Source organism: Candoia aspera, chromosome 10, assembly GCF_035149785.1.
Source record: "Candoia aspera isolate rCanAsp1 chromosome 10, rCanAsp1.hap2, whole genome shotgun sequence".
Lineage (NCBI taxonomy): Eukaryota > Metazoa > Chordata > Lepidosauria > Squamata > Boidae > Candoia > Candoia aspera.
In genome coordinates this window covers 5,823,523-5,967,701 of record NC_086162.1, presented here as the reverse complement: position 1 = coordinate 5,967,701, position 144,179 = coordinate 5,823,523, and the positions used below count along the sequence as shown (strand labels likewise).

At 44.4% G+C, this 144,179-nt stretch overlaps 2 protein-coding genes across 2 annotated transcripts; one reads left to right on the top strand and one right to left on the bottom strand.

Annotated features, from left to right (window-relative positions):
* Window positions 1-29,655: 29,655 nt before the first annotated feature.
* COL9A2 (collagen type IX alpha 2 chain) lies at window positions 29,656-90,686 on the bottom strand. Its single transcript, XM_063312086.1, has 32 exons — window positions 90,577-90,686; window positions 86,280-86,354; window positions 84,484-84,519; window positions 83,961-84,023; window positions 81,174-81,227; window positions 78,982-79,017; window positions 75,351-75,374; window positions 72,542-72,595; window positions 71,154-71,207; window positions 70,581-70,628; window positions 67,693-67,749; window positions 67,148-67,201; window positions 66,028-66,081; window positions 62,105-62,158; window positions 58,749-58,802; window positions 57,037-57,090; window positions 55,007-55,060; window positions 54,841-54,894; window positions 52,791-52,844; window positions 51,665-51,709; window positions 51,485-51,538; window positions 50,026-50,079; window positions 49,276-49,329; window positions 44,543-44,614; window positions 43,530-43,565; window positions 40,679-40,723; window positions 38,024-38,056; window positions 36,457-36,603; window positions 33,471-33,525; window positions 32,170-32,358; window positions 31,645-31,722; window positions 29,656-30,184 (listed from the first exon to the last, which is right to left on the bottom strand). The coding sequence occupies exons 1-32, from the start codon at window positions 90,646-90,648 to the stop codon at window positions 29,985-29,987; spliced, it is 2,067 nt and encodes a 688-aa protein (XP_063168156.1). The 5' UTR covers window positions 90,649-90,686; the 3' UTR covers window positions 29,656-29,984.
* A 5,269-nt stretch (window positions 90,687-95,955) lies between these two features.
* On the top strand, window positions 95,956-132,582 carry SMAP2 (small ArfGAP2). The gene is made up of 10 exons (XM_063312014.1): window positions 95,956-96,095; window positions 118,391-118,524; window positions 119,654-119,739; window positions 121,674-121,752; window positions 122,808-122,888; window positions 123,920-123,998; window positions 127,314-127,408; window positions 128,051-128,216; window positions 130,457-130,770; window positions 132,361-132,582. Exons 1-10 carry the CDS (start codon window positions 95,993-95,995, stop codon window positions 132,484-132,486), a joined length of 1,263 nt encoding a protein of 420 aa, XP_063168084.1. The 5' UTR covers window positions 95,956-95,992; the 3' UTR covers window positions 132,487-132,582.
* The last annotated feature ends 11,597 nt before the right edge of the window (window positions 132,583-144,179 follow it).

The following is a 144,179-nucleotide window of genomic DNA, read 5'->3' as shown; positions in this document are numbered from 1 at the left end:
CAATAAAATAGTTAAGAGCAGAGACATCACACTGACAACAAAGGTCCGCATAGTTAAAGCAATGGTGTTCCCCGGAGTAACATATGGCTGCGAGAGCTGGACCATAAGGAAGGCTGAGAGATGGAAGATCGATGCTTTGGAACTGTGGTGTTGGAGGAAAATCCTGAGAGTGCCTTGGACTGCCAGAAGATCAAACCAGTCCATACTCCAGGACATCAAGCCAGACTGCTCACTTGGGGGAATGATATTAAAGGCAAAACTGAAATACTTTGGCCTCATAATGAGAAGACAGGACACCCTGGAGAAGATGCTGATCCTAGGGAGAGTGGAAGGCAAAAGGAAGAGGGGCCGACCAAGGGCAAGATGGATGGATGATATTCTAGAGGTGATGGACTCGACGTTGGGGGAGCTGGGGGTGTTGACGATTGACAGGAAGCTCTGGCATGGGCTGGTCCATGAAGTCATGAAAAGTTGGAAGTGACTGAACGAATAAACAACAACAACCACCCACCATGAATTTGTCTAAAAAGGAAACAGTCCTGCACTTTAAGAGTGGAACACGAAGAATATTTATCAGACAATCATTTCTTCTCAATCCAGGAGTTGCTTTGGGATGAATTATTTATTTATTTTATTTTACTTATTTATCATATTTTTATCACCACCCATCTCCCTCATACGGGGGACTCTGGGCGGTTCATAATAAAACAGTTTAAAATTCAATAAAATCGTAAATAATATCATTAATCCATAAATATCAATATCAATAAATAGTTATAAAATGTAATGAGATCCAAGAAATGGCAGATCTAATACCACCCAAAGGGCAACAAGACTGGCCTCAGCAGGACTAGGGAGCCAACCAACCCCAAGCGTGGCTTTTCCTTTCCTCACTCCAGGCATGGTGACAAAGCCAGGTCTTCAATCATTTCCTGAAGAGAGGAGGCTAGCAGTTGTTAGAAAGATTTCCAACCATCACAGGGTACATAGTGAAATCATGTGCAGCATGTTCATACAACGTGCTACAGGTGATTGAGACACAAATGTGGGGCATTTGCTATCCCCAAGCAAACTATAATATGGTTTTGAAAGTGATCTGGTTCATACAACACACCAAGATATTCCTGGGTTCATAGAAAATGCAGAGCCACAAACCCACCCAGACTCATTTTAGTCTAGCCTAGCATGTAGCCAGTTGGGTGACCTTGGGCCAGTCACTCCTTCTCAGCCCTAGGAAGAAGGCAATGGCAAACCACTTCTGAAAAACCTGGCCGAGAAAACTGCAGGGATTGGCCAGGCAGTCTCCAAGAATCAGGCACGATTGAACAGATTAAAACCAAAACATGTTGCACGAACCCAGTCCAACTATTGCAGGGAGTAAAGCTTGGTTCATGGCTTAACAAGTTGTGTAGATCCAGTCTACTGCGACTTATTCAGTAGCTATGGTTAAGCAAGCCATAGCTTGCTACAATGTGTGAACCCAGTCACAGTGTTCAGGGTCCATTCAGAAGATGACTCCTTATAGCAGTGAGGATCTGTAGCCCATGTTGAGCTATAACTCCCTGATCATTGGTCCCAATGACAGTGATTGGACTCCAGAAATCCCTGGAGGGTTGTGACTTTCCTGACTTTACTCCAAAGTATCAATCTTTTGCAGAGTCAATGCTGGGAAACTCATCTGCCCAACTCTGGGGGGTGACGGGGTGTGTGTCTGTGAGTGGTGGGAAAGAAAGGAAGGAGATTTACTGTTTTCTCTAAATAAAATTAATTGATTGGATTTTATGGCCTTTAATTGTTGTTAGTTCCCTTGAGGTTTTTTTTTTTAATTATGAAGTCTGTGGCAAGAAGTAAATGAAATAAATAAATCAAGTAAAAGGGCTCACAAAATAAATGTCCACCTCGGTCTCAGCCATTTTCTTCCTCCCTTTCTATAACCCCCCCCCACATTCTCTCCCCCCGCCCACCCCACTTCCCCAACTCTAGTCTCTTACATTCTCAGGATCATTTACTGGAAAAGGCATTTTTACTTAATGTGCTAGAGAAGCTATTAAAATGATAAGTGGCTACCGAAATTAAGATTGATGACCCTTCCTTTTTCTTTTTTTCTATCTTTTTTTTTTTTTAAAAGCCACCTCTCTTGTCCCAGGCCATGGAGGAGACCTGAACTGAACTGAATAAAACCACCAGAGGGATGGGGACATTTACTTGCACATGAAATGCACAGCATCCTCATTCTCCATTGACAAAATGCAACTTAGTTCATGGACTCCTGGGCCTTAAGACAGCTTTCCTAAACTGGAGCCCTCCAGATAGACTAGACTACAACACCCATCTTCTCAGCCTCCCCACCACATAGCTGAGCTGCCTGGGAATGGTGAAGTCATAGCTTACACAACCAGAGATCCCAGTATAGAAGGACTATATTTAATAATTATAATTACCACTGTTTTCTTCCCCTACAAAAGAAGCTTCTATGTTCCTTCTGTATTTTTGTGGTGCTTGAACATCTCTTTTGGATTCTTTCTGAGCTTGTGTTATTGTTGGTGTTGTTTTCCAGCTGTCGGATCCCTCCAATCAAAAGGTTCACAGAACCCCTTATCGGAGCATCTTCCCTTAGTCTTTTATCACTGGGAACAGATTCCGTGTCTCCAGATGGGATGGGGCGCTGAACTGGAGTGTGAATTGGATTATTATGGATAGGAATTTATGGTGTTCACATGTCAAGGCCAGAGAGAGGAGATTCACCAGAGAAGCCACCTGGATTGGGAAGGGGGGTGACATACTTTAGTGGGAAGTGGGGGGGGGGAAATAATTAGGTGAATGTAGTTTTAAATGTAGGTTTGCACGGGAATTCTCCATTCACAGCTTTACTCTTGTGCTGGTCATTTCACTTCATTAAAACGGTAGAAGGAGCTTGGACTCTAGACTGTTATTGTGTGAATGCTTGAATGTGCCAGTGCTTACACCAGCATTCTGCAACCTTCCTGGCTGCCCACCCTACCTGGTCTGAAAAAAACCCATGGCAAGAATTGCTCTGTGAGGTTTTCCCTTGGGATTAAATGAAAATGTGAGAAACCAGGGAGGCTAAGGGAGAGGTTCATAAACAGTGAAATGGAATGACATTCACATCCAACTCTGTAGCCACCTTGTCAATAAAGGATGTCAAGGACATCACACCGCATTTTGCAGACATTCGCAAATGAGGTTGCTCCATGCATTCACTGTAGGAGTCCCCCTAAAGCCCCTGAGCACAATTGCTCTTCTCACATCCCCCTCTGGGACTGAATGGAAGTCTAGAAAGCTACGGAGGTGGCCAAAGATTGTATGCTGAAAGACTAGACCTCTGCACATGCACACCTCTTGACCACCTCATCACAAAATAAATTGAGGTACATCCCATTCTGCCCAGAAGAATTTATTCAAAATCATCTTTCCCTTTATAAGGCATTTCGAAAGCAAATGTTCATTTTTATCAAATTGAATGAGGAAAAGTGGTGGGGGGGTAATGCAGAAGGCATTTTAATTTTAATGTTCTTGTTTAAAGGGGAGGGAGTGCTACCAAAAGATACCAAGCCCTTTCCATTTTTTGGTGGTGATTAGAGAAATTATTTACAAAATGGTGAAGACCATTCCAAATTTAGCAGTATTTTTCTCCCAATTGGATGTGGAAGAGGAAGGAAGGAAGGAAGGAAGGAAGGAAGGAAGGAAGGAAGGAAGGAAGGAAGGAAGGAAGGAAGGAAGGAAGGAAGGAAGGAAGTTATACTGCTATTCTTGGAGACATAACAGTAAGAACTTCACTGGTTTTGAAAGATGAAAACACTCACTTGATACAGCATCAGATTGCAAGCACAATAAAAACCAGAGCCACAGGCAAGCACTCCATGTGGCTGCCTTTCTCACAGATTTTCACAAAAACGAACTTTCTAAGTCCCCATCAATATGTCTGCCTTGCACTAATGAGCAACCTCTTCATTGACAATAGCAGTCCTTATTTAATCCCAATCAAATCCTCTTACAGATTTTTAAAGAGCCGTGGCCAGGGTACATAAGAATGGTGCTGGATGGAATTACTCTTTCAGACCTGCGGTCTCTGAGGGAGATAGCAAAATTGATAGAGATGTATATGCTTTGGGCTCCTTTATTTGATATGCCCCATTGTGTCAATAATGATCCCTCTCTCTCTATCTCCTTCCTTCCATTCTTGCAGGTTATGGCAAAGAAGACAGTGTGTTACGCCTGCTCCCCTGCGTAGACCTGCTAAGTGTGTGACAACTGTTCATTTTGGGGCTGTGCTCTGATTTCCTCAAAGGTGCAAACAGCTGTCAAAATCACTGCAGGCCAAACCTATCATTTACCCTTTTTCCCCCTCCTTTTTAAATCCAGTATTTATGTCCTATTTATTTTAATGGGTATACTCTAAGCCTGAATAAAATTGGATTTGATCCTTTATGGTTGTACATTGATCTGTGGTACGAGATGAGGCTGACAACAACTGCTATCTTTAGTTTGAATCTGTGCAAGGGATCTGAAGAATCTTTGCCAATGCTTCTATATACCTCTGTCTTCCTTCATCACCTGTAACGGTTGCCTAATCGGAATGGAAAAACCCCGGGTGAGGGAACACGGAACAGAAGATGACATGTGAAACGTTACAATGTTAACAGCACATTGAAATGGGAACATGACATCACCTCTTTATGTTGAAATCAGGAGCCCTCTGAGCAGGGATATTTCTTCCTAATGTTTAAAACAGGTACTCAAGTGAAGAAGTTAAATTTTTAAAAATGCGGCTAAAGTAAACAATCCAAACTGAAGGCGTGCTATTCGCCAACACCTTCTTAAACTCAGTGTTCTACAAATGTGCAGAACTACAAGCCCCACCATTCCATGGGGTAGATAGGAGGAGCAGTATGGCACTTCCAAAGGATACCACACCAAAGGGTGTTCCATGATCTCATTTTTCACACTGATTTATCCGTGCTGAACAAGGTTCCATAAAATAGCACAATCTTTGGGGGTTTCCCCCTCCTTCTTTGCATATTTTCTTGAATGACAGAATTTACTGGGTTTTTTAAAGGGGTATTCCAGGAGTGAGCAGGAGGAAAGAATAAAAATGAAGATGCCTGCAAGGGGCAATGACTTCACAGGTCAAGCCTCCAAGCAGTTTTCTCAGCAGTAACACAGAGCGCCTCTGCATTCTTCCTGGGTGCTTTTCCCATTGTCTTCATCTTTCATCATCTAACTGCGTCCTGGTGGTCTCCAGCCTGGGTCTGCCATACCTTCTTCCCAGATGTTTTTTCAGCTTCCCAGTACAGCTTCCTGCAGCTCCAACACTCACCCATCCCTGTACTAACCCTCTTGCTTAGCTTTTTAAAAATTGGCTAAATCCAGCTAGGCTCCAAACGGCTGAGCGATTTGTGGGAAAGGCATTTGCAGCCACACAGCTAAAAGAACAAGGAAGTGCTCACATTGAGAAACCAGACCTGGGCCATACTGATATGCACTCAATAGGTGTCAGGATATAGCAGGCTGAGATCAGAAGATTTAGCTCTAGTGTTTATGGTTCTACTGTACAATGCAAAATCCTGCTAAACTGAGAAGACACTTGCAAATCCTACCAGAAAAGCCCAGAAAGATAAGGTGGTTCCTTTCTAGATCTCTTGACTGGGAACAAAGAGAATCAGTAGTGCGCATGTGCTTTTCCTCCTGAGGAGGGCCCCCCTCTCCGTCATCAGCAATGTCCATAACAATAGGCTCTCATTCGCTGCCTGGGCCAACTGGGTGAAAGAACTGCAATATCTATTCTGGCCAGTACTCAGATTGTGCTGTTGCAATATGTCATACAGATAGTCCTCACTTAACAACCATAATAGGGCCCAGGAAATTGGTTGTTAAGTGGTGCGGTCATTAAGTGAGTCACCATGTGACTGGACCCAATTTTACAACAATTTTACAATGGTCGTTAAGCAAATCATGGGTTGTTCAGTGAATCACCACAGTCGTTAAGCGAGACCAGTTCCCCAATGGATGTTTTTTCCCAGAAAAACTGGCCCAAAAGGGCATAAATCACGATCATGTGACCACAGGAAGCTGCAACTGGTCATAAATGCAAGCCGGCTGCCAAGTGCCCGAATTGCGATTATGTGACTATGGGGGTAGTGCAACAGTTTGCAACAGTCATAAAGCATTTTTTCCTAGGCCTTCATAACTTCAGACCATCATTAAACAGTCGTTAAGTGAGGATTACCTGTAGTCCAGTGCCAAGAATCCCCTGCAAGGTCTCAAAGTATGATGGCGCACAAACTAAGCCAATTCAGGGAAAACCCTTGCCTTCCCCCTACTGCCCCTTCCCAGCCTGAGCACGTGGCCCTCCCATTATCTAATAATATGAAAGATGGTAAGAAAACTGGGGAACTATTGGGAGGAATGTTAGACCTAAACAGCCAACGCAAGGAAGCTGAGTTTGATAGCGGGTTATCTCAAAAATGTCAGCTCAGGGCAGGTTGCCCTGAGGAAGGCTAGGAAGAAGAGAGTCAAACTGTTCGAAGAGATTCTGTCTTAATGAACTCATTAATAAATGACGGCTGGAAAATCCTATCATATTTTTCAAGATTCCGTACTTGACCACTAATTCTGCATTAAAGCTTCGTATTGATGTCTGTGATTCTTGGTCTCTTGACTGAGTCCTCAGCAAGGGGCTTGACAGACAGCTTCATCGGAAGATGAATCTTCCATAACTTCTGCCCTTTCTCAGCCATGAAGGGATTTTCAGAAAGGATTATGTGGTCCCCAGGTTAAGGATCAGTAACCCACAAAACCAAGCGGCCTCTGCCTCTTACACCCTCCGCTGATCAGCAATAGCTGCTGGAACGGCAGCTGTTGTGAGTCAATTCCTTGCGATTTCTTGCGATTTCTTTGCTGTCCCAGGTCCTTCTGCCCAAGTCCAGACCTGTTTGTGCCTTTTTTATTATCTTTAAGGAGTCACCCACAACTGCGTTGCTCAGGGTCGTTAGAACAGAATACATAGCAGATATTAGAATAACAACAACTCCAGAGAGAGGCAGGAAGCTAAGTGTTCAGTGCACAGACTAAAGGCCTTACTTTAGCAGAAAAACAGTGCTGGAGTGAAAGCAAACCTATAGTCAACTGGGAAATTTTCCTGCTTAAGTTCCTGCTTTGGAACTAAAATAGAACAGTGGAGGGGCCAAGTTAGGTTCTCTAGAAAGTACCATCCACTTCTGAGTATGAAGAAGTATTCTAGAGACACGTGTCGTACATTGGTATTACCAAATTAAATGGTGTAGGCATCAATTGGGGTAGGGGGCAACCTGCAGCTCCATGACTGCCTAGGGCACCTTGTTGTTGCCCTCAGAGCCCACTTGAAGCATAGTTCCTAAAAACAGAATGCCTTTTCCCATTGTTCTGAGTTAGAACGCAAAATACTCTAGGCTCAGAATAGGCATATCAGAGTTTGAAATCAAAGAAAATCAGCCCAGATTCCCCCAACCTTAAAAAACTGCCCAACTCTGCCCATTGTACTTTTCACTTTCTGGCCTTCAGTATGATTAAGGATTCAGAAAGATGGGGATGAGATCAGATCAATTTATCCATCTAGCAACCAGCCCAAAGCATCTACCCTCCATGTTAAGACATTTTCACAAGCCAAAAATAAGCAGAACAACCTTGCCATGACCTCTGTTGATGTCCCCTCATAAACTAAGGAGGATTCTGTCTTCTTCCCTGCAGCCAATTCCACAGAAGTGACATCTCCTCTTAAAGAAGAGATGACTGCAGTTCCTCCAAGGGATGGCACCCTTGACTGGCTGTCATGTTTAACTCAAGGCCCAGGAACAACTCATGTCGATTCCCATCAAGATGGATGTCTATCAGCAGCTGTCCCTTGAAGACTTCAAAGCCCATAGGCTGTCTTTCCTGTTCAGAGGGAAGCACTGAGGTGAGAAACACTCTCAGGGGTCAAATGCACTTTGCATATTTCATTTTAAGATAACCTTGCCCCAAAAGGTATTCTCCAGATGTGTTGGAATTTATTCTCATAGGCTGCTCTCACATAACACATGTAATCTGAATGAGATGGCCCATTAGGTTGGCTCATATGATATACTGAACCATTAACTAACTACATGGGTCGGTTTGTACCAGATACTAAGCCACAAACAGATCTAATTAAGGATAATACTTGTCAGCTCTTCAAGGTAGGCCAGGTCAAAAAACGGGCTGTTCTGAATCTCTTTCCCACATTTTCTACTTTCCTAGGGCTGAACAACCATTTCTCCTCTCCAAACTCTTTCTCAAGGCCAGAGTTAAAATCCCCCACAATGCAAGCTAAACTTAATCTATGGTACAGATACATCTGCATGGTCTTTACCTAACCTGATTAAGCATCTGAATATAGCCATTATCTCATGGCTGTTGGCCATGCACGTTGAACATGAGGGGTAGGGATGTCTTCAGACTGGAGAAGACTGTAATATTTTTTTTGCCTAGCAGCAACATGGCAAGATGTCCTGCTATTAGCAGTTCTGGGATATTCAGTCTCTTCAGAATGTGGGAAAATATGCTAAACAAGTCAGCTGAGATCATGCAAGCCCTTCTCAGCAGCTGAAGGCCTCGATTTTCCCCTCATACAGAATTCCCCTCAGAAGCAAGCTGGGAGACTCTGAGAGGTAAAGAGGAAGCTGTTATTGATAAAGGTGTTGGAGGGGGGAAAGTAAATAACAAAGAGGCAAAAAAAAATATTTATCACACAGCTCACAAGAGCATGGTCCACCGACTAACAAAATGAACAGGTCAAAGCTAACAACCTTTACGATTACATGAAAGCAATAAAGTCAATATATATCATGATATATTTGCAGTCACCGTAAAAAAATAGCATTTATATTACTACAACATATAACATTCTGATATTCCTGCCATCTATTTGCCAATACGTTATACGACAAAAGAGCCCAACTATCTGTCTTGTGTCAGTTGGAGAAAGCTTTTGGTGGGGAATAAAAAAGGTGGTTGCACCTATCCTTTGACTGTGTTTGTATCACATATTTAACCAGGTTAGGTAAATGAAATGAGGAGGTGGGTGGCCATCGGTATTTTTTCTATTTAGACTGCCGCTTAATCAGGTGCAGACTTTGCACTTGCATATTTTCTGCCGCAGTCTGCTTCGTTACGCCTCGTTTAGTTGTGGGTTCAGCATGCCAGGAAAAGGCCCAAGCTCTTGGATGCCCCCAAATTAGAACAAAAACACATTCTTATTAAATTCTGCTAATGGAGGAGAAAGCTGCCCAGTCTCCAAAGCAGAACATTAATTATAAACAAATAAAGATCAGCTTTGTAGGGTTTGATAGGGAAAGCTAAGAAATCAAGAGGGAAGGGATTGTTGAGCCAAAAGAACGGAGGGAAGGCTCACAGAACATATTTCTAATCCCTTCACAAGCTGTGGGCAGAGAAGCCATCTGTACGTTCTCCTGGGTAACCAAGCAACATGTTGCCTCTGTGTCTCTGGGTGTTGGGTGTACATGTACACTAGAGAAGCACAAGGCAGTCTGAAGGGGCTCCACTGGGCCACATGACCAGGAAGAGGGGGCTTAGAAAGGAAGGGTTGATAGCATTCCAAGCCACTACCCAGCTGCTTCTCACACACTGGATGCATTGAGGATTTTTTTTTCTTGGATTCTTTTTTTCCCAGCAGCCCCCAGCCAGATCAGTCCCATTTATCAGTACCAATGCCAATGCCAATACAAGGCTTCTGCTGCCATACCATATCAAATGGGGTCCCATTTGGTTACGTTTTTGGAGACTTATCCTACACATGGACAGACTGGCAGATAGACAGAGTCCTCAGCCCCTATACAGAATTTCTTTCCAACATTCTGCGGGGTTCACAAGAATAATAATTTAGGGAAAGCCTGCAGAGCATTGCTTCTTGAAGTCTTCCCAACAGTTTTAGTAGCAGTGGCCCTCAGAGGCTTTTTAATTTTCATCTGTGTAATACAGTAGTGTGTTTTGTCTGTGTTGTATATTTCTATTTTCTTCTATGCTGCATCTGTGCATGTTGGTGCATATGTGTGCCAAGGGAAGTAGGACAGGCTGCATATATTCTGTTGTTGTTGTTTATTCGTTCAGTCGCTTCCGACTCTTCGTGACTTCATGGACCAGCCCACGCCAGAGCTTCCTCTCGGTCGTCAACACCCCCAGCTCCCCCAGGGACGAGTCCGTCACCTCTAGAATATCATCCATCCATCTTGCCCTTGGTTGGCCCCTCTTCCTTTTGCCTTCCACTCTTCCCTAGCACCAGCATCTTCTCCAGGGTGTCCTGTCTTCTTATTATGTGGCCAAAGTATTTCAGTTTTGCCTTTAATATCATTCCCTCAAGTGAGCAGTCTGGCTTTATTTCCTGGAGTACGAACTGGTTTGATCTTCTGGCAGTCCAAGGCACTCTCAGAATTTTCCTCCAACACCACAGTTCAAAAGCATCGATCTTCCTTCGCTCAGCCTTCCTTATGGTCCAGCTCTCGCAGCCGTATGTTACTGCTGGGAACACCATTGCTTTAACCATGTAGACCTTTGTTGTCAGTGTGATGTCTCTGCTCTTAACTATTTTATTGAGATTTGTCATTGCTCTTCTCCCAAGGATTAAGCGTCTTCTGATTTCCTGACTGCAGTCAGCATCTGCAGTAATCTTCGCACCTAGAAATACCAAGTCTTTCACTGCTTCTACATTTTCTCCCTCTATTTGCCAGTTATCAATCAAGCTGGTTGCCATAATCTTGGTTTTTTTTGAGGTTTAACTGCAAGCCAACTTTTGCACTTTCTTCTTTCACCTTCGTCATGAGGCTCCTCAGTTCCTCCTCGCTTTCAGCCATCAAAGTGGTATCATCTGCATATCTGAGATTGTTAATGTTTCTTCCAGCGATTTTAACTCCAGCCTTGGATTCCTCAAGCCCAGCATGTCTCATGATGTGTTCTGCATAGAAGTTGAATAGGTAGGGTGAGAGTATACAGCCCTGCCGTACTCCTTTCCCAATCTTAAACCAGTCCATTGTTCCATGGTCTGTTCTTACCGTTGCTACTTGGTCGTTACACAGATTCCTCAGGAGGCAGACAAGATGACTTGGTATCCCCATACTGCTAAGAACTTAAATACGACTGCTTATTATGTATGTGTTTGTTGTTCTGTTGATACAAACATGTAAGGCAGTTTACAATGGAAAAAAAATGAATATAAAATGTAACAATGAAATGGATGCAACTAAAATCAAAACTTTAAAATCAATACTGTTAAAACTTGCCCAGAACCGCAGCATTTTTTTGCACCTGAAAACATAAATGTGAGCTGAAGCTCACATTTCAAAACATTAAGAGGAGAATCATTATCCCTATTCTTCAGATAGTGTCAGGAGGATCTATAAATAACAAGAAATAAATGCTGACAGAGACTAAGTGCTGGCTCTGCTCACTGCCCTTTATATTGCTTCCAAAACATTTTCCCTGGATTCATGCTGCCTTTAGCTTCAACAAAAAGATTTTCCATTCCTTTATTGAGCTGTTATTACTTCTTATGAGACCCAGAATACCACTGCATTATCATTATTGCACAATTGTTCAGAGTTGGCATCCTCCAAGTCCCATCCATTAAGCAGTGTCATCTAATGGGACCCAGGAAACGTCCCTTCTCTATCACAGGGCCTGACCTCTGGAACGCCATTCTCCCAGAGATCTGCCTGGCCCCCAGCCTGGCTGTGTTTAGAAGTCCCCTGGAAACTTGGCTCTTCCCCCAGATCTTGGGTTAGACTCATTGGTGGGTCCTGTGTGTTGTCTTGCTTTTAGAATGGACAGTCTTTCTTCTTCTGAATGTCTGTGGTTTTCATTTGTATCTTTTTTTAATGAGTAGCTGTAATGATTTTACTACAGTACACCATCCAGAGTCATCATGGAGTTGGGCAGTCTTATGGATGTAATAAATAAATTATTTGATTAAAAAGTTAATTAATAGTAAGTGTAAAAGAAAATGAATGAATATTAACTCCCAAATTGGTTCAGTGCTCTCAGATCCAGTGGAATGGAGAAGCTGATGAAACCTATATCCAGTAGATTATTTGTCACTGAATGAACAGCAGATAGAGCTGTAATATTTTATAGCTCTAAATGTCTGTTTATCTCACAATAGTTCTTTATTGACCAGGGTCATGAGCTAAAATGAGTTGATTTTGCTCCTACCTTCTCTACAGAGGATTATTAGGCAAAATCTAGTTTCCTGTTTATCAGATCAAACACAGAAGAATGAGAAGTTTTAATTTGGAAATATTAGAGGCAAAAGCTACACAGCTGGAGTGGATAAATTAGGCAATTTCTCCAATTTATTCAGGGTTATATGCAAATGATTCAGACCCCATGAAGGGGTTCTAGCTTCCAGCTTGGATCTTGATCAGCTGCCACCCCCTTTACCACCTACAAATGATGAGACCAGATATTTTGATTCTTTGGCTGTGTATAATAAGACACCCTGTCTACAGGTACTGCAGGAGTTAGCTGAGACCCAAAGCTGCTCAGGACAGAGATGTCAATTCTGTCAATAACTAACAGTCTCCCAGTTTCACATCTAGGGAGTGCAGATCATGGACCATTAAACAATGGGAGATGTAGGAGAAAGAAGTATGAGCATTAAACTACAGTGGCATAAAAAAGGAATTGCACCTTCATGTTGACTGAGAGCAAAATACATTTTAGTGGCCTCTTCCTAATGTGCAATATGCAATAAAGATTATTTTTAGTTATGCTGTTATATGACAGCCTTAAGATGAAGACGAACTTAGAACCTAGTCAAGCCACATTGCATTGAATATCCAGGAAATTCTGCCAAGGTCTGTTGTAAATGACCTGAGATGCCATTTGTGAGCATGGAAATGTAGATACCAGTTTACATCAATAGAAGATCAATCATTCTAAGACAGTGAGAAATGGGAAGGAGGCTAGGTGAGCAAGTGGAAATTACTGAACAACACATTTCTTTAGAAGCGGGAGCATGCATTCAAAGACAAACTGATGAACAATAAATTCCACCAGAGAAGAAGCAAAATTGGTGAATCCGGGCAGGCTATAAAAGGAGGCTCACTGGAAGACTTCTGACTCAGGTCATCCAACTGCTAAGTGTAGTGTCTTCTCCAAAGACCCTAACCAGTGACTGATCTGCCTGGTTGAGGGATGGTGCATAAGACTGAATGAATGAGTGGGTGGGAGTCGATTATTAAAACTGCTTAAACGATTTATTTTATTACTTAAATTTTGTGCCTATAGTTTCATATCTACTGTGGCATAAAATCCCAACCCTTTTGACTTTGCTCCACACCTACTTCTTGAAGAAAAAAGCAAGGGGGCTCAAGTTAGACTCCAGAAAGTCTGTTAACATGTCTTGCTGGGGAGCTCTTTCTTTTGATATTTCAGAAATCTGGAAAGGATCCAATCATTCATAGTAATTACTATCCAATCTCATTAAATCAATATTGATATCAAAATATTGACCAGCTACAGGTCAATACAGGTGGCTTTAGTTCTAATCCATCCTGATCAAGGGGCAGCAAGAAACCGACTTTGTTGGTACTTAAGATTACACAATCTACTGCCGTAATTGTTTACTTCAATGCTGAAGAAAGCTTTTAATAAGGTCCTGTGGAAATTCTTATCTATTGCTCCCATTGAAATAGCCCTGCTGGTCTATTCCAGAAAAAACACCAACATGTTTTGTGGCATTTTCTGTTGGTATTTGGTTGTTTGCAAGCAGCAAGCCACTAAGTTACTATGGTAACAAATCACTTTGGCAGGGTGAACAGGTCAAACTTAAGTATCCTCAGTTTGGGGTGTGAAAAGATGACCATATCAGATAAAGCTGCTGATTTGCCTGGGGGGAAGCTTGCCACCAGAAAGTTTTTAGTTTTGTTTTTTAGCCCAGCAGCAGCAGCTCATTCTCCCAGCTCTGCGTGTGAGTGCATGAGCTTATAAATATGTCTATGTAAGAAGCTTTTGAGCCTATCCAGCTCTGGATATGGAAACTGCTTATGTTTTATGCTTTCTGTAAATACACTTCTTTTTATAGAAATGCCTGGTGTGTATTTTTTCTGATCTCTCAGGCCAAACGCTTTCTAGTACTCTGCCACATTTTCAATTGTCTCTCTTAGCCCGTCTCCAACTACTTTAACTTGTTTTTGAAAAGACTGATTTATATGGTAGGAAAACAGAATCTATGAAATGTTTTATACATGGAAAGACAGAACATAAGGTTGTTTCAAATATGGATGATCAATTCTCTCAGTTCTTTTGGGATACCCTGAGGTCAGAATATGTAGCTCTTTTATTTGAGAGGTTCATTTCAATAACAGAGGTTATAATGTATTTAAGGCAAACATATTTAAGCTTTAGAGACCCTCAAGGTTATAAGATAAAATAGAATACAGGCAGTCCTCATTTACCAACTGCCTAGTTTAATGACCATTCCAAGTTACAACAGTGTAAACAAATAGTTTTGTGACAAATCCTCACATTTATGACTGTTGCAGTGTCCAGCAATCGCATGATCACCATTTGGGTACTTTGCAACTGGATGCAACAAGCAGAGCTAATAGAGAAGGCGGAAGTGAAATCATAAGTTGTGGTCACATGACGTTTCACTTAGTGACAAAGTTGCCAGGCCCAGTTGTGGTCACTAATACCTGTATATTAAATACATTTATTAGAAATAACTATAAACTAGGATTATATGGGCTGCAAAAAACTGGGCCATCTAATGGTCGTCAAAGGCTTTGCAACCCCAATCTGGTAGCCCAAATATAAATATCCAGACTTTGTCCATGTGGTGAAGGAGCCATGGAAACCACTGAACATGTGTTATTATGCTGTTCATTTTGAGCTAACATTTGTCTTGATCTGTTAATCCTCCACCTAATTAAATATCCTGGTCACTCTGATTAGCTTTATTTAAATCTTTTACTTTCAAATTCAAATTATTCTATGTCCTTAAGAATGGCCAGATTTTTTCAAGTAATCTGTAAGATGCCCAGCAGTCTAACTGATCAGTTTCCCTAACTGGCTAATCTGTGTTAGCCCCATATATGCAATGTGTTTTATGGACTGGTCATTGACCACAGCAAAGATTCTTGACTTGTCCGTAAATATAAATGAAAGATGCTTGGGCATTTATTATCAATATGAGTGCAGAACTACAAGATTTGGTGTGAACTCTGAGTTAACGATTTAGAAATGTCCAACAGTTACTGCAGTTACTTGTTTAGTTCAAAACAAACACATTTCTGTAACTTTTTCTGGTCTGAAATGCAGGGGCTTCATGCGGGAATTGAGAGTAGAAAATGTCAAGCAAATGAGTTCAGGTAACTTTGGGCAAAGTGTCTTTTGATACCAGGTTTAAAAAATCAAAGGGTAACTGCTGATTGTTTTTATTTCTTGGCAGGATTGGAAGAAATGTGCAGGTAATATTGACCTGCCTGGGTTTTTGGAAACAGTTTTACATGTTTAAAAAGAAGCCCTTTCAGTTAAATTTCCCCAAAATGACACACTTCCTCTGAGTTTTGTGGGCAGATGGTAGGCAATATCCCACAGTTACAGGGATGGTCCTACCAAAATGATAAGTGCAAGGACTGAGGAATAATGATGAATGAAAATCAGTTTTGCATTCAGAATCAAATTCACAGAAGGTGCAGTAGTATTTCCTCCCTCCCTTCTTTCCTTCCTTCTTCCCTTCCTTCTTCCCTCCCTTCCTTGAACGTTGACTTGAACCTGGGTCACCCCTATCCTAGTCCTGTATCTCCATCACTGCACCCCACAGGCTCTCACAAGGAGGAAAACCATCTTTTGAAGTGATCACCAGGGTGTTGTAGTTTAATTATTTGTTAGCTTTATATCCCATCTTTGTTCAGGAACTCCAGGTGGCACATTTAGTGCTCTCTCCTTCCATTTTTAGCAGTACAACCATCCTGTGAGGTGGGTTGGGCTGTTTGAGACATTCTGGCCCAGAATCACCCAGGGAGTTTCCATGGCTGAGGGTGGAATCGAACCTGGGTCTTCCTGGTCCTAGTCCAGCACTCTCACCCTATGCTTTTCAGTCCAGAATGCTGGAAACCCACTTTTTAGCAGTATCTGTGGACTGTCATTTATTTAGACTGAACTAGCTGGCAGGGCCTGATGACGAATGTCTCTCAATGAATGCCCTACCAAGCCAATCCATCTAGGAGTGCTTTATAAGCCTACCTTCATCCAGCAGCTTTAAGGGTGATGGACTTGCCCAAGTTCTTAAACAATCCCTTGCCAGCTTTGTTTTCCAAGACATCCATTTTTCTTCATAAGCAGTTTTGATTTCTCTCTCTCATCTTTTTTATCCCCCATATCCTGGACTTGAGTAGAAAATTGGAAGCCAAAGTGGAAAACAATAGCTTCGTTGGATATAACTGTTGGTAGACATTCTGTCAGCATCTTGGATCTGAGCTGCAAGATTGATCCAGCAGAAAATGCTAGTCAGGATTTAGATTTTACCAGGGGCTGGGGGAAAAGATTAACAGCCCATTTTAGGGAATTATAAGAGAGAAGGAAGACATTTGGCAACCATGATGTGAGACAGTCTTTAAATTAAACCTGTTTGCTCGGAGGGTGCCAATTTTGTCTTAGAAATAATATCCTCTTTTACTGAACTATAATCCTAAATTTGGGACTTGCCATTTTTTTAGACCACGCTGGTGGTCAAAAAGTTCATCGGGCACTGAAAAATTGCTAGCATATTCCATACTGCAGGAAGTTAAAGATAACAGCTAAAAAAAAAAAACATTTCCAAAGTATGGGTACATATTTAAGATCTTCTCCTGGAGAGCTCTTTGGGGATGCTTAACAACTCAGCCCAAGCTTACAAAATGATCCATAAATTAAATATGAAAGTGGTGAATTTATAATGGCTCATAAACATTTCATCCTCCCACATGAAGTACACTTATATGCAGATGTATAGGCTAAAGAGGCCTCTATGGCTGCCGAATTGTAAATAGACATGATTCAGAATTGGTTTCATACATTTCTTAGAAACACTTTACACTTTAAATTTCCCCATATTTCTGGGTCTTTAACGTAAGCTAGAACGGCGTTCTGTGACTGTCATGCCGGCCACATGACCACGGAAGTGTCTACGGACAAACGCCGGCTCTTCGGCTTTGAAACGGAGATGAGCACCGCCCCCTAGAGTCGGACACGACTGGACTTAATGCCAAGGGAAAAACATAAGCTAGACCAGAAAACAGTAGCAAATAAAATTGATTCTGTAGGTAAGGTATGCATAGGAAGCCGGTCAGAAACATTTTTTCCTGGACACAACAATTATAGAACTAAAATTTCCAATTTGGGAAATCAAAGAATGTAGTCAAATAACTCCCAAAATATTTGAATCCTGAAAAAAGTTATGTACATAACTTTATTATGCTTTGTAGATTATACATTATACTATGTAGATTATGCTACATAATACGCCTGTTATTCCCTTTTTCCTGTCGTTTTCCCCTGTAAGGTCAGGCAGATGGGTAAAACGTAAGGAGGGGAGAAATACTTTCAGTCCTGCAAGATTCTGTTAGTGTAAACTTACAACAGGGTTTCTCAATCAGGGTCCTGTGGTACCCGAGGATTCCATGATAGGTCACAAAGGGTTCCCTGGGAAATCACAATTTATTTAAAAAATTCTTTCAAATTCGGGCAACTTCACATTAAAGAGATAAGGTTCATTCTTTATTTTCAGTTTAAGAACACCGTTCATGCATACATACAGGCCTACCCATGAAACAAATACAGTCATTTTGTACCTTCTGGCCTATATTTGAGCCTGAACGGGCAGGGGTTCCCCGAGGCCTGGAAAATATTGCAGGGGTTCCTCCAGGGTCCAAAAGTTGAAAAAGGCTGCCTTACAATAAAGACAGAGCGAGTACTCCAGGTTGTGCTTTTGCCTGGACTACCTCGCAGGGCTAACAGCCCTTCAAGGTAGTCCAGACCAGGGAACCAGGACCAAGAATACTATTACCTTTATGGTAAGGTCACAGTAGCAGAATCTTGCAAGTCTGAAAACGCTTCCCCCACCCCAACCCTGCCTTTACGTTCCAGAGAACTAGGGAGGGCCAATTCTGAGATGCTTTCTCCATCCTTATTCCCGCTTTGGACTCGGATTTCTCTTATCCGACTGTTGTCTAGGCTGCTTCTCACAACCCATTACAGGTAGGAATCTTTATTAGGCATCCTCTATTTGCCTGGATTGGGTGGGTGGCATTTACCCTGGGATGGGCAGTCACGAAGACCCCCAGCTCCTGAGCTGAGTAGCGCTGAAGCTCGTATCTCTGGGGCAGGGCCGCTAACTCTGAGGCCCTCATCTCGGCTGGTTTGAAAAGCAAACTCTGGTGACCAGTTGATCAGAATAATGGAAGACCCAGTCAGTGGACCGGGAGCAAAACATTTTAAAAAGACATTTGCAGTTGAAGACGTGACTCTCTCCTCTCTCTCCTCCTTAGTTTTCTCATTACAAAAATGAAGGGGAAAAAAAGAAAAGACAAGCCTAAATTGAATGGAGCAGGCAGTATGATGTGAAGGCAATCCCACGCTGTCAGCAATAAATTCGGCTAATGGTCATTTAAATTTTAAAAGGGCAGCGCGTGGCGCTTAATAAAGGAAAATTATTGGAAGGATGGGCCAGAATCAAAATAAAAAATTTAAGTAATGGAGGTTTTCTTATTATTGTGCTCAGTCTCAGCCTGCAGACCCATTTTTGTGCATGGGGTTGATTCACTGCACCTGGATCTGCATGGAAGCCTCAACTGGGCAGTTTTCAGCTGAAAGTACCACCGATGGTTACAGCAATAGGTGCCACTGGAGACTCAGGTCAAGTGAAGGAATTTATCCTTTCTAGCTTGCTTTCACAGCCATCCTGGTTTGTCTTGTCTCTGGCACCACCCAACTTCAAGCCAACTCTGGGCAGCTAACAAGATAAAGACAACAAGATAAATCAGGGATTTAAATAAAATGGCAAATGACAGGAGTTGCAGTCACAAAGGGAGGGAGCTGCATTGAAGAGGCTGCTGTGGAGGATGGGCCCTTTGGTACTCACTCCCTGGTCACAGGCACACATTGCATGGACCTAACATGCATCATTATGAATTACATAATGGTTGCCAATTCGAATCATTTGCCCAATGACGTCATTGTGGCTTCTAATAGATGGCAATGACTTTGTAGGTATGAAGACCCACGAGTGGAATTAAATGCTAGAGATATTCCCAGGATCTTTAGAAGGATAATTTACACCAAGGAAGCCATTCACAGCCAGGCTGATTCTGCACTTTTCATTTAAGTTATTGTGTGTCCATATGCACACATATATGTGAGTTTACATATATGCATGTCTACCTCTGAAAGCCAGTTTGGTGTAGTGGTTAAGGCATCAGGCTAGAAACCAGGAGACCATCCAGTCCCACCTTAGGCACAAAGCCAGCTGGGTGACCTTGGGCCAGTCACTCTCTCTCAGCCCTGGGAAGGAGGCAATGGCAAACCACTTCCGAAATCAAGCCAAGAAAACTACAGGGGCTTGTCCAGGCAGTTGCCAGGAGGCCACACTAAAGGAACCAAAAAGAAAAAAAAAAAGTCAACCTCCAGGAGATTTTGCTTACTGGCAGCAAACACAGAGAGAAATTTGCCTGCTTTCTCTTAGCAGGGAATTCCAGAATGTGGGAACCACCACTGAGAAAGTCCTCTTGCGCATGTTAACCAGGCATGTTCCTGATGGCAGTGGGATATCAAGAGACACTTAAAGCCATTTTGGTTGCAAGGTAAGGATGCAGGTTTTGCCCCCCCCCCAAAAAAAAAACAGATGCTACATAGAATTCTGTGGTTGGAAACGGAGCTCCAGCCAGTAATGTGGTCATGGCAAGGGAGGGCCAAGTTCCCTTGAACAGGCCTTCTTCAATAATCTGGATGCAGCACTTGCAGCAGGTGACGTTTCCAAGACCTTCAAGCAAAAGGCAATCCAATAAAGGCTGCATTTGCACAACCCAGCTAAGTAATTAACTCCTGATCGGTGTTTGAATAACATATTGAACCGTCAACTAACAACAATAGACTGGGTCCGTGCAACAGACTAAGCCAAACCTAACTAGGATTAACATTGACTAAGCTTAGCATGTTTTACAAAAGAATCTGCTAGATCTTGCATTGGCCTTGTGAAGAGCCCAGAGTGCTTTAGAGTAGTCCAAAAAGAATGTAACTGTACCTAGATCAAACTTTTCCACAAAAGTGTGAAGCGGCACCCTAACCTTAGCTAGATGCAAACTAGTGAAGGTTCAGGTGCCAGCTTCACAGCTTTGTGGAAAAGTTAGATCTAAGTACATTCCGTTTGGACTACTGAACTCAACTGCATTATGATAGCTACCAGAGCTGGGCGGCAAAAATCCAGAAGCAAACAGAAGCAGAAAACTCCAGCCCTTTGGTGCCACTGAAATCACAGCCCACATTACAACTTTGCCTCTCCTGGAAAAAACAACAAACAAACTTACAGGCACACAGCAACTGGACATCAGCTGAATGGCAAATAGAATTATGAATGAGGGAGATAAACTTTCCTTTACCCCTTGCATCACTTGGGACATAATATTGATTGGATTCTTGGTGTTTTCTGAGATGGGTTGCTTTTCTACAGATGTTTCAATAGCAGGCTAAGAAACAACAGTAGGGTGCGTCCATGCACTGTTGATGTTACCTAGCCAGGTAACAACCAAACTCAGAGAACACCAAGAATTCAAAAGTTCAACCGTGAGCTGTGGATATTCTCTACTATTGGGACGGTTCATTGCAAAGGAAGAGTCCTGCTCGCCAACACTGGGAGGAAGAATGAACATGAAAAGAGGGGCATGTAGGGAGAGGGTGTGAATGAGCGCCACAGATCTATCTCCAAGTGAGGGCGCATGGTTTTACAGGTCGCATCTAGGAAGAAACAGACTATTGGTTTCAGATTGCCTTCTTTTCCTCATTGGGTGCCTTTCGATTTCTCATTTTTTGCAAGTATATCAATCCGTTTCTTTCTTAGTGTGGAGGGCTGAATAAGAACTCGGACTGAATCAACTGTGTAACTGCGTATAGCATGTCATGTATGTTGTCAGGGAGATAGATAGGTATCCTTTCTTGTCGCTCTCATGTCGCATCCTTAAGAATGGAGTTGTTACTGTTGTGCCAATCTGTACCTGGTAGTGACCAACTGATTACAGAATTTGAGAAAGAGGCATGTTTCAAGGTTATGCTGCCATGCCACCTTATCTCTTCCCTCTCCTGCTGTAAAATGCAGGGTCAATCCATTTGAATAACCATCAGTCTTGGCTCAATTCACATACCAAAGCTACTAGGAATGCGGCTGTAATGATTTCACATCATGCAGGATAGTTCCCGCCCCCCACATCTCCCTTTGTAGTTATCGTGTGTCCTTATCAGTCGTAAAGCAATTATTTCTGTATTGGAGATCTTCTGCTTGTGTTTATACTTGCTCAAATTGTCTCCTGAGAGCACATTACAGTATTCATTATAGTTGCCCAGCTTTTTCAGGCTTCCTTACAAGATGCGGCTGCTTTAAAAATCAGATTGATATGAAAGTTGGTTTATTAAAGCAGCAACCTTTGTTTTTTAGGTCAGGTAAAAAGCTGAAAAAGTCAGGCTGCTTTACCAAGCAGCAGGGAGATGCTGCATTCACACAAAGCCCAACGCAATTCTGCCTATGTCTGAGAGGCACCTAGCTCATGATTTGCTATGATTTGTCTTCTGCATGTAAGGCGTGTGCTGCCGCTCTGTCATGGGCTGGGGCACGAAGGGTCACTGAGTTATCCATGTTTAGCTCCATATTGATGTTTTGATCTTCACACTACCACTGCATTAATAATGTAGGCCTTAGAAAAGGTCAGGCTCTTTGGCATCTGCCTAAACCAAAAGTGATTCATTTCCATTCAAGATTCTCACAGAGTTCTCTTTAGCAAGATTTATTGAGAGGAATGGAATGGAGTTGCAAGAATTCTAGCAGCTGAACTATTTCCCGTTTAGAACCAGTCTATATCCATGTACTTTAAGGTGGAGACTTTCTGTTTTACTTTAGGACAGACCTGTTATGATCTCGTGACGAGACAGGTCGGTTTACTGAAAATGGAGAAGCTGGGAGCTGGCTGGTCTCCTTAATCTTTATTGGTCTGGGAACCATCGATTACAGAAATTGAACTTCTGTATGCAAAAGCAGAAGAGATCATCTTTTTTGCTAGCTGGACTAAGATTATGCTGGTGGGGAATCCCAAAACACTCCGGGGTCTTCTCTTCCAATCATCTTTTTTCAAGGCTACCTGTATCCTCAATCTCTTTTTGAGGTTCCAGTTCCCCAATCTTCTTCATCCCTTTCCACCAGTTGTCTAGTTTTCTGAACTACCAACTGCAGCCCAGCCCAGAATAGGACATTATTACACAAGCTGGCAGCCTGATCAGTACAGAACAGAGTGGATCTCTTAGTTCCCATGATTTGAAACGATGCAGTCTAAAATCACATTTGCCTTTTATGCATTCACATCACACTGCTGGCTCGTACCCAGTTCCAAGCTTCATTTCACATGGACTTTTACCAAGCCATGTACCCTCATCCTACAACTTTGCATTTGGTCTCTTTTTTTCCTAAGTAGAGAGCATTACATGGGTCTCTGTTCAATTGCATTCTGTTATTTTTAGTCCTAGTTTCCTAGTTATAGATTGAAACCTGAAATTAGAACTTTAAACCCTCAGCAAAACCCACAACAATTAAAATGTGAGGATCTCTGAGCAAATTGTATTTTTTTAAAGTGGAAACTATCAAGGATAGCCCCCCACCTCAGCACACAAACAAACAGCAGACACACATGAGTGTACAATACACACAAGCACATGCCAGTTCCTTTCTCCATTTCACATCTGCTCCGTCTACCAGTTCTGATGCTTCTTTTTGGGATGCCACACAAACCGACATGTTTTTCTGATTTGTGAAATTTCTTATGGCATAGGGGTCTGTCTTTGGAAAGCAAACAGTGTCCCCTGGTGCTAGAAGAAGAGAATGCACCCTTTGGGTCTGAAGTATGAAAACCAGTAAGGGTTGCTGCTGTTTTGATGCTTTGTATCACCGTGGGAAAGCCAAGGTAGACATTTTTCATGGAGCCTCTCTGGCTGCAGAAGGGCAGGAAAATGACTCCTGAGGCCATAGCATTCAGGAAGAGGATTAAATAAGAAGTTGATTTTTAAGCTGAAATGGCAACCTAAGATTCATTAGAACAGCTACAAGTTATTCTTGGAGACAGGTCAAGGCAATGAAGTCCACAGAGTCACCCAGAGTCGAGCCCAACTCATCAGCGGCTAACTAATATTCATTTTCATTGTTTTACAGTACAGTACAGTGTTTCTCAACCTTGGCAACTTCAAGCTGTGTGGACTTCAACTCCCAGAATTCCCCAGCCAACCATTGTCAGGGCCAGCCTCGCTTTGCAATAAGACACAGACTCACTTAATGGGTATTAAGGATTTCTGGTTTATTGGAATGATAGCTGACAGAACGAAAAACGGGAACGGGGTAGGTAGTGTGGGGGTGCCCCTTTTATACCCTCCTGTATTGCCCCGGGCTTCCCCACCCCTCAATGCCTCGATCCCTCTTGATGGGACCCTTGATGGCTGCCTGGGCATTTTCCCCGGTGTCTTCTTTGTCTCCCTGCGACGGTTGTGTCCTCCGGGGCACCATGTGCTTCTTATCTTCCTTCCTCTGACGTCTCTCCTTTCAGTTGCTTATGGGTCCATGGGTGTGGGTGCCTTTGGGTGCTTGTGTTAATCCCTGGTTTGATTATCTCCTTCCCCTTTTCCTTAATGATCATGATCCACGTTGTGAGGCTCTTTGTGCCTTGCAACGAGATCATGACAACCATGCTGGCTTGGGAATTCTGGGAGCTGAAGTCCACACAGCTTGAAGTGGCCAAAGTTGAGAAACACTGGTGCAATCAATGGCTGTTTGGTCATTCAAAGGAGAAGAGGAACTTGATACACAGAATAAAACTTTAGACAAACAACAATAATTGCATCATTCCACTGGAATTTTGACTGACTGTTGCTTCAATCTGAATCTGAACTTTACCCTGTTGTGATTTATTTGCATTTTTAAAAAATGCACATCACTTTGAGGGGCTTCCTGAGCAGAATAATGATTTGAAATTATTATGAGTTGATGAGTAATAGCTTGGACAACTGACCTTTGATGGCGTTTTAATTTAATTGTGATTGCCATTCCAGTTCAGCAGAAGAACTGTAAAGTAGCTTCCCCAGACACATTTGGAACAAAGCAAAAGGCAGGTGAGGCATTGTTGGCTTTTATCTATGAAGTATGGATGGTCAAGAAGAACAATTTCTTTACCTCCTGCTTCTTCCACCTCCATTAACTCCCCATACTGTTGGGGTCAGGTTGGACAGCCTTTGACCTCACCCCAACGTGTTCACTGCGGTGCTACCTTCTGACCTGCAAGATTGGTCAATCCTAAGCAGAGTGAAGAGAAACGTCTCTCTGGCACGGCACCCAGTATGCATGAAAAAGGTACAAATCCAATTCCACCACTTCCAGTTAAGATGGGGGCACAACCTGTGACAGTTCCTGGAGACCCACCCAACCCCTTTGCCACAACACAGCCACCACCAATCTGCTTGCGTAAAATTCCCGTTCATTCCTGCCCAACCAGCACCCATCCCGAATCTCTTTGTTGTTGATTGGTTATCCTTGGTGACCATTTTTATGAGTTTTATCGTATCTTGTTATTGTATTGATGTCTTGGGTGCATCAGCTGCCCAGAGTCACATGGAAGAGAGGGGCAGTGAGATAAATTTAGTAAATACATACATTGTAGTTAGCTTCCCTTCTCCCTGTAAACGCAGGGGGGTTCTATTCTGCATTGACTAACAGCCCATCCTGGAGCTCAGGGGTATCTGCAGGACATGGTCTAAAAGTCAAGGTGATGGTTTGGGGGGGTATAGCTTTGTTTACACTGTTGTGGCCCCCATCTTGACTTTTTTGACCACACCCTGTGGACACCCCATATGCCTGTTCCATGGCTTGACATCAGCTACAGCTTTCAGGTTTTTAGTCCATCACCCCTGCAGCCATTAAGGGCTTCAGTGTTTCCTTGGCAAGCAACTTGTGTTGATTCTGCTGATGACCCAGTCAATGGGGTCAGAGGTGGAGGATCCTGGATGTTTCCCTCCTGTTGGGGTTACTCTTTTTTCCCAGCCTGCTTCTATTAACACCCCCCACCCCCCGAGTTCAGGTTGGAACTTCCTGCACTTCCAATGGAGCCTGATATCAGTCCAATGACACAGAACAGACTAAGAAACCAATGCCATCTGGACCGCTTTTATTGTAACACCTACAGTAACAGAATCTCGCAAGTCTGAATGTGCTTCCCCCCTCCCTTCATCTTGAACTAGGGAGAGGCTTGCTGAGACATTTTCTCACGTTATTTTTTTGAGCCAGGCTCAAGCCCCTCAAGACTGTTGCCTTGGTAGTGGCTTTTCCTCCTGTCCTCCAAGACATTTCCCTCTGCCCTCTACATCTGATGACACTATGTGTCAGCCCTATGATGTAGACCAGGCCAAGAAATAAACTCCACAGAAGTTTAAGCCTACTTTTATTGAGATGGACTATAGTAATAGAACCTTGCAATTCTGACGATGTGTCACCTTCTCCCTCTCTTATGCTCATGTGACTTGGAGTGGGGGCATGTCTGAAACATTTATACATACTTTCTTTTTGGTTTGGGCTTAAGCCACATTTTCCTTGTTGCTTTGGTCATGGCTCTCTCTCCATCAAGGTCATCTTCCTTACTCTCTGTCAGAAATGTGGGTCACCAGACAAGGGTTTGAATGTTGGGTAATTTTTTTGGCCTTTTAGATTTGGGCTTTGGTCAGCCCCTTGAGCTGATATTCATAGCAACTTGTTCTAGGTCTGTTATAGGAAGGATCCATAGGCCTTGAAGGCTCCAGTAGGTGGCAGTACCTGGCCTCCTTGCCTGGGCCAAGTGGGGTGGGGAACCGGTTAGTGCTTGGATGAAAGACCACCAGGAATCCCAAAGCCTGAAGGATACATTGGGAAGTCGAAAGGCTCTGGTGAACCACTTCCATGTTGCTGAGAAAAAAGTATGGATATGTCCACCAATACATGAGAAGTCAAATTTGACTAGGAGGGAGGGAAGAAGAGAGGAGGAGAAAGTGGAAGGGAGGGAGGGAGGGAGGGAAGAAGGGAGGGAAGAAGGGAGGAAGGGAGGAAGGGAGGGAGGGAGGGAGGGAGGAAGGAAGGAAGGAAGGAAGGAAGGAAGGAAGGAAGGAAGGAAGGAATTTTTATTTCACTTTCTTTCAATTTCCCCAGAAGGCTGAGATGACACAGCTATGACAGGGCTGTTTCTCAGCTTGCTTATACCAGTGATTTATTACTATTCAGGCAGACGTTGGGAAGATTGGGTGGCCTTTCATTCCTGCATTCTCTCCCCTGTCGCTTTAATAGCATGCTATCTTCTATTTATTCAATGAATATTTATGAAGGTCCTTAATGAAGAAGATGGGAGCATGCAAGAGAGAAATGCGGGTAGAGAAAGAAAAAGGGAGCTTTTTTTTTTTTCATATTTCCCATTTTGTCAGATGCATCCAGCAGCTTTGTTAGTATGCAAGTGGCTTAATTTCTTGATTAAATTTCATTTTACAAATATAATATTGGAAATGAACTCCTGCCTTTTGAGCCAAGCCAGGGAGGAGAGAGAGGTGGGACAAGGAAGAATGGACACCGTTTTCCTAGAGAAAAAAAAGAGGGGGGTCATCTTGATGTTTTTTAAATTCGCTAGAGGCCAATTAACAGATCTATGACTGTGTCAATGGGCTCCATATAACAGCCACAAGGAAAGGAGCATCAGCAGGTAAAGATCTACTGATGCATCTGTATGTTATTGGCTCCTGACCAGGAGGCACTACGTGACCAGTTCTGTCCTTGTGGGGATTCTGCAGACGTAGGTCTCCTCCATACTAGTTGGTCTATGTCCGTTCGTTCGTTTAATTTGTCCCCTGCACGTCTCCTCCCATCGGGGGACTCTGGGCAGTTTACAATAATTGATAAAAACAACAACTTTTGATCAATGAAAACTCTTTAATCAAGAGTTGTCTATATATTCCACATTTGGGCACTGGTCAGTTTGGCTATGCACACTTAAATGCCCATAGCAAACAAGGAAGCCAAGGTGCATATTGCTGATGGTCAACTGTGCCCTTCTTTTGTAATGTATGCTCACAAATAATCCACGGATACACTTTTCAAAACAGACTTCTCTGTAATTCTCTGTAATCAACGTTCAATCCTTTCATGAGATTTGAACCCAGAGGCCTTGCACATTTTTGCTCCTGATAAACTTGGTGTTAGTTGGGGTGGGGGCGATTAATAGGCTGTGCAAACTTTCCCCATTTGATCTGTTTACGGCTCAGTGTATTGCACAATCCAGAAAATCAGTTAATTCAGTTAATTTCTGTGTTTTAGCTTCACGTGTTAGATTTTAATGTACCTTCTATGCTTTCAGCTGACTGTACCCCATCCTCCTTATGCTGGTCTTTGACCGTGATAAAGATTTGTTTGTTTGTTTGTTTGCCATTAGCTATTTTTCCACACTTCCGTTGACTTGTGCTGCAACTGAATGGGGGCTGAAGGAGGGCCACACAGAGGAGCCTAGAGATGATGGACCGAAGCCGTGGCCAGACCCACCCCATTCGTGCTGTGTCCCCATGACTGGCAGATGTTCTTCCAGCCAACCAGTGATGCCAAAGGGGGAGGGCACAAAGCTGAAGGCCCTGGACAACGGTTTTGCCCACAGCAATTAGATCCATGAAGTGTTTGCTTTATTTAATGGCTCCATTTTTTTAAAGCAAACACTACATTTGCAAATTAGAATAAAACACAGGTTCATTGTTTGTATGAGCAGACTTCAAGTTTAGGTAACATTTAAGTGCCTGTGTGCTAAACTACCTTAAAAGTCCTGTGTCACCTAGATAACGATGAGATTTACTGGAATTTTCTTCAATTGGCTTTAATCTAATGCCTGAAGGAGACCAAGCAGAAGTCATATTCCAGGCAACCAATAAGATGGACTCTTCACTGACAGGCTCACACATCGCACTGAGTCATGGTTTGCTTAACCAAGGTTTATGGAATAAATCACAACCGGCTCTGTGTGTATAACCTGTTAAGCCAGAGCTATGATTTACAAACCACAACGGCTGAATTTTCAGAACCCACTGAGCCGCTGTAAACACTACAAAGACGCTCACATTATCACTTAGTAGCTATTTTCTCATAACACCCCTTACCAGATCAGTTATAAACCTTGCCACTGCATTTTCAAACAACATAAAGAGCTGGGCTAGTTGTAATCTCAGTTAATTTCTTCGTGGCTTCATGTGTTGAGTGGCCACTTGATTAGATTACGTTCAGTGTATTGAACCCAGAAAGTGACTTAATTCATTAAGCAGGTTACATGCGTTGTGTGAATACAGGGGTTCCAACATACGCAGAGCCACAGCCCTGGCAATGAGATATGGGGAACATTCCTTCCCCCAAATGGGTTTTAAAATTGGAGTTAGGAAATTAGCAGTTATTTCAAGTCTTGCCCAAAAGTTTCCATTTTCTTCCTAAATGCCACAAAACCTGGGCCTTGTGATCCCTTCTCTTAACTATCACAGAACTAAAGAGGCCCTCCAGAGTACTCCAAGCAGACATCCAGAACAAGATCAAGATCCAGTACTTTTTTCATGAAGGTGATTAATCAACTTACAAGAATAACTATTAAAGAAAAACTGTTTTACAAGTCTGTTAAATCAAGAGAATCAGAGACATCTGTTAAGTTCATTGACATTCATTCTTCAGTTTGCCTTTTCTTTTGTGGAGAAAAATATTTTTAATTAGTATTTATTTTAAAAACCCTTATTTTACAAAGATTTACAACTTAGGGAAGATAATTCAGACTGTGCATGGTACATCATTAAATAATAACTGAAAATTGCCCAATAAAAAGGGGAAAACGAAAAGGCTAATTTCGCAATTAAAAAATGCAATGAATTTGGACAGATCAATTCCGTCCACCAAGATCATATAATTGACCAAAACATTAACAAATTAGACACTAAGTAGAAAAGCAGCTGAAATGATCGGGGTGTGGGGGGCAGTAAATCAAGAATTATCTCAACTCACTTCTGGGGTTTTTCTTCAAGGGAAAGCCATCTTGTAACAAATTTTACTATGTTCTTTTTCCATGATGCAGTGCTGGTAAGAAATAAACCTCACGTGAAAAAAAAAAGCCCCACAGACAGAAACAAAATTGATACCATTTTTCAAGGATTTTTTTTATATCCGAATTGTGAATTTCTCCCACATAGTAACACTTCATATAAATACTCTTAACAGATTAAAACAAAAAGATCCTACTGTGTGGAACTCTCCACCCAAAAAATTACTGGGGCCCAAAATGAGAATTTTCCCTCATTTCCCCATATCATATAGTTTGGGGGGGGCTCTACAATTCCTTATAAATAAAAAAGAAGCAATTTTCCGAAGAGAAGCTCAGGCTTGACCCGAGAGAACAGCAGTTTTTGCATGGATGTGAATCTCCATTTGGCGCCACTCAGAACATCTAAGTGTCTTATCACCAGCAAAGGTGGATGGATATAAATGGATACCCAAATCCAAGCAAAGGTTTCTCATCTGTCAAGAGGTTTTGGATTGGTGGTTTCCCCATCTCTTTGTGCCCCAGCCCTGGTGTGTTCACTGCTCAGTGCCAGGAGCGAAGCTTCTGCTGAATCAATGATGTCAACCATGGAACTGATCTTTCACTTGACAACGTTCAGTAGGAAGGTCCTTTGACAGAACCTACTTCAGTCAGCTGAGCTGAGGCAGAGGCCCCAAGGCAAACAACTGCCTCGCAGAACCCAGGAAGGCCAGGAGGCCCAGGTAAACCAGGACGTCCTGCTTCTCCTGGAGCACCAGGAACACCTCGCTCTCCATGTTTGCCATTGACAGCTTGACCAGGCTGACCGGGGGGACCTGGAAAAATGAAACAATACATGGTCTGTGCTTGTATGCCTTATACCCCTTCCACAACCCCTATTGCTTCTAAAAGTTCTAAAACCACCATCATCTCTAAAAGACTTGGGAGAAGTTTCAGAATTCATTTTCTGTTACCCACTTACTTGCTGCCATCACCTTTCAGGAAAAAAGGCACGAACAACAGGTCTTGGATAGATCAGCAAAACCTAGCGCCTAAGCTGATGCAAACTGGAGGTCACTAGATCCATATGGCCAATGCTTCCGATCTGGTGAAGAAGGAACACCAGCAGGAAAAGAGACGATGCACACCGTGCACTGATGTCCCTTGAGAGCTCCAATGGTCTCTACAAGAATTAGACCTGGGAGCTATTGATGCCAATTGTTCAGAAAACAGTGGTATGTGGAAGACACAGTGGTGAAGCTAGACATCACCAAAGAGTCTACCATGGCTTCTTCTTACCACTGTTCTACTTCTTTGGATATAGATCTCTCATTTTCTTTTTCTGAGTACAAAATCTATCTTATCCATAAGTGAATGAAGGTGTGTAACATTCCCCAAAGTGGTGCCCTCCAGACATGTTGTGACAGCAACTCCTCCACCCCTCCCACAACCAAAACGGCTTGAATAATTCCTTTCCTACTTCCCAGTGTTTCAAGAGAAAACAAAACCTTTCTCAAGGGAAACTGCTATAGTATAGAAGACTGATTTTATCACTTCAAGTCCTTAGCTGTAAAGATACCAGGGCCTTCTCTAAAACCACAAAAGATTTACACAGGGTTTACTCTGTGCAATGTCTGGAGAGGGAACATTCATGGCCATTCCACAACCATCCTCCAAAGATATCCTGTGTCAGTGCTTAGCGGGGGTGGGTGGGGATTCTGGAAGTTATTCCACATCTGGAGGACAGCAGATGGTGTATTCCAGCAACCCAATCTTACGTGTCTGTTCCTCTCAAGGCAACCCCACAGATCATCTTACCTGGTGAGCCAGTTTGGTCTAGTGGTTAGGGTGCTGGGCTAGAAACCAGGAGGCTGTGAGTTCTAGTCCAGCCTTAGGCATGAAAGCCGGCTGGGTGACCTTGGGCCAGTCCCTCTCTCAGCCCCAGAGCCAATCAGGCGTGGTAGGAGAGTTCTAGTCCCGCCTTAGGCATGAAAGCCAGCTGGGTGACCTTGGGCCAGTCCCTCTCTCAGCCCAAGGGCCAATCAGGCATGGTAGGAGAGTTCTAGTCCCGCCTTAGGCACAAAAGCTGGCTGGGTGACCTTGGCCAGTCCCTCTCTCTCAGCACAACTCAGTGCAATGTAGACTAGCCTCCTCGTGGTGCACCCTGGGCAACGTGACTTGTCACGGCTAAATAGTCTGCATATCTGGCTGCTGGACCTCACAAGGATTTCCCAGCAAGAAAAAGCAGCATGAACACCGAACTGCTATGCCATTCAATTAAAAAAAAAAATCTTACCTAGTATGCCTGGAGGCCCTGGCATCCCTTGATGTCCATGGCCAGGTTCTCCCTGGTCTCCTTTCTCTCCCAACTTTCCTGTAGGATGAAGAAACCACAAAGTTTAACTCTTATTAGATTCACACTTCGTAAACACGTTGACTGGACCCGCTCTGCCCTTCTTTCTAGCTGTAGACAGCCACAGAAATGACGTGGAAGGACCAGAGATGGTTTCGAAAACAAAAACATGCGTTAAGACCAGGAAACAGAGAAAACATTCGGAAGAAGCTCAGGCTGGCTCCGTCCTAACTCACTGGGCACTCCGTCCTAACTCACAATTCCCCATTTAGAGCCAACTTGTCTCCTACAGCATTAGAGTGGAGCCTTTTGTAGTTTCTTTCTAATGGCTTCTCTGTGACCTTCAAGGATAAGGTTCCTTACACTGATAATGAATGAGGCTGCAGGTGTCTATTCACGTCTTCTACATCCTCATCAGTCAGATAACAAACCCTTATATGATGTTTCCATGCAAAGACATCCTCCTACCTTTGGGCCCAGTGTTGCCTATCTGTCCAGCAGCTCCTGCGACTCCTGGAATACCACGGGAACCAGGATGTCCATGGGGGCCTTGAGGGCCAGGTGATCCAGGAGGCCCTGGAGGGCCAGGTGGCCCCATCACGCCACTTCCACCCAAAGTTGCTCTTTTTGCACTCACGGCTAACTCCGCCAGTTGTTCTGTAAGGCAAAGATGAGAAGGAAGCCGTGCTTCATCTCCCAGGTGTCCTCCTCCACCCTTACCAAATTCAGGAGGTTCAAGACAGACAGCGAAGACACACTTCTCCGCAAATGTACTTTGGCTTACGGAGATGGCTGCTACTCAACAGCTGTGTTTACACAACTGTGTTAATTACCAACCTAGCAGCTGTATTTGCACAACATGATGAGCTGGATTAGTTTTCACTCGGTTAAACTATTTCTAGATTGATGTGTTATATGAACCCAGCTAGTTTGTTAGCTTATGATTCAAGTTATGGTACAGATTCAGAAAATGGATTCAGTCAGTAACCAGGTGAAGTGTGTTCTGTAAGCGCTGCTTGGCTCCTGGGGACTTTATGGATACGAATATGCAATGTTTGCCCATATCCTTTTTCAACCTCCCAGTCTGGCCTGCAGCATTGGTATTCCCTGGTGGGTGAATATTTTTCACCCAAACTCTGATCAGCCCTGACTCTGCTTAGCTTCTGAGCCCAGGCAATGTTGGCTTAGGGGCTGCCCTGCTTCGATGGTTTCACCGAATATAGGTCAATGACTGGCTATTAATTAAGGCTAAATGGAACCTGCATGTCAGAGGCAATGCGCCTCTAGCCTTGCGCTTGGCAAACCGCTCACAGCCCATCTGCATCTTGTTGGCACCTCCTGTCATCCCCACATCACACTAGTAAAAACTGGCCAAATGGCAGTTCAGTGGTGCAAAATTCACGCTGTAGTTAGGCGGCGGTGGTGGTGGATTTTAAGGGTGAGGATGAGGGTGCTTTGCCTCCCATTCCCACCTAAAAATTCCAATGACACATACTAAAAAGCCCCCCCTTCTAGTGATGTCACACAATGTCACTTAATCAGGAGACCAAGTTGCAGCCCGCTTAGCTGTAGTCCCAAAAATGGCCACACCCAAGTGCCAGGCCCACAGGGAGAAGTCCCTGCCAAGTTCATGGTGTTTAATTCATGACCTTCAATTTCCCTTTTGTCAAGTTCATGGTGTTTAACTAACCTTCAACTTCCCTTTTGTCCTGGGCCATCCCATTGGTTGGGGTGTGGGTTGGACAGCAGTGTGCTTCTGATGCACTCACCTTGTAGCATCTTTATGACGACATCAACGATATGCTGATCTCCTGTGTCCCTGCCCTGGGGAATGGAAGAGAATGGATGGATTGTGAACTTCTCCTGTATCACAATGGCAGCAGCCACAACACCCTTAAATCAGTTTGTCAGGACCTGAGATCCTGCAGGGAAGCTTCAAGTTATTATACCCAAGCAGTATCTGCAAAAGGCTGCTCTGCTTCAGTTCTCATGCAGTCTTCTCTCGCCTACCAGCCTCTGGTATCATGTCCTTCCTCTCCCCACCACACACATGCGCGCACACACACACACAGAAGCTCTGGCATTGAAATTTTGAACCACAGATGCAGCTTTTAGTGGGAATTTATATGCAGGATGAATGATGCCTGGAGAAATGCATATAGCATGTAATCAAAACAAGAAGGGAACCATTTGTTTTCTCCCCTTCTATAGGGAATGTCTGTTACTTCAGGTGCTGGAGTAACAGACATTCCCAATTTGGGCGGGGGGGGGGATAAATGGCTCCCTTCTTGTTTTGTAGTGAGTGCATCAGAAGGGCATTGCTGTCCAGCACCTGCAGTAGCACAGACAGCGAGGCTCTGATGGAAGAACCCGTTTTGCACTCTCCTATTGGTTGGCTGGAAGGAGTGTTGACTGGTATCTGATGTCATTGCCAGTGTCAAGGCTAGCAGGAATGAAGAAGATGACACTGACAAAATGCTCTGGAGATTGGAAGGTGGAAATGGTGCTGCGTGGAAATGTTAATAGTATGAACTTGGGTGCCCTTTAGGTTGCAACTCTTAGGACCCTGCTGGCTGGGAATTCTTGGGGTTGCTGTCACAAGCATCTGTTCCTAACCATGATGCAAACGTGATAAAACATGGATTGTGACATTACAGGGCAGAGTTTGTATTGCAATGTCACAATGTACATGCCATCACTTGCCTCCTCCCCTCACCCATCTCTCCTCCAGGGACGCCTGTTGTTGCAGTCTCAACCCAGCTAAAGAGCATGTTGCCAGAGAAGACAGGTTGGAGAAGCCGGGTCTAATTTGCACTTCTCAGCCATAAACATTTAGTCAAAATGTTTCATCTGGGATTCATGATCTTCCATAACTGAAAGATTATTCTCAAGATCATATCATTAGTGAAGAAAACAGGTGGATGGGGGAGCTCAAGTTAGAGCTTGTCTGCTGCTGAAAAAGTGGACAGATTTGTTCATCTGTAACAAGTCCAGCAACCCGCTCTGCAACTTTAAGGGTTAATTCCACTCCTGTTCTCTGCCTCTGTTGCTGAGGACCATGTACATTAATCCCTGGGGTCAGAAGCAGGAGGAAAGGCAGCAAAAGGGACTGGGGAACAGTGTGGCAATAGTTAAGATGGTGAGCTGGGATGGGGAAGAGCTGAATTCAAGCCCCCCCACCTTCAGCCCACAGAAACTCAGTATTATGGCCCAGCCTGGAGAAAAATTATAAATTAAACCATTCATGTGTCTTTGTCTCCTTTTCTTCCACCATAGAGACTGCAAGGATTCCTCTGGAGATGCAAAGTCCAAGACCTGCTGTCTAAGTGGTTGGGTGAGGTGACAAAACAGCTGGATTTTGGAGGCTGAAGAATCCCTCCTGGGCTCTATGTTAGGTAAAGGTAAAGGTTTCCCTTGACATTAAGTCCAGTCATGTCTGACTCTAGGGGACGGTGCTCATCTCCGTTTCAAAGCCGAAGAGCCGGCGTTCATCTGTAGACACTTCCACAGTCATGTGGCCGGCATGACTAAGCAGAACTGCATTAACTGCCTGCCAAAGCGGTACCTATTAATCTACTCACATTTGCATGTTTTCGAACTGCTAGGTTGGCAGGAGCTGGGACTAGCAACGGGAGCTCACCCCGTCACACGGATTTGAACCGCCGACCTTCCGATCAGCAAGCTCAGCAGCTCAGCGGTTTAACCCGCAGTGCCACCGCGTCCCTTGGGTTAGGCTCTATGTTGCATGCATATTATTAGGATGGATGGATGGTTTGGTGCAGTGGTTAAGGCACCAGGCTGGAAACCAGGAGACTGGGAGTTCTAGTCCTGCCTTGGGCACAAAGCCAGCTGGGTGACCTTGGGCCAGTCACTCTCTCTCAGCCCTAGGAAGCAGGCAATGGCAAACCACTTTCAAAATCTTGCCACGAAAACTGCCGGGACTAGTCCTTCACTCTTCACTTACACCCAGATGAAGTAGTGATGTTTCAGGAGAATATCTTTGACAAAAGTGCAATTGTTTTTAAAGCATGAATGCCTAAAGGAGTGTCTCTGCATGTAGCAAAGATCTCAGTGAGAAGGGACTCATGCAGACCTGCTAGAAGAGGCTCAGGTCAATCAACCTGACCAAACAGTCTGCTTTTCACAGTAACGAAATGCCGCTCGGAAGTCAAGGATCAGAGCTTCCTCAAAGGCAGACTCTGGAGGCCCCACTTCAAGCTGCAGTGGGCAGCCTCCTCTTAAGACTGAGCCTCTGAAGGAGGAAGGGTTGGGTGACCCAAAGAAAGAGGCACAGCAGAATTAGAAGGCCGGACCTGGCCAGAGCAGGGCCACACTGATCTTTGACAAGTATCCCAATTGGGTTGTCAGTAATTCTGCTTCTATTCTGTTCCAGGAAGGATCGCTGATCCAATCCCAGTCAGGGCTAACAATTACACACCAGAAAACTCCTGCCCAAGGGGATGGTTATTGGAAGAGATAACTTGCGTGTGGAGACCCACAATGAATCATTCTCAATACAGAGAACTTCATTCTTTTATTCCCTAAGATCACCTCTGCTGTCATGAGGTTGAAACAATCCTTCAGAGGTATGGATCTGAACTCCTAGAATTCTCCACAACGGCCACATTGGATAGGGAATTCTGAAGCTGAGGTCTATACTTTTGGAAAACATCCAGACCGGCCTCAACAACTGCCAATACACCAGCTCTGTGGTGGCACCCCACCACAGCATGGAACATCATGGCATTTACTCACTGGGGCACCTTGCGGTCCAGGCATTCCAGGCACACCACGTTCCCCGTTAAGTCCTCGAGGACCAGGAAGCCCTGGGAAACCTCTGACTCCAGGTGCTCCGGCATCCCCAGGAGGTCCAGGAAAACCAGGCTCCCCACGGATACCTTCCTGTGAAAGGATAGGAGGCTAGTAAGACCTGGTCTCTTCAAACTCACCATGGTATTGAAAAGAGCTCTCTGACGCTACCAGGAATTCTTTAAGCATGCCTTCACAAGACAGGAGTTTTTCCAATGTACCATTCCATGTTCCAGTGACTTGTGAGAGGCTCTGGAAGTTCACAGGGCAGGGAAGCTGGTAAATCCATCCCATACTGCAAAGCTCCAGCATAAAATGGACTCCGCTTTCCTGTTCCTGGACCTGGGGTTCTATTGGGCTTAAAGCTCCCTGTTAATCTAGAGCAGTGTTTGTCAGAGTGTGGTCCAAAGACCCCTGGGGGTACCCCAAGACCCTCTCAAGGGCCCACAAAATTAAAATTATTTGGCAGTCTATGTTGAAAAATAATATAATACAGGTCGTCCTTGCTTAGCGACCACTCGTTCAGTGACCGTTCAAAGTTAGAATGGCACTGAATGGGGAGACTTATGACCAGTCCTCAAAACTGTGGCTGTCACAGCATCCCCCCCGGTCACGTGACTGTGATTTGAGCACTTGGCATCCAGAGTGCAATTACGATGGTTGCAGCATCCTACAGTCATGCGATTGCCATTTGTGACCTTCACTGCCAGCTTCCCACAAGCAAAGTCGATGGGAAGCTGGCAAGAAACCACAAGTCACAGTGACGTGATGTTGCACTTAACGACTGCACATGATTCACTTAACAACTGGAACTGCCAGAACTGCCATCGTAAGTTGGCATGGCCACGTGATTTTTTACTTTATGACCTTGTTAACTGAGGACTACCTACAATATATTAAAATCCCATCAAACAGTTGTGAGAAGAGGTAGTAGCAGCGAATGCATCAACTTTAATTTTTAATATGGTAAATACCAATAAATATAACTCATTCAAACAAAACCTTTTTGGGTCCTCCATAATTTTTAAAAGTGGGAAGGGGTCCTGAGAGAAAAAAGTTGAAGGAACATTGATCCAGACTGTTTTAAAAATCATTGATGCAAAAAGCTGCCTCAGCACAGTGAGTACCAAACATGGTTTTGTATTATGTTAAAGAAGATTGCCTATTGTTTGCCTTAAAATTTACTATCCATTTTTTATTCTTTGCTATTTGAAGGTGTTAAAAATGTAAAACAGTGTAATTATATGGAGCAGGCAGGGGATATGCTACAGAGCTATAAAACTACTTTTACATAAAGTTATAGATCCAGCAAAATTATCATTTTGTTCCTAGCATAAATAACCCATTACTCAAGACTTTTCCCCCATAAGAACGATTATCCCTCCTCCCAGATCATAAGAATTATTATATATATTTTCCAGGTAGACAGACAGACAGACAGATAGACAGACACCGAGGCTAAACCCCACTGTTCAAGATAAGATACATTTTGATCTTAGTAGCAAATAGTCACCTGCCCCCTTGGTCCTGGCTCACCCAATTCACCCTAGAAATAAAGAACAAAGAGAAAAGCTGAGCTGAGGCTCCAAATATCTAAGAGATTTCATTCATACTATCAATTAGTATCAATTGTTATCAATAATATCAATCAATTCTTATCAATTATCAATCAATTATTCATACTATCAATTCTATTCATACTATCAATGTAAGAAAATATTGCATTAGGACCTTAGGGGCCAAAAGAGAGGGGGGAAAACTCTTAGTTTCATCCCCCATCCACTCTTTAAAACATAGAGTTATCCAGGAAAAACAAGACAACTTGGCTAAACACGAATTAATTGGCTTATTTTAACCTCCTTCTCCTGTAAATCTTCTTAAAGTGATTCCCAGTGTTGGTTTATTAAGAAATGGGCCAAATCCTCTCTCTTTGCTGTGAAATGGCCCTCCTGGCCATTTCTGGAGCTTCTGGGATGCCACAGAGTGGAGTCCTTGGTGCTTTTAGAGCTTGGTTGTTTGCTTGCAGACGTTTAATTACCCAACTAGGTAACATCATCAGTCCACTGATGATGCATGATGATGACGATGATGAATGCACTGATGTTACCTAGTTGGGTAATGAAATGTCTGCAAGCAAACAACCAAGCTCAGAGAGCATCAGTTCAGTTCAACCCTGAGCTATAGATATTCTCTTCTACTAGATGCCACGGAGTGTTGGCAGGCCTCCTTGTGGCTCCAAGGAAAAGTGATCAGAGCCCGGATTAGCAGTGGGGCATTTCTACCCAGCAATTTTGTGACAACTGGCAAAATCTGGCCACAGAGGACCTCTGTGCAGAGAAAGACTGGGACATGGTCACTGACAGGAAATCAGCTCAGGAGAAAGGAAGGTCTAAAGGCTAAGGAGCTGAAGCTAAAGGAAGACCCAGCTGTTGGGGAATGGAAATGATATCTGGCCAGATCTTCATCAGAAAACCTCCCCTGACAGTTTGCCTTGGCATAAGTAGGTACTGCAGAAGGTACAAAGATACAGACTGGTGAAGAATGACTGAAGATGGATGCTGAGCTAAAGTACCTGTAAAACTGGCCATGAGTTTAGCAAGAATCCTTAACCTGCCTTTCTTTCACTTCAGAGCAAAATCAGATTCAGGGCTCCTGATTTGGAATGAATTCTGAATTCAGATTGTAGTACTGGATGAGTTTTCTACTGAAAAGCGAACACACACACACACACACACAGACTGATTCAGGAATGTAATGCTAGGGCCACCCTGGGCTTTTGAGTAGGCTTCCTGAGGCCACGCTCCAGAAAAGAATGGTCAGAAACACGACAAAAACCAACCTTTCTTTCCCTTTCATCCTACAGTTAAGAGGACGACTGTCCGGCCAGGTATGTCATATTTGCCATCTTCTGTCATATTAAAACTTACAATTTATTTATTTGCGTTTAATGTATTTATGTGCTGTTTCCTATGCTGAAGCATAACAGAGTGGTTTACAATAAAAGCAGCAAGAAATGCCTAAGCAATAATACATTAAAATAATACTCAATAAAAAACACAGCTTTTCATTACCAAGGGGGCAGGAAAGGGTCTTCTAACTGTCTTACCAGGAAGAAAGGGTCTTCAAGTTTTTTGTTGTTTATTCGTTTAGTCACTTCCAACTCTTCGTGACTTCATGGACCAGCCCACACCAGAGCTTCCTGTCAGTCGTCAACACCCCCAGCTCCCCCAGGGATGAGTCCGTCACCTCTAGAATATCATCCATCCACCTTGCCCTTGGTTGGCCCCTCTTCCTTTTGCCCTCCACTCTCCCTAGCATTAGCATCTTCTTCAGGGTGTCCTGTCTTCTCATTATGTGGCCAAAGTATTTCATTTTTGCCTTTAATATCATTCCCTCAAGTGAGCAGTCTGGCTTCATTTCCTGGAGGATGGACTGGTTTGATCTCCTTGCAGTCCAAGGCACTCTCAGAATTTTCCTCCAGCACCACAGTTCAAAAGCATCGATCTTCCTTCTCTCAGCCTTCCTTATGGTCCTAAAAGTTGTTGTAGTGGGTGCCTCCTGAATTTTACTTGGGGGGAGGGGGCATTCCAATATAGGGTTCCATCAGAGAGAGGGAAAGCCAGATGGCATTTGGGATGCCATCAGAGGGAGGGCCAACTTGGTGACCAACTAGGTTGGTAATGGTGATGGTAATCTGCCTGGTCTGCTGGTTCCAACTTGTTCAGGACTCGTGTGTCATAACCAAAATCTTGAATGTGGCTTGGGAGCTACACCCAGCTGCTTCAACTGTGGTATAACAAGGGCACAGCCTGTTGTCCTACTCAATATCCTGGCAGCTGCCTTCTTAATCTGCTGCTGCTTTCAGACAAAACACAATGGTAGCCTCACATGCAGCACTTTTGAAGAATTTTGGGGGATGCACTCAAAGCAACAGTGAAACCTCAGTTTGTGCATCTCTTGCCTATTTAGCTACACATTTCTCCTGAAACTGCCGAGCCAAATCCAAGCATAGTTCTTCAGCAAGTCAAGGAGGATACTATAGATCAGCGTTTCTCAAACTCAGCCCCTTTAAGAGGCACGGACTGTGCTGGCTGGGGAATTCTGGGAGTTGAAGTCCACACATCTTAGAGGCACTGAAGTTGAGAAACACTATATTAGACCGTCTCACCTTCTGCCCCTTTTCTCCAGAAAGGCCTTCAACACCAGGATCCCCCTATGAGAAAGGAAGAACAAGTCATAACAACAACCAATTACATCCTGTCCATCCAAAATCATTCTTTCTGCCCTGATCCCAAAATCCATCCCATCATTTCTTGCCTACGCCCTTCTCTTGCCTACGTCCTCCTGAGGAGTCTCCACCTTCCTAAGGATTTCATTCTGCAGAGCCCATGACCTTTGTGGGATACCAGCATCCTAGATATATGAAACACGAAAGTCAAGCAGTTCACACAGCCTCTGGACCCACAGATCAATTTTGGGAATCACCAATAAATTGAATGAGGAAGCATCATTTGAAGCCAGTCTTGAGGTTAGACATATAATACCTTGGGATGGAATGGCATTTGAAACAAAACTGACCCTTCAGTTCAGAACAGAGTTGCCAGACTCTTAGCTTGAGCCATGTGCCAAGATCACATTTTGTTCATGCAGAATCAATCATAGTGGTTCCTAATTAGTTTCACAGCCAGATTAAAATGCTGGCCCTTTAAATCCTTTCATAAATTTAATCCCAAGAATGTCCTGCTCAGATTGATCCATACAGTTGCCGAAACCATCAGCTGTCCTCCTATGACAGGTTGTGACCGCAGAGATGGACCTCCTCTATTATACCACCTTGTCTGTCTGAAACCATGTCCCCTAGCTCTCCCACTCAAACAGCAGAAGCTCTGGGGAGGAAACTTAGTTCCTTCGCAGCTCAGACTGAGCACACCTGCCTGCATTCAGTTCTGTATTGAGTGCAGAACTGAACACCAAGGATGCTCCTGTTTTTCTCTGCAGAATGGACTTCCAACCAGTCACAGACTTCTAAATGTGTTGCTGTAGCCCCCGGAATGACAATTTTTGCTTTGTTTTTCTGTGCCAGATCACAAAGTTCCAGTGCTGGCAGTAAACCAGCACTAAGAAAGTTTGCATGTTCTGCACTCAATTGCAAGATTACTATTCCAGGTCCTTGGCACTCCAACTTGGCATCCTTGGAACTGTTGAGGACCTTGATTTTATTTCACCATGAACTTGGCTTGATCAGGTTAAGGAATGAAGCTGGTGACTCCTGGACTAGAGAGGACTGTTATGTCAACACAGAACAGGTACTTTCCAAGGCCACCAAGGGAACAGCCAAGTGTTCGCTGACTCAGAAGAACTGGAGGAAAAAGCCTGGACATGTCTTCTCTGTGGACATGTCTTCTCTGTGTATCTAACTTCTTTCTTCTTTGTAATAGAGGGACTAATTTAACCCAACTGTGTCTGTGAATCTTTTGCCAAGTAAACCCATTCAGAACAAGGTTAAGTGTTTGGAGCAGTGTTTCTCAACCATGGCAACTTGAAGATGTGTGGACTTCAACTCCCAGAATTCCCCAGCCAGCATGCTGGCTGGAGAATTCTGGGAGTTGAAGTCCACACATCTTCAAGTTGCCAAGGTTGAGAAACACTGGTTTGGAGACCTGAGTTTTACAGCTGTGCCAGTTGTGAGACCTGACAACCCAGACCTGCTGATCTCCTCCTCCTCTGAGCTAATAACTTCTTAGGTGCTGGATCCCACCTTTTGGATGCCTTCCTCAGGGAGACACCCCTGGCACCTGAGTCATCCCCTTTTAGATCAGCCCTTCCCAACCAAGGGTCTCTCACCTGTACCTGAATTCATACCATCCTTAGCCAGCACGGCTTCTGGCAACACTAGCTAGAAAGTTGAAATTGAACACATCTGGAGGGCACCTAGTTGAAGACAGCTCCTCTAGCTACTGGAGCAGAGGGAAGATACTTCTAAACTTTTAAGTTTGGGGATAGCTTGACCTCTGGGCAGAGGCATTCACAGGATCTGATGCTTTCATCAACAGAATGAAAATAGTGCTGTGCCACTGAGATGACTGATTGCACCCCGTTTGTACCTCTCAGTCTCTAGACCTGCTGGTGGAAGAGGTGGGGCCAAGCACATTCAGTCCACTTTTTCCTTGGGGGGCTAGGTGGGAGGGTGCTTCCATAAGCCTCCTGCTTCATCTCCTCCCATAACTGAGGGGAAGAGGAAACAACTGCAACCTCTGAAATTGAGCCATTTTATAGCAGACCAGCAATGCAATGTTAGGATCCCGGGGGGAGGGGGCAGTAATGGCATGCTGGGGCCTGCAGGAAGCTCACCAGCTGCCTAACCCATACTAGGTGAAGCCCATTTTGAGGTGCAGCTGAATGGAGATTCAAATAATCAGCAGACCAGAGAGACTGTTACTGGTGTTTTGCAGAAACAGATTCTTGGCTCATCATGCAGACTGCTTGGGAAAAAGACACTCAAAAGCTTCAAACAGATCCTGCCTTAATAAATGCACTATTAAAAGTGGGCTGGAGGTTCCTATCTCACTTCTCAAGATTCTGTATTCTAACCCCTAATTCTTGAAACTCCTTAAAGAAAGTCCCTGTGAATCTTGCTTCCATGAGCATGCGCTGCAGTTTAAGAGCTTGACACCCATTTTCTCCATTGTCCCAGGCCGTTTAACCTTTTCACTTGTCCGCATGCACTGAGACTTTCTGAGCTAACAGAAATCTTTCTGTTTTCCCTTATTTATTTCATAGTTATTGACTTGGCTATTATCTGCTGCTGTTTCTCTATTGATTTCCATGGATTAATCGTACAACTTTTTGTATGTTTTGTTCACTGTTCAGGGAATATTTTATGCTGAAGGCACAAGATCAAAACTTAAGAAATAAAATATGAGCAAAACGGTAGTCAATAAATTGCTAGTTGCTTCACTAGGGTAGCCCTGTAGTAACAAAAAGACTAAAGGGGGAAAAAATGCAGCAAAAGTACTTACAATATCACCTTTGGATCCGGTTTTTCCTGGGAAGCCCTACAGAAAAGAACAGGGGAAAATGTGAAATTTAGAAGATGTTGAACCTATTGCAGCAGTCCACGGAGGCTTCCAGCAGCTTTATTCCAAATGGGTTGGGACTACACAATTCTGAAACTGAATATCTAGGAAAACTGCAGCCTATGACAGAGAGTCAGACAAAAAGGTAGGATAAAAACCTAATCATCACCATCACTATCACCATCTGGGAATCACCAGACCATGCCAGTTATGGGCTTTCAATGGACACCTGGTTGGCTACTGCAGAAAACCAAATGGTGGACCAAGTAAGTGTGATCCAACAAAGTTGTTCTTGCATTTTTCTTGCACTGGCAGCATTCTAATTAAGTGTCCAAGTCTCCATTCTTGGGCACTATCTTTAATGTTATCTAGATCAGGACAGGCCACCTTTCAGCTCATTGAGGGCTGCAGGAATGAGAGTGTTAAGAATTGCCTTGCGTGCCAGTGGTGGCGGGACTGAACAAAGGTGTGGACAGGTCTATAGCCAAAAGTGAGTAAGGTCGCCATTCTCTCTCTCTCACATCCCCCCCCCCCACACACACACATCCTTTTTTGGGGCATCTGTATTCTGAGAACCAGTAACACAACACAAGACACTAAATGGCACTCAAAGATCTCCACAATCATAGCATATTTTAATTAAATATTTAAAGTGGCCAAAATCTCATTAAGATGGCCATATCTGATACGATCTGTGAGGACATATAAGCTATTATGAAATCTGCATTTTTTCCCCTCCGTTTTAATGAATCTTTTAACCTTCTAAATTTCTGGATGCCTCACAATGCTATGTGAAATTGTGCAACACTGACAGCTGCTGGAAAAAATTGGCTTCCAGGAAAAACGGGAATTGCAAAGACAGAAATCTTGCAGAGGAATTTGGAAATTATTGCTTTCAGATGGCCCACTGCTGATCACCTAATATTGCCTTCAAGTCAGGAAAATCAAAAAGTTACCTTGCTGCCTTTAACTCCTGGGAGTCCTTGTGGGCCTGGAACTCCAGAGGGACCCTGCTCTCCTTTTGGGCCCTAGAAGGGAAGGGGGGGGGGAAATAAAATGTGAAGAAGGAGGGGAGCAGAGCAGAGCCAGATACAAAGATACAGAGACACACCCTAAACAGTCTCTTGCTTGTACAGTAAAACCTGAATTTTATATTCAGTAGGTTTTGGACGGAAAGGGCAAAACTGAATTCAGAGTGCGTTACCAAACAATGAATTTTGGTGAATTAGTCCAGATAAAGTCTGTACCTTGTGTATATTTGGATTTAATGCATTCCTTCCTCTCAGTTGGACCATAAATTCAAGGTTTTACTGTATCTGGAGGCCACGAAACAATAGCTGGCAAAGACGTCTCATGAAATAGCTTAGCTATTTTCACGAGCTGTCTGAAAGATATACAATTCGTAAAAGCAAAGTGTTGTTAATTAAGCAGCAATAACTTCTACCCTGCCTGGTGGATACATGCTAAAGCAATAAATTGAGGGTGGGGGAATAGTTCTTCAGTCTGACATGGCTGATAGCCCCTCTGCTTTGCATCTTAAACCATATACAGGATCTACATCCATCTATAGGATTATATTATGAATCTTTGCATTATCTGCTGATAATGGCTGGTTTCCTTTTCTCGAAATACGAGAGAGTCCTCAAAGAGTAAAATGGTTTTCGTAAGGTTAGACCAGCCTTTCTCAATCTTTTGACCCTGGAGGAGCCCTTGAAATATTTTTCAGGCTTTGGGGAACCCCTGCACATTCAGGCTCAAATATAGGCCAGAAGTTACAAAATTATTATATTCATTTCATGGGTAGGCCTGTCTATATGCATTAACAATGTTCTTAAACTAAACATAAAGAATGAAGCTTTAATGTGAAGTTGCCCAAATCTGAAATAAATTTTTAAATAAATCATGATCTCCCAGGGAACCCCTGGTGACCTCTTCTGGAACCCTACAGTTCCAGGGAACTCTGGTTGAAAAACCCTGGGTTAGAGAAAGCTAAACAATTAGCAAAGTTGGGTGTCCTTGCCTTACATATAGCTGGCCCTACCATAAAGCAAATGGACCTTCTGCCATTGAAAAACCTGGGGATTGACATGGGCTACATCCATTTTATCTAGAAAAAAATTTAATCCATTATTAAAAAAAGAGAAAAAAATGTCCATCTAGGTGGCTTAAGCCCAGTTTCACCCTTTGATTTTATTTTGAAGATCAGACTTTGGCTACTTCAAGCAATTTTATGTTTAAACCCTGCTTGCCTGCCTGATGGAATTATTCCATTTATTTTATAAAAAGTTAAAAAGCTGAGGGGCCTTCATCATTCAATAATGCTGGTGTGACTTACAGCACAGGTAAATGGTATCTTCATCATGATTAGATCAAGGTTGGGCAACCTTCTGCTGAGAAATGGTCACAATGAACATGGAGGGAGACTGAAAGCCAGAGTAGGACAAGGATTCTGTGCATTTTTCCTGGAAGTTTGGGGCAGGTTTTGAAGAGAGGGATGGGAGAATGAGATTCTTCAATGCTAAACCTACTTAGGTTTTATACTACATTGGTATGTGTTTCCCATCTCGAGAAAGTGAGAAAGCACTGTGCTAATTCTTTTGTGGTCCAAGAAACCACATACATATACACACAATGGGGAGGGAGGTTTCAGGGATGGTCTCAGTCTTCACTTTCCCTAAGCTGAGAATTGCATTCTTTAAAGCTATATGTCAATGAAGATTCTCAGTCATCCAGGTGGAATTCTCCGTAGGTTGAGTCATGGCAACTGGATTTCTTTCTTTTTGGTTGAAACGTTTCGCTGCTTGTCCAAGCAACTTCTTCATGCTGCTCTTTCATTAGTCCCCAGAAAGATTAAGACCACTTCACAAGTTCACCAGGAAGGCCACTCTTAACAATCCACCTGGGGTTGAACGAGGGATTTAGAAGTAAGACATCCCAAAGGCAATCCACACCTCCATGGCACAATCAACAGCCATTCAGGTGTAGGGACAATGCAGCCACCCTGGAAGACATATATGGCGTCCCTTTACCAACCTTTGCCCAGACTGAAGAAGCTGCTTGGACAAGCACCAAAACTTTTCAACCAATAAGAAAGGAATCCAGTTGCCATGACTCAACCTACAGACATTCTTTAAAGCTAGATTCAATATTCTTCCATCTGCACTTCTCCAAGGCAGGTATAATAAAATCCCCATAGCTGAGTGTATCTGCCCATGTGGCAAAGAGGAAGTTGAAACCATCTCACACATGTTACTACGCTGTAAATTTCATAGGAGCATTAGGTCAATCTACATCTTGCCCCAATAGATACATTTCCTGGGAGTCCAGATAATTTTGATGTGAACCATCTTCTTCAGGATCTAAAACCATACATTACGTGAACAGTAGCCAAATTTTGTGTTGCTGCAATGAAAATAAGACAAAACCGGCTAAAGAAGTAATTACCCTTGTTTTAAAGATTACGTTCAAATTGAAATCTTAATAAATTGCTTGGGGATATATATTTTTATTTTTTATTTTATACTTATAAATGTTTTAGACTCACACTACTTGGGTAACAAATGTATTAACATAGTAATATAGGAGTATTATTATGTGATCTATTTGACTAGTTGGTAGTATACTATTGCATTTCTTTTACTTTGTTTCTGTCCTTTTAAATTTTGCTGGTCATTAACTGAATAAATATTATTGATTGACCGACTGGTCTCAGTCCTCAAAAACCCAAGTCTGCCAATCCCGCTCTTAAATGCTCCTTCCCTGTGATGGTGTGATAATAGATAAAAATTGCACACTCAATTTTCTCACTTTAGAAACAGACCCACAGTCAAGGACAAGACGGAAGAGAAGCAAGTAACAGCAGGGGTCAACTAGAGATGAATATGTGATGATTGCAAATCCAGGTAATGTTTACTGCAGCCTGGTTGAAAACACAGTTTCAATTATCATTTCAAACTGCCACCTTCATTTCCTGACCTCTTTTCTTCGGCATAGCAGCCTGGTGTACCGAAATTTAACAGGCAACAGCTTTCTCTCTTTTATCCCCATCTCAGAAAAAACTCTGCTGCTGTAACGGCAGCTCGGTGGGTGGACATGAACAAAGAAGGCTGTTTACTGATAGAGAGATAAAAAGCATGGGAAAAGGCCCCCTTCTTGATGTCTGTGGAATACATATTACACTAATGCAAGACTCTTTTTAACTGTGGTTTGTTGCATAAGCTTAGTGGCTTGGTTCATTCATCACCCAGCAAGGTAATGGCTGGGGCCATGCACTGCTTCAAGACTGAAACAGACCTAATAAGCTTTGACCTTGTCTCGTGACAAGCCCAATCAGGCTAAAGTTGAAGCACAAGCAAGTTGCTATTGTTGTTCTTAAAGTTTTCACATATATCTGATGAGTTGCCGTAAGGATGAAACTGGTCATGTACTGCCTCCTGGTGGTCAGAGTAAGAATATCCCTACAGAATAAACACTGTATAAACCAGGGTTTCTCCGCCAGGGTTCCGTGGCACCCTCAGCTTCCGCGAATGGTCAGTAGGGATTCCCTGGGAGATGGCAATTTATTTAAAAAATCATTTCCAATTCGGGCAAGTTCACACTAAAGAGGTCAGTTTCATTCTTTATTTTTAGTTTAAGAACACGGTTAATGCATATCGACAGGCCTGCCCATGAAATGAATACAATTTTGTAATTTTGGGCCTCTATTTGAGCCTGAATGCACAGGGCTTCCCCGAGGCCTAAAAATATTTCAAGGGTTCCTCCAGGGTCAAAAGGTTGAGAAAGGCTGGTATAAATCAAGAGTTGAGGTAGAAGTCATGTAAACCTCATAAAACAAGGGCATGACATACTACAACATCTATAGCTCTCTGTCTAAGAGCTTGTGAAAAGAAAGGTGGACTGCAGATACCACTCAAAAGATGGATACCCCTTGCATCAATCAGAATCAGACCAACCCAGATGCATCGTGGGATTCTACTCCTTGTAGGTCCATGTGCCTTGTGGTCAAAATAAGTTGGAAATAACTATTTTGGGGCTGGTTACTCTTGTGTAGTTGCTTGTGTAATCTTGTATACAAGTATATAGCTATATACGCTTGTATAGTTACCCCCAACATACCACTCCCAATAGTTAATATTCTCTTCCTCCCCAGGAAGACGTGGGAGAAAGATTTAGAGAAAAGGATATTGGATATTTGGAGCTGGCACTTGGGATTGTCACTGTCATGAGGAAGGAAAGAAGATTCAGTTCGGGTGGAGAAAGGAACTTTGTTGTTGTTCTTTTCCCAACCTAAGATTCACAGTAAGAAACAAGGTACTGTAATAAAAAGGACTGCTGCACTCAAAGGGCAGCCCCAGTGGGTTATAGATAGCACAGTTTTAGATACGTGTTTTGGGATTTACTTTATTAAAATAATGTTTCTGTAGACCCTAAACCAGTGTACTCAATATGTATTGGCCTTGGGCATTCTTAGCTGGCATCTTGCTGAGAAATACCTAGCCACGCAGAAAGGGAGGGCTGAAGCCAAGCAATGGGGCTAAGTCTGCTAGCACAGGAGTCATAAGGATAGGGAGAAGAACCATGCAGATAGAAGAGACCATCATCTGGAGGAGATGGGATTTTCCAAGGGTCTCCATTTCCTTCTGGGCAGGAAGAAAAAGGGGCCTGTTTGAATCCGAGGGCTCATACTCACTGCTTTTCCCTGTGGCCCTGGAGGTCCTGTAGGTCCCCTCTCACCCTGATCTCCCTGCAAAACAGAGGATGAAAAGTCAGGTGTGATGGGGAGAAGGAATAACCTTGAGGAACAGGAAGAAGAGCTGCAACCAAGGCAATTTCTCGGATAAAAGAAATCTGAGTCTGGGCCAGAACTGTAATCCAAGGAAGTGACTCAGAAAAGACCCTCCCCAGTTCTCATGGATAGAGAGGGAAGCACATTTAGACTTGCAAGATTCCCTTACCAGAACTTTATAATAAAAGTAGTATTGACATGCATGACTTTGGTTTCCTAGTCTGGTCTACACCAAAGGGCTGACATCAGGAGGCCCAATTCACCATTCACTCTCAGCTTTCTACACAAGGCAGGGCTTCAGGAACCTGCACTCCCAAGAAAGGGCAGAACTACACCTCCCAGAAGCCCCAGCCAGCATGGCCCATCATGATGGAGGCCAAAAGCTGTCATTCAGCACTTGAAGGACCATTGTAACTCACAGTAACTCTAGCCTGAATGGAAGATCAGGGTTCCCTAAAAAAACATTGTATTTTAAGGGGAGAGGATGTTTCACCTCTAGAAAATTAGAAAAGATCAGAAATTTTTTGGAAAATTGAATAGATCACTGAAGTCCACTCTCCACCACCCTCATTATAGAAGAAAGACCTCACCTTACAGGGGAAAATTTAGAATATTAGAACTGTAGAGTAAGTCTACAAAGAATTGTAGACTTACTTTCACACCAGCGACACCTTGAAGACCCACTGCTCCTGGTGGACCCAGCTCTCCCTGAAAGAGTCAGTGAAGAAAAAAGAAAAGTTGTAGCACTTGACTGCAAAAATCCGTTGCAGGAGAAATAAATATTCTCATGCTACAGAATGAAAGAAACACACTCCTGCTATGAAATTAAGTCAAAGTTGCTACATGTGATTTGTTCAACATGCCACAACCGGGTGGCCCTTGCTGTCTTCCTCCTATTATTTCACAGGGCAGGGCTGCCCCCCGCTGGCAGCAACAGGAATTGCAGGCATCATAGCCCTCTGTCTGTCCCAGCATTTTTGGGAACCTGAAACAACCAGCGATTGCCAGATGAAGCCTGGACTTTCTTCCCAGACAAGGAATTGCCCAAAGTCCAGGTTTTTATTTCTTGAATTCCATTTTTTTTATGTTTATAGAAAGGAAAGGTGACAGGAAGATGGCTTTAAAAAGTAAACATCTAGCTGGCTTGGGCTAAGCTTGACCCCAATAGTTCTTCGAAGGGGCGGCTATATTAAATCGAACGAGGAGGAGGAGGAGGAGATTATAATAATAAATTATCAAGTTTCCACCAGTCTTAGACTGCGAATCTAACTGTAGATTTCGTCGTCATCCTCCTCCTCTTCCTTCTCCTCTTACATCCTGCAACGATACCTTTAATATTAGTCAACAACATCTGCCTATCCCAGGTCCTTGAAAAGGACTCGATAGGTGGACAAAAATGCCAAATACAGGCTAAGCATCTGGCTGACTGTGCAATCAACCATAATAAATTGGGAAGTTAAGAAAAGGCCTGAATGAAAGCAGTGGCCGATCACCTTTGCATTATTGCTAACGGCACTTTCCTTAACCCTGAGACCCTCTTAGCCAGCTGATCTGAACTTCTGTTTTTCCCTTGTTCTACTTTACCATTCCCCTACTTGGACAAACTTATTTCTAACATGAGAAGACTGAAGAACGCCTGGCAGATCCCATCTGGCAAGCTCCAATTCCACCATTGTGGGGAGATATTTGGGTTGATTTTGATGACTGCATGGGGTTCAGAAGCCAGAGCCCTCTGGCTTCCCCAAAGCTTCATTGCAGATGTGGGCACTGCCCTCTGAAAAGGCAGGGATCTCAAGAGTTGGGCTCGTGAGGTTCCTCCAGAGGCACACTTTTCATTCCGAAGGTGCCTCTGAGCATATGCAGATACAATCTCAGCATTCACTTCCGTGAACTGCAGCCTGGAAACAGTGAGACAGATGGACAGCCAAATAGAAAGGAACCCTTTTGGGGATGCATCTAGGTGATGAATCGATTAAAAAAAGTCAACAATGCAAAAAAAGTGGTGGGGGGAGGATTTAGGAAACAAGAACGGCAGTGAAAAGAACATGTTTCAATGCTCTCAGAATTGAAGTTTACAGAAGAGGGAAAGAGATGGAAACCCCCTTTTACTTACAATTTTTCCAAGTAGCCCAGGTAAGCCTGGTGGGCCACGTCTGCCTGGCTCGCCCTGAGAAGACATTAAGAAGAAAATGCAAAGCATATAATCCGTTCCTGAGTCATCAGAAGTGCTTAGCAAAACTAAAAGAAGCTAGTAATTTGAATAACAAGAACAGGAATAGCCTCAAGTTCCTACCTTCTGCCCAGGGCCACCTTTGCTCCCAGGTGTGCCTGGCAAACCCTTGGGGGAAAAAAGAAAAATCCAAATTATTTGCCGTACACCAACCCCTCCTATCTGATGGTTTCTTCAGTGATCTGGCTGGAGGGAGGCCAAGTCCAAGCTCCGGAACCATTCTTTCTGAGAGTGGGGCGCTACTGCAAAATGGCATTTGATGGGAAGCTCAGCTAAAGACCACCACAGTGCACTGGGACATCCCTTCAAGTCAGACTTCACTCCTGGCCACTACCTGGACAGGTCCCTGCAGTTTTCTTGGCAAGATTTCCCAAGTGGTTTGCCATTGCCTGCTTCTTAGGGCTGAGAGTGGGTGACCTACTCAACTGGCTTTGTGCCAGGAGGAGAACTCACGGCCTCCTGGCTTCTAGTCCAGCACCATCATCATCCCACGAAACTGGCCCTCACTGCCTTCAGGTCAATCTCGTGTCTACATGAACAAATTCCTGTAGTTCTCTTTGCAACATTTTCAGGAGGTGTTTTCCCTTGCTTTCTTCCTAGGGCTGAGAGAAAGGAACTGTCCCAAGGCCCCCTAGACGGCTTCTGTGCCTATGGCAGGACGAGAAGTTTTCTAGCCCAGCACCTTTAACTACTGCACCAACTGGCTCTCACAACGCACTGGCATAGTTTTACAAGCTCTGCCAGACTGGGTAAATAAGTGGTGTTTTGCTTTTTAAGAAATTCAGCAAAGATTACAGCCACAACTACTCCCTAAAACACAAGTAACTCTCTTGTTCTAACAGTTATTGGAAGGGACCCATTTCTGCAGCAGTTCCTGACAATTCCCAACGTGATTGTCCTTTTCACTTACAGTAAAAGGTTTCCTGAACCCGTCTGTAACACAATTTTCCATTAGATCTCCAATTTACAGCAATTACCGTTTTGGGCAGATACCAGCCCATTTTCAGTAATAACCTGGTGATTTCATATCGAAGAAGGCTTCCAGGATTGTTTGGAGTTTGGGCTTGTTTTTTGCTTGTTTAGAGGAAAATTAAGCAGCAGGTGTTTGATTTTCAGCCTGGCAGACTGCAAGTCTAGGTTTGGGTGATGTAACAAAATGTGTTCTGTTTGAGAACAATGTGATGCTTACAGCTAGTCCTCTGTGTCCCAGAGGCCCTGGAAGGCCTGGCTGCCCCGTGCTTCCCTACGTGACAAAAAAAGAGAGGGAATAATGTTAGTGAAGATGCAAGAGGAAGGCAAATATTAGCTTCCAGAGAGATAGGATGCTTTATTTTCATTTCTTTGAAAGAGAACTAAATTAAAGAGTCATAGGGATGTCACTACTAGAGGGCCAAATGGAATATCCCAGCCAGAAGATCTGACTACAGGTAGTCCTCACTTAACAACCAGTCATTTAGTGACGGTTCAGACTTACAACGGTGTTGAAAGAAATGGCTTATGACCGGTTCTCACACTTATGATCATCGCAGTTTCCCTGCGGTCACACGATCACAATTTGGGCACTTGGCAACCAGTTCACATTTATGACTGTTGCGGCATCCCGTGGTCACACGATCGCCATTTTCGACCTTCCCGGCCGGCTTCCGACAAGCAAAATCAATGGGGAATCGCATGATTCGCTTAACAACCATGTGGCTCGCTTAACACCCACAGTGATTCACTTAATGGCCGCCACAGAAAAGGTCATAAAATCAGGTTGGATTTGCTTAATGACCGCTTCACTTAGCAACCGAAATTCTGGTCCCAACTGTGGTAGTTAAGTGAGGACTACCTGTAAAGCAGAATGGGGTAGAATGATTACTTCCCATGATTTGGACATTCTACTCTGTTGATGCAGGCTAAAACTGCATTTGCCTTCTTTGCCGTCACATCACACTGCTGGCTCGTACCCAGTTTTGTTATCTATGACGGCTCCAAGTCTCTTCTACCTCCTGTACGTCGGATTTCCACTTCTAGGTGCATAACTTCGTTCTGCGGTTTACAGACCATTTCTCTCCCCTCTCAACTTTGTTCTGAACTGAATTCTCTTTCTGGCTTCTAAGCTATACTCTGACCCACCAAATGTGCCGATCAATAAGCAATCCACCCACCTCATCAACCAAGGTGTAAATAGAAATGTTGACCAAGGGAAAAAAAAGGCTAAACTTCACTGCAAGACAAATGTTCCAGTTTCTTCCCATCCTCTCTTGCCACCTACAGTATTCAGCCCCACTAACAATTACATTAAATTGTTAATTTTAATACGGGTACAGTTACATTAAGGTAGTCCTCGGCTTACGACCACTTAGAACTTCCGTAGCTAAGTGAAGCAGCCATTAAGTGAGTCACACCCAATTTTACCACCTTTTTTGCTGCGGTCATTAAGCAAATCTGGCTTCCCCCACTGACTGCTTGTCAGAAGCCATCTGGGAAGATTGCAAATGGCAAACACGTGACCCCAGGATGCTGCAACCATTGTAAATACAAGCTGGTTGTCAAGCGCCCGAATTTTGATCGCGTGACCACAGGGATGCTGTGATGGTGTGTGAGGTCACAAGTAACTTCTCCAGCACCATCGTAACTTCGCAGAGTCGCTAAACAAATGGTTGTAAGTTGAGGGCTACTGTGGTTCCATTAAATTAGCAGTTACACTACATTATTAGTCTAAAAACATCTACTGTAAAACTTGTCACAATCATGGCAACATCTGGCTACTCTTGTCGGATCTCAAAAAGCTGAGCGGGGTCAACCAGGATCACATTTGGATGGAAAACCATCAGGGGATTCCAGGGGTGTAAGATGCATGAAAAGCATCTTAGGAGAAGGGGGTGGCAACTCGTTCTGGATTATTTCCAAGGAAACAACACGGAGGTGACCATCTCCATGAAGTCATCAGGAGTCACGTTGGACCAGAGAACGTCTTATTCACCTCAGGGGAGGCAAAGTGGGGGAACATCTGTGTTCCCAAAGGTCAGGGGCTGGCTCCCTGCTCAGGAGAACACAAGAAGATCTGCTCCAGATTCTTTGTTGGTAGCCCCAGTTCTGGTGGCCCTAACAAAATGACTCCCCCCATTTCATCTCTGGATATTTTCCCTCCTTAGGTGACAGATGGGAGGATGGAAGGGGTGGTCAAAAAAGTCCAGACCGCACCAACACCCACATGGCCATCTGTTTTGCACTTCTTGAGGGCATCTTCTTACCTTCACTCCAGGAATGCCAGGGATACCGTCTTTGCCATCAATCCCAGGGAGCCCCTAGAAGGAAAAAAAAGTGGGACATTATTTCTGACCTCAAGTGGGAAATTAAGCAAGCTTCCCTCTGTGGTTATTCCCAAATCTCACCAGGCTGGAAGGAAGTGGTACTTACTCGTGCTCCCTTGGGGCCCATTTCTCCCTGAGAACCCCTGAAGCCACGAGGACCCTCAAAAACAAGAAAGCAAAGGCTCTGTTAATATACCAACCATCATGAGAAGCACTGACTCCAGGAAAACAACTCAGCACTCACCTTCAAAGGTCAGAGCTTGGAGAAAACCAAGGTTGCCTTACGAATCAAGGCCATCAAAGGGCATCACGTTCCTTTGAAGTTCAAGCCCTTTCGAGAAACTCGGTGTTGTACAGGAAACGGGAATCGTGATTGTGGAAACGTAATGCTAGAAATGGCTAATGGCTAAATGAAGCTTCCACTGACAGATGTGATATTCTGCTAATAACCAGAAACGTCATTAAAAGCACCAGTCTGGCTGAAGTCAGATTCAGAATATTTGGTGGTGGCCTGGACCTTATTCCAACCCCCAGAAAAGAAGAGCTTAAGAAGAGCCTTCAAGTCCTCGGATGCCCAGTGTTCCAACCTGATGCTCCCAGAAAGCTTCAAGTAGGACATAAGCACCCTTCCAGCCATCTTCTCCAGCAAGTGCCATTCATGAAAGACAGACGGCCTCTAACCCAAAGTAGGTTTCATCAGGCATTCAACCTAACCCAAAGGTTTCATCAGGCACCACCATTAAGACCATAAGAAAGCTGCTGGAGGAGGCCAAAGGCTCGTCTAGGCCAGCAATCTGTTCCCACTAGGCCAACTAGATGCTCTGGGAATTTCCTGAGCAGGATGGCAGTGCAGAAGCACCTTGCTGCTCATGTTAATCTCAGCGGAGAGGCCAACTGTCTTCTCCAAAAGACGCTCACCTTCTATAATATGTAGCAGCACAGTGATCCCCTCACAGAAAGGAGCAAAACAGCAGGATTTGTGTGCATGGATGTGAAGTGGGAAGTAGGAATAACCTTGAGGAGCAGAAGGAAGAGACGCAACCAAGACAATGGGCAGATAAAAGAAATCTGAGTCCAGGCCAGGCTGTAACCTGAGGAAACATCTCAGACAAGCCCCTCCCTAGCTCTCATGAAGATAAAGGGAGGAGGGAGGAAGTGCATTCAGACTTGCAAGGTTCTGTCTTCGTAATAAAAGTAGTATGAACATTCGTAACTCTGGTTTCCTAGTCTGGTCTACCTCGAAGGACTGCCAGGGTGTGCATGGAAAGGGATTTGGGGAAACTTCAGAAGGGTCATTCACGATGAGACTTGGGATTCCAGCTCCTGTACCAGTTCCAGTGGGGTGGGGTGGAGTGGGGGGCAGGGATCCCATAGTGAGTGCCTGTGTAAGCCAACCTGTATCTTTGTCTTGAAGAAGGCTGAACTCAGCCAAAGAGGTGAAAGATTTGGCAGGGGGTGGGGTGGAGGGCTGGTGATGAGGAACTGAGAAACAGCATCATTTGATGGAGAATCAGGACGAAGTAGAGGGAAAGAAGAAGGAGGGGATATAGAAAAAAACCCACAAGTAGTAATATTCAAGAGATGACATAGAGATGTTGGCAGAGGAGAGCAAGTGTCAATTAACAGACGTCTAAATGTGGAATGAGCCAGGCTCTGCCCTCTCCCTGAGGGGTAACTTTGCATGGGTGTTCGTAACAAGGAGGCATTCATCTTCTATGTGTGCATAATGCTCAGGGCTGGGGCAGCTAAGTGGGAGGCTGACCTCAGAACATCTAAGAGGGCTGGACTGGGCTAATTTTTGGATGGGAGACCACTCGGACATCCCAAGAATGTAGAACCGGATTGGGAAGTTGAAAAAGCCTCAGCTCGGCAACTCTATCCCTATTTTCAGCTTTATCTGCTTCAACAGGTGGCTCCGAAAATAAACGGAGCCAAGAAATGCTCTTCTGCAAATCCCTTGAAAGGAGGAGGAGGTTCAGCTGGAGCATCTAAGACACACGTTAACCCACTGAGTGGTGGGAGTAATTTCTTTCCTCCCCCTGGAATGGGGAAGGAACAAATAAATTAAATATACACAGAGCCATTAGTGCCTTTTTGAAGACTTAATGGAATGCTTCAGAAAGAAAAGTTACTCACACGCTCTCCCTTCTCACCAGCTTGTCCTGGAGGTCCTCTGGGACCATCTTCACCCTAAATCATGGTTGCAGAGAGAACAGTGAGAGGAGGTATCTGTGCAATGGGATTAGGCTGAGCAAATCTATCTTGGCTGTGACCAACATGCTTACGGGGCTAAACTGCAAACCCAGTGACTTCCTTTGCATGACACACCAGTTTGGGCTAAGTGAAGCATGGGTAGGTTCTCTGGGGCTTCGTGAGTCCCCACAGGAGTAATCCCAGCACATCTGGAAAAGATGCCAGGTGAGGAGAAATGGGGGCGTTCGGGCGCCACGTTACTCCTAAATTCTGGAAGTCAGAGAAAGGGTACGGCTTGCACAGTGCTGGAGCCAGTGCCAGTTAATTTCAGTTGCTGTGACCTCGAGAGCCGCAAATCAAGAAACGCATTGCTCAAAATTTACCTTAATCCTAAAATGGCTTAAGCATCCAATATTCTCTAAGGGTCACCTTTATAGGGAGTAATGAATGCTGATCATCAGGTTTTATAAGTGGGCACAGCAAGCTTTGGAGTGGAAATTCCCAGGGTCAGCACCTTCCCCAAATCCAAAACTCTGCCATGACAGGATTAGGGATTGGTTGATTCCTTCCTTCCTTCCTTTCCTTCCTTTCCTTCCCCTCCCTCCCTCTCTTCCCTTTTCCTTCCTTCCTGTTCTTTCTCTTATTCACTCAAATCTTTCTCTTTCAATCTTCCGTACTTTCTCTTAATCAATCAATCTTTCCTTCCTTCTCTCATTCACTAATATCTTTCCCTTTCTCTTTAAATCTTCCATTATTTTCTCTCCTAATCCTTCCTTCCTTCCTTCCCCTCCCTCCCTTTCTTCCCTTTCCCTTCCTTCCTATTCTCTCATTCACTCAAATCTTTCTCTCTCTTTCAACCTTCTACATTTTCTCTTAATCCTTCCTTCCTTCCTTTTTTCCTCCCTCCTCCCTGAAATGCTCTTCCAAGGATCGCAGGTTTCCAGTTTGGATGTATTACCAAAAAGGCCCTTTTTAACAAAGCAATCAAAAAGCTGCTGACAAAAATGGTTTTAACAATGAAAACAGCACACCATGGTCAGTAGACACACTGAACGCACCAGACGTTCAGCCATTAAAAAGACAGTGGTGAAAAATGGCAGAATTAATTCTAGAAAGCACAGATCAGACATGAAAAGCTAGGGAGAAGGTTTAATGGGACGAGATGCAGAAAATGCTCGGAATGTTGAAAATGTCTGATTCAAATGCTGCTATTTATTATGACCACTGTTCTTTCAGATGCAGAGCGCAGGTCAAGCAGGGAGCTCTCTTCCATTTCTTGCATTTCAGGTTGTGTTCACCATTTGCAAAGTTCAAACAGGAAGACAGAAAGAGAAAGTTACAAGTCCCACGGCTCCTTTAGCACCCTTTATGAATTCATCTATGATATGAACTTCCTGGCAGCCAACCTCTTTATGGTAAGCCTAGCAGAACGCAGGGAAACATGCATTAACCATGTTTCTTTCAAGGGAAATGTCACATTTTGCTTTTTTTTTTTCCCCCTCCTCATCTACGAAATTTTGTCCAGCAAAACCAGAAAGGGAACTCTCTTCTCCCAACACTACTATCCCCACCTTTCTGGGTGCCCGAAGGCTCCAACAAGGGGCTGCGTAATTAATGCAGGAATTAGAAATGAACATAAAACAGAAAGAAGTTACCAGGGGACCGACAGCTCCGATGCTCCCGGTCATGCCTTTGTAACCCTGAGGACCCTAAAAAGAAAACAGCAAAAAGTCAAGGGAATTATCACCCAGCCAAATATCACAGTCAAACTAGAAGGATGGACTTCCCACCCCACCCATCAAGCCCAGCCATTATGGATTGCTGTGATGTCACTCAACAGAGTGCCAACGTGGTGGAATGTGCCCCTGAAGAGGAGGGCGATGTGATGGAGCTCGGAGCTGAGGGAGTAGAGCGCGCATTCCAGGCAGATAAGCATTCTCACAACTTGCACAGCTTGGAGAGTGTGGGGTGGGCCATGGAAGAAAGTCAGGCTGGCACCGCCCTAGATTCCCAAGAGTATTTTCCCTTTAGTTCAGTTAAGGAACCTTTAGTCTGGCAAGATTCTGTGTATGGTAGAAACAATAAAGAACTAGAGTTGCAACTTCGACTCAGTGATGCTTCTTTGCCAGATACCCTGACAGCCCCTGATTCTACTGATCCCCATAAAGGGGACATGGATGTAAGGGGCTGTTCCTACCAGTGATGCCAAAATGACAAAACATACCTTGGGATATCACAGTGCAAGCTCTGACCCTTTTAGAGTTGCACGTAAAGGGGCAGAGCATGTGACGGGTGGAGTCTGCATCGCGACACATTTGATCACCTGCCCTCTTCCTGAGGACCCCTAAGGCCATGAAATCCTCACTGTGACATCAGCCTTGGGAAGCGGTAGGAGCCTTGTATTTATTTCTTTATCTACTTACCCACCTACCCATCCATCCACCCATCCAATTTCTATCCCACTTTCTCGCCTAGACCTCAAAGGATCATGCACAGCTTCCTTCCTCCAATTTTCCCTACAACCCCCTTGAGAGCATGGGCACCTATCAGTGGGGACAAGTGATGTCATGTGTGTTATGATGTTAACACAACTGATGCAATTTATGTAATTTATGTAATTTGATGTCACCATGCCTTGCATTGGATGTTACTGAGACATGCAAGACTTGGACCCTTCTACTGGGTATCTACCCTGGTGAACTCAGTGGAGCTTAGAGTGAGTGATGGGCACAAAGTCACCCAGCAAACTTCGAAAGCAAACTTGTAACACAGACAACTGGGAGGGAAAGATTGCAGTTCTCACTCTCCTGACCAACCCCAGCTCACAGGAAACAAGAATGGCACCACGGCAATTGATTTGGATGCAGAAGAATTAATGTGGGAGGGGCTGAACAGAGGGAAAACAAGCAGACCCCAGGGGGTCACTGTTGAGCAGAACAGCCAAGCCTTCTCCAATCTGATCACTTCCAGATGTGTGGGACTTCAATTCCCATAATTCCAGATAGCTGGCTAGGAATTATGGGAAGTAACACCCAATACTTGTGGAGAGCCCCATGCTAGATTTAGGTGCTAGTAGACCATGCTTCCATTACTGAGATTCAGGGAACCAGACTGACTATCTGCATACCACAGGACTAAGTTCAAGACATGGTGGCTAAAGTATGAAATCTGAAGGAACTTGGGATTCAAGGTGACTTGAACGACCATTTCCCCTATTATAGGCCTATTGAACCACTACGACCAAGGGAAATTTTAATGATGGCACCCAACTTACAGGATATTTGCATGGCAATTAGTATTAACAATCTATTTTGCTTGTTTCCCGTAGGCTCGGACATATGCTAACACCCTCACCCCTGTTATATTTTCAATGTCTCTTCAAGACATCCCTCAGCTCAAGCTGCTCCTGGATCTGACCCGTTTTATTGTTTTTATCCATATTCATTCATCATATTTATTACACGAATGTTTTTCTCAGTGGCTTAGCAGATGCAGATGCTAAGCAGCCCTGGTGGTCTCAGGAAGTAAAGCAGGATTGGGCCCAGCAATATTTGAACAAGAAACTATTACTAGCCCACAGGGCTGTCGACTAGACCAGGAAGTAAAAAAAAAAAAAGTTGCCAAGAAAACTGCAGGGAAATGTTCCTGTAGCTACCAGTTGAGCGTGACCCAAGGGAATCTTTAATTTTACCTTTTTCTCTATATTGCTTTATTGAAATGGATTTATTATGTCTGATGTTTCAGCCTATTCTGTTGGGCATACTGCTTAGGGATTATTTGAAGCAAAGAAGCCTAGAAATGGTTTGAAGTCAGCCAATGAATAATAGATGGATAAATAATCACTTGCATTTGCTGTCTCTTATATCCTTTCTGTTCCTGGGTTGGGCTCCCTCTCCCAGACCTGAAATATAGTGCAGGGGTCTTCTTGGATATTTCTGCTCCACATCCCACAACAGGGTTTCTCAACCTTGGCAACTTTAAGATGTGTGGGCTTCAATTCCCAGAATTCTCCAGCCAGCATGGCTGGCTGGGGAATTCTGGGAATTGAAGCCCACACATCTTAAAGTTGCCAAGGTTGAGAAACCCTGTCCTAGAAACAGAATCCAGGACATGAGGGACTGTATGCCTGAAAAGCAGTACACTGAGACTTTTGTGTGCTTGGGTGTCCTGTGACTGACCTGCATTTTTTAATTAACACTTGGAAGAGAGGCTGCTTACACAAGCCAGCTCTTTCTATCTCCTCTTGCCAGCTGTGAGATTACAAACTTCCAGCTCTAACCCCAATCAGATCATTATTTCCCTCTTGTCTCTAGCAGGTGCCCAGGGCCTGCTAGACACTTAATCCTCATTAATCTCTAACCTTCCTTTGCTGATGCCTAAACTGAGCAACTCTGGGGGCGGAGGGGGAGAGAGAGGATGCAGGGCTATAAAACTCGCCCAACGAAAGCAATCCCTTTGTGAGTCAAATTCCAGAGACCGTTCCTACCTCTTCGGCTCACTGTGGCAGATAGAGGAGGGCCCCCTGGTTCTGTAAGTAATTAAAGGGGAGCATATAAACAAACACGATGCTATTTGTTTCGGTCTCGGCATCTCTTTTAATGTCCTCCTGCTTTGGTATCCGTCCTGCAAATTCCAAATCAGCTGGCAACTCAAGAATTTCAGAAAACATAGGGGAGTCAAAACTGGGATGGCGCATTCACCCAGAGGAAGTTGCTATGGGATGCTCTTGCCTTGTTGAACAGCAGTCATATCCTCTGCTCTCCCCATGGCTAAAATCTGGTAATTGTTATTAAGATAGAGCAAATGCTTTTCAACACCGTGCTTTTGTGCCAAGACATATTCGCTGTAATTCAAAGTAATGGCACTACATTTGTTTTGAAATGTTAAAAGGGCCTATGGCTATCCATGCTTAATCAATAAACTCAATGTTACGATCCCCACTCCCCAAATGGTACCACTGTCAGGTTACTGTAACATCAACCCCCAAATCCCCAATGTTTAATTCACTTACCATCTCGCCTTTTGGCCCTGCCATTCCTGGATACCCCCTGGGACCTTCTGGACCCTAGAAAAGAAAGATAAACCGAGATTGGATTATGTAAGCTGCAAGCAGGGATGATCATATCACACAAACCATCATCATCCGTGGCCCAGAAGTGGTCCCCAAAGGGGTATTTAAAAATGTGCAATGTGCATTAAAAAGGAGAGGGCTTGGATGGAGTAGTCATGGCCACCTTCTTGACTCCCCCCCGGTCCTCTACCCACCATCCCCAGCGGACACCCTTGCCTTGGCCCTATCTGTCATGTTGTGTGATGGATTATCAAAAGAATGTGAATCTCTTACAAAAAAAAATATCTCAGTCCCAGGAAAGTAAGATTCTGAGACAATACCCTAACCACATTAAAGGGCTTTCCAAGGCTCCTAGTGATTCCTGTCTCCAGGCCTTGTCTACTCTGAAGGGCTGGCACCTGTGACTCTTGTTTCCTAACCCTGTCTCCTTCAAAGGGCTGATCCACCTTGGCAGACTGTCAAAGCCCTTCTCTACTTCAACTTATACCTAACACAATCAAGCTGGAGTTGTTCTGAGTTTTCTTCTCACGCTTTCTATTTTCCCAGGACTGAGATATCCTTTTTGTAACAACGCCACATTCTCTTGACATTCCATCATATCTATGAAATTTATTTATCTATCTAGTAAATTTTGCCACTGCCCATCTCCCCCCAAGGGGGAACTCTGGGCGGTTTACAATAAAAAACATTAAAATATAGTAATACATAAATAAATATCAAATACAATTATAAAGATAGAATAAAAAAGATAGAATAAAATCCAGATGGCGATGACAGTTTTAATGCCACTCATGTATATCTAAGGCCATCTTAGGGTGCCAACCATCCCCAGGAGTGACTATGTCCCCTCCCGCCCCAAGGGAGCTGGCAAAACCAGGTCTTCAGTTGTTGTCGGAAGGCCACAAGAGATGGGGCCTGCCGTACCTCTGGGGGGAGGATATTCCAGAGGGCAGGAGCTGTTGCAGAGAAGGCCTGCTTCCTGGACCCCGCCAGATGAAATTCTCTTAAAGGCTGGGCCCGCAGCATGCCCTCTCTGCATGATCAGGTGGGACCAGAGGGGATGCAGGAAAGTTATTATGTTAGAACTGCCAGATTTGGGGTGCAAAACCTGGTTGACTGTTAGATAGCAGCAAAGTGATACAGGAAACTGTAACTCTTTGCTATCACTAGATATTTTCCTGGGTATTTGCAGCCTAGAATAGGTTGCTCTACATTACAGTAAGAGATGTATCTTCTACCACTTTTTCTGCCTGGTGCACTATGCCTATTTCCTGCCTGTAATTCCATTTAGGATATTAGCTTAATAGAGGTGTTAGTTCTAAAGCCGACACCAAGCAAAGGACAAATGTCCAATTGGTCAAGAAAAGTAAAAGCTTCCTTGCTTGTTAATTCGCTGTTATCTTCAAAGCAGAAGAGCTTCTAATTAATCCATTGAACTGAGTGCATGTTCTTTATAAATCCCAAGCGTGGGAAGCCTTCCAGGTAATGTGAAAAATTGGCATGACATGTCCCAGCAGAATTCCAAACCCACAAATTCAACTCTGCTTTTGATTTTCTCTGGGCCTGAAGTCTGGCCACACCTTGCAGCCCTCAGCTGCTCCATTCATCCAGGATAAGACAGAGGTGGTTGGCCTTGGGCATTGACTGAGCCCAGCCTTTGCAGTAAGTCATGGTTGGTTGGTTGGTTGATCAAATTTATATGGCCACCCACCCCACAAGAAGTGACTCTGGGCAGTGTACAACAAAAAATATAAAAAAACAATAAACAGGTCAAAAGCAATCAAATTAAAAATGTTGAAAAAGCATAAAAGACACGAACAATTGGATTGGCAAGGGAGCCACCTCAAGATTTCACCGATCCCCTGAGCCCCGCAGGCCAGATGATATAGCCAGGTCAAATATGATAGAATCATATGTATTTATCATGTTTTTTTTCATTTAGTACTCTTTGAGAATGTGGCCAATTTTTTTCTCTTCAATAAACCACAGTTGATAAAACCATGACTTAGAACAACGTGCAAACACAGACTATGTCCTTTTTTCAACCCTGAAGGTAAAGGTAAAGGTTTCCCTTGACGTAAAGTCCAGTCGAGTCCGACTCTAGGGGGCGCTGCTCATCTCCGTTTCTAAGCCTTGGAGCCGGCGTTGTCATAGACACTTCCGGGTCATGTGGCCAGCACGACTCACGGAACGCCGTTACCTTCCCACCGAAGCGGTACCTATTGATCTACTCACGTTTGCATGTTTTCGAACTGCTAGGTGAGCAGGAGCTGGGACGAGCAACGGGAGCTCACCCCACTGCACGGTTTCGAACCGCCGACCTTCCAATCGGCAGCTCAGCGGTTTAACCCGCAGCGCCACCGCGTCCCCTAAATAAAAAGTGTCCTTGAGGATGTGGTAGTTCTGCAGCCATGGATGACCTGATAATTAAAAGGCGATGTTCAAGGATGAAACTCTGTTTTCAATTAACCCTGTTCCCACTTTGGGTAGAGATGGACAGCCTCTGCGGCTAAGTTTTATAGCCTCTGAAAAATGGGGAACCAAAAGACACAGGAAAGAACAGGCTGTCTTGGATGATTTGGGACAAGTTAAATGAATATTTGGGAGGAAAATTAAAAATATGCAATACTGAGTCCTCAAACCATACAACTTTAACAGCATAAAAAGCATGATTTGTTATTTACAGATTAGTACATTAAAAGACTTTAGGCTTTTTTCCAAGCAATTATAAAAATAGCAAGAATTAAGCTGTTGAATCATAAAGGCAGTAAGCCTATTTTCTTTTTTTTTCTTTGCAATTTTATACAATGATAGAATGGTACAAGGGGAAGGGACCACAAGGATCATCGAGCCCAGTATTTTTCAAACTTGGCAACTTGAAGATGTGTGGACTTCAACTCCCAGAATTCTGGGAGCATGCTGGTTGGGGAATTCTGGGAGTTGAAGTCCACACATCTTCAAGTTGCCAAGTTTGAGCACTAATCTAGCCCAACCCTTGGCAGTATGTGGGAAAACCAATTAAAGAATCCTTGAGAGGTGGCTGTCCAGCCTCTTCTAAAGTCCTCCAGAGATGGCAAACCCACATTCTCTGTAGGTGGACTGTTCCACTGTTGCACAGATCTTACCATCAGGAAGTTTTTCCTTGTAATTTAGTAAAATCTAGGTAGCTGCAACTTATACCCATTACTTCTCATTCAAGGTTCAGTTGTCACGGAGAATAGCTCCTGACCATCTTCCCTAGGGTCCCCTTTTATGAACCTGAACTCAGATATTGTGTGTTCCCTCATTTAACTAGAAAGAAGCTAAAAACAGAAAATATCAACCATATAAGATATAATGATTACATTACTTGGACTTATGAGGTCTCAATGCCTACTTATATAGGGATAGGTCCTCTATTGTAAGTAATGACCATGCCTAGATGATCAGATATGGAAGCTTAGAAGTTGTCAGAAAGCTTGGTAATCATGCTTACTTTTCAGGCTCCTAAAGTAAAACAATACATCTCCAGCTTTTTCCATTTCTAGTTTTTCCTTATCAAGCCTTGGAGGGAGACTGGAAAAAGGGAATAAGACTGCAGGAGGGTCCATGGCACAAGAGTCATATAATCTATCTATCTATCTATCTATCTATCTATCTATCTATCTATCTATCTATCTATCTATCAAATTTCTCTGCCGCCCATCTTGCACATGACAACTCTGGATGGACGGACGTGTATGTGTGTGTGTGTGTGTGTGTGTATATATATATATATATATATTCAATCAATCAATATATATATATATATATATTCAATCAATCAATCAATCAATCCCTGGAACAAAAGGAATGAGATTAAGAAGTAGAAATAAATACATTACAGCAGGACCAGGAATCCCTTGTTCTCCGGACAGGCCCACGTCACCCACTGGACCCTAGGAAATAAAAATAGAAAGGTATCAAAGCTGTAGAAAGGACATTTAGAGATGGGCTTTAAACTAGAGAATTAAAAATCAGCCCGCATGCTTGTTTAAATTGTAAACTACATCCCGCCACCTTAAGTTTCCCTTTGGAAAATCTTCCTGATGCCCTACAGGTTATGTCAGAATTACGCCACTCCTAAAATTCCCAGTCAAGTCGTCAGCAGTCCTGCTGGCAATGAGTTTGGGGGTGCCAGATCCATTGTACCTGGAGGGCACCGTCTTAGGGAAAGCTAAAAGATACCAAATCCCAGAGTTTAACAGGCAGGCAGGATTGGCTACATTAGTGTTTCTCAACCTTGGCAGCTTAAAATGTGTGGACATCAGCACCCAGAATTCTGGGAGTTGACGTCCACACATGCTGGCTGGGGAATTCTGGGAATTGACATCCACACATCTTAAAGTAGCCAAGGTTGAGAAACACTGTGTCAGAACCCACCATCAAAGAATAGTTAAATCGTTGGGTTGTGTCCTCTGCTATCGAAGCAACGCGTGCCAAGCTCCAGATGGGCGGGGGGGAGATGCTGAGAGCGAGGAGGAATTACTTTCTGTCTAATGGTGGGGTCCAAGGTCGTATCCGGTGGAGACGGCCAGAGCTGGAATGCTGAACTGTTGGGGGAAAGGGGGGATGGAATGTGAAGGGGGTTCTGACGTGTCTGTGTGTTTTTTATTGGGTAGTCTGTGTGAGGATCTTTTCTAGTCGTGGCTTTTTGCTTTAATCTGTACGCATCACCAATAAACCTGAAATCTGCATTTCACCTGGATGCATGAGTCAGAGCCTTGCTGTGAATGTTCCTCAGTTGGCCAACCTGGTTGGCTTGGATGAAATGCTGCCTTTCTCATATGCTCATCCCCCAGCTGAGCTGGCAGTAAATTCTGGGGAGGAATTCTCACAACTGTGGTCCCCCAAGAGCTGTGGGAAAGCAGTACAGGATCTGAAAAAGCCCCTTAATCTTCCATAGCTAACATTCAATCAGTGAAGGAGGAAAATGAAGGGAGAGCAAAACGTCTCCATCCTCACCGGCCGGCCCTGTCTTCCAGGCTCTCCAAGGGCTCCCGATCGGCCTCTGTGTCCCTAGAAGGAAAGAGAATTGAAGTCTGTCTGTTTTTTAAAAAAACTGTCAATTAGCACTTTGTAATGGGGAGAAGGAATAACCTTGAGGAGCAGGAGGAAGAGCCGCAAACAAGACAACAGTCAGACGAAAGAAGCAGAGCGCACAGTGCACAGCACAGCAAACCCCTCAAGAGTTACATAAAAAGGAGAAGGTTCCATCGCTCGATTTTTGTCTCCCACTCACACACAATACTAATGCAATTAACCAGAGTCTCTTGTTTCCAACGTGATATAGCCAGGTTTTTCTGCTAATACTTGAACAGCAGGAAATATTAATCTGTATTATTGAAAGTGCACGCAGAATCAGAGGCGGGAGCTAATTAAGATTAGCCAGTCCAGCCAGCCAGGATGTTTAGCCTAGGGAAACTTTTCAAGATTCTAAAGTTGGTGTGGTAGAGCTACTATCACTAACCAAGCAACCGCAACGGAAAGTGAAGCAGAGAAATCCTTACCTTCAGCCCCTGTAAACCTTGAGGTCCCTTTTGCCCAGGTGGGCAATTGGTTGGACACTGTAGACCATGAAGGGGAAGGAAGGAGAGAGAAAATCTGAGATATTTTTCATCCAAGTAGCAATCTAGTAGCTGGCAATAAGAGCTAGCCAGCCCTCCAAGACATCAGTGGCTTGGTTTCCTAAGTTGCCCAACGAAGATGAAACTCTGGGGACCTTATACAGGTGTCATGCAGGGTGATTGGGAATTGCACTGGCTTGTTGTTATTGAGGAGAATATCTTGGGACGAGGAGAGCATAAAGGGTACCCAGAAACTGGTTAGACTACAGGCCTAACTAGTCTAAGCCTCCTGTTTTGTAGAGAGTAAGGAGAATAACCTTGACAGAGATATGTAAGATCTGTTACCAAAGGGATGAGGGGTGAAGCACATCTGAAGTCCACAACAAACAGGAAATATACCAAAGAGGCTTAAACAGACACCTCACTAATTCACAGAAATATAAGGGGGGGGGGAGGAGATGTTGGTATTTCCTTGTTTTTTGCAAGGAGCAAGCCATTACGTTACTATGGTAACAAATCACTCTGGCAGAGTGAACAGGTCAAACTTAAGTATCCTCAGTTTTGGGGTGTGCAAAGAACGACCCTATAAGGAAATCGCCTGGAAGGAATTTGCCTGGGCTTGTTACAGTTTCCGTTTCCTTTTAGCAGCCTCTCCTTCCAGCTCGTTTCTTCTCAGAGCGCATGTGCGTCTGAGCTTGTAAATATGAGCTTGTAAAGCTTTTGTGCCTATCCAGGATATCTGGATATGAAACTGTTTGTTTTTATGCTTTCTGTAAATATATTTTTACGGGAAATGCTTGGTGTGTGTTTTTTCTGATCTCTCGGGCCAAGCACTTTCCAGCAAACTCTAACAGGAGGTACAGCACAATCAGACTTGCAAGACTTTACCTCAGCCCCACCAGGTAGACCAGACCAGGAAATCAACTCCACATGAAGGCTGAAACAACTTTTATTGAGAGGGGCTACGACAACAGAATCTTGCAGGTCTGATTGTGCTGTACTACCTCCCCCTAACTTTCCTTCTAATCAATATTACTAATCAAGAGCTCTGAAAGGCATGTTCTTGGGTTTCCAGCCCAGACTGAAGTGTGACAGCTTGTACTGACACAGGTTGTGGGTCCTGTCTACCTGATATTGGCTGTAGCGGCTGGTGGCAGAACTACGTCAGCCAGAAAAGCTTTTCCCAACAGGGCTGGTTTAAGGAGGTGCTGCATGTGCTGTCACACTGGGTCCCAGAAAAATGGGGCATGGGCTACGTCAAGTGGGCTAAGGGCAAGCAAAGGTGTGAAGGTGAAGTAGTTCTGGCTGCCTTCTACCATTGCTCCACCCCGAGAGAGCACCCTGTCATCATCGTGGGCTGATGGGATGATCAAGTGGGTAGGTTCATCTATAGCAAAATCCCCCAAAGTGGTCAACATCAACCCCCAAGGACTGACGGGACTATTCAAGGGGCTGATAAATGGCTGGGGGTCAATACATGATGGAAGGCTGATTGGGGTCAATTAACCTTTTGGGGTCTCTCTGGAGCTCCACTCCAGTCCTTAGTCCTGAAGGCAAGGTGGTTAGCGGCGAGGAAGTGTTACCTGCTGTAGGTTGGATGACCAGCTGCCAGTAAGAGTGGCCTTGAGTTGTCTTTTTATTGTTATTGTTTTTGTTGCTGCAAGAGTGGCCTTGAGTTATCCCTATCAGCTGTGTGTTGTTACTGGCCTCATTATTATTATTATTATTATTATTACTGGTACTATTAGTTACAGTATTATTAAATTATTTTCATATACTGTAATAAATGCTTGGGGGTCAATGAACAATCTGAAACTTCACAAAGGGGTCAACGAGCTGAACAGTTTGGGGACCCCTGGTCAATAGGTTAACATAGCTCTGCATTAGTCAATGGTTAGATTGGGCTGAACTCATAAGCTGGATAGTAACACATGGTGATTTTTTTTTCCTTGTACGTCACATCTTGATTCATCTTTAACTTTCAGTTCTGTAGATATTCCATTTCATTTTAACACTTTATTCTGCAGGAACCTATCTTTGGTACCAATCTTGGGCTGGGTGCAGGGCAGCAGCTCCAAGCGAAGGCATTGTACGAAGCACCCAATTTTTTAAGCCAGTCTTATTTTCTAGTAGTGCCTTTTAATCTAGATCTGAGCTTTTCTGCAAGCATGTAGTGCTGCGGCAGCACAGAACAAACAGATCCTTTGATATTATACTTTCTTTGATATTTTATTGAACTTTTCTTGCAGGTGATGCTGAGTCAAGCTGCTGCTTCTTGAAAGTCCTTGATTTTGTCTAGCCTGTTCTCCTTTTTTCTTTCTTTCTAAACAAGTGTCTTTACAATACTTTTATGGTGTGCCTTTTTAATGAGTATCATTGTAGGTTGTCTATGACTATTTAATACATTTTGCTTCATGCTTCTGGATGTTGCCTTTTTTACCCATCTGCAGAAAGGTAACTCAAAATCTCCCTTCATGCATTTCCAGTACTTTAGAAGCTCTTTCCACCTTCTAAAAGAAGGCCCTCAAAGTGGGACTGTGAACTCAAACTGGTGAAAGCTGCATTCGTATATTGTGCCCTTTATGTTCCACATACCATGGGCTCTGACTGGTTCAGGACATTTGCCATCCTCAAATAAATGTCAGAGCAAGTTTCTTGAGCATCCAATGTGGTAATGCTAAGGGAAAAAAAGTCCTAATAAAAAATAATAAAGTGCAAGAAAAACCAGGGAGGAGAAGAAAGAGTTTCTTTGCATTTTACAGTTTTCCAGCTATAGCCCGAGATGTGATGGGCTTTGTTTTGAAATGGGAATTGAGCACAGTCCTTCTTACCACAAAATCAGCACTGCCTTCCGATCCTTGGATACGACCGAGCGGGCCCTTGGAAGACATGAGAAAATGTAAAGCCATCAAATGCAGGACATTTTCTCACTTGAAAAAAAGAGAAAATGGTTACCTTTCTTCTTTAACTGAAAGAAAAGCTCTCATGGCTACCCAGGCAGAAGGCTTTTAGCAGTCCTGATCAAAAGGCCCTGTGAAGTTCTTCCGTCTTTTTCCCTTAATGGATTTTTTTTTTCTGATAAGGAAAATGATTGAGGGAGTGGCAGTGGAAAACAGGGAAACTACAAAGGAAAGATTCCACCATCCGAGGCACGGTCATTTAAGGATGAAAGCCTCCCCTGAAGCAACTGAAGGCCAAGCAGATCAGTTGGTAGCCCATTTTATAGCCTGGACCAGAAATATGAACGAGCATCCTCATTCAAAGCATAGAAAGAAAACTCAGTTTTAGATACATCATGGACGTTGATATCTTTAGTGGTTAACTAGATGCTACTCTCTAATCTATAAATGAGTCGCCCTCAAACTCCTGTGTAAAGCACCCAAATCAGTAGCAACAGAACTTACTGGCTTCCCAGGAGGCCCTGGAGGCCCTTGAGGTCCATCTGGTCCACGTTCCCCCTAAAAAAACACCAGAGGAATCACAAAAAACATTCCAGCAGCCATGTCCAAAAGACAATCCACCACTTGTGAGCTCTCCAGCCATGCTTCCCCCGTGAGCACCCACAGTCCTTAGGAATGGGCATCAGGAACGGGCACTGGCATCCACAATCCTTAATACGGCTCTCCTATTGCCACCAGAGCTGTGCAGGCCATATGGAGAAGCAGATACCCAAAAATGCAGAGCAGCAGCCAGGAGTGCCAGGAATGGAGGAGTAAGGAAACAGGGAAGGAAAAATGGTGGGGAGAGGATCAAATGGAATTACCAGGCAAGGTGAAGAGGGGAAAAGAATGGATTCTGGGACGGCTCTTGGATTCTGCTCTATTTTTGCCCCCTGCTCCCCAAAATGGAGCAGAAGTTTTGCAGAATGGGTGATTTATTTTAAAAAGGATAACTTGTACAATATTTATTTTTAGAATACCGGTATGAAAACATAAATGATGCAGGATGCAGAACCAAGCTATTCTGAACACAGGATTTGCACCATCTAATCTACTTTAATTCATTTAGCACGCACAGCCCTGATCCTAGGGAACAGAAGGTGGGAGAGATTTGGTGGCTTTCCTTTTCTAATTACTAATTTGGGTCTCTTTCTGACTCTTTCATTCTCCCTCATTTGTTTAGATACGTAGTACTCTCAAATACACAAGGATCCTCAGCCATATGGGAGCAGCAGCTATATATAAGCCTAGTTCTATATAGGTTTACATATAGTTGCTGCCCCCATATTACATTTTTGTATCAGTTTATTTCTTATTTATAGCCTCTCCTGGACTTGTACAAACATCCTAATACATGCTGTATCTCAAGATGCATCTATCTTGTAATATAAATACCCTGATATAAAGACCGTGGTACGGCAGACGAGAAGCAAGAAACCTACTTCCAGAACCAGAATGGAGTAGATCAGCCTTCATTCTTGCTTCTTCTGTTTAGTAGAATTGGGCACGGGCAACACCCACCATGGAATAAGGCAGTCAGGCTAACAATGTCCACCTTGAGACCAACTTTAAACTTCAGGCCCAAGGACTAAAAGACTTGGGAAGTTGGGGGGAGAGGTATTCCTTGTTTGTTCCCCACATTCCGGCCAGTTTTGCTTTCTGCTTGTAACGTTTTGTCCAGTGAAGAGTTCCAGAGAAGTCTCTGACTGGTCCTTACCTAACTCTCTCTCTCTCTTCTTTTTTCCCACAAGGATCACCATTGTGCCATATGTACTGAGGAACTGAGTCCACAACACTTTTAGGCAACTCAGTAACCCCCAAGGAATAGGTGTACATCCCAGGTGAGCCCTTACCTTAACTCCCAAGGGACCCATTTCTCCAGGAAGACCAACTTGACCTTGGGGGCCCTGAGTCATAAAAAAAAAAGAGGGAGGGGGCTTTATTTTCACCATACGTATTCTAGATGAAAGAGTAACACAATGAAGGAGACCAAGGAGCCTTTATTTCACCCATGCGGGCCTGGCTGGACAGTCCTCCCTTGCGGAAAAGATTTGCTTGGCTGAAGAACGGAAGACAAATTTTGGACTCTCTCCAGCTAGGAGTAGATGGCTCTTCCTCCGTCCTGCTGATCGGAAGACTGGAAGCTGCCTCACACCATATCAGAGCTACGTTTCATTTAGCCTAGTCACTCCTGCAGGTTTCAGCGTGGAATCTTTCTCAGCCCTACCTGGAGAGGCAGGAATTGATGCTGGGAACTTCTGCATGCCAGACAGGTCCCGTATCATTGAGTGATGATCCTTCAGAACCCATCTTTCATTATGATACAGCAGGGCCACAGCTAGGGTCTGTGTCACCCGGGGCAAACATGGATTCTGCGCCCATTTTGGCACCCCCCCAGCACTCATTTTGGCACCCCACCAGCGCGAAGCCCGGGGCACATGCCCCGGTTGCCCTCCCCTAGCTGCGGCCCTGTGATACAGGTAGTCTTAGACTTATGACCATTCATTTAGTGACCGTTCAAAGTTACAACAGCACTGAAAAAAGTGACTTACAACTAGTCCTCACGCTTAACGACCATCGCAGCATCCCTGCGGTCACATGATCAAAATTCAGGCACTGGGAGACTGGCACATATTTACGATGGTTGCAGCATCCGGGGTCACGTGATCACCATTTGCAACCTTCCCAGACGGCTTCCAACAAGCAAAGTCAATGGGGGAAGTCAGATTCACTCAATGACCACATGATTCACTTAATGACTGTGGTGATGCATTTAATGACCATGGCAAAAAGGTTATAAAATTGGGCTAACTCACTTAACAACCTTCTCATCTAGTGACAGAAGTTCCATTCCCAATTGTGGTCATAAGTCGAGGACTACCTGTAATGCATGTCTATACCAGGGTCAGCAAACTTCCTTATTGTGAACTGCCCAGAGTCCCCCGTATGAGGGAGACGGGCGGTGATAAAAATATGACAGATAGATAAACAAGCAAACAAACATTTTGGGCCAGGGGCACACCAGGGATCCTGAGAGCATGTGGCAAATACACCCACACAATGGCTGCCATGGGAGCAGCATGGCAATACGCCATGTTGTGATTTCATTATGCAAATCTCGGTCCTGCCCTAACATCCTTGCAGGGTGTAAGGACACGTAAGATCAGCGTCATGGCGTAAGTTTTGTCACTTGCCTCCCTGTTGGCCTCCATCCATGGGAGACTTGCCTATTCACCACACAGGTGTACCCTGTGATAGAACAGCAATTTACCAGAATGCATTCTAACTCCCCCATCCCAAGGCTATATTCAACCATTCTGGTGGTGCTCAAAGGCATTGCTGAAAATAAAAGACCTCGCTAAAGGCAGGTGGTTTGTTTTGCCGAATGTTGACCTCCTATTCCTTTTCTAAAAAATTGAAAGCATCTTTAAAAAAAAATCATTGTGTACCCCTTAGGTACAGTGAAGAGCGGGGAGATCACCTGGACATGCTCTGGGGCCTGCTATTTCAGCTTCTGATCACCAGCCAAGGGAACCAAACTCTGCTTGGGTCAGCAAAGTTCTGGGCATTTAGCAGCATACCAGATTCTCTGATGCTGAGCCAGATTGTGGCCATGCCTAATAAGCTGCATAAAGTCTCAGGCAGAAAGGAGAGACTTTTCCATCCACTGCTTCTTCGTCAATAGAGCGCACAGATTTGCAAATCCACCCTGATTTGATTTCAAAGTATCATTCCGGCTGGCAAAAAGAAGGGTCGCGAACATGCAAAAGTACTCCAAATCACCAGATTGACTCAACCCATCAAATCAGTTTATCTGCTTGGTGTGTTTATCGGATTACATCTCCTTCTAATCCAGTTTCCGGGTCCGAATATTGCACAGCCAGGAAACGGACCAGCCTTTGGCATGCAAAACGTATCACTGAGCCACAACCTTGCCCTGCTTGCTCTCAGGAATAACTAGTTTGCAAAGTAGGCGGAAGGGACCTTTTTCCCAGTTAAGAGCTGCGTTCCTTCCGGGGTAAAATTTTCAGGAGCCACATTCCAGGGCAGAACTATGGGTGGGCAACATCACCCTTTTTCTGGCTCTTTCTGCTATGGTCCATCTTCTTTCTGTCTCTTTTTCTCATTTTCTTCTCCCTCTTTTAGGCTTCTTCCCTTGTCCCTCCCTGGACAGCAGGTGGCCAAGGAGAAACAGATCTTGCTTGCTTGAACTTATCAATAAAAATACAATAAAGTATTAAGGTACATGCTCATGGCTATGAGGACAACTTTGCACGACACTGGAAAAAAGATAAAGTACCAACAATACCTGACAGGGAATTTAAACTTGGAGAATATGCAGTAATGGCAAAACTAACAGTATATATACAGAAGTTTAATTAAATTCAACCAAAAATGGCTTCCATATATACTATAGATCACACCACAAGACAAATACAAACACTTAGAGGATGGTTTCTAAAATTTATGCTAATAAATACTATAAATCAGTTAATTTCAAATGATAAGTTTTGATTTGTGCCCTGGTTTGAAAACCCGACAATTAGATAATAATTTTGCATTCAAATGAGAACTAAGCAAACTTCTTCTCCGCTGTCACTTTATAGATCACGCACACTGCCCACCACCCACATAACCCAACGTGTCACAAGCCACACTTACCAGAGGTCCTGGAAGCCCGGGTCCCTGAAACAGACAGATACAATGGGTCATCATTCTTCAGGAGAGGAGCAACTGCCGAAAAATTAAGAGCCGTAGCATTGGCGCCAACTAGATAACATCTTGCATTTCTCCGATCAGGATGCATCGAATCAGGGTACCATAACATCGACCCATCCCACCTGGTCAGGCAGGGAGGGCATGCTACGGACCCCATCAGCAAAGGAATTTCATCTAGCAGGGTCCAGGAGGTGAGCCTTCTCTGCAGCGGTGCCCGCCCTTTGGAATATCTTGCCCCCAGAGTTGAGACGGGTTTCCTCACTCCCAGTCTTCCGGAAGAAATTGAAGACCTGGTTCTGCTGCCTTGCTTGGGACGAGGAGGGCCACAGCACCCCCTATTGATTGGGATTCCATCTCCTCTTGGATTTTATATTTATTATCTTATTTATGTTTTTAAACTGTGACTGAGACTTAGATGTTTTTACTATCCTTTTTATTGCAAACCACCCAGAGTCCCCCATTGGGGGAGAGGGGCGGTAATATAAATCAAATAAATAAATAAATATAAATAACCTTTTAGCCATGGCACACGTTTGGAATTTGAGAACATATTAGAGGAGTTCCCCCCAAATTATCACCATGCTGGGCATGGCCAATCATGAAACACTCACATGGCAGGAGGCCAATTAAGGGCCACCCATGACTTAATTTTCTGAGAATATCTCTGGGATCTAAGCGGCGCTCAGTGGCACTGCTTAAAATATGGGTTGTGTAGATATTTCAGGGTTCAATTCTTGTTCTCCGTGTAACCATTCCAAAACGGTCCAGATTGGAATGTTCTAAGATGCCAGAAGGTGTTTGAGCTCAACGTGGGCCTACCTCTAGTGCTCCATTCTGAGGTCAGACCACATCTAGAGCACTTACTTAATTAAGCAATACTGAAATCAAAAACAGAGCTGTTTGCTGTGAACAAGATAAATACGTTCTTGTATCTTTTCCCCCATTTTTCCTGTTTTGGTTTTCTTTTCCTGTATGTTTGTATCTTTATTTCCTTCCATATATTAAAGCAATAAATAAATAGGCAGATGACATTTAACTGTTTACTTATCTTTAAAAAAACATCTGGAAATCTTGGAATAGCTCATTTTGAGGTTGCAATGGCCCCTTTTCTGATAGCTATAACCAGAATAGCTTACGTACCCTACATTCTCCTTTTATGGACTGAAAACAACTTTAAAATATAAGATGTGAGAACATCTCCTGAGTGCTTTAGGGCCCATTCCTCCCTGTGGTTTACCCAGAAGCAAGATATGTTAATCTGAATGGAACTTAATATCCATAACTATGTTTTGAATTGCAACCTTAGATCAACACAGGCATTTTTCTCCTGTAATTCACAACTGGCTTCCCCTGGCCTTTGCAATCTGCTTGGCAGATATACCAGCAAGCCAATCAGTTCAGATTTCCTGGTTTCCAAAGAAATTGGGGATGATGGAGGCCAGAAAGTAGCAAGTTGATGGAACTGACAAAATCCATCTTGTCCCTCTCCAATTGTTTCAGGCTGCTTATTTATACCTTGCCTTTCTGCACTTAAAAAAAACCCCACTAAATTAATACTAACGTCAATAGTTAAATCAACTAACAATTAAAAGACAGTTTGAAACAGATGCATTTTTACAGAAGTTTAAATGCAGGCGAAAGATTTCCATATGTCAGAAAGATAAGCCTGTGAGTGTAAGGGATCTCCATAAGGGCTTCTCCGCAGATTTAAAGGTCTAGGCAATTTCCACTCTTTTGTCTAGATTAAATTTCAGTTTGTTCATTCTCATCTACGCCATCACTGAATGTAAACAATGTTCAAGGATATTGCTTGCTTCCTTAAGAGCTGGATAGTTGGGTGCAACAAAGCGGGGTATCATCAGCATACTGATGGCACTCTGGTCTGAACCTCAAACAACCTCATCCAGAAGCTGTTGAACAGCATGTGAGGCAAGACAGAACCCCATGAAGCCGTGGAGGTCAAGAGCCTAGATACTGATCAGCAGTTTTCCAATATCACTTTCTGGACATGGCCTCACTGGGAGATCCAGAACCACTGTAAAAACAGTGATCCCAAGGTCCAGTTCCACCAGCAGGTCCAGAATACTACAGGTAGTCTTCAACTTTTGTCTATTCATTTAGCAACCGTTTGAAGTTACGACGGTGCCGAAAAAATGACTAGCAACCGGTCCTCGCACTTATGACCATCGCAGCATCCCTGATCAAAATTCAGGCGCTTGGCGACCAGCTTGCATTTACAATGGTTGCAGTGTCCCAGGGTCATGTGATCACCATCTGCAACCTTCCCAGCCAGCTTCCAAGAAGCAAAGACAATAGGGGAAGCCAGATTTGTTTAATGACTGCGGTGATTCACTTAACGACTGCAGCAAAAAAGGTCGTGAAATTGGGCGTGACTCACTTAACAACCGCCCTGCCAAGAGCCCAATGGATACAGGTCCAGATAATCAATATCATCCAAATGTGTCTGGAGCTACAAGACCACCACCATCCAATCATCTTCTCCAGAAATGGAATGTTATGAGGCTGGTCTATATTTGCACAGAAACCAAGAGAGAGTTTCTGCATAATGTGAAGTCTGGCTGCAAGATGGTTTCCTTGGGCTTAGTGTGATATGTAAACTCAGCAAACTGTGGTTTAGACAACAAATCATGGTTAAAACAAACCATGATGTGTGAATCTATGATGATGGTGGTGATTGTTACTGATATCCTGTCTTTTTTCCCCACCACAATCCTGTGAGGCTGACTGGGCTGATGAAGACAGCAACTCAACCAGAGTTACCAAAGAGACTCTACAGTTTAGGATGGACTCGAACCCTGGCTCTCCCTGGTTCTAATCTAATCTCTTAAATTCTTATAACAGCACCTTAAATATCACATCTGTGAGAGCTGCATCCTTTGTTGTCCAATGTCGTGCAACCACTGCTGTTATTACTAAATAGCAATCCTCATTAATGGCAATAACGGGAGCAGATAAATCTTTTTTAAACAAATGTTAATCTTGCTTTGGGGATGAAATAGATTGGCAGTTTCATTGCTTCCAATCCGATCAGGGCTGCAGGCAGGTTTCAAACTGGAAGGACGAAGTTCTGCTAATCATTCCCCGGGCACAGTATTCTTGGCCAAAGAACAATAAGGACACTTACTCAGAGGCCCAGGGCCACTTTTCATACGATGCAAAACCCTTGAATGAGGGTGGACGAATGATCTTCAGTAGGTTCCTGCGCTGCCCCCTCCCTCTCCTTTGATTCATCCACAAGGAAGCCACTGATCCCACTTCCAAATGAATCAGAGGACTCTGATTCTCTCCAGGCTCAGGAAAATTTGCATTCTTACATGATGTTTTGTTAACAATCTAAGATCATAAACTGAGGCTTGATTTTGGCCTATTCAGATCCAGTGAGGAGCCCTAGCCAGTTCAGAAATCAAGCCACAAAAAGAAAGGGAGGGAACCGCACGGAAACCCACAATTTGCTCCAGTTGCGCTAAGGTCATCTGGCGTTACTGGGCACAACGGATGTGGTTTAGCTTGGCATTGTCTCACCCAGCACATGCGAAGAAAAGGAGACACTTACTGGGAGCCCAGGTGGTCCAGGAAGTCCAGGCTGGCCCTGTATCATCACAAGGGAAAACAGAGAATTGATGTAGCAGGAGCCACAAAACAAGACTTTGCTTCAACGTCCAATTTCAAAGGTTTCCCCAAAGATTGATTTCTTGGGGCAGATGTAGGCTTGAGCATCAAGCTCTGAAACGTGATCTGCCACCACTTGAGAGCCTGGCTTTTTTTGCAACTGTCATCATCAGCAATGGTGAGGAGAAGACCCAGAAGACACAATCCCTCCCAGTTAGTAGTGACTGCCTAACTCTTCTTCTGTGGCCAACAGAAGCAGGGGCCTTTCCCATTCATACTTCAGCAGCAGTGGCAAGAGTCACGGTGTTAGAAAGCAGGCTCAAAAGCTGAGGTCTATCAGGGATCCTGGGATAGGCTTCCCAGCACCCATGGGGCTGAAAACGGATGCGCCTCAAAGGAAATGCTGCAAAAATGACAAAATGGAAAGACCATCGGCTTTTCTTAGCTTGCTTCAAGTCCTACACAGAGCAGCCTCCCGCGTCTCTACATCACGACCATTTCTATTCCTTTCGGCAAAGCTGAACCAAAAGAACCGAAGACATTTCTGGAAGCAGACCATGCCCAGAGGGAAAGTTCTCACCCATCAGAGAAAAGTCTGCCTCCTGCCCTTCCTGATGCCAACGACCACATCTAATCTTTAAGCCATCACAGCAATATCTGGATTTTTGCACCCCTTGGAGACAGGCGCCCCTACCAACCTGCCGGTCTCTTACATTTTAAGCAGAAATTGTCTCTGTTTCTTTGGCTCAGGGCAAAGCTAGATGTGATGCTACTTATGTCATTAGAAAGCATGTCTGTATTTCAGCAGCAGACAGGGATGATCAAGAAGACTGCAGCCCAAGGAAAAATGGAACTTCTCAGCCCTTATTCCATGGCACATCTCACCAGGCTCCTTCTGCAGTTGGTCTGTTAGGATGGCAGCCGCGGTGACTGGAGCTGGTGGCATCCATCACAAGCCACAATGGTATCAGCATGACACAGCTATGCCCTTGCATTACAGCCTCTGTTGCAAATGCTTTAGTTATGGCATTTCCGTGAGGGCTTCATCACACACAGACATTGCCAATGGCTCCTGCCTTGCTTCCCTCCGTGGATGCCTGATTGAAGCTTTTATTCAAAGGCTAACAGCAGCACAAGGGATGGAGATTTCTGAGATAATGACTCCCAGGAGAAACCAGGTTTGATCTCCTTCCAAGCACGTTGTGGTGAAAGGTCCCCACCCGCCAAAACAAATAATTGGACGTACTTTCCCAAGAAGGGTTGAACATCAGATCTGCTTTTTCAGCCCTCTGCTTGTCTCCAAAGTTCCCTGGTGGCCCAGCTTTCTGGCTGAAGTCTCACAACATGGTAGACCCAAGTACTATGGGATTGGATAGCTTGGGGTTCACATTATGTGAGAGCCCAACGTCTTAGCCCATCACATGAAGCAAGTAAATCAATTAAGTCATCCTTACAGTTCATTTGTTCAAACGGGGCCTCCTTTCTGAAGGCATCGTGCTTTGCTGATCCGCATTTAGAGTTTAGTACATTGCACAAATCTAGACATTCTCAATTTTATGTGAGGGCTGGAGCTGGCAAGGGGGAAACAAGCAGCCTAGGAACAGAGAGGACCATTTCACAAGCATTCTCCAGGGAGAGGCAGGCAGGCCAGCATGAGATTGGAAGACAAGTAAGCTATTGCAAATGGCTGAAGAAAGAAGCCCAGGGTTTAAACCTGAGGACACCCATCAATACAGAACCTGAAGGTCAGCCTCCGTAGAAGCTGCTCTTCATCTCACTCGGTTGCCTGCCTGCCTGCCTCTGAAATAAAGCTGTAAGCTTTGAATCTGCTGCTCAGCTGGCCAATGTGTGCCTGAGTTTCAGAGAGGTTTTACTGCAAGAGCCCAAAGGCAACCTTCCAAATGCACACCCAGATTCAGAGCACGTCGTTCTCCAATGGCTCTTAATCCTGCGCCTTACTTGAAAGCAGTTTCCTCCAAACTGTGCTCCCCATGTGTGTTCGACCATGGCTGGCTGGGGATGCCTGAAGTTGCAGTCCCAACACATGGGAAACCACAAGCTGAGGAAGGCTGCTTTGGTGACTTCAACATTGCATGCATCAAACATCTCTCCACCAAGCAGAAAAACGGTACCCACTTTGGGGCCTGGTCTACCAGCGTGGCCTGGCTCTCCTTTGGCTCCCATAAGGCCCTGCAAAAAAGGAAAAGAAGGAGAATGACAGGGATCAGCTTGAGGGATATCAACCAGCCTTTGTAGAGAGAAGCACAAGTTTTGCTGAAAAGCCCGGAAGCTAATCCAGGAACAGAAGATCAAAGAATCGGCAAGCGTCAAGTTAAGGTTTCAGGGGAATGGAACACAGCCCAAAGGAAGCATGTGTTTGCATACATTTGCATACATATATGGAGCAAGTTAATCTTCTAAATGAGTACCCACTGCCCTTTGGATATACTGAACTGCAAGTCTCATGTTACCACCCAGTCTGGCTGCAGAGTTCTACAGGTAGTCCTCGACTTATGACCACAATTGGGACTGGAACTTCCATTGCTAAGCAAGGTGGTTGTTAAGTGAGTCATACCTGATTTTAGGACTTTTTTTGCCACGGTTGTTAAGTGTATCACCATGGATGTTAAGCAAATCCAGCTTCCCCCGCTGACTTTGCTTGTCGGAAGCCGGCTGGGAAGGTTGCAAATGGTGATTGTGTGACCCTGGAATGCTGCAACCATCGTAAGTGTGAGCACTGGTCACAAGTCACTTTTTTCAGTGTTGCTGTAACTTTGAATGGTCGCTAAATGAATGGTTGTAAGTCGAGGACTACCTATACTCTCGCCAATCTGGAGGAGACCAGATTGCAGCAGCTCAACTCTCAACAATTGTTTTCTACATTAAAACGATCTAGCAAGGCTTCTCGGTTACCAATACTCTAGGACACAACTCTACTTGGGACCGTTTTGGAGCGTGGGGGAAGTAGTTCAGAAATATTTATTTATTTAGCTATTTGTAAGAGCACCCCTCTCGCAAAAAATACTATTTGTGTGAGTTTCCCTTCTTTTTGTGAACAGTCCCTCCTGAACTGGCTCAGCGAAATCCAGATGAACCCAATCTGGCTTCCTCCAGAAGTGGTGGGCCACACCTTCATGGTCTGTGATGGCTGGGGATTCTGGGATTTGCAGTTCCCAACACAGCTGGAGGGCACAAGGCTGAGGAAGACTGGGCTAGTGGGTACAAGTCTGCAGAGAGTGGGACTGCGTCGAGGAGATTGGTCTTCTGCAGTCACATTCAGAGCCGACAGGCAAACTAGATTCACAGAGGCATGCAAACAGAAACAGAGGCTGTGGCCCTCAAAACACCTGGAAAATGTTTATGGGTGGCCAGAGCAGCAGGTGTCCTTTCTCAAGGGCACCGACCAGTTTTTCTGCTTATACCAGCTACAACAGCTTGCTCCTCTGACATGCTGACTATCAACATGCACTTCTTTAGCCATGGGCAAATTCAGTATCTGTGAGGTTCTGGTAACTTCATGGTTTTGGGGGGTTTGAAAGCATTTCTTCCAAATGCTCTTCCCTGTAATAAAAGCAGGTCTCTGCCTTCTGTGGTAAGCCCAACCGCACCTGGCGAACAACCACAAGAAAATGATGCCGCAGCGATAATGCAGAGGTGAGCAACGTTTGCAGGACTGAAGTGACCGCTGGGAATGGCCTGTCATGCACTGTTCTCCATGGAGCAGCACAGCGAGAAAACAGGAACTAAATTTAAAGATAGGGATTATGATTGCTCCCCAGTTATCAGCTCAATAGTACAGATGGTCCTCACTTAATGACCACTTGTTCAGCGACTGCTAGAACTTACAGTGGCACTGAAGGAGGGGGACTTACGACCAGTCCTCAAAGTTCTGGTCGTTGCAGCATCGCTGCAGTCACGTGACTGCCATTTGTGACCTTCGCTGCCGGCTTCTGACAAGCAAAGTCAGTGGGGATGTCAGCAGGAGGTCGCAAATGGTGATCACATGATGTTGCGCTTAATGACAGCACGGGATGCACTTATCGATAGCAACCAGAAGTGCCTGAATTGCCACTGCTAAGCAGTGTGGTCATGTGATATCATGCTTCACGACAGCGTTGCTTAGAGACAGAAATTCCACTCCCAATTACCGTTGTTAACTGAGGACTACCTGTTCACTCAAAACTGTCAATAATTTTTGGAGGACCCAAGACTTTAGGGAGCCCCCGGACTTCAAAGGCCTCAAGGTGTGGGTTTCTTTGCCATAGGTCCTGTTCACACAACAGGCTGGAACACTCCTGCCCAGACAACTGATCAAACATGGATCAGTTTCAGCCCACAATAGGCAGAATTACTGGGAGCTAAAGAAACGATCTTCGTCAGCCCTGTCGTCCAAATAGTTATGGGCAGTGGTCTTAACTAGCCCACCCCCTTTTCAATGGGGGGGGCTCTATGAAGAGAGAGCTTTCTAGGAACTCTATGCTGTGGTTTTAGTTTGTATTCCCCACGTAGGGAGGGGGAGTGAAAAAGAGGCAGAAAGTGAGGGAGCCCTCCTCCCACCATGTCAATGGTGCCCTCAGCAATGATTACCACATCGAAGATTGTTCTCTCTTGCAGCAACAGCCTCTGGCCTCTTTTCCTAGACTTAGCCTTAGCCTCAGACCTAGACTCAGGGCCCAGACTTAGAAAATGGCTGCTTCCTCTTGACTGGGTCACTGAAGACTGCGTGTTCCTGATGCAAGAGGGCGGCTATTAACCGCAATAGCAGCAAACGAAGTCAACCATGATGCACAGAGCTGCAGAGGAACGCCAAAATGGACTGGAAGAACAGGGTGTTACAGCCTGCAGTCACAGCAGAAACCACAGATAGAACAAAAAATGATGCTAAAATACGCAGTCCAAGCTTTGGGCTGAGCAACTACTCACAGCTAATCCGGGTTTTCCTGAAGCTCCATTTGGTCCTGGCAGGCCTGGGTCTCCTTTGGTCCCCTGTTGCAAAGAAACGTCAGAGACATTAAAAGCGTCCTCAGAAAGTTTAGGGAGAAGCAGGTGCCTCGTATCCGGCACTTCTGTGAAAGATCTAAATTGCTGTTCTTCAACTTGGTGACCTCCAGATAGGTTGGGACATCCAAACCTGAATTTAGCTATGCTGGATGGGAATGATGGAATTAGTAGTCCCAACCTAACTGGAGGACACCCATCTGGGGAAGGGCGAGTTAGACTACCCAAAGCTCAAAATTCCCCCATTCCCCAAATGAATGCATAGTACTCTGGTCGGCCACAAGGTGGGTCCTCAAAATATGCTATTTTTGCAATGCCTAGCGAAGGCCTAATCCCTGAAGATAGCTGCAGAACTCCCTCTGCAGTTCTGCCCCATGCCCTAAGCCTTGTATGTTAACATAGGCATGACAGATCTCCAGATCACTGCCGGCAAGGTCAGCGTACTTACAGGACTGCCTGCTGCACCAGGTGGACCTTTATCACCCTAAGGAAAAAACAAGAATACCCATTATTGATCGCTTTGATCAATTTTCAGCCACCTTTTAGGAGGTCACCTTTTCAAGGCAAATACAAAGCATTTGGTAGAGCAGCAATATACTCAGATGGTAAATGTCCTTCCAAGAAAAGAATCCAGGAGAAATTGTCTTGGAGTTAGATGTTCTTGCACTGGCTTAGTGATGTGTGGAACAAGGTGGGAGTGCCAAGGTCCTGTCTCCCATGGCACAATCTTCTCTCCAGGGATCTCCAGCCTCTCTGGCTTCACATCCTTACATTCAACCCCAAGGGAATTCCTCTTTTGGGTCCTTTTCAGACTGTGTAATTGTATGTGGGAAAGACCTTGGGAGATGGAGTGAAGAGGTGCTGCCAAGTGCAGATCAGATAAGAGACAGCAGAGCCCACAGCTGCACAGTGGGTGGGGCAAGAGGCTCACAAGGGATCCTCCCTAATTTCTCAGGCTGTAAAGGGGATGGCAGGAGAACTGTGCTTTCAGACTTGCAAGATTCTGTTAGTTTAGCTTTACAATGAAGTAGAATTAGCTCATCTGGTCATGCTTCCTGTCTGGTCTACCTGAGAAGGCTAACAGACTGGGGAGGCTGCCCTGGGATGGAGAGGACATCACAGAAAACAATAATACCAACACTTAGGCCCTCCCTGTCCTTTGAGAAAAAAACAAACTCAAAAACAGGTCTCCAACAAATCCAAACTCAAGTGCCCTGGGAATAAGGTAGGAAAACAGAATTTTTTAGGGGGGGGGGGCACTTTGGAGGAACCTTCCATGTTCGAGAACCACATTGCCAGCAGCTTATAATGCCCCCTCCCCTTCATACAGAAATGAGGTAATTGGGGAGAGAAAAATTGATCATCTGGATCAAGGTTAACCAAAAATGTTTTGGGAGGGTGGCTCAAAGCAATGCCAGGGCAGTAAAAAGCCCAGAGCTGGTCCCTCCTTAGTTACTTGGAGGACTCTGGCTTCTGCATTTTTACCTCCCGTGGGTTTCCCCTAAGCCCTTTTCGTGTATGTGTTTGTGTGTGCACACACGCGCGCGCAGCCATAAGGACTAGAAACTTGCACTTCAAAACACATTGAAATCCAAAATTTCCACATTTCTCTAATTCAGTCCAGATACCAATTACTGTATGACTTTGCAGGGCGATCCGGCGATTACACAGACACAGAAAACCCTAATTAATAATGTTATGTTACTAAGAAAGGAGAGAAGGATGAAATTAGATTCCAACCCTCTTTTAGACTGTGGCCACAGTTACAAATTCCACCTCCAAGTTACCAGCCAAACTGGTTCAATTTTATTTTCCCACCCCGTTCCTCCCTCTCCCCCCACCCCATCCTCCTAAAGTACCAGCATGAACATCTTCCCAGGGTCACTGAATCCTTTCTACCTCCCCTCAGAAAAAGTTAACACTTCTGCCTAAAAACCAGTGAATGAACATCGCCTGCCGGGGGCCCATTGCAAGCTTCTCCTTCTGCTGCCCTCGCATTTGCTGCAAAATGCCCTGCAAAAGTCCCGGCATGCGGAGGGAATGCTGGCCTTGGAGGAATTTGCAGCTGAAGCCTCTTTGGGGAGGGGGGAGCCAACAGCAGCTCCTCCCTCCCTCCCTGCAACCCCTGGCCGCATTAGAGGAACGCCGCATCGCGTTTCCCTCTACATACAGTACAATGGCGGCCTTTGTACAGTGAGGTGTCTCCCTGCCTGTCCTGGCTCCTGAGCTCAGCGGTGGACTCACGTCAATGCCGTCTGCTCCTGGCACACCGGGCGGACCGGGGGGGCCTCTCGGTCCAGGTTCTCCTGGCGGACCTTGCTAAGGAAAGAAAGCACACAAGTCACTTGGTGGAGGACAAGAACCCAGGAAAACAGGAGAGCTGAACTGGTTGCATTTCTCCCCAAGCTGCAGAGCAAGAAAAAAGGAACAGACCCGGAGTGGTGGAAAGGACCCTTTGGATTACCACTGCTGGAATCTTTTCCCCAGGAATGGGATGGAATCTCTAGGGCTGTGCAAGGATCGGGACTGAAAGGCAAAGGGGGACAAAGGGCAGACCTGAGTGCACACCCAGTGCCTGCTGGGGACACCTTAGGCCAAAGACATCTTGCACTGGGACCTCAGCGCAGCCCAAACATCAGATGTAGCACCTGAGATTCTTCCGAGCCTGGTTGGGCCATTACGTGCCACTTGCTGGCTGGGAAGAGACTGGAGAAGTCCTGCTTGGCCTTGAAAGTCACAGGGTGACTGCCAGGAAGGGACACCTCATGGCTTGAGGGTCCCAACCAGGCCCTTTGTACCCTCTCCAGGCCCTCCCATTGGAACGGCGCTACCAGCATTCAGCCCAAATCTGAAAAATGCAGCAGTGCAATGTTCCCCAGTTGCTTGAAAGGTCAAAACACATTTTAGTTTTGACACACTCAATCCTTCCGACCGCAAAACAGAAAAGAAAAGTTTGGGGGGTGGGAAGAGTATTATTTCAAGGGTTCCCTTCCCTTGCAACTCCCTTTAGCCCTTAAAGGGGAGGCTGGAATGAAAGGAAAAAAATACATCCAACTCAGAGATGAGGAAAAATCCCATTTTTTCTTTTCTTAAAAAAAGACAACTTGGGTCCTGGATGTACTACAATTGGGACTAATATTACCGTATTAGTAGTTCACTCCTTAAGAGTCCCACTGCGATATGAGAATATATTTTCTCTGAATTATAGTTCTAAAAACAAGCGGCTTCCCCCAGAAGCATGCAGCTTGACTTGTTTGCTTGAGTCACCTATTTCTCATACATAGCTGTCTTTATTATTATTATTATTATTATTGAACACGTTGAATACAAACAAGGTCAAGAGAGAACATGAAAAAATAAAAGAATGTAATACAGACAACCAAACCAGGAATTTAAGCATGTCATAGAAGTTATAGCTTTCTAAAATAGGATTAGTACTTATGAATTATACATATATTATATCACATTGAAGAATTAAGGTGAACATGGGACCCAACCTTTTTTTGAGCTGTGAAGCAGCTTGTAAATAGATAGCCCTTAAGGTACAGGAGTAGTCAGTCTTTAGGTCTTTGCAAATCCGTTAGATGTTTTTTTCTTTATATTTAGACAATGATCTCTTAATTTTGCGATTCTGGGTGTTGCATCCCAGTACATTGGGGGTGGAGGATAAAACCCAATTGAAGGAATGCTGCCCCAGATACCACAACATAGGTGTGGTCCAGATGTCCGTTAGCAGGACTTTACGTCTTTACAATGGAAGGCTGAGTCTTTTAATTTAACTTTGTTCAATCTTTATCCTTTGTTTGTTGGTACCCAACAGGCATCTTGGTGGGTCAACTGGCTTATGTTTCCACTTGATGCTTTCCAGCTCAGGGGTAAAACAGCTTCGTATTTCTTTTTTAAAAGAGGCTCTTCAGGGAGGGAGGCTGAATATTTAAAGGTATCAAGGAGTATGGAGATCATGTCAGTGAAGGAATGCAAGAAGGTTAAGAAAAAGTAAATGAAAACTCAGTCCCAGGAAAGGAGAAGACATGAGCAAGAAACTCAAAATAACCCCACTTCTACTGTTTGGTATAAGAGCAGGTAGAATGGCATTCTGGCTGGCTTTCAAGATTCTGCTGTTATATGCTAGAACAGAAAAGTAGCATTCCTGAAATCTTTGCTGTTTCCTGACCTTGCCTACCTTGAAGGGCTGACAAACAATCAAAGGTGCCACATAAATACCACCGGGAAGGAGGAAAAACTCAACAATTGCAATCTTACTGCATTCTGGATGTATCATGCTTGCTCCTGTTAGATTCTCAGTGGAATCTACTTCCACAGAATCACCGATTAAGGAACGGATCTTAGGGGCTGTGAGGACCCCTCTCCATTCAATACTGGATCTACTCTGACAACCTCTGGGCAATGGTCCTCCAACCTCTACTGAAAGATCTCTAACAGACAGACTCCCACCCCCAGACTGTCCCATCACTGAATAGCTTTTAGCCTTCTAGAGTTTCTGTAAATACTTGGAAAAAATATTTACAGTCACTTGTTGAGATGGGCAGCTATAGAAATCAAAAAAATAAACAAAAAAATAAAATCTATTTCCTTGCCAATAACAATGCCCAAACTACTCTATTACTCACGAAAGGCTTTATACCCTTCACCTCTAACTTAGTTGCAGAATAAGGGGGAAATGTTGGATTAAGTATCCCAATTGCTTTTGGACATTTCAAATCAAGGTACCTTTTTCTCTCGAGTCTCTGTTTGAAAAGAGACTTGTGCGTGCTTGTCTCCAGATGTTACTAAATCAGGTAAAATGAGTTTCAAACAAGGAACTACTGTGGACCTCTACATGGCTACACTGTCAACGCCTTCCACTGAGCCAAGCTGAATTTAAAATAATTTACTTCCAGCACTCCAGGATGATGATTACATATGATACATGGAGGGGGCAGCAAAATTGCTAAACGAAGTCCGGCATTTCATGAAATATAAGGACGCAGTTCTCTCTCAAGTTTCACTTTGTGAGTTCGTCGGCTAGAATGGTTCGCTCTTAGTGCCATCTCTTAGTTAATGCCAGGCATTGCAGAGCATCTGCCTTCAAGCAGAATCAAAATTCCACAAGTTTCAAATGAGCACCTAATGGCTTAGTTGCATCAAAAAGAGGAGGCCACTGTCTTGATTTTTCCACTTTTGCTTAATGTAAAGGTGATGTTTTGGATCTGGAATGCTTGCAAGTTAAAAGAAGAAAAATGTGTAACTGCTGAACTTAAAATACCACCTTTGCAGTAAAGGTTTCCAGGGACTGAATGGTCCTCTTTGTCTTCCTGAGGCTACCAAACAGTCCTTTGTTCCCTTTCCAAAGCAGCACCCAACTCCTTTCTAAAGGACTGAAGGCATCGTGTAAAGGGGTGCAGATATCCTGAAACCAACTTGCTCCTACTTAAAAGCAAGGCCTTTCTTCCCAAGCAATATCTTTCATCTTTCTTACTGCTCATGGATAAGATTCCTTTTGAACTCAAATGAGATGCAGTCTTAATTTGGCTCTGTTCAACCCCTTGGCCGCTATCAGGACATCAGCCAAATTGCTTCTGAACTGCAGTTGGCAGACAGCTATTTCACTGGACAGAGCCTGCCTGTTCTTGTTGAGTAACAGAAGATGCATGCAGAGGAAATACTGGGGAGGGGAGAATGGGTCAGGGCCCTGGATGCTGTAGTCTTCCATTTGTAACCCTCCTGCATTCTCCCACCACTTCTCCTGCCTTCTCCTGGAACAGCTAAGAGGTGTCTGTCTGAAAGCCTGCACCATCTTGCTCCCAAAGTGATGTTTTAATGGGTTTCCAAAGCAAGATCACCTTAATTCCACCCCGACCACCACCTTTCCTGCTTCTTTGACATGTTTGGTTCACTATCCCACATTATGGATGGAGACCTGTCTTCCCTACCAGGACTCTGCTCAGGATGATGCAGATATTTTTGAACTCAAAAAATGCTCCGTGGATTTTATTGGGGCTCCTTTCCCACTAAATGAGGAATAGTCTATACACCCAATGGACTGGAAGTCTCACCCCTGCAGTGTGATTTTGCACACCCACTCAGAAACAAACTTTGCAGAGCTCAACAGGACTTATTCCCAACCAAGTTAACATAAAGATTGCAGTCTAAAGAATCCATCCCTACTGCCCCATTAGCTCAGAAGAAGCTAACTTCCAAGAATGACTGAATCTGCAGAAGGAATACAGAGTAAAACAAGAGGCCCATTTTCTCCTCTGACTCTGAGACACATACACACACACCCAAAAAACTATCAAGCCCACAGACTCTGAAAATCCCCAGGGCTTTCCAATTACACAATACTAATTCTAAGACATGCAGAAAGGCTGTTGACATATATACATTTCCACTGACGCATTCTTTTGCCAACACTCAGTCCTCAACAGTGACTGACATTGTTTCCCAAACACTCCCTTTCAGGTCATCAGCAACACCTTCTATATCAAAAACTGCCTCCCCCAATACATTTCCAGAAATAATATGAAAGAAGAGAACATACCAACTGGCCCAAGGAGAAGACAAGGCTTTGGAGAAGAAGGCAGAGCTCAAAGCTACCTGGCATTCTAGCCATATCAAGAGGCTTCAGGCTGGGAGACAGCTAGCCTTCGAATGAAAAGATCTGACAGGAGCGGAGAAAGACAGGAAGGGAGGTGGGAACATTAGTATTTAGCATTTGGGGAGGACAAGGTTGGAACTGGAACGCCCCTCCTTGCCACTGACACATGTTATTCTATCACCCAAGCCTTCTCCTAGACTGTAGACAGGCGTCGGAGCAGGCAAATATTTGGAAATAGAGAAGGACGGACTAGATCCCAGGGATGCACAGAATAGTGTGGAGCAGCCATGGAGTTATGGCAAATTGGTCATAGCGATTGGCCCTAGAGAGGCTTGAGACTTCAAGATTAGGCTATTTTTTTTTTTAAGTTAATCATTCCTCTGCCATTGTACATGGCTTCTACCTTTTTTTTTTCCTTCGTTTTTTGTGCCTTTGAGTCAGTGTTGACTCCTGGCAACTGCCTAGCCCAGCCCCTGCAGTTTCCTTCTAAAGAATTTTTAGAAGTGGTTTGCCCTTGCCTTCTTCTTCCTAGGGCTGAGAGAGGGGGACTGTACCAAGATCACCCAGCTGGCTTCATGCTTAAGGCAGGACTAGAACTCACAGTCTCCCAGTTTCTAGCCCAGTGCCTTAACTGTTACACCAAACCGGCTCTCTAAAGTGACATTATAACCACACAAGGATCCCTGATGCTCAAGTAAGCTGGTGAAACCGAGGCTGAGAAACAGCAGGTTTTCTAAAGCCAGACAGATGTTCTAAGGTTGGAAAACCCAGTTAGGCTGAATAGCCTAACATATTTAAGATAAAGACACACCCATGACATACATTAGATCATTTACATCAATCTACATCATGTATGCTATCATGGCATTATCCAAACAATGTAAGTTACATCACCTGCACACTTACAGAAATAAATGCAAATTGCATCCATTTAACATTATTGAAGGGGGATTGCCTTTTTTTCTTTATGTATGAGTTCACACATCACATTAAGCCACAGTGTGATTCATTTAGCTTACGGTATTGCATGAACTCAGCCACTGATAGCTTATTCAACAAACTGTGGTTAAAGAAGGCTAACACACTAAGTGAGCACAGCCACTTCAATGGATGCCACATTCCATTGACGCCAAATCCTCTCTGTAACAGACTACTATTCCCTCTGAGATCAACATATTATTTTTTCCCCCCAGATGTGATAGATCTCTCTCTTTCTCCAAGGGGTAGAGAGCTGGCAGAAAGCAACTTGTGCTTTCAATTAATTAAAATCCACTCCTCTGGAACTGCCAAAATGATTGCACACATTTGACTCGTTCCCTTTCATTCTCACTGCACCAGTAATGTTCGTTTTCCCTGTAGTCTTGTTCTGTAATAACTTCAATTAGCACCTCAAGGTGAGACTGTGGGGCTGAAAGTGCTACACACATACAGTACAACACCTGACATATCACAGGAGAAGCTATGGAATAATTTTCTCGGAAACAGAAAAATAGGGTAGCCCATTTAAGTCTCTTAATGGCTGGGCTTAAATGCTGCACTAAGTCATGGTTTGCTTAATCATAATGTTGAATAATTCACAATTGGCTGGGGATCACATACCATGCTAAGCCATAAACCATGATTTACCACCCACAATCCTGGATTCATGCGCCTCATTAAGTTTAAAGCCAAGCAAATTACATTAGAATGCAGGCACAGTTCCTCCCATTAGTATATCCTATGGCAGTTTTCGCATAACCTGCTTAATTTGGGTATCAAATTAACCCATTATCTGAGTTGCATAAGACACTGGCACTTAAACGAACCAAACTGCCTGGACTCACACAAGATACAGCAACACAAAACAACCCCCCAAAGGTAAAACTAACCCAATATAGTACATTGTGTGAATGCAACTGTTAGGTTTATAAATGAGCAAGTTAAGTGTGTTATGCAAACACAGCAAATGCTTTACACATTGTACTAAATCAAAACGTGGAATGTTTAGCTACTTGGCTAATCATCATGTGTAAATCCAAGGACACTGTTGTTTGTAAAACAGAATTTATGAGTAAGCATAATTTGGCTACTCTGGCTTGTTCAGCCAACCACAAACTGTGGCTTACATGATCTGTAATTCAGACGTTACCTTGTAAGGACTTCAGGGCAGTGACCTTTCCTTTCTTTTGACTTACAAAATTCTCCGAAGTACCAGACGTGTAATATTATTATTAATTCTTCATCACCTTCATGAAAAATAGCTCATGGTGCTGGCAGATTTTAAACTGCACCATCTTAATTCCTAGTCAGATTAATAAGCAGCATCTTGACAAACTTCAGAGCAAAGAACATTGCAAGTCGGGGTTTATGCGCAATGCCGATTTCAAATCTGAACACCCTACAAACCAATCTAAGTGCACACTGGATGTTTAGCCCTACACTGCATAGTTAGTCGCACCCAGAACTGGAGATTTGTGGGTTTACAGGTAGCCCTCACTTAGCAACAATTGGGACCAGCAACTCAGTTGTTAAGCAAAGCAGTCGCTAATTGAAGCCATGACTGTGCTTACAATCTTACTTCAGTTTTCCTTTGCTTTACAGACCTGCAAAGGTCATAAATGTGAGGATTGGTCGCAAAGTTACTTTTTCATCACTGTCGTAACTTGAGCTGTCGCTAAAAAACGCAGTTGCTAAACCAGGACTACTTGTACTTGCTTGATCCCGTCAACTCTCTTTGTGCCTCTAGGTGGAGGCAGAGAGCAACCACTGATGCTGTTGCCCAGAAGAAACAGGTGATGGTGGTGATGCTCGAGCCAAGGAGCTGCTCTGAAACGTCACCTCCAGGGACCAGCAGCAGGAATCTCTAGGGAGTAGAGGAACACCTGCTCTGCAGGCAAGGAGAGCGGCTGGCTGGAGGCTGCAGACTCCATCTGAGTGTTCAGTGCCTGGACTAGCAGCCCTTAGTCGGTCTCCAAGGCCAGACAAAGCCCCGGCTCTCCCAGGTACCAGCGCTGTCGGCCACCACTGGCCCAAAGGCGTCCCTGAAGGAAGCGGAATGCAGTAAGGCCCATGTTCCATTTTTCTGGGCGCGTATAGATTTCTCTGGCTTCACGGCCCACCTTGCAAGTTAGGAGAAGCTGAGAGAGCCCACACAACTCACCCTGTGAGCCTCATGCACGAGTGTGGATTTGAACCCAGGCCTGCTTGGCCTCTAAACCACTGCTCCACCTGCCCTTTGATAGTGATGCTCCCTCATGCAAGGAGGAGGAGGGGAACTTCAGGAGAAAGGGGCAAAGGCTGACATTGGGCTTTTTTGAGTTTTGCAGAGCTCTCTCCCTGCGTGTCATCTGGCACAGGCGGTGAGGAAGGATACTGAGAGCCAGAGTTGGCGGATTCTGGAACAGGGTTTCCCAAGCTTGGTAACTTTAAGATGGGTGGACTTCGACTCCCAGAATTCCCCAGCCAGCATGCTGGCTGGGGAACTCTGGGAGTCGAAGCCCACCCACCTTAAAGCTGCCAGGCTTGAGAAACACTGCTTTAGCGGGCCACAGGTTCCGCACCAGCCCCCAGCGCAATTCCCAGACGTGAGATTTTCATTTCCCGCCACGGTCCCGTCTAGGATACGCAGCTTACAAATGACCCTGCAGGGCGCCCTCCCCGGGATGGACCGGCAGCCGCCCAGGAGTGTTCCCAGCCGTCCCGGAGATGCCGGCCGGGGCTCAGCCAGCCATCGACTCTATCGGCCCGGGCGGGGCCTTCTCCCGGGGATAATCAGGCCGGCGGGCCTTTCCCCTTCTGACCCCCCCGGAGATGCCGGGGTCCGTCCCCCGCCTCGGCCCTTCATCACCACGCCGCTGCCCCGCCCCCTCCTTCCTTCGCGCCTCCGTTCGTTCATTCATCCTTTCTTCCTTCCATTCATCCTTCCCTCCATTCACTCCCGGTCCCTGCCGGGCCTATTTCGCTCCGCCTCCCGCGCCTCGGATTGGCTCTCCCTGGCCGGCGCGCGCTCTCGCCCTTTCGGAGAGCCGGGCTCGGCGGGGATTAACGTAGCTCCGCCCCCACGCCCCCGCCCGCCCGAGTTCTGGAGCCCGGAGGGGAGGGGAGGGGAGGGGAGGGGAGGGGGCGCGCCTGCTGGGGGCGGGGCCGGGCGACGGGCGGGGCGGCGCCGTCGTCAGCCGCTGCCTGGAGACGCGGGCGGGTAGGCGGGCGCGCGCACGCTCCTCCCTCCCTCCTCTTCCCCCTCCCTCCTTTCTCTCTCTCTCTCGCTTTCTTTCTCCTTCCTTCCTTCCCTCCCCCGCACAAAGGAGGGGGGTCTCTCTCTGAGCGCCCCTTCCTCTTTTAGACCCCTGGGCTGAGGCAGAGGGGGCGGGGGGCCCTCTTGGGGCTGTTGGAGGAGGGAGCGGCCAGTTTGGGGGGGGTCGGTGCCGTGGGGTCCGCATCTGGGGAGGGGGCTCTGCCGCGGCGGGGTCTCGGGGGAGGCGCAGGCAGCCCTGCAGCCCCTTCGCCGCCCGGGCGGGGGGAGCCTCGGGGGCACCGCTCCTCCGCGGTTCCCTCCTTTGTCCACCTGGGGTGGGGTCTCCCCCGGAGGGGTGGGGGTCCCGGCTGAGGCTTGGGGACCCCCCTCCGGTGGGCGCCTCCGAGGAGGGTTCTCCTGAGGGGCGGGGGCCCACGGCCCCGTTGGGTAGTCCCCACCGGTTTGAGGGTGCCCCGGCGTCCCCCCAGGCCTGGGTGGTGGAGGGCGCCAGGGGGCCGCTGCGTCTGCCTCTCCGTCTGCCTGTCCGTCCGTCGGGGGGGGGGGGTTCCTGGTCCCTCTGCAAAAGGGGCCAAAGGGGGCGGGCGGCCCCGATCCTGCAGGACCCCCGCGGTGGGCGTCCCCACCCCGCCGCACCCCACCCCACCCCACCCTTGGCCGAGGTGGGCTTGGCCGCTTGGAGTAGCCACCGGGGCGCCCGGCTTGGCCGGGGCCGCTGGGAAGCGGAAAGAGGCCGCCGGGGCTGCGGGGGCAGCCTTGGCCAGCCCGCCGCGTGCCAGCCCGTGTCCGGGGCGCGAAGGCGATGGGGGAGCGCTCTGGGCGCCTCCAGAGCCGCGGGACAGCCGAGGCGGAGGCGGAGGCGGCGGAGGGCAGCAGCTGCTAAAGGGGAAGTCCTGCCCGAGGAGGCGAGCTTTCCTTCCGAGCGGAGGACGCGGCTATGTAGCAGGCAGTCGCGGAGCCCTGGGTGGCGGGCGGGCGGGCGCTGCGCGGTCTCTCTCCCCCAGCTGCCCGGCCAGAGGGCCTCCTGCGAAGTACGAAGGAAGGAAAGGGTCCTCTTCCCTTTAAACCCCCCCCTTTTTTTTTCTTTATTTCTTTGCACTCCTGCGGAGGAGCCAGCCTTTATCTGCAATGACAGGGAAATCCGTGCGGGATGTGGATAGGTACCAGGCTGTCCTTGCCAACCTGCTGCTGGAAGAGGAGAACAAATACTGTGCAGACTGTCAGGCGAAAGGTAACCCGTGTGGCTTGGAAATGTTACGTGCGGGGTGTGTGTGTGTGTGTGTCTTTGCGGGGAGAATTTGAATTTGGCCTTCCCACAGAAAGGGTAGATAGATGCGAGGGGAGCGTACCACGTATGTTTGTGCTGAAAGGCGGCGTTTGCCGAAACCAAGGATTGATACTCCCGCACAGGTGAGCTTTTGCTTTGTGTAAGCGGCACCACGGTGTTGCTTGTGGCCGCAAGCGCTGTGCGCTTCGTGCTCGGTCGCCGTTCAAGCCCTCTGCTGCAATAGAGTGCAGTGCAGTTTCCTTTCTCAGAAGTATTTGCTCTTGAGGATCCGTGGCTGGCCAGGTTGGGGGTGAAGACTGGAGTGGGGACAGGAATATAAATTTGCTGGCTTTTATTGAGAAGGGGAGGAGCCCCTCCATAATTGGGGGGATGCAGTTGGTTACATAATGGCATCCATCCTTAGGAAGTTGACAGCTGTGATGGTTCTAGGTGTGATCCGGAGAGAGCAAGCTGGAATCAAATTCTTTCGATCATATGTAGAGCAGAGAAGCATCAGAAGAGAAATGGGTAGGTGGAACTGTTGGCGTATATTTGATTCAACCAAGAAAAGATAAAATCAGCCTTGGGTTTTGTGTCTTTTTTTTTTTTTGGCCTATAGCTGTCTGCTCAGGCAGACCTTTGCTTTGAAATAGTTCCTGCTTCCTGTCCACGAATGCCATACATTGGTTCATACGGTTGCAGAGAAGTTAGAAAACTTAGTATCTACAAAGACCACAGGCTTGGTTTTAATTGTTTTCAAACTGACTGGGATTTTCAAGGGGTATGCGAGAAGGTTCTCAGGAAGGCTGATTAAAGATATTGACCTAAACTGCTTTGGGGAGGATTTGTCAGAACAGTGTACTCATGATATGATTGCCCTATCTTGGGGTCGAAAAGTGAAGCTTTTGGAAGACAGGAACGTTATTGTTCGTTGGTTAGCTTATTTGTTTCACTTCTTGCATATCTTGGCCTGTTTGCTTGAGTTGGCTGGTGATGGTTTGTTTGTTTGTTTATCTATCTATCTATCAAATTTGTCACCGCCCATCTCCTCCGACCAGAGGGACTCTGGGCGGTTTACAGCACAGAATAAATATACAATAAAAACTCAAATAAATACATGATAAAATTCCAATAAAATCCCATTAAAACCAAAACAATTTCTTAACTACTTAAGAAATTTTGCTTTGCACTCACTGTTTGGAGCAGCCTTTCTCAACCGTTTGACCCTGGAGGAACCCTTGAAATATTCTCCAGACCTCAGGGACCCCCTGCCCATTCAGGCTCAAATATAGGCCAGAAGGTACAAAAGTATTATATTCATTTCATGGGTACGCCTGTATAGATGCATTCACAGTGTTCTTAAACTGAAAATAAAGAATGAAATTTACCTCTTTAATGTGAAGTTGCCTGAATTTGAAATAAGTTTTTAAATAAATGGTGATCTCCCAGGGAACCCCTGGTGACCTCTCGCGGAACCTGGTTGAGACACCCTGCTTTGGAGGCACACGTCCTCGCTAGTGACTCCGAGTGCTCATGGTCAGATATGTAACCCAGAACACAAGGGCTTTTGCCTCCATCTAAGAGGAAAAATATAGATTGTATAGTTCAGAAGCCTGTAAAATTAAATGCATATTCCAGCAAACTTACTTGGAAGTCAAGTAACACTTTGAAAATGCTGGGTAAACCCTGTGAATTCCATTTACAATACAGTATCTGCTTCTGAACACAGGAAATAATTGGTTTCAGACTTACCTTCTTACCTCGAGTCAGTTTTTAGATAAATATTCACAATATATATCTTTGGCTCCCCACCTAATGCTGTTTTCATCTTTTGTCCCTTCTGAAAAGGAACCAAAAGATAAAAAGAAAAGAAAACTTCCTGCTCCCTTGAGGGCCATTTGCTTGTTATCAGTTGCTGGGTTTCAGACGGTTAGAAGGAATCTGGTGGCTCCGGTTTCAACTAACAGATTTTATGAAAAGGCATAAGGTTTCGTGAGCTGTGGTGCTTACTTCATCAGTTGCATAAATTGGTTGTATGTAGATAGAGGTTGTGTGCATGTAGATCAGTGTTGCTCAACCTGGGCAACTTTAAGACGTGGGGACTTCAACTCCCAGAATACCCCAGCCAGCATGGCTGGCTGGGGTATTCTGGGAGTTGAAGTCCGCACGTCTTAAAGTTGCCCAGGTTGAGCAACACTGATGTAGGTATATCATAGATACAGAGAATCTCATAGACACCCTAGGCATCTGATGAAGTGTGCTGCGGCTCACAAAAGCTTTACCCTTTTATAAAATTTGTTAGCAAACTTACTATCCCAGACTCCTTTCGATTTTTTGCTGTCATAGACTAACTTCTGACCTGGCAATGCAGTCAGGCCTGGGGGCCCCAGGGACCAGGAAATTTTGCGACGGCTCCCTTACTATTGTTAATATCATCTCCTTTTGTTTTATGTGCCTTTTGATGGTTACTCTTTTTAAATTGTGACTTTTTACGTATTTATTGCTTTTAATTAAGTGCTGTATGCCTCCCAGAGTCCCTTCTATGTGAGATGGTCGCTAGATGAATACAATAAATAGATACATACATACATACATACACGGCTCTCCTCCTACAACAGGGAGCAAATAGCTTTAGTAGTTCAATATCAGGATTAGGTACAGCAGATACCAGTTTCAGTTTTCAGGTATGGATAAGCTTCTATGTCCTCATTAAAGGAAGGGTTGTAAAAAAAACCCAGTTTTTTCCTTATGGATAGGTCAGCACTACGAGAGACACTGTAAATGCCAGCACCGCGGAATGCTTTGGTTTGGCTTTTTGATGGCTCATTCAGCCTTCCTCTTCCTGTTCGTTTATCAAGGGGTCCCATTTCTGAATAAGTTTCCTGACTTCTTCCTGTGCATCCATGGTGCTGACTTCCAGCTACCTATTTTAGGCCTTCCTCTGGTGGAGCGTTGGATGGTATGTCTATGATGATTCCCTGAGAAGCCAAGCTTGGCTTGTGTTTTGTGACACTGAGCTAGAAGCTCTTTCTAAAAATTTCCTGAAGTTTTACACTGGAACTGCAAATGTAAACTTTTGAATTGTCTATAAAGCAGCAAGATGTGGAGCAATAATAAATGTAAAACTGAACGACGTTATTAAAATGAAAAATAAACACAAATTGTAATTTTAACTCCAAAGTATCCAGAAGACTGTACAGATTATTCTATTTTATTGTAGCAGATATTTAAGAGCATAATGAAGGAACGCTAAAAAACAAAACAAAAAAGAAAATACAAAAGAGATTTACCAGCAGGATATGAGTGAATAAAAATAAAGATATAGTAAAAGGTAAATTAATTAACTATGCAGGTGCCTGTCTAACTAAGTTCAAGCTGAAGGTAGGGTCGATGATCTTAAATGGTTCAGTGGAGGATGGTGAATTTGGAGAATATTTTCAAGATATTGTTAAAATAATGCTGCATATTAAAGTACCCTGTATTTAAAACTTTAGGGCATTATTAAAATATACAATAATTAACCATAATGACTAGTGTGGTATGAATCATAGATCAATATTTCTGTATAAGCTAAAAATCCTATCCTTATTTAGCAAAGCTTAGGTATTAAAGCCTTATGTTAAGAGAAACCCAAACCCAGGTGTGGTACAAGCCCATATGTAGAATTATAATTCATAAATAACTTCCAAGATGAATTACATTCTGTATCAGATTTCTTGTTCAAATACTGGTGGTTGTTGTTTTTTCAATTGTCTATACTCCTAGAGCTTAATTTGCCAGTTTTCTATAGAGGGGATTATATGTGAGCATACAGCATCAGGATAGCTGTTACTGTGTAAAAAGCCAGCTTAGTATCCTTTATGAGAATTACCAAGGTTTGGTAATATTTAACAGAAAAATAGCTGGTTGGAAAGAGAATGCAACTTTTTAAAGTTTATGATAAATCATCTTCCAGAATTATTGAGCTTTACAACATTGCCACCAAATATGAAACAATGATGCAACCCAATTAATGTATTTCCAACTTTTTTTTAGAAAATGAATTATTTATTTTAGCAATCAGTACTGGAATAATTCACCAATGTAAAAGATCTTACTCTAGCTTTCTTTAGGGGTAATATTAGCAGCAAATTTAAATACCATTGGCATTCTCATTATTGCATATAAATTGTCCTGTTTAAATTTAATCATACAATCTTGTTTGATTTCTGAGTAGTATTTCACTAACGATTTATAAATAAGCTCCAAGAGATGATTTGAGTTTTGTGTTATAAGCTTTGTTTTTGTAATTCCTTTAGAACTGGGCAGTTTCTCTGGATATGTTTTATTCATTAATTTATTCATTTAATCGATTTATATGGTACCCCATCTCACAGGTGTGGCTCTGAATGGCTCACAACACATTAAAATAATAAAAAGAACAATATCAGCAAAACATAACCTACAATATTGAAACCAATAAGGTGATTCTGACCATTAAAGAATTAAAAAAAAAAGAACAGAGATCACTGAGGTTTTGATTTCTTAGGTTGGCTTATCAGCAGTTCTGGATCATCAGTGACCAGATCTGTAACAATGAACAGCTTTTCCTTGCAATGAATTATGACCACTCCAGGGCCCATCAGTAGACTTGTTTGTTTCTTTTTGCACGGTAATAGTGAAACCAAGCGGCTTAGCCAAAACCTCCCATAGGCAGAGTTTGTGACCTCAAATAACTCTGTAAACTGCTTCATGGTTCAGAATATCTTTGTAGACCAGTTCATGAGGTTTGAATCCTTTTGTTTTGAATTCTCTTTAAAAAAAAAATGATAGGATGAAACTTTGAAGGTTGGGCAGTAGCGGGAACCAGAACGAGCTAAAGATTACAATTAAAGGAGAATACTTAAATTTAACTTATTAATACAGAATGGAGCAAAATATTTTAACATTGGACATATTGAAAGACATTTTGAATGATAGACCTAGAAGTTAAGTTTAAGAGTGTCTGCCTCTATAGATAGACTGTATTCAAAAGATGTTATGGAAGAGGAACAAGTTCTCCTGGACAAGACTGAGGCTGATCTGAAAGTGGATTTAAAAATGACAGACTACAAGTATGATATGGAAAAAGATGCTACACTGGAGATACAAATGAAACTGGCTGATGTTTTAATAATTAAAAGGGATACACACAAATAACAAACCAAAAGAGTGACCTGGATAGCTTTCCTGTATTGGATTTACAAAAGAAACCTGTTAAAGCTTTGAAGAATTTTGTGAGAAGGGATAAAAAAAGTGAAAAGAAATCAAATTCTAGGACATTATTTGAAAGGTCTAAAGATCAAGATTGTTAGAAATAAAAGGAAGGAATATAAAGTTGGTTTATTTGATCAAGGTTAAAATAGATATGTTGTTATCTTTGGTAACCCTTAATGGACTTTTGCTGATCAGGACTGAAAACAAGGATTTAAGGATTTGTTTATAGATAAGAGATGGGATATGGGAAGAAGAGATCATTTGTTGTATTTTAAGAGAAGGTGATAAGTTACTAAAATTGTTTATTCTTGTGACGAAGGAGGAAGTCATTTCTTTATATATTTCTTTTCTTTTTTCCTACTATATTCTTATTTTTCTTTCTTTTCTGTTTCTTTCTGTTTTTCTTTCTTTTCTGCACTTTTTATTTTTTCTATTTTTTATTTTATTTTTTTTAGTTCATATTAGTTTTTATCTTTTTAATTGTAATTTTTAATAAAATTAGTATTTAAAAAAATGAAACAGTTGCCAGAGTCTTTTTTTTACACTGAAATGATTCCGTGTCTGATCATTGGGGTGGGGGTGGATATGCCTGGAAGGGCCTTAATTAATATTTCCTTTTCATCGGTAGATGTTCAGTGTTAGCTTCCCTTGTCGTATCTCACACTTAGATAAGATTAGACAACAGCTTTGTTGAGCTTTCCATTGTACTACACAAGATTTTCCTCTTTTTCTTCCTTGCTTGCTTTACTAATTTGAATGTAGTGTTCCTTTTTAAATTCCTCTTTAGTCTTTCAAAGTTTATTCCTTATTTTAAGATTTACTTTGCATCTTTGTGAAGTGTTTGTAGAGAGGTGTTCCTGAATGAGTTCAGGTTCTGATAAGCTTGTTTGTTCTGATAAATATATGTAATTTTGAGCCGATCCTGAGTTCTAGAATCTCTTCTGCTTCCTACTAGTAAGACAGCTGACTGATGGGACCTCCTCACTCAGAGGCCATCTATATCTTTGCCCCAGCTGACGGTGGCAGGCAAACTTCATCTTCATACCTTGCTTGTAAGCTTTTCAAATCGAAAAGCACAAGCTGGTTGCTTGGAGAGATAGGACAGTGGGCTAAATAGGTTCAACCAAGGAAAGTGTTGATTTGGGGACAAATAGCATTCTCCTTCCATACATGATGCTGAAGTGCATATTTTGGGATGGTCTACACCAGCCTTTCTCAACTTTTTTGACCCTGGAGGAGCCCTTGAAATATTTTTCAGGCCTCGGGGAACCCCTGCACATTCAGGCTCAAATGTAGGCCAGAAGTTACCAAATTATTATGTTCGTTTCATGGGTAGGCCTGTATATATGCATTAACAGTGTTCTTAAACTGAAAATAAAGAATGAAAGTCACCTCTTTCATGTGAGGTTGCCCGAATTTGAAAGCATTTTTTAAATAAATTGTGATCTCCCAGGGAACCCCTAGTGACCTCTCGCAGAAACCTCAGGGGCCACGCAACCCTGGTGGAGAAACCCTGGTCTACGCAGTCCTCACCCAACACTTGTAAGAAGGCATGGCAGTTTTTCCTATATTCTTATAAAAGCGTCTTGCTTGTTGCTGGGAGTGGAGTTTTACAACAATATAAAGTCTGTTGGCAAGACCTGAAGGAACAGCCTGGAGTGGAAAGAGCAGTGGCATAGAGTTGCCAGCCCTGACCAGAAATGCTGACGTCTGAGATCTTCTGCTTCCGGCCCGCCACCGTCTACATGAATTCGCTGTCTTGCCGCACCTCCCCTCGTAGACCTCCAGTTTTCCCTCCTGCATGGGGACCTCCTAATGGGACCAGCATGCAAACCATCCAGCTTCAGATGGAGATGGGCAAAAGAACTGGCCATTTTGCTTGTTTCCAATTCAGGCTCAGCTGCAGGGGAAAGTGTTTTGCTTTTGTCTGAGTTGTGCACAATTACACTTCGGTTACCATTCAACGCATAGCAGTCAACCAGTTCAGTTTCAGTCCATGTGGGAGAATTAAATATAAGGCATGTTATTGGTAATGAGTATTTACTCAGTGGAATGCCCTCTGTTCTTCCTGGTTCCCTGGAGGCTCAGCTGCCAGAGACGCATAACTGGTACACCTGCCACTTCTACCGGATGGCAGAGAGGGTGGTGCTGTCTCTCCCCTTCTTCCAGTGTACACAGAGCAAACGCTTGCATTCACTTTTTTGGTTTTCACACCTACCTGCTTGTGTCTTTTTTAATTCTCTCTCGTTTTTTTTCTGTCGTGCTTTTCTTTTTTCTGTCATGCCCCAGGTATGGATTTTCAGAATAACAGCTATGATAAGCCTGTTTCTTTTTCATTTTACATTTAAATGGAAAGACTTCTATATGGAAAGACTTTTTGCTAGAGCACATATTTGTGCTATGTTACTCATCTTCTCTTGAGAAATCTCTGACCTTTGTGTTGTATCTTCATCCATTCTGTGAGTGTGTGTTGTGTGTGTGTGTGTGTGTGTATGTATACGTGTGTTGATCAGAGGATAAACTGGTGTCCATGTCTCTTCTGTAGCTGAGCTACTCCCTCCCTGTTGCAAGAAAAATAAATCTCTTCTTGCAAGCATATGCCATTTTCGCTTGGAAAATAGGACCGTGCGCATACCGAGGGACCTTCTTCGCTTGGGGAAGGGCTGCATTCTCCATCCAGTCTGGGCAAGCACAGAGTGTGCCAGGTTAGTGAGCAGTCCCTCTGGGCTAGTGCATCAGGCCTCAGCAGCCTTGTGGGGCAAAAGTGGATCTTGCAGAATTGGGGTGGGGATGAAGAAGGTTGTTTTACGGCTGAGCAGGCCTGTAGGTAACAATCCTGAGAGTTGAGACAGAGCGTCTTCTGCAGCAGATCATCGGCTTGCAGCTACAGATGCTGTCTGCAAAGCGAGCGGTTGCGCAAAGATGCAAACTTCCTTTTCTGACATTATTTTGTATATTATTGAGCAATGATGCGCTCACCCTGCCGGCAGCACTCAGGTCGGAGCGAAAGACATTTGTCTGCCCTAACCATTGCTGTGTCGCAATACTTGTTCAGTGCCAAATGTGCTGGGTGCTGTATATCAGAACAGGCTTCCGTTTCTATGGAAAACCTGTAATCTGTCTGGTAATCTGTTTGGGGCTGCGTGGTGAGTGGGATGGAAGTGGAGCGAGTGGGGGTCCGAGCCAGAGCTGGGGACACGCACCTTTTCTGCCTTCCCGATGCCTGCCTGTCAGCCCCGCTAGATAGACCAGAGCAGGAAATCAACTCCACAGGGAGGCTAAAATGACCTTCATTTAGATTGGCTGTAAAAATCTGGCAAGTCAATTGGGCTGTACCTCCTCCCACTTCTTGTACTTCAGTGAATCCACCTGAGCCACTTCTGAACATTATCTCACCTCTCAAGACTTCAACCGTGTTTCAGCCCCTTCTGCCTAGGTGACGGTTCTTGCGTATTTCCTTATTGCGTATTTCCGTCAAGGTCACCTTCCTCACTTGCTTCACTCATTGCCTCCCTTCCTCCCTCCCTCCCTCCCTTCCTCTTTCTGATATCCTCCCCCACGCAGGAGTAGGCTGCAGGAAAGGGAGAGGTAGACCTGAACGGATCTCGCAGAGGTACTGAAATTAGGTTGAGAAAAGTCAAGCTGGGAAAATGAGCAGTTCTAGGATTGCAAATTGCCCAACCTGCTGCATATATTTCCATCATCACACAGGCAGAAATAAGAGGCAGTCATCTGATAAACCCGCTTAGTAGGAACACATGTCTGCTCTAAATGAGGACTAAAGATTTGAGGCCTGTCTCCGTGGAAGGCAGCGTTCTTGGAAAAGAAATGCCCCTTGCACAGGTTTGCATGCTGCCATGTGAGAAGCTGCATGTGCAGAATGCACTGAGGAAATGATGATCCTCTTGCAACCAACAACATGTTTAATGTGGCTGAAACTTGAAATGATGCCACAACAAAGTATATCCGCAGAAGCAGCTTTTTTCCCAGTTAGCTGCAGCTGTTTGTAGGTACCAAGAATTAAGGTAGCCTTCCCTGTCCTCTTGCAGCCCAGTTGCACTAAATCACACTGCCAGTTGTGCTGAGAGGGAATTGTTGAGCTTCACACTGCACCAGGGAAGAGAAGATGGCTTAGGTTAAAAAAAAAAAAAAGCTACGTCCAAGTCTGTCTCCCTGTGCTTCGCCCAAGCCTACTCCTTGTGTACTGTCATCTTCCAAAGACCTTGTTGCATTAATGTCCAGTGTTTACCCAGAGAAATGATGAAATGGTTTATCCTTTGTTTTTTTCAAGGGGCTCATGGTAAAACGGAGTCAAGGTGGTCACTGCATCTTGAAAAGGGCTATCTGTGCTTGTGAAAAATCACTTTTAACTTTTTCAGAGCTGGAAACACAATTTCCTACAGCTTCCCCAAATGTTCAGCGCTAAGACATACAAAATGAAATGGCTCATATTGCAGGGCTGCTGTAGAGGCAGTTAAAATGCAGGAGAAAAAGTGCTGAAGAAGGGGTAGAGTGATGTTTTAGGAGAACCTCTGGACTTTTTAATTTTAAGAAAAGGGTCCTCTTTGGGTAGCACATAGAAAAATAGATTGCGTTAGCAGAGCCAACCAACTTTATGATCTTTATGAACTGTCCTGTCAGTTAAGGGTTCTGGGAATGGTTTGATGAGGCCAACAAGTGTGTGTAACACTTTCAGGTCCTTGAATTTCTAGTGGTAATGCATTACAGTCAAAGGTATATTTCACTGGATTGTTCCCCTTTCCCAAACCCTTCCTCTCTACTCCTAGATTTACACCCTTATCTTTCCTACAAGATCCTTTGGATCCAGAACCACTGATGAAAAGAGCTGCAAGTTCTCCTCCTCAGCTGATCATGTCAACTTGAGCTCTCTCCCTTAATCAGTTTAAGGTAGCAACTATAAATCTTTCTCCTAAGTTTAATCTTTCCGTTGCCTTCTCCTTGCCCTGGAATATTCTAAAAACCTGTCTTCAAGCTCTTTTCTGCATTCCGTTCTTCCTTTAATATGTTGCCAAACAGCTGTGAAAATCTTACGCTTGTTATGGCCCAGAGTTCTTAGTATTTAATCATAACGTTTTACTTCTCTTTGTAATTTCAAGTACTTCCCACGAGCAAGGTTGTAGGACTATTTCAGAATTTGAGGCGCAAACACCTTTTCTCCAAGGAGAAAAGTTTCTAGACTCTTGCTCTGCACAAGATATTTCGAAATCTCTGGATGTCAACTTCAGATTTCTCAATACTTGATGGTTTTCATCCCACCATGGAGTTTTGATGCAACAACTTCCAATAGATGTCTTCTGCATTAATACAGTCACAACACAAAGGCAGAAAGGAAGATCATTTGCATGTTTGCTTACCCTCCTAAGACTTGGTTTTAAAAGTGTGGCTGAATGGCAGTAGTGTCCTTCTGAGTTGTCCGTCAGAATTTCAGCAGACCTCTTAGCTCACTGAAGCTATATTAGGGGCTTTCAGAATGTCTAGGCCGCAACCTTAAATGTCCTCTCTTGTTTTGTTTGGATTTTGTTTTATATACCTGGATGTATCCCATGCTTTCAAAAATGTATCATTTCTACATTTGGGAAGTAGCTTCTATGGATAGCCTTAGAGCTGGAAGTCAAAACAATTTTTTAAACTTGGCAGGTGATTATAACTTAATGATGTGCCTGCCCAATACTATATTCTTTTTCTCTCTTTATTTTGTTGGGTGGCAGGACATTTGACATCTTAAGCAAGCTGCACCACTTCATTAATTTGCTAGAGTTACAATCCACCTTTCCTCCAGAAGCTGAAGGCAACATGTAGCTCTTCCTCTTCCAACTGTTTCCCTCAAAAACAACCTTGTGAGGTTCATTGCACTGACAGATCGTGACTGGCGCACAGTCACCTGGTGTCAGCCCTTCAAGGTAGACCAGACTTGAACACCAAAGTTACGAATACTAAAATTACTTTTGTAACAGAATTTTGCAACTGAATCTTCATCTCGCCTCCCTAGTTCTCTAAAGAGGGTCAAGTCTGAGGCGCTTGCTCAGATTACAGTTCTGCCCAGACTCAGATTTCTCTTATCTGGCCATTGCCTTGGCTGCAGCTCTTCCTCCTCTTCCTGTTATTCTCACAGCCCATTACACCTGGTGAGTTTCTATAGTTGAGGGTGGATTTGAACCTGGGCCTTCCTAGTTCAAACGTGACACCTTAATCACTATGCCAGAAAGCATGGTAGCTCTCTCGATAAAACATTGCGCACCAAAATTGGAACATTTTCCAATTCAGAAATTTTCCTTCCCTGGTTGCTTTCCTCCCAGTGACTGGCTTTTTTCCAAGCTGTTTTAGATTACACTAACTGTTCTTTTGTTATGGTTGCAAAAGTTGGACCATGAAAAAACTGGAAGAAAATTCGACTTATTCGAGTGTGGTGTGGGAGAAGGCTCCTGCGCATTCCTTGGACAGCAAAGGTGACAAACAAGCTAGTACTGGAGTGAATAAAACCAGACTTATTGCTGGTGGGCAAAATCACAAAATTCCGCCTTACTTATTTTGTCCATGTCACATGATCAAACTCACTGGAAAAGGCGGTTGTGCTCGGAATGGTCAGCAGTAAAAGGAAACGAGGCCACCAAAAAACCCGGTGGCTAGACATCATCAAAGCCGACACCAGCCAGAGCGTAAAAAAACTGAAAGAAGCCATACAAGATCAGAAAATGTGGAGAGAGCTAGTCCGTAGAATCGCCAAGAATCAGACACAATTGAACGGACAGCATCATCATCAACTTTTAAAAGGTCTACAGAATTGTGTATAGTGAAAGTGGAGGAGAGGAAAATGGGCTGAGTAACTGAATCAGAAAATTATGTCCTAATCTTCAGTAATGATTCTTCAAAGGAATGTTCGCTTTTCTTTAGGCTATGACACCTCTTAGTCCCATGTGCACACCAAGACACTTTGTGCCAGCTATTGGTTTATAGGAAGAGAGTAGGGTGCTGCATACTGCATCTCTCTGGAAGAGAGCCAGTTTGGTCTAGTGGTTAAGGCACTGGGCTAGAAACCAGGAGGCTGTGAGTTCTAGTCCCGCCTTAGCTATGAAAGCCGGCTGGATGACCATGGGCCAGTCCCTCCCTCTCAGCCCAAGAGCCAATCAGGCGTGGTAGGAGAGTTCTAGTCCCGCCTTGGGCACGAAAGCCGGCTGGGTGACCTTGGGCCAGTCCCTCCCTCTCAGCCCAAGAGCCAATCAGGCGTGGTAGGAGAGTTCTAGTCCCGCCTTGGGCACAAAAGCCAGCTGGGTGACCTTGGGCCAGTCCCTCTCTCTCAGCCCAAGAGCCAATCAGGCGTGGTAGGAGAGTTCTAGTCCCGCCTTAGGCACGAAAGCCGGCTGGGTGACCTTGGGCCAGTCCCTCTCTCTCAGCCCCAGAGCCAATCAGGCGTGGTAGGAGAGTTCTAGTCCCGCCTTAGGCACGAAAGCCGGCTGGGTGACCTTGGGCCAGGCCCTCCCTCTCAGCCCACCCACCTCGCAGGGTTGCTGTTGTGGGGAAAATACGAGGAGGAAGGAGTATCAGGTATGTTCGCCGCCTTGAGTTATTTATAGAAATAATAAAGGCAGGATAAAAATTAAAATAAATAAATAAAATATGGTACCTATTAAGCTCTGAAACCTTTCTCAAATCCTTCCGAGATGCCACGAATGGATATGAAGGCGCCCTGAGAATTACAGGACAGATGGACCTGACACCTTTACAGTTTGTTTCAAGGGCAGATATTGCCCTTAAGATTGGATCTCCTCTCTCTGTATTTGAAATTATGGATTTATCCAAACAAGATAAAGTTGCAATTTGGATTGGTGGGGGCCTATTTGGAATTTTGAAAGGTGTTATGGGTGCTGTAATAAAGTAGCTCCCATGGGAAGCTAAAGATACGGTAGGATCTTGCAGAAAGCAGAGAGATACACAGATACACATGCTGAAGAATGCCCTCCTTAATAAAGCCAGACATAAGGTACGCACCCTTAAACCATTAGATGAAATACATACAAGCAATATAAAAATACACAAAACCACAAAGGAAGCTGCCGATGCATAAACACACGTGGAGTCAAAGACAAACTATCTTGGTCCTTACAGTCCTTTCTGCTCCCCAGTATTTTCTCTACCCCCTCCACTTTTCCATTTAAAATACCTCCTTTGTAGGGGTAGAAATGGTGAGGTTCACAGAAGTTCTTTTCTTTCAAAGTGACCGTAGGAGCCATTGCTTTACAGCAAGCCAGCATCCTATATTGGGTTGTTGTTGTTTTTTCTCCCAGAAAATTTTAGTTTGAAAAACAGAAGTTAAGAATTTGCACATAGATCCCATGTTGAAAGCAGAGTAGTGGTGAGGGGATATCAGACAAAGAGTTTTTTTCCAGCTCTTGCCCATATTTGGAGTGAACATTAACAGGTTTCTCTAAATCCTGTTTGTAAGTTTACCTAACTTCCTTCTCGAGGGTAGCTGAACATCTTGATGCCAAGGCTGCAGTGCTATTTCCTGGCAGTGTTTCAGCTCTGTATTTCTGCACCAAGCTGTGTTCCTCTCCAACTTTCGTATGGCACTTTGGAAGACATGGCTCAATACAGATTTCTTGAGGTCAGTACTGAATTTGATAATAGTCTTAGCAACTACTTGCTGAGATGGGCGGCTATAGAAATTGAATAAATAAATTAAGAAAACAGTGGCAATTGAGAAATATTACCAACCTGAGTATTCCAATTAAAAAGTGGAATATATAAAGGCTCGAAACGAAAAAAAAAAACATGGAAGACATTGAATGTATGAACTGCAGGATCTTCCTATGGGTTCTTCCTGCAGAGAGACAGAATAATATGTGGTCTGGATTGTGGGCCTTCTGCTTATTTTGCCCTGAACAGTGCCCAGCCTTGTCATCTTCTAAGTGGACGCTGCTGGCATTCCATTATCCAAGCCACATGGCATGTGTACCTTGAGGGCAATGCCACACTGAAGTAGAAAGCACTTTGTAAGCATAACTAGAACTATGAACCTGCAGAGTACTTTAGAAACAGTTATAAAAGTCAGCTAATTCCAACCACTGATTGTCCACATTTCTTAATATTGAGATCATTTGATGTCTTAATCAAGACTTAATCAAGACCCTTAAGCTGCCTCAGTCGGGACAGTGGCATTTCCTACACTTTTTTTTTCTGGGTTCGTGGCACAGGCACCTATGCTGAATTACAAAATCAGGGCCTGTCAATTTGTGTATAAGACAGACAGCTTTTGATACAGAAAACTGAACTTTCAAATTATTTTTTTTAACAATGCAACGATTGCTGGTTGCTATGGTAACTACCTTACAAAATGCATTTGGGAGATGTCAGAACGCCTTCATAAAACCCACATGCCGATCTAAAGCGGGAATGTCATTTTCTCTTGGAACAGAATCTGCCTAGGATTTTAGCACAGACTTGAGCTATTGACAGAAACAAAGCTGGGTTTTCATAAATACAAGACAAATAAATAGGTTTTCAGAAGGCTCATTGAAATGCCGGGCTTTCCCGTTTATAACGAGAGGTGGTGAAATAAAGGTACAATGCTGTGCCATTTGCAGCTAAAGGAAGACCTCAGATTTCCATATGACTTTTAACGTTACTATTCTTCTTGCAGACTCATTGTGGCATTTGAGGTTGTCGCTCAATTATCTTTTATCCTCATAACAGTTCAGGATAGTGGGATAGCTTGAGAAACAATGACTTGCTCTGTCAGTATCATGGTGGAGAGATCTGAATTATGTCTCTCAGGTCCTGTGGATAGTCTTTCCCAACTTGGTCTCCTTCAGATGGGGTAGACTGCAACTCCTAGAATTATTCCCCAAATCCTGGCTAAAAAGAGTGATTCTTGCAGGCTGAGGAAGGCTGCTGGGAAAAGTTTAATGAGCTGTGTTGCTTAAGTGCGTTGGGTCTGTGCTGGCATTTTGTAACATGCACTGATCGGACATTCGTCCGGAGTTCCTCATCAAGAAGGCAAGACGTTATTAATTCCCCAGCCATGTGTAACTGGTGGGCAAGGTTTGAGCCCCTCTAATGCAAGCGTGAACAAACTTCAGTCTTCCAGATACTCTTTTTTAAAAGAAATAAGAACATAAAGTATACCAGGCACAGCCAGGTGTAAAGTTGTGCTTCAGCTGGGTAGATGTATGCTTCTGGACACATGCTTAGCCCAGGAAGTTGTGATTAATAATCAGAAGTAATTCCACAAGTCTTTTCTTGTAAAATATGTTCCCTGTTTCCACAGAATTATTCTTTTCCAGCCACCTGGGAAAAATACTTCGAGAAGGAAATATTTAAGGAAGGAGCTATTTTATTGTTATTCTTCAAGGTTGTTGGGTCTGGAGTTGCCCACGATTTCTAGCCATTGTGCTCTTTTTAGGCAACAGTGGTTCAGATGCTTTGCCAATCTGTTGCAGGCCATCTTGAGATCTTCCAGGAGTTTTCAGCCTCGGTTCTACCTGTCCCTGTTCCAGAGGAGACTCTGGAGGGCAGCAGTGAGAGCTGATTTGTGCCCTAGAAAATGATCTAAAATTGGGTATGGGAGAGAATTGGATTCAGTTACCGGTTTGCACTTTCAAAATGGAGACAGAATGGGAACTCAATTTCACACCAGATCTGTAAATTTTAAATGCAGTTTATAGCTAAAAAGAATGTACAAAAATGTATAAAAAGAAAAAAAGAATGGACAAAAATTGATATATTAGGGAAATTATTCAAAAGAAGTCAGATGATGAGAAAAATGCAGACCATGTGTATATACCAGTGTTTCTCAACCTCAGCAACATTAAGATGTGCGGACTTCAACTCCCAGGATTCCCCCAGCCAGCGTGCTGGGAGTTGAAGTCCGCACATCTTAATGTTGCTGAGGTTGAGAAACACTGGAATGTATTAAGGGAATATGCATGACTCTGTTCATATGTACATGTAATTTTTTTAACCTGTTCCCCAAATGAGGTGCTGTGGTAGGGGCTAAAAGAAATTTGGGATTACTGCATTTCTGTCCAACTCTTTTGCAAACCCTACATGACGTGTGGGAAACTTGCGGCTCTGTGTACCCCTGAACTACATTATTAGCTCCAAGGCTAATATTGCTGTAGGACCTCATTCACCATTTATGGGTGAAAGGGGTCCTAAGGGGAGGGAGTTGAAAACCATCCCACTGAGTTTCAAACTCACTATTTCTGCTACATATCCCTGCATATTTCAGTGCTTTCCCTTGGTTTATTCAGTTCACTGGCCAAGGGAATACATTGTCATTGAAGCAGAGAGTGGATCCTCAGCATCCCAGGAATATACAACTTGATTTTCTTCCACCTCAGTCAGCATAGAAAAAGGATGGGGAAGGCTATTCTAGAGAATCCCTGGAACAGCTTTAGTGAGTTCTCCAAACTGATTACAGTTTAGAGAACCATCTCCTCCTTCACCTGTTCAGCTGCAGAAATTGTCATCTTGTCAGATCCAGGAGTTTTATTAAATGTCCTGTCCTGTGGAGAACATCTAGTATGGTGCTTGGGCTGAGACATCCATCTCAGACATCCCAGGTGAGCAGTTAGCTGACTGCCTTGTCTCTGTTATTTAGAATTCAGGCAACTGTTGCCAGCAAGCTTTTCTAATTATAAATAATGGCAACTGCACAATTAAAGCAGCCAGGGAAAGGTCAGAGTTCTGCAAAACTTACCTGCTTTCTCTTCCCACCACCTATGTAGCTACTGCTTTTCACTGTAGAGTTATCCCGCTAGAAAGCTTAATTGTTCTCTGAATTTTCTCCCTTACTTGTTGTTCTAGCAAACATGATGTAAACAATATTTCTGGGCATCTTGAGACTACAGCATCATATGGGTTGCTTGTTCTTCTTGTAGAGACTGTTTCATCTACTGCTTACTTCCAAGCATTCATACAAGTGAATTGTACAATTTTAGCTCTACCGTTAAAGCTGTTTCTCTGAAAAATAGCTTCCTCTGGATCTATTTTGTTCTTTATCTTCTTGGAGACACTCCCCACCCCACCCCATTTCTGCCCTTCTGTTTTTATTGTATTATCTTAGACCCAAAGACCTTTTCATATTTCTCGTAATTCCAAATGAATTCTGAGCCATTTGCTAATTCTGAGGTCTAGCCTACAACATTTTTAAAATCGGCCTTTTAGATGTCACTGCAGAACAGACTACCCCCTTTTTGTTTAATTGCTCTACAAGAGGCACAAGTCTTGGTTTGCTGGATCGAATAGTGATGCAGCTGTATCCTGTTTCTAATCTATTATTTCTTCTAGAAAGTCCCAGTAGCAGTCATGGCAATGTTGACTCTGTTTTGTTACTTTATCAGAGATGGTCTGCATTCAGTATGAAGATTCTCAGGAGCCCAAATATCAGTATATGGTTGTAAAGCAATTGCAGTGAGTTTCCTTCCTTCAGCTAAAATCATGGCAGATGCCAGAATACTTTTCCAAAAGGACAAAGATGAACAAGAAATAGATCTCGCTGTTCTTCAAAACTGCATTTCAGTTAATCTTAAGAGTACCGAATGAGAGCTTGACTTCAAGCCTGCTTGAAATAAAGCTTGCCTCCTCCCACTGTAACCTTCCCTAACCTGCATTACAATTCTCCATCATGGGCTCTGCTGAGTAGGCTTCGGGGGGACACAGCACATCTGGATGGACACTGGGGTTGGGAAGACTGTGCTTTGAATCTCTCCCTGCAGTGTCCTGTCACAGGGAAGAATTGAATGTGTTAGGACAGGTGTTCATGTCTGATGGAGAGGCCCAAGTGCATTTTAAAATACTTCCCAGCATCCTGTCCAGCATGCACAGTTTCTTGAGAAAATCCTTTGATGCTAACGTGGAGGCCATTGAACTAATAAGCATTGTGTATGGAAGTGGCTATTCCTTTCCGTTTGTATGGCTCTTAATCATCCGCTTTGCAGACCAATGTTTAGTGATCTCTGTAATCAAGTCTGCTAGATAATTAAATGCTTTTCCTGCTCAGCAATGTATTGCTGGCAGCTAACCTGTAAAATCTGGAATCTTGGGGATCTATTTCTTCGTTCTTACTGTGAAACATTTAATTTAAGTAATTACGAAGTGTATTGAATGACCCCTTTTCCTAAAACATCAGCCGATAGACCAGTTAATGTCTATCACAGTGTAAGGCAAAAAAATAAAAGCTACTCAAAAGTAGGCAAGCCAACATCATAATGTCTGGCACTGAAGTAGTAGTAGTATTGGCCCCAATGGACCTTCAATAGAAGTCTATTCTGAAGCTGGAGCACCACCGTGTCCCAAAACTTCTATTTCTTATACTGTGTGCTTCCACAGCAAACTAACTTAGGAGAGCAACCTCCTCTGAAGATCTTAAAACACGGACAGGATGACGTTTAGCATTTATATAATTCTTGGGAATCGCATCGTAATGGTACCTCCATCACGTTATCCCTGTTGTTTCACAAAGATTCACAAAGAAAGCATCAGGTGACCACCTGCTTTCCAGATACTTGCTGAAGACTTGTTATGAGCCCATTTCAGCTTACAACTGAAAAGTTCTTCCTGTGTATCATGTTTTCTGCTGAAGTTATGTCGAGAATTTCTACTCCTTTTTAGAGAAGCCCATCAAGAACTTCCTCCTTTTGTTTTGCATTTGGTCCTTATGACTTTTTAAAGCATAGAAACTTGCATAATGGAAGTTGAGGTTTAATTCTTCAGGAGAGGCAACTAGACTTCCTTTTCTCCTCTAAAAAGAAATCCAGAGACAAGAGGGACTTTCCTCAGCCACTATGAGTTGGGTGTTGTTGGAAAGCCCTAGAAATCAATCCAGGACAAAGATAAGTCTCCTCAACATTGTGTTGGAGCCTGGCTGATTTTGTATCTTTACTGGCAGTAATATCCGTATTCCCAATAAAGACAGGTTTGCACATACACAGGTAGTCCTCGCTTAACAACCACAATTGGGACTGCAATTTTGGTTGCTAAGCAAAGTGGTCATTGTGAATCCAACCCGATATTATGACCTTTTTTGCAGCAGCCATTAAGCGAATCACCATGGGTGTTAAGCAAGTCACATGGTCATGAAATGAATCATGCGGATCCCCATTGATTTTGCTTACCAGAAGCTGGCTGGGAAGGTCGAAAATGGTGATCATGTGACCGTGGGGCACTGTGACGGTCATAAATGCGAACTGGTTGCCAAGCATCCAAATCATGGTCACATGACCATGGGGATGCTGTGACAATCGTCAGTGTGAGTACCAGTTGTAAGTCAGTTTTTTTTTCAGCACTGTCATAAGTCCGAACCATCACTAAATGAATGGTTGTTAAGTGAGGACCACCTGCATATTCTAAATAATAACTCACTCCTTTCTATCCATCTTCTCCTCTTTAGAACATCATACATTTTCTTATTTCTTATCACCCACGTATGTATGTATTCGATATAGACGCTACCCGACTCCCAAACAACTCTGGGCGGCTCACAATTTAACATATAACATAGAATGAAAGAGGTAAACAATCAAATAACACAGTACAAGATAAATAAACAAGAAGGAAATCCAGCCACTGAGCAGCAAAAAAAACCACAGCACCTCAGCAAAACACGTGCCGGAAGGGGCTGCCTTCACCCTACCCTGAGGACTGCTACTTGACAAAGCTTCAGTCTGTAGAACCTGACCTACCTGCAGCAGTATCTCTGGCTCACCTCTAAACCCCACAGGCAATTGTGGAAAATAAAAGCAGTCAGTGGCTGCAATCAATGCAGAACTTTATTTGGAGCCACGCTGGCCTGTCCTCCCCACCCCACCCCCCAAAAAAAGATAAATGGAAGATGGGGTGGTGGGACCAGATCAGAGATGTGCTGCAGCTGCCATACCTATCCTGGTGTGGTTTCTGATAGGCCGGCGAGCCCTGCCCCAGTGTGCCACCTCCTTTGCCAGGGGCAGCCCCCCCTGCAGCCCCCTCTCCCCATTTAACATTGGCCCTCAAGGATTTTGATTTTGCCCTGCGGAGTCTTTGTGCCAGAACTGGGTAGAGGCACTTAAGAACAGGAGAGAATGATCGCATAATGACATGCTTCAGGAGCACGAGCACAGCGCTGATTTGCTCACACCGCAGGAACTGTGCATTTCAGGGGAGGCGGTGGGGAAGGGGATGCGTGCAACCAGCCTGAAATTCCTCACTGAAAGGGTCGTGAATCCAGCCTGCTACTCTGGTGAAATACCCGGGGGGGGGGGGGCGGTATTTAGCTTTGAGACGGAGCTTGTGCCATCATTAAAGGAGTTGGCCGGTGGTGCCGCATCAGGGTTTTATCTCTGCTGCTGATCTTGTTCAGGGCTGTAAATGTGAAATATACCTGACTCCTGGCCGGCTCTTGAAGCTGAAGGCACAACCCTCCGTTTCTTTGACCTGCCAGGTCAGATGTGAGAGTCCTCTGGGGTGGAATCTGCCTTGGGCTTTTCCTTTGGGGCGCTCCCTCTCCCCTGCCCTGCAGCTGGGTTGACGCTGTCAGAGCACCCCTAAAGAGCCGCTCTTCGAAAGAGGCAGCAGCCAGAGTGGTGTGTGAGATGAGATTAGGAACACAGAAGTGTCTCTTGCACTGGCTGGATCTCTCCTAGACTGCAGATCTCCTCAACCGACATCTGCATTCATACATGATGTAACCCTTACCCCAGTCCTGCCTGTACTGTTCAGATAGCAAAGCCGAAGCCGGGAAATTTCACAATTTGCCAATTCCAGTGACTCACCTCAGCGGCTGTTCGGTATTGCAGCCTTCCCCAGACTGACGCCTTTGCCCTTCCAGTGTCTTTCCAGTACCTCTGGAGAGCGTCCTGAAGTCACAATTTTCAAGAAGTCAAATATCCCTTCAGACCTTTTGTCTCTGATTTGAACCTGGCTTCTCTGGACTAATCCAGATTCTTACTGTTTTTCCCTCCTAGGAGCCTTCTGGGTGTGTGAAGGCTCCAACTCCCAGAATCTTAAGCCAAGGCCAGTTTTTCCAAACTGAAGCACAGCAAAGAGCTTCAGTGACATCTACGATCCAGGTTGGCACACGGGGTGCGTTCCGGATTCTCTCCCTCTTAATCACCCACTCCTGCAAGTACGGTGGCTCTCTGCTGGACTTGAAGTACTGATTCCCGGCCTTCAGGAACCGGGCCACCCAGAAAAGCATCAGCAAGCGCTGGATTATGTCCAGTGGCTGATGCCCATATTCAAGGCAAGCAACTGAGTGTTCTGTTGCAAGGGCATTCAGAGCAAAGGGAATGGCACCTGGCGGCTCCATGGAGTGATTTCTTTCACTCAGCACTGCTGTTCCTTGCTGGTGTGCAAGGAAGAACACCATTAACAGCGCTGATTTCTTTCTCCCTGTCCTGAAATACCAGATTTGCAGGTGTGTGTGTGTGTGTGTGTGTATAAAGCGCATTCATCTGCCTGCACTCCACAATGGTACACTCTGTTCAGTCTCTCACCCAGCTGGGCGAGCACCACTTAAATATGAAAAGGATAGCAGTCTTATGGGTGTCATCCTGTGCCCACCTTTTGACATCTGCGATAGTCATTTAAAAAAGGCTTCTAGTTTTGCCTTTGTCAAGTGACCTCTCTTCTTGTTCAAACTAAACTGAAGCCTTGAACATCATGCCTTGAGTAATGGATTAATTAATATTGGTACAGTGGAGTGATGATTTATTGGTGGGCAGATTTTGGACCCGTTATCTAAAGGAAAAAAGACAACAACAAGCATCTTTTTGTTTTTTGTTTTCCCTCTCTGCTTCTCTGTTCTTAACCGACCCCTGGTTTAAAACAGTATCATAGGTAGATTGTCTCTCCACCTTTTGTGTTCCAACAAGGTTATGACTTCATTTCTTGGTGCGAATGTTTAAAAACCAGGTTGCACCATTGTTGGAAGTGCCAGTCTCCGTTTGGCTTCTAGCAGCTTCTTGGAACAGGGATCAGGCGCAGCAGCTCAAAGCCGTCTTGTGACCTTTTTCCTTGTGCTTTTGCAGGGCCGCGATGGGCCTCCTGGAACATTGGTGTCTTCATCTGCATCCGCTGTGCTGGAATACACCGGAACCTGGGGGTCCACATATCCCGCGTCAAATCTGTCAATCTGGACCAATGGACACAAGAACAAATACAGGTGAGGGGCAGGATACAGGTTTTTGCCAGCAGCACGGGTAGAAAAGTCACAGGTGTGTGTGTGTGTGTGTGTGTGTGTAACAGTGGGGAATTAAGAAACAGTAACCCTGTCTTGGAATGGATGGAATGCTCTTCTGCCCCAAAATAAACAACTTGCCATTCGAACAGTGTTTCTCAACCTTGGCAATTTGAAAATCTGTGGACGTCAACTCCCAGAATTCCCCAGCCAGCCATGCTGGCTGGGGAATTCTGGGAGTTTACGTCCACCCATCTTCAAGCTGCCAAGGTTGAGAAACCCTGCATTAGAAGATGCAAGTTGAAGGGAATGGCTCTAGTTCTTTCTCCATTACTTGCTGGTTTCCGCTCTTCAGAGGGTTGTGTCTCCTCATACCCCACAAAAGCAGTCTGGAGCAGCCTGTATACAAATTTAGCATTTATTTGGACCTTAAAAAGAGCCCCTGATTTTAGTCTTATGTCCAGCAGTAACCCCCAGGGTTGAATGTAGGTTATTGGAAAAGTTTTTTATTTTTCATTTCAGAGACCACTGCTCTCCTCCCTAGTCCACCATCACATACTGTCTCCGGGATGTTATTTGGGCGTCTCTGTTTCTGATCTCATTGTGGGCTTTTTCTCTCATTTCTACAAGTTTTACTGACTGAGGAAGTGCATTAACAGGGCTCAGAAAGGCCACTTTCTTTGCCATTCCTATAAGGTTGGGGGAAGGCTGGTTTAGAATAAGGTGCCTTCACTTCAGAAGGAGAGACGGGCCCTGTCGGGTCTGTCATTTGGTAAAGTCAGACAGGCATAATTGGTGAGTGAACATCACTGCTCTTTCTAGCAGGAACAGATGCAGCCTTCTGCCGATCTGACAGAAACTGACAATTGCATTTAATGACCAAGTCACTATAACCCTTGACAACTGCAGGTTGATCTTCCAAACACCGTTCTAGAAATGTCCTGGCAGACACTGGTATTAACCTCCCTCCCTCCCTGATCCTTTGGCTGTCAGGGTTCAAAAAAAAGAAAGAAGAAAGTTTACTTCCTGAAGCGAATTCACACAAATGAAACACGTGCAAGAAAAGTCTGATGAATCGCACAACCTCACCGAGACTTTCTTTTTTGTATTCCAGTGCATGCAAGAAATGGGAAATGGGAAGGCGAATCGCCTTTATGAAGGTTACCTGCCTGAGAACTTCAGACGACCCCAGACAGACCAGCATCCTTTCTCTGCCTTTCTTGGTCCCCAAGAGAAGATGGAGGCCTTTCAAAGGCTTAGCTAGCATCACGGGAGGGGGAGGAGGAGATCTCACCGATTTCTGCATGAAACCTTTCCGAAGGGAGTGCCTGAAATACAGTCCGCACCTTTTTTTTTTTTTTTTAATTTTGGTGAGGTTTCCCTGTTAGGCAGCATCTTCCGGAAAACGGAACCTCACAGGTTGACGCTGAGGAGGCGGCTGCAGGGTGCGAGAAAGTAGCATCCCTCTAGACTGCACGATGTGTTTTGGCAACAGTGTAAATGGGAGTTGCTGTTGCCTCTTTCTAAGATGTTTTTTCCCAGTTTAGTCAACACATCTGGGATTTCCTGGGGATCACTTTTCAAACAATTTATCAGTCGTAGTGTGGAACAAAAAGACGGCCCCATGTCAGTGTTTTTCAACTTGGCAACTTGAAAACATGTGGACTTCAACTCCCAGAATTCCCCAGCCAGCATGGGAAGTCCACACATCTTAAAGCTGCCAAGTTTGAAAATCATTTCTCTGTATGGAGGCGGGTAACCCATAAAGCCAGCAATATCTATGGTGACAGGAGCAATTTATCTGGCTGTGGCCAGCCATGGCACTCCACAGCCTGATATCCACAATCCTAACTCCCTGTCCTGTCCTGTCACTTATTTGGCTTTGCGTATGGGAAGCACAGCTAGCATGTCCCCCTCTGGATTGGAGCAGGCTGCAAATTTACCAGCGGTTGCCATTATCTGGGCTGCAAAATCTTCGAAGACCGCTAGATGGCAGCAGACACTTACGAGTCTTTTATAACTTGTGCTGCCATCTAATGGCAGTCCAGATTTTTGCAATGCAGATCTGGCAGCCCTACATTTATCATCATACTGGAAGGGACTACATCCCCCCCTTTGGCCAATTCTAGCTAGCTTAGCTGCAGACTCCTGAGCACAGATGGTTGGCCTTTAAGGTTATTGCAGCATCTAATTGGATAACAGAAAAAAAAAAATATATATATATATATATATACATACACATATACAGAGGGACGCGGTGGCGCTGCGGGTTAAACCGCTGAGCTGCCGATCGGAAGGTCGGCGGTTCGAAACCGCGCGGCGGGGTGAGCTCCCATTGCTAGTCCCAGCTCCTGCTCACCTAGTAGTTCGAAAACATGCAAATGTGAGTAGATCAACAGGTACCGCTTCAGCAGGAAGGTAACGGCGTTCTGTGTCGTCATGCTGGCCACATGACCACGGAGGAAGTGTCTGCGGACAAATGCCGGCTCTTCGGCTTAGAAACGGAGATGAGCACCGCCCCCTAGAGTCGGACACGACTGGACTTTACATCAAGGGAAACCTTTACCTTTACTACACATATACATATATATATATACAGTATATATAGTATATGTATATTATACATAGTATTAATATATATAGTATATCATCCAATTATGCTATATAGGTAGTCTTTGCTTAATGACCATTTGTTTAGCAATGGTTCAGACTTATGACAGCGCTGAAAAAAACAACTTGTGGCTCGTCGTCACATGGCCGTCACAGCGTCCCTGGAGTCACATGATCACCGTTCGGGCACTTGGCAACCAGTTCCCATTTATGACCCTTGCAGCGTCACATGGTCATGTGATTGCCATTTTCAATCTTCCCAGCCAGCTTCCGTCAAGCAGAGTCAATGGGAAACCACATGATTCGCTTGACGGATGCCACAAAAAAGGTCATAAAATCCGGTTGGATTCACTTAATGACCACATTGCTTAGTGACCAAAATTCCAGTCCCAACTGTGTGGTTAAGCAACGACTACCTGTAGTCAACTTCCGACCCAGGGCTGTTGATTGCTGCTGTTCCATGGCAGCATTGGGTACCAACTATCTGCCCTTGGCTTATTCGTCCTTACCCAGCTCCCTTTCAGAGCAGTGGAGAGCTTTATCAGAGACAAATATGAAAAAAAGAAGTACATGGACAGAAGTCTTGATATCAACGTGTTACGGGTTAGTTCTAAATATATAAATGCTTGCTATTTTGTAAATTTGAGGCTTCCAGAGTTCTGACTGGCAGGAGCCATCTTAAGGTGGGGTGGGTGGACAATCTTTATTCTGTGAAGGATCCCCTTTTTTCAAGGCCACTTGTGGGAGGGGCTGTAGGAAACAGTGAATGGGGCAGAGCCCAAAGTGGGTGAAGATACCCACATCTCTCTGACACCTTGTTCTGTGGCTCCTCTTCTTTTTTCTGATGCCTTCTTCGCTTCCTTCTGGAAAGGATGCTGTGCAGAAGAGAGATCTGGATGGCTTGCTGTGCAGGGGAGAAGCAAATGAGCCCAAGGGCTACCGATTGCCCACCCCTTGCCTAAGGCAGAAAGAGGTCTCTCCCAGAGGTCTCTAGAATTAATGGATTGAACTTTGGGGAGAAGTCATGGCTGTGGCCCTACCCTTCTGGGCTGGAGGAGATTAGAATAACTGTCCTGTCCACCCCTGTCCAAAAGAAGAGCACAGAGCCTGAAGTGCAGCTCAGTGAAGCTGGGCTCCAAGCAAGCCATTTTCGGGCGGTGGTTAAACCTTTTGATTTGCCAAGTAGCTGCCCATGAGAGCCATACTGCCCCAGTTCCCTGGCAGAATAGACCAGAGGAGTTGGGGTCAATTCTTTCATCATCTAGTTCTGTGAATGAAGCAGTCCAAAGGAGCTCTTAATTGGATGTGTTTGTATAATACGCTACCAGGTTAGTTAAAGACTTAGCAACCACATTTGCACCAGGTTTGGCTGGTTCTAACCTTGATCGCCAGTGGGAGGGGGAGCTTAGCATATTGCATAAATCCAATCCATGTTAGTTTATGGTTTAAGGTATTCTGCGAACCCAGAAAATGGGTCAATCCAAGTTAACAGGGTTGTGAAAACAGCGCCGTTCAGTTGGGGGAGAGGATTTTTTTTTTTTCCATTGACAGGCCCCTTAAAGTTTAGTGAGAGAAGTTTCCCTTTGACCTGGAGAGAAAAAGATTTCCTTCAGCTAATTTGCTTGGGTTCTCACCCTTCCGTGTGGTTCTATTCATAGAGAGAAAAGGATGAAAAGTGGAAGAAGGAAGCAGCTACTGAAAGAAAAATGGAGCCAGTTATCTTTGAGAAGGTCAGAATGGTAAGGTTCCTATGGTTATTTGCAGCTTCTTTCTGATGTCTTGGGGGTGTGTGTGTGCAAGCAGGTGTATAGTGAGAGATTTGCCTCTGAGCAATAGACTGATTTGAGATGAGATGCACCCCTCATGTACCTGTTTCATCTGATGAGGAATTCAGGTCAGTCTTATTATGGGCACTCAGCACATAGTTACATATTTAGCAGATTTGATTTTGTGAATTACATAGTGAAATCCTAACATATCAGTTGCCTGCTGACTTTTGCAGAGATGACACTTGCAGATTGATTGTGTAAAGTTCTGACACAATAAATAAAGCATCAGGAGGCTAATTCTTATCAAGATGTCAGGGAGCTTCAGGGCAGGCTTGTGCAGATGCCACAGACGCACATTGGCACCTCATGCCCCTCAAAGCTGAAGTTAATATCCTAAGGATTATGTACTGCATGAGTTCCTAATGTCCATAGATTATTTTGTTTATTTATTTGTCAAATGTATATGGCCGCCCATCTCACAAACAAGATTAATCTGGGGCAGCCTTTCTCAACTTTTTGACCCTGGGGGAACCCTTGAAATATTTTCCAGGCCTCGGGGAACCCCTGCACATTCATGCTCAAAAAGAGGCCAGAAGTTGCAAAATTATTATATTCGTTTCATGGGTGGGCCCGTATATATGCACTAACAGTGTTCTTAAACTAAAAATAAAGAACGAATCTTACCTCTTTAATGTGAAGTTGCCGGAATTTGAGATAATTTTTTACATAAATCGTGATCTTCCAGGGGACCCCTAATGACCTCTCACGGAACCCGGGGGTGCCACAGAACCCTCTTTGAGAAACCCTGATCTAGGGAGACAAAGCCCAACTGCCTTGCTTGGCTGCCTGAATCATTGGGATGGGCCTTAGAATAAGTTCCAGAATCCATGAGCATTTCTCAGCAGATAGACTGGAACATTTTCTAAAGATACAAAGGTGAGAAAACTGGTCTTTCCATGGAATGTGTGTCAACTGATTTTGGTGGTTTCCCCTCCCTTCAGCCTCAGAAGAAAGAGGATCTTGAGACTACAAAAAGCCTTTCCAGACCCTCAGAGCCAGTCATAGACCTGCTGGGACTTGGTAAGAGCAAAGCTGGAGCGCTCCCTTTTTTCCAAAATACCCACTGCGTCATTGCAGAAGAAACAGCAAGATGTGAAAAGGAGAACAGCTGAGATGCTGGCCGTGATTTCACTACCTCCAGCTAAATCAGTGGCTTGCGTTCCTTGAACCCTGAGCTTTTTCATGGAGGAGGTCCTTAATAACCAATAAGCGTCTGTCGTGTATTAAGAGCTTTTCGGTCATGGAAGGTGCAGGGGAATGTGTGACCCTAAGTTTGTGCTGGAGGACAGGGGGGCCCAGAACTACTACTGCCAACATCCCAGAATTCTTCGCAGTAAGCTAGAATTCTGGGGAAATGGGGAAACCTCATTTGGTGGGTCAGGTTTAGTCCAAGGCTGCATTGGAAATGGTAGGGCGGTCCGATTTCCAGAACAAGGTGCAGAATCCCTTTTTTTTGTAATCGTGTTTTTCCCATCAGTCCCACTGAAAATGCAGTAACAGTTCCAAAACAAAAACACTGGTGGAACGCCAACGCTTGCAAATAGCTGTGCTGAATTTCCTAACCTAAGTTGCATAATGTACGAGTGGCAGAAGATACAAGTAGGCTGGAAAGCATTTCAGTTCCTCTTTCATTAGGAGGCAGCTAGAGTTGCGTTTAGACGCTCGAGGCAATCTGTATTTCCTGTGCGTAGGAAAGATGGTAAAAGACTGAGACTAAAAAGGGGAAATATGCCACCGGTATAACTGCCGTTAAAGGCCAGTAACAGCTCAGCTTGTATGAAAAGGTCAGCTCCAGTAAGGGGCAATCTGCACAATATAACTTAGCAGCTGAATTCCGCATATAAAACTAAAAACAACCAAGTTCCATTTCAGCATCCTGAGATAGGACTGGGGCTCGGGGAGCTGCTGGTGGTCAGTGGAAACAATACTGGGTCTGATAGATTAATTGTTGGACCCGTACCGCACTTTTTCTCTTTGGGGCGCCCCCCTCTTGCGTTGTTTGCTTGACTGGGCAAAGGTGAAGTTGCAAACCGCATTGCGTGCGCATGGCTGAGACCTTCAGGCAGATTGAAATTAGCTGTCCGTTGTCTCCTTCCTCTCATATCCATGCTCCTGATTGCCCATACTTCTGGTATCACAATATTATCTATTTTAACAAAATGTGAGTTGGGTTATATCATTGGGCCCTGTTTCTTGATAGGCAGCTAGAGAAAGGGGTCAGAACAGGATGATGCCATGTCCCTGTGTGGGGTTTTGAATGAGAAGTGAGAAATTCGGGGGAGGGCTTCACTGAGCAGGGAATTCTGTTGTGCAGAAACGAACAAATTCTGGTGGCTTGGGCTAGGAATCGTTTAGAGCAGTGTTGCTTGACCTTGGCAACTTTAAGAGGCATGGACTTCAACTCCCAGAATTTCTCATGCTGGCGGGGGAATTTTGGGAGCTGAAGTCCACACATCTTCAAGTTGTTGAGGTTGGGAAACATTGGTTTAGAGAGGTTGGGTGACTATGATAGTTTCCAAAGCGTACTTCTAGCGTATGTTTTGCAATTTTCCACGAGTCCTTGTGCAGAGGAGGAGATTTTGATTCTGTTAGGAGAGCAGCAAGACCCATCTTCAGGGTGGGTAGCATGAATGTGGAACAGTGTGATTTGCCTGGGAAGGAACATGAGAGTCCATAGATTGGGCTCAAACCAATTATCTTGCCAGGCTTGCAGCGAGAACGTTTCTGCCTAATTCTCAGCTTAATACCTTAGAAACAAAACCACTCCAAGGTGGAAGGAGCTGGAACATCCATTCATGCTTCAGTACTTGACCTGTGGTATCAGGAATGAATTCTTCTGTACAGTGCACAAAAAACTTCCTTTTCGGGAGGAGAAGCCCTGTCCCTTGGCACACAGTTGGCATGCAGAAGGCTCCTAGAACCTTCCAGGGGCAACCCCCGACATCTTCCCTTAGAAGGATCTCCAGTGGACCCTTCCTTCAGTCTGCAGTCTGAAAGTTGCTGCCAGGCAGAACAGATACTTGAACAGACTCTTTGGTCATTGGACATCTTCATGCTTAAAACTAGTTCTCTTTTGCTTACATGTTCCCATCTGCTTCTGCTGTCCAGAGTGCAGCTTCATTATTCCCTAATGCTTAGATTCTTTAAAGAGCAGCACAGCTTGGCTCCCACTTATTGGGGCTGCAGCAGCTTCTTAATGAAGGAAAGGAGGCAGGCCCAGGTATCGCTTTCTGAAAGTCTGCCTCTTGCGTGTCCTCTTTCTCTCCCTCCTTAGTCAAGGTGTACTCTCCTGTTCCAAGCAAGCTGTTCCCTGGTTGGGTGCTGGAGCAAACTCTTGTGGGGTTCATGCTGTCTTCTGTAGCAGAAGTTACTAGCTTGACTCCTCTTCAAAGCCACATCATGGCCCAGCAGGCAGGCATGTGGTTCCCATCACTACTGCAGGATCCAGATAGCTGGGCTTAAACAAACGTTGTGGGCCAAAGACACTTATTAATGGACGAGACCTGGCTAATCCCCCATCTGGGGTAGAGCACACAAGGGAGCAAGCTGTTTTTCTTCTCTACCCCTCTGGATGAAGCTAAAAGTTCCAGGCTGCTACTTTACAAGGGTGAAGTGAGACTAAGGGGACACAAGGCACAAAAGAACATTTTCTTACTCGTCCTGAAAACCAGAGCTGTCTACAGGGGACAGCGGTGCCCATGTGATGTGGGCGCATTGTTTAGCTTTCTAGGAATCTTATCTTTTGCACCGAAACAAAAGTAGCTTGCCAGGTATTATGGTTATGGCTGCCAAGTCCCATTTGTAAGACTGATGACATCTCAGAAACAGGAGTTGTGGTTGAATAAGAATTCAGTGGTCAGAATGATGGGACTTCATACTACTCATTATGGGTCTTTGTCCTCCATACAAGTAACACAGGCAAAGAAATATAAAATAGGAGAATACACACTTAATTACATGATAATTTATACAGCTTGAAGAGAATAACTTAATTCAGAAATGTGGACTTTGGGCAATCTAATGCACACAACCCATTATGTCAGTTGGGCTGGGGGGGAAAGCAGAACTGTTAATTGGAAAGTTAGATCTTTCTCTGCCGTCTAGATCTTCCCTGGCAGCTACATGTTGATTTCCACAGGATTTGGGGACCATCCAATGTAGAAGGCCAAGATATCCTTCCCCAATCTGTTGCTGACCAAATTTAGCCTTTGACAATGGGTGTTGAGATCCAACACATCTGGAGGGCACTCACTTGGGGAAGGTGATCACTTGGGTGATCCCAAGAAGCCTCTTTTACTGCGGTGCCCTGATACCATCTTCCCCCCTTTCTCCCAGATGTTCCTGTTTCAGCTTCCCTCCCCAACGGAAGAGCCAGCAGCTGTTTGGAGAAGGACCTGGACCTGTTTGGATCCATGGGTGCTGAGAGAAAGGTGAGAAAAGTGTAGTTATATTAATGGTGGGTGACCTTGAGCCAGACCCTCACTCACCTCCCAACCTATCTCACCGGAGCGTTCTGGGGAAAAATAGGTCTAGAACTACACCTAGATGTAAGCACATACGTAATAAAAATAGTAAAGAGTTCTAAATTACAGTTGTCACGTTCACTCGTGTGCATGTCGTGCCTACTCTTTAAGTCAACAAGATCTTCATTGCACGTTAGATTCAGTGGCTGAGTTCACATGTCAATATGAAGAAAATACAGTCTCTTCATTTTCAGCCTAGCAGGATGTGAACCCATCCATTATTTACTGAAAATGTGGAGAGTTCCTGGAGAAATCTGGAGGGCGTTGTGGTGCCCTTGGCTGTTTTTCATTCTTAATCCCTTGAGCCTGTGCTTATCTGTCTCTGCTGGAGCGGGCTCTTGTTGACTTCTCCTTTGGCTTCGTCTCCCATCTGTGGGTGGGGAGATGGATACTGCCTGCCTTGCAAAACTCTCCTACCGATGGTGAATTAGTTTATGCAGTCCCTTGAAAAATGGAAAACCTGAACCGGAACATTTAAGAAAAGCGCTGTGTCAGTTCTTTGCCCTCCACCCCACCTTTGGAAATAAACCCAGAATATTCCCTCACCAGGTTGTTGGCTCAATGCCCACAGCTGGAAGTGCTGGATCCGTTCCTGAAAGGCTGAATCTGTTCCCCGAGCCCGACAGCAAGGCCGAGGAGACAGGGAAGAAGCAGCTGTCCAAGGATTCCATCCTGTCTTTATACGGCTCCCCTACCCCACAGATCCCTGCACAAGGTATGCACGCCCCCGACATGGGAGACCCCCCTGTGGGGCTTTCACCTACTCAAGAATGGATTCCTAATATGCTCGCTGCTTTATGGAAAGGACGCTGGCAACATAAAGTTGCATTACGTGGAGCGACAGGGGAATAGCCATTCCAAGTTAGTGGATTCTCATTAAGAGATCTGATTTGCATACCTAGGCTGGGGGTGTTGGGGGTGTTTTCTTCAAGGTTCTGTTTGCTTTTTCCAATGTACTAGGACTGTATCAGAGAAATAACCTGGTCATTGTAGGACTCTGCCATGCAAGAATTTTGCTCTAGTTCAAAAGAAGCTGCAGACTTATGTGATCCCATATTTAAAAGCCGAACCAATTTGGTTCTTGTTCAACTGTGGATGTATCTGGAATTGCAGTAAAACTTTTAAAATGCAGGTTGTCCTTGATGTATGATCATTCGCTTAGTGACCGTTCAAAGTTACAATGGCGCTGGGAAAAGTGACTTGCTGCCAGTCCTTGCACTTACAACCATCACAACATCCCCGTGGTCACATGATCAAAATTGGGGCGCTTGGCAATCGGCATGTATTTACAGTGGTTGCAGTGTCCTGGGGTCACATGACCACCATTTGTGACCTTCCCAGACAGCTTCCAACAAGCAAAGTCAATGGGGGAAGCTGGGTTCACTTAACGACTGTGGCAAAAAAGGTGGTAAATTCAGGCACGACTCACTTAACGACTGCCTTGCTTAGCAACGGACGTTCTGGTCCCAGCTGTGGTCATAAGTCGAGGACTACCTGTAGGCAAACAAACACTGTGATTCCAATACAGTTTGCAGTCAGCCCACTCCTCTGTTTGCAAGAACTCCTGCCTCTCCATGGGTCCTGGCTTCTGAGCGTCTAATTTTTCAAGGGCAAAGTACGTGTGATGCCTTTGCAGTTCCCTGTTAATAAGGAATTGAAAATGACTTGAGACTTGGATTGGGTTGCTCCCAGGAAAATATGTAACATCTGGAAGTAAAAAAACAAACCAAGGGGGTGGCAGGGGTTTTCCAGCAATATATTTAATTTCCATTTTGCATGGAACAGGGGTAATATGCCTTTTTGTATCTGCAGGATCTATATTAACTCAGGGCAGGGCAGATTTTCACTTACTGTTCTCATCCTTGCCAGGTTGGCAAGAACGAAGACATCACGGATTGGTTTCAGGTTGCTTTTCAGGGATTGGGGAAAGTGCAGAAATATCCTTAGATTCTGAAATACTCAGCATTCTGGAATAGCTGTCTGTGGTCCCAGGGCAGGGACTGGTGGTGGGCACTGACTGACTGAAGAATGTCTGTTTGCTTCTTTTAAAAGTTTTACTGCAAGTCCAGATACATCCACAGTTGAGCCAGGACTAAATTGGTTCAGCTTTTCAAGTATGGGAGCACAAAAGTCTGCAGCTGCTTTCTCCCTCTCAGACCCAGCGAGGTAAAGGCCTGTTAGAAACGGGTCGATATAAAGCTAATGAGGTGCAGGGGCTCTTCCATAGTCAATGTATAGCTTCCCCCTTCCTATGCTACCTGTAGGAGAAGCTCTCCGGCTTCTACAGGCAGATCCCCATATTCCCCTTCTGCATCCCTTCGCTATCCTCCCTGCTTGAAAGCAATTTCACTGCAAAACCATTGGTGGATTTCACTGGAAAGGTCTATAATGAGGGATGGAGGGCTCCTTCATCACACTCGCCCACCAAGGAACTGGCCCACAGGCCCAGAACAAACAAAGGTGAGTAGCCCACGATCTCATGATGGGTCTTATGCTAAACCAGGGCCCTGAATCTCCTCTTCCTCCAGGCCCGGCCTGATCCTAACGAACTTGCCCCTGGAGGTGAAGGAGCCCTTCAAGTCTTCTGTCCCTCCACTGACTGCTCGACTTGCCCCACTCCTGTCTCCATTATTGCAGGCCTCCCCCCCTTTCCAAACTCTACCCCGTCCTCCCCTCCGAAGCACTCCCCCGGGTTGGAATCAGGAATGCATCATCCACCTTTGTCTGGTTCTTTTCCTAAATTTCAGCCCCCACTGCTGAGGGTGGGAAGGCCTCTCCCCTTTTGCTCCCCCCAACACCGTTTCTGAGTGACTCTCAGTGGGATACATAACAGGATATTGAATGGGCTGTTGATTAGGTAGATAAGAGAGCTTTTACGGCAGAAGAGGACACCTTCCTGATCATTTGCATCTCTCTCTTTAGCACTAATCCCCTCAATGCTTATCATCTCTTCAGGAGCTGTGTTCCTAGCGCCAACCCAAATGGGCTATCCTGCCGCGTATCCCAATTTCCCGGGAATAGCACCGCCGAGCGGCATGATGGCGCCCCCAGTCGGGGTGATGGCTCAGCCAGGAGCAGCAGCAGCAGGCATGGCGGCACCCATGGCCATCCCAGCGGGTTACGTAGGCGGCATGCAGACAGCAGTCATCGGGGTCCCCAATGGGATGATGGCAACACAGCAAGCTGGGTACATGGCTGGCATGGCACCAGTCCCACCACCAGTGTATGTTGTACAGCCAGCTCACCAATTACAGTGGAACCTTGCTCAGGTAAGGGCCGACTGTGAGAATCCAGGTGTGTGCGGGTGGGGTCTCCTGCAAACCTTGGAAAAAGACTGCGCATTTATAGATTACAGGTAGACAACCTCATGTCTTCGAAGTCCGCATGGCTGGGCAATGAACGTGAGGAAATTGGCAGTAATATATTTAAAAAATGGTGGTATCAGGCTGCTGGTCCTGATGTAGCAGCTTTTATCTTATCTTTTTTCTCAAAGAGTTTGATGTGGTAATCGTAATAATGGAGAGAGAGGGTGTGAAGAGAGAATGTGAAAGTAATAGATGCTGAAAGAGCAGCAGGAACAAAAAAATGTTTCCAGAATTCTTCATAAGCCACTTTGAGAATCATTTGATCAACAGATGAGATACTTACCTTCTGAATTCCTATCATCTTTATATTCTCCATGTATCGGCGGTTTCCCAAGATCTAGCCCATAAATTTAAATAACTCAGATAAATGAACTGGATGTAGGTGGAAAAAATATGGTGTCACATTTCCTTCCATTTCAAAAAGCTCCCCCATAGAGGGTAATATGCAGATGGGCTTAATTTTAACATGATGCCCACAGGCAGCAGTATTTCCCTAGACCTCTTCTCTGATGCCCTCTGGATTCCACACCCCTAGAGCTTCTGTCTTTAGTGGCAACCACAGCGCTGAAAACCTGCTCTCAGCATTGCTGTCGTGCCTTCACAAATACCTGGATTATTACGTTAGCTGAAAATCCATTGTTTTACACTCCTAACATATATGGTTATAACCCTCTCTCCTAAGGACCCTAAACCAAACTCCAATCAAATCTCAGTATTTCCAAAAAGTGCTTAAGGTTCAGTTCATTTCCAAAAAGGGCATCTCATAACTCTGGGCTGAGCCACTTAGAACCACTGGGATGTGAAGGAACGCTAGTTCCCTAGTAAATTGGTGAGCTGGCTCGATAAGTTGTCTGAATGTGACAAAGCAGCTCTTGAAGCTGCTTCCTACAATGGACATATGGATGATCTGGATTAATCAGAGTTCATTACGTATTTTTTCAAACCTTTTTCCACCTACGATTCATTGTGGGAAGGGAGAACGTTTCATTCTTCTGCACACATCTGGGTTTCTTTCAACGTTATCCTTTGTTAGAAAACTTCGACGTCTCCCAAACATAAGCCAGGATGTTACCTTCATTCTTGAGTCCTGGTTATCAGATTCTCAGCCCTTCTAGCGTCTCAGGCCTTCTAGATGTGTTTGGTTTTGGCTCCCATTAATGACAGCCAGCCATGTTCTCCAGCACTGTTTTACACCTCTTGGTCAAGGCCTTGGCACTGACTACCCTCATACTACTTCCCAATGTAATGTAGAATTCTAAAAAACAAGCTTTTTACCTCCCTTAACAATTGTGCCCATCCCTATCAAGGATGAAAACATGTGGCGTCTTCAAGTTTCTAAGCACCATGAATGGTCAGCGGGTGGGTGATAAACCCCAATACAGTGAGGGCGTGAAAGGAGTCGTTGGAAAGCAGCTGAAAATCTCCTTTTGCAGCAGGGAAACTTGAGAGACGGGTGTAAGAACTGACCTGACATCTTCTTGCCTTCTCCCTCAGGTGACGCAGCAAATGGCAGGGATGAACTTCTGTGGCACAAACGGGGTGATGCGCTATGGACAGTCGATGGGCAGAGGGGGTGCCCCGGGTACCAATCAAGCCCTCAGTTCCCAGGTGTGGAAATAGCACATCTGGATTTGGACCATTTCTCCCTTCATTTTTAGCTTCGGCTCTCTCGTTTTTGTTTTCCCAGTTCAGTATTAAACATCAGTTACTCCCTGATGTTATGTTTTTACTTACCTTGCTGATGGCCTCAGCTGGGTGGTCCTCTTGTGTGATGGAGATCAACCCTGCCAATGTCCCATCTCACGTTCAAGGCACTGATGGATTCTTTGCTAGCTTGGCTCACCTTTTAAATAGGTGAGCCTTTTTTTTTTTTAGGGAGGTGGACAGAAGATGGCAGATGGCTCCTCTGGCAGAATTAACCATCATTTCAAAGCAAGCCTGCTCTGGAATTTCCAAAGGGGTAGTAATGATGGCTGGTGTTACCCTGACTTCGCATCTATAGTTGTGGCTTCACCTCAAGGCACTTTGCATTTTGCATTTTAGGAAGTTGGCACCAAATACTCTGTCCTTTCTTCCAGTAAGACATTCCGTGATTTTTGTGGCATTTCCCAAAATTACTTCACGAGCTTGAAATCCCTTATTCCTAGAGAAGCGTTCCATGAGCCCTCAAGCACAAACTATGCTTCTTTTCTGAAAGTAAGTTGGGAAGGAGGGGAAACATGCCTATTAAAAGCAGTTGCTGCTCATTTCTAACCAGTAGTCCTGGCATACTTAAATAATGCTTTTTCTCTCTCCCTTTTTTAACCTTTGAAAGATCTAACCCAGTGCTTCTCAACCTTGGCAGCTTAGAGATGTGTGGACTTCAACTCCCAGAAATCCCCAGCCAGCAAGGCTGGCTGGGGAATTCTGGGAGTTGAAGTCCACACGTCTTAAAAGTTGCCATAGTCGAGAAACACCGAACAAGGTCCAGAACTCTGGCAAGTTTTCCCTTGCATTTGTTTTCATCTGTGCACCTCCCACGCACACCCAACTTGCCTGCATGACGGTCTTACAGGAGGAAAAAAACTAAGGTGGGGCCAGTCTCCTCGGTCACTTCGCAGGCAGCGGTCACCCAATCTACGGTTCTGAAAGACTTTGTCAGCACAAATCAAAGCCAGGCACCTACTTTACTTTGTGTATATGTAAATTCCTTAATAAAATACTGCAGTGAAACTATTACTTGGCCTCTCCTTGTATTAAATGCTTATGTTGAAAAACGGAGATAATTCTTCTCAAACGCATTGCAGTGCTTACGGTGAATGCCATCAGATTCTAACTTACTGCTAAAGCCATTTCTTATATGAGCCTGACATTCCAATTATATATTTTCCAATTCATATCTTACTAGCATGCCTAAACCCCATTTTTTTTTGCTTTTTCAATTTTCTAGAAAATTCTTCAATGCCATCTTCCACTGAGTCTGTAATAGCTGCACGTACCCGTGTAACGTGAATTGTTTCCTGGATATCCACTTGTGCTAATAGATACAATCACATTTATTGAGCTACAGCTGAGCACATATTGGCAATATCCCTTTTGAGTATTATTGCCACTCCATTTCCTTCAAAGGGACTCATGATGTAATTGTTTAAAGTGGCCCATTCTGACCCACCTACATCCATTCATTCTTAAAGACAACTTGGTACACTTCATCTCCACTGTGACAATTTCAGCTTTTCCTTGACTCGTGTTACTCATGCTCCTCTTCAAAGTGCAAAACAAGGAACTTCTCAGTAACGGCACCATCAGTGATCAGACTTTGCTACAGCTTTACGCTGGCCACGTCATCGCAGTCTGATCTTCTTTCGAAGTAGTATGTTCTTCCACAGTAATTGGAGTACCTTTCAAACTAGGGGTCTTGCTGCTAGAGTCTGAATGTTTTGACACAGCCATGTAGCTTTCCTAGCAAAAAAGAAGTGGTTTGGCAGTGGTTTCTGGAGCTCATTTTGCAGTTCCTCCTAAGGGAGTTGGTTTCCCTCAAACCTACATCGCTCCACTTGCCTCCACCCCTTTGACCTCACCAGCAAGGGCGGCGTACCAGGAATTCATGGAATCTTCTCAGGATCATTTTTCCCCATATCTTCAGGTGACCCCCGTTTCAGGAGCTGCAGTGGTGCCATTTGGCTGCTGGGGGTGATTCAAGATGCTCCAGACTTGAGCAATGGCCTTCTGTATTTATCTGCCCATCCAACCCAACCCAACAGGCTCAATTCCTCCCAGGTCTTCTGTCTCTGAGATTGCCAACTGATGAGGCTTTTGAAGCAGATACCCCCCGTCTTTGGAAATTTCTCCCAGGAGACATTTGGTCAGCTTCATCCCTCTTGGGCTACAGAAAAATGGTGAAAAACTACTTGTTCTGTCTTGCACTGGAGGACAGTGTGTTATAAGTGAAGGTGGGGTGCCTGGGTGCATGGCACTTCTACGGTTGGTGGTTATCTTCTCTGATTTTGTCTTTATATGTACTTTGGGTCCTGGGTATGTTGACATTGTTAGCCACCCAAACACTAACCAAGCATACACACACACTGATCAAAGCACTAGTCCTACAGGGATCTTATTAATCTAGCCCAGTGTTTCTCAGCCTTGCCAACTTTAAGATGGGTGGACTTCAACTCCCAGAATTCCCTAGCCAGGGAATTCTGGGAGTTGAAGTCCACCCATCTTAAAGTTGGCAAGGCTGAGAAACACCGTGCAAGCCCAAAGTAATAAGCTCTCCGTATTAGTATTCTGTGGTTATATAATTGGGCCTTTACTTTGTTCTAAAAGCATTTAAAAAAGGCAAAGTACCCAGTGGGATATCAAGTGCCAAACACAGCTGTGTGAGAGAAACAACTGTTGTTGAATGGCAAGTTAAAATGACTGGGTCTTGCAGCTGCAGCACATCCATAGTCCAGATCTCTTGGCATTTCAGAGCTTCAGCCAGCCACTAAATATCCTTTCGGTGGTTAAAGAAGGAACTTGAGTGCCCTGCACAAATCATTCACCTCCCTGTGTTAAGAGGAATGATGCAAACAAGATACAGTCGTATCAAAATCAAGTCCGAGGTCGTGCAACAGAAACCCAGCGGTAGATGCTTGTGTAGTGTACGTGTGCATGAAACATCACTGGTTAAGGACCGGTAACAGTAACGCTTACCTGAAAACAATCAAAACAGTTTTCAAAACTGGCTTTAATTATCTTTGCTTGCTGTCCAAGTACTGTACATGCAGTTAACAAGCCGAATGGAGAAACATTAGCTTTTTTTTTTTTTTTTTGAAAATCCATCTTGTCTCCTTTGGAAAGAGGGGAAAAAAGTCGTTGTCAAGAATAATTTACAAAACTGAGCGTGCACCCTCAAAGCTATCAGTCCTGCTGCATATATAAATCCACAGAAAAATACAAGAGTTTTACATTTGGGAAAGACCACATCACATAGAAAACGTTACAGAGCACAGGTATAAAATTGTCATTGTGTGCGTGTGCGTGTGTGTGTGTGTCTTGGTCCATTAGTAACTGTTCTCTCCACTGCCCACTGCAAGACCATCCCCTTGTGCTCAGTGTGACTGGAGGATTTGGGACTCTTAATCTGATCCCTGTTCATAATTCTCTCCGCAAAGCTGCTATTTAAACCAAGGCCACATTAGAGTCTTGGGGGCCAAGCAAGAAGGCAGGCTAATATAATCACTGGCTGTCTTGGAAAATCTTGCTTTGATCCTTTAATAAACAAAAACCCAGTTTAGAAACCTCAGCTATGCTGTCATTAATCTTACTATAATACCCAATGACTGCCCTGCAGTGACTCATTTTGCCTTGGATTATTCCATCTCTTCTGTCCCTTCAACCATCTCTGACCAGGACTATCAACTCTTGGCTTCATGAGTAAGGTAGCATGCTTTTGGAGCTGCTTCTCCATGGCAAGGTCCCTGATTACTGTGTTCGCAGAGGGTAACAGAGATTATTACAGGCAGTCCTCAACTTACGACCATTTGCTCAATGACCGTTCAAAGTTATGACGGTGCTGAATGAATGGTGGTTATGACTGGTCCTCGGAGTTATGGCTGTCCCAGCATCCCTGTGGTGACGTGATTGCGATCTGGGCGCTTGGCAACCCATTTGCACTTAACAACCAGTTGCCAAGCACTCTGCAATCACGTGATTGCCATTTGCAACCTTCCCTGCTGGCTTGCGGTGGAGCCATTGCTGAATGTTTATCCATACATCAGTTAGAGTACCTTTCGTCTGGCAAGATTCTGTTTTATGGCAAGAGCAATAAAGAACTAGAGTTGGAAATCTGGCTCAGCGTGGTTCTTTGCCGGTTCCCCCGACATGGCTTCCCCAGAAGGTCGATGGGGAAGCCAGCAGGGAAGGTTGCAAGTTGCTGGAGTGAGTCTCCCCCACCCATGCACCCTCCCCAGCCTGTCTGCATTCTCACACCTCCACACACGCTCCCCGACCCACACTGCATCCCCGCACACCCTGTCCGACCCACATGGTGCCTCTCGTGCCCCCCCTCACTCCCTTCCCCACCCGGCAGCAGCCACTTACTTTCGTAAGTAAGTCTGCTGGCCTGGGACTTGCAACTTCCTGCTGGCTTCCCCATTGACTTTGGTTGTGGGAAGCCGTCAGAAAGCTGCCTCACCTAACAACTGTGGGATTCAGTTGCCGACAGCAACCGGGACTGCAGGGATTGCCATCGCTAAGCAATACGGTCATGCTTTACAACTGCATTGCTTAGCAATGGAAATTCTGGTCCCAATGGTTGTTGTAAGCTGAGGACTCCTGGTAGTTTAATCAGAAATTACTTCTAAATAAAGTTGGGTCAGGTGAATTGTATGTTTAGCCCCCCCCCCCAATTACTAGAAGGGGCCTTGAAGATAAGCTAGCAGCTAATGCCAAAAGCTGCTTCAACAATGTAGAGCTGAGTCATTTGCCTCGGCTGCCCCTCTCTCGAGCTCACCTCAGAGTGCTGCTTTTAACCAAAGAAGCCATAACAAATGTGTCTTTGCTGTCTCAGGAAACCTCCTTTCGTGCGACCGACGGAAGGACCTACGAACACCCCACGGAATGTCAGCCTTGCTGACAAAGACCAGAGAAGCTCCCACGCCCTTTGTACATTTCAGTCCTGGTGCTCAGAAACGTTCCACGCGGTTTCCTTTCCACGCTCCTTTCAGAAGCTCCTGTGCTGTGGTCTCAAGCTGCATGCATTCAGTGGCCTTTCCACGCATCTTCTTCCATCGATCTTGCCTAATTTACATTTTAAAAATTGTTGTATGGCCTGATTCGTATTCTGCACCACGTGGGGCCTTCTATTCTGAAAGGCTGCTATAAAGATGTATTTCCAACATGTAAACGAAAACATTCCCTTTCGGCCAATAACAGCCGAACCATCCGGTTCCTCCCTTCAGGTAGATTTTTTAAAAAGAGGACGATGGACTTAGTTTCCAGACGAAGGTTAAATGATTTCTGCTTCATATCAGTATTTTCATTTTATCCTATAAAGCTTTTGCCTGCTGCCTCATGAACCGTGTTTTTAGGAGAAAGGCTAGATATAAATTACCCCAACAAATAAATGGAAATGCATCTTCAGCCACTTCTGAGACTCCAGTTCCAGAATGGCTCCAGGCCAAACAAAATTTAGAGGCAGCATTGCCTCCAGTTTCTAGCGACTGTCTCTGGGCATTAATTTTACAATATTACAATGAACAAAAAGCTGCTTTGTCCAATATTCTTTTGCCGGGGGGGGGGGGCAGGCATCGGAAGAACTGCTTGACGGGGAGGAGAACGTTACCAGTTGTTAACACGGAAACATATAAGCCCTTATATTTTAAAAGGAAAACACCAACAAGGCCACAAACATCAAAAGTGCTACGATCCAGAGGGTTTTGCTATCAAGTGAGCCAGATATTCCAACTCAAGACAGCCTATTGCACCCACACTCAAACCGAGCAAGTCCTCTGGCATCAGGAAAACATTGCTTTAACAACTTTACTACAATAACAAATAACAGGTCCTTCATCCCAGCAGTAACTGGAATGGTTAGTCTAATCTTCCCCAAAGTTGGTCGTCTCAGATTGGTGCTTTTGGACTGGGATTCCCAACCAGCAGGATTGACAGAATCCCAGCACATCCTCAAGCAGGGACGAGGCTGCCCAGCGAGACGATCATCCCACTCTCAAGCCACCCCGGCCTAACTAGAGATATAAAACCAGTACCATCTCCAAACACGGCTCTTCTCTCCTTCATCATCTCCACAGGTTTTTTGTTTAAAATATTTTTTCCCCCCCATTAAAAAGCTATAGAACAGGCAACAGATCCTGCAGTGGCCACACCGATAGGGATTCTACCAGCAATGGCTGATCTCAGGTGAGGGACGTTCAAGGGCTCAGCCCGGGATTCCTTTCTGTATTGCACTTTAACCGTCTTGTGTATCTATTTCTCATTTTAATCCCATCTTTCTATTAAGAGCATAACACTGTTGGGTCCCCTTAGAGCAACAGCCCTCAAAATACCTTTTGCGACTGTGTACACATTTCCTGAATCCTGGTGCAAGGGCAAGATTAATAATCACATGAGTTGTGCAAACTTTGTAGCCCCTCTGCTTTGAAATATAACAGGGGTAGGAAGGCATAAGAAAGGCCGCATTCATATGCAACACACAGCCATGGTGTTTTTCCATCATTCATCGTTCTGGTGGAGCTCCACCCTTTGAAGGAAGCTTTTGCATTGAGGGAAGAGCTCAACTGTGGTTGAAGAAAACATTTTTACAGGAAATGCTGGGACAACATTAATGTCCAGGGATATCAAGTGATAAAACAGAACTGTATGTATCCTGGAGAATTCCAGAGGTACCGAGGCTACATTTCCCAGAATTCCCATACACAGCTGAAAGGTGCCAGGATGCGAAAGACTCTCATAAAAATTGACCCATCTTAGTTCCGTTTGAACAGCTGGAATTCAATAAGCTGTTCCATTACGTATTACCTTCTCTCCAGACAAGTGTTTCTCAACCTTGGCAACTTTAGGATGGGTGGACTTCAAGATGTGTGGACTTCAACTCCCAAATCCCCCAGCCAGCAAGGCTGGCTGGGGAATTCTGGGAGTTGAAGTCCACCCATTTTAAAGTTGCCAAGGTTGAGAAACATGGGTCCAGACTGTATCCTTAATGGTCTGACACTATTCTAGCTATGGTTTTATTTCTGCTTTGAGTCTGCAAAGCAGCTTTGGAATTTTTTTTAAGGCGCGATATGCATTTTTAAAATAAATATCCAGTACTGGACATGCTCTCCCAGATCATTCCTTTGCACAGTGAAGGAGAAGGCAAATCAGAAAAGAGATGTGCTGATGGAGTTCTATCATCACTGTCCCTCACGATCTCTTGCTGCTTCTATTAGACTAACACATAAAACAAGTCACAACATATTAGTTATAAAATCATGAGGTATACAACCAACAATTTGCACTTCACTTGGGCAGTTTGTCTTGCACCCTTAATTACCGTTTCAGTGGAAATCATTTAGGAAAAGAGTTTTAGCCATTTTTCCCATCTTCATAGACTTCAGTTCATGGACCGTGCATAAAAACTACCAACGTCTTCCTTCTTAAACTCCACTTTCTTAATATAAAGCCACCTCTCCTTGGGCTGCACGAGTCAAGATTTCTGCAGAGTCCGATTACCTGGAGGAAGATGCTGCAGAACGCTGAGCTGCTCCTCCTTCGCCGAGTCTCTTTGCCATACTGAACCTGTTCATGGTATCGTTCCAATTAGCATCTCCTTGAATCTCTAATGCATCTCAACTGTAAATTTGATCAAACCGCCTTACGTACGGGAATAAGTCACGGAGGAAGTTCTTTTTCTGAAAAGATGAGCTGTTACATTTTTCTTCAATCTTTCAACAAGTTTGATCTCAGTTCCAACGTGGCTTAGCTCAATTCTACCGTTTAGCTTGTGGTTTGTTATTTTTCACTCTCCTTCTTTACTTAATTCGTGTGGATTTAAATTCAAAGAGCACAGTTCACCTCCATCAATATGATCTTCTGGTGAATTATGCTCAGAGACAAGCCTGTAATGGAAACAGAACCTGTTTTCTAAACTTCCCTGCCCTTTCTTTACAATAATATATATCAAACAGCCACTTGGCTGAAATGACTCCTATCTTGGTCTAGTTGGGGCTTGGCAAATTCATATATGCCACTTTTGAGTTCCATGAGGGAGGAAAAAACGGGATATAAATATGCCAGATAAATAAAATAAAATAGATTTCAGTGATTCCTGTCTGATAAAGCAGGAGAAAAGGAAGCAATTAAAAAGCGGGGGAAAGAACATCATCTGGAAATGTGGCAATGGCAGTTGTCCATTGCAAAATACAGATCAAGATAAATGTCCTCTGGCTATAGCCAATTTGGAACCAATGTCATGGTCTTGGGGTGTAAGGGTTGTTTCCCTATTTCTGGAAAAACAACAGCTAAAAGTTCAATAGGAAAGTTTTTAATTTTATCACTGGGAAATTTTTGATTCCATGCAGAGAAATCAAATTTTAAAAAATGGAGGTCACAGCCCAAATAGAGAGATTGATGCTTACGAAATAAAAATCCAAAGCTCCCTTAATGGCATGGAATTAGTTGCTTTTTCTTTGGTTCCCATAAAACGCATTTTAAAATTTGGGAGCAGTTTTTAGAAATGAAATTCTATCTGAAGCCTCACCATCTATCCATCCATCTCTCCAACATAAGCTCCTGACTGAGAGAAAAGGTTTTTTTAAGTCTTTTACCAAACTCATTATGGGCCAGCTGACAAATCCAAAACTTCCTGTCGAGATGGACTAATTCGATGTTCCAACTAGATCTGTTCAGAAAGTCCTCGACTTACAACCATTTATTTAACTACCGTTCAAAGTTACAATGACGCTGAAAAAAGCGATTTACGGCAAGTCCTCGCACTTATGACTGTTGTAGCGTCCCCACGGTCACATGATCAAAATTTGGGCACTTGGCAATTGGCATGTATTTACGATGATTGTAGCATCCCGGGGTCATGTGATCACCATTTGAGACCTTCCCAGCCGGCTTCCAACCAGCAAAATCAATGGGGGCAGCTGGATTTGCTTAGCAACCACATGATTCACTTAATGACTATGGCAAAAAAAGGTTGAGAAATTGGGCGCATTCACATGATGCCTCACTTAATGACTGCATCGCTTAGCGACCAAAGTTCTGGTCCCAATTGTGGTCGTAAGTCGAGGACTACCTGTAGTTCTTCTGCTGGGACATTCATCCTATACATGCTTCCCTTGCTTCTGATTTTAAAAGCATGTGAAATGTCTTAGCAGTCCCAACTGTGGTTTCAATGTGTGCCTGAGAGCAACATCATTCTTGCTTTTCTTATGACTGTAACGTATCAACCTTGTCTGAACTGTTTTACGAATACTCGAGCTATTTAGAAATCCCTAGTACCATAGCTTCACTATGTGGGAAGGGGGAATAGGACTGAGATCTATTCATCTGCTGCCTTGTTCGTTCTTGCAGCCTGACAGTGGCATTTCTAATCTGGGTGAGATGTCTCCAGATGTCTCACCCTTGTTCTTTTAGAGCGTGGGCGTTTTTATACAGACCATTGCATGGATAAATAAGACATCCTCTTACCTATCCGCCACCAGAAGATGCCATGTGTATTCTTACAACTAGTATTACTTGCTAAGCAAGCCGGTGCACTGTTCAGTATAGACTATGGCCTGAAGCTGGCAATAAAATACTTTCCAGGAGCTGTTTAGCTACGATGGAACACAATTCAAGATCTTACAAGCACAAACCACTTTTAGAGTCAGCAATCGAGAAGCTGCAAAAGACAAAACAAGTCCAGTTTACCAAGCCAAAGAGATGATACAAGCAGATATCCGGAGTGGTCTAAGGCCGAGGTAGGAAAGTTCAGAGACCCCAGGATCTGGGTTCATGGCAAGCTTGGGGGCTGAATAGCAGTTGTCTGGAGCACTGTGAAATTGTTCAAATGATGCTTATATGCTTTAGAGAAGAGGGTACCTATACTGGCACAGTCGCCAACCATCTGTGAGAATGTGAAAGGCTCCCTGGGTAAGCAAAAGCTCAGTTTCAAGAATGGAGTTTGTCTTTGAACCTGCACCTCCAGGAGCCTTCTCTGTTTATGGACAGGAGGAAGGGTGGACTCATGCTGTCCATCCAGAGTAGCTGCTGTATCTGTTGCAGTACTGCTTGGGCCAGCACCAGCTTCTCCTGAAAGCTGTACTTCTGCAGACACTTCCTGGACTCAGTTTTCTGCTGCTTCTCCTTCAGAGGAGAAACCCTTCAGGAGAAGCCTGTCACCAGTTGCACGAAATCTTCACTGCCTTCCTTGCTTATATTGTAAATAATTGTGTGAAGGGATATCCCTTAGAGGAACTCTTGGCGCGGCCCTTCAAGTCTCAGAGTCGTAATCTGAGGCACGGTCCTGCTATTCACGCAGAACTGTCATGTGTTTTAGAGGGCAGATTGTGCTGACTCGAGGAGACAAACGATCACAAGGCTTTCACAATTCAACTCCTTTTGGATATTTTCCTATTTTGAAGCGGATCTCAGTTTTCTGCAAGACAGACAGCCAATTAATTGACCATCCTTTGTCATTAGAGGAAAACTTTAAATTAATCCTGCTTGGAAATTTTTAAAATCTTCTGTGAGTTGCAGTCATTCAAACTCAGATCCAGGATACAGCGAAAACAGGCAGCATTTGTTGGTTTAGAGGTGAATGCCAGATGAGACCTTTTTTTGCCCACAAAAGACTTTCTAAAATGAGTAAGACAGAGTGTCTCAGGTGTGAACTTAAAACTATTGCTTATTCTGGAAAATGTCACAACAGTCCATATATGTACTGAGCAAAAACATGACGTGGAGTTCAAGGAGAACAAGGCCAAGATAACTTCATCAGCTCCCTGCTCTGAAACCTGTAGATGGTTTGGTCTGGTGAAATTGTAGGGCCAAGTGGGTGGCTATAGAAGTTCCATATCCAAAGATCTGTGCAGGTTAACATCACTGGAACAGGTTACTAATATATTTACACATGCTTTTTGAAGGCCATCAACACATACTCTTGAAGGCCATCAACACATGACATCAACTTGTCATCTTTGTAAGGGAGAGAACTAAATGCTATCCGTTTTCTTTCTCCTTAGTTTTCTTCTTGAGAACTTCCCTACCGTTTCATCTAGCTGGAGTTACAGAGGAACCCATATTTGTTTTATTTATATAATACACCTAAGAAATAAAACAGCTTCTTGGCCTTTTGGTGAAAATCAAGTGTGGATGGTTAAAATGGGTTCTTCGCCAATGAGAGTATTTCAATTTAAGGGCCACTTCCAAAGCTGTCTAGTATTCAGAAACTAACCAGTCGCTTTCAGTATGCTGCTTTGACACCCAGTCGGTCAGCTTTTACTGCTTCTATAGTCCATGGAAAATTTTAAAAATAACAGGAACAATAAAGAAATTGTGATTTTCAGTAGTATCTCCCCTGAGTATTTGCAACAAATTTTAGTAGGCACCTTCATGAAAAGCTTCTGTAATTCTCAATTTTGCTACAGGAACTGGCCATCACTTGGAGACCAGATTGCTACATAAAACAGACATACTCATACAACTAACAATCCGGCCTATGCAGGTTTACACAGAAGCAAATTCCACTGAATGTTCTTTTCTCCCCCCCCCCTTTTTTTTTAACATACTAGGTGATTTAGGATTACAGCCAGATTGTATTAAATTGAAGGTAAAAGGTAAAGGTTTCCCTTGACGTAAAGTCC

Bases quoted from the DNA above. Each gene is read 5' to 3' on its own strand.
- COL9A2 (XM_063312086.1), bottom strand. From the start codon at position 90,648: ATGGCTAGAATGCCAGGTAGCTTTGAGCTCTGCCTTCTTCTCCAAAGC. The intron at 84,520-86,279 runs GTGAGTCCACCG...TTTTTTCCTTAG, and splicing joins CAGGAGCAGACGGCATTGAC to GGTGATAAAGGTCCACCTGG. The intron at 67,202-67,692 runs GTAAGGATTTCT...CTTTCCTTCTAG, and splicing joins AAGGTTTACAGGGGCTGAAG to GGACACAGAGGCCGATCGGG.
- SMAP2 (XM_063312014.1), top strand. From the start codon at position 95,993: ATGACAGGGAAATCCGTGCGGGATGTGGATAGGTACCAGGCTGTCCTT. The intron at 119,740-121,673 runs GCATCCTTTCTC...GCTCCCTTTCAG, and splicing joins AGACGACCCCAGACAGACCA to AGCAGTGGAGAGCTTTATCA. The intron at 130,771-132,360 runs GTAAGGGCCGAC...CTTCTCCCTCAG, and splicing joins TACAGTGGAACCTTGCTCAG to GTGACGCAGCAAATGGCAGG.